This window comes from Poecile atricapillus, chromosome W (genome assembly GCF_030490865.1).
Source record: "Poecile atricapillus isolate bPoeAtr1 chromosome W, bPoeAtr1.hap1, whole genome shotgun sequence".
Lineage (NCBI taxonomy): Eukaryota > Metazoa > Chordata > Aves > Passeriformes > Paridae > Poecile > Poecile atricapillus.
The window spans coordinates 34,107,804-34,251,982 of record NC_081288.1 but is presented as its reverse complement, the minus strand read 5'-3'; the positions used below and the strand labels follow the sequence as shown (position 1 = coordinate 34,251,982).

The 144,179-nt window shown below is 38.4% G+C and overlaps 3 protein-coding genes across 8 annotated transcripts in view; all 3 read right to left on the bottom strand.

The window, feature by feature from the left end:
- LOC131592205 (POC1 centriolar protein homolog B-like) overlaps positions 1 to 37,762 on the bottom strand; it is a 49,118-nt gene extending 11,356 nt beyond the window's left edge. Inside the window, exons 1-10 of the mRNA XM_058863565.1 lie at positions 37,657 to 37,762; positions 37,325 to 37,409; positions 29,354 to 29,525; positions 28,410 to 28,589; positions 27,034 to 27,141; positions 26,044 to 26,159; positions 25,539 to 25,672; positions 24,716 to 24,784; positions 20,237 to 20,389; positions 13,113 to 13,199 (exon numbers count right to left, since the gene is read on the bottom strand). Coding sequence (XP_058719548.1) covers positions 13,113 to 13,199; positions 20,237 to 20,389; positions 24,716 to 24,784; positions 25,539 to 25,672; positions 26,044 to 26,159; positions 27,034 to 27,141; positions 28,410 to 28,589; positions 29,354 to 29,525; positions 37,325 to 37,409; positions 37,657 to 37,671 — 1,119 coding nt within the window. The 5' untranslated portion in view covers positions 37,672 to 37,762. The remainder of the gene's footprint in view (positions 1 to 13,112; positions 13,200 to 20,236; positions 20,390 to 24,715; positions 24,785 to 25,538; positions 25,673 to 26,043; positions 26,160 to 27,033; positions 27,142 to 28,409; positions 28,590 to 29,353; positions 29,526 to 37,324; positions 37,410 to 37,656) is intronic.
- LOC131592204 (polypeptide N-acetylgalactosaminyltransferase 4-like) lies at positions 33,178 to 37,081 on the bottom strand. Its single transcript, XM_058863564.1, has one exon. It carries the CDS (start codon positions 36,839 to 36,841, stop codon positions 35,090 to 35,092), a length of 1,752 nt encoding a protein of 583 aa, XP_058719547.1. The 5' UTR covers positions 36,842 to 37,081; the 3' UTR covers positions 33,178 to 35,089.
- A 14,126-nt stretch (positions 37,763 to 51,888) lies between the features above and the next one.
- LOC131591615 (plasma membrane calcium-transporting ATPase 1) lies at positions 51,889 to 112,440 on the bottom strand. Of its 6 annotated transcripts, none has more exons than XM_058862482.1 (22): positions 112,243 to 112,440; positions 86,515 to 86,926; positions 81,568 to 81,765; positions 80,496 to 80,750; positions 80,290 to 80,415; positions 79,770 to 79,913; positions 76,848 to 76,886; positions 76,344 to 76,505; positions 74,798 to 75,012; positions 73,337 to 73,579; positions 70,755 to 70,996; positions 67,833 to 68,070; positions 66,788 to 66,967; positions 66,612 to 66,699; positions 66,206 to 66,312; positions 64,189 to 64,380; positions 63,774 to 63,987; positions 63,432 to 63,643; positions 61,404 to 61,511; positions 59,370 to 59,552; positions 58,913 to 59,138; positions 51,889 to 54,804 (listed from the first exon to the last, which is right to left on the bottom strand). In XM_058862482.1, the coding sequence occupies exons 2-22, from the start codon at positions 86,717 to 86,719 to the stop codon at positions 54,779 to 54,781; spliced, it is 3,603 nt and encodes a 1,200-aa protein (XP_058718465.1). In that variant the 5' UTR covers positions 86,720 to 86,926; positions 112,243 to 112,440; the 3' UTR covers positions 51,889 to 54,778. The 6 variants fall into 6 exon arrangements, with proteins under 6 accessions (XP_058718465.1, XP_058718466.1, XP_058718461.1 ...); XM_058862483.1 differs by having other exon boundaries at positions 58,913 to 59,066; positions 112,243 to 112,439; XM_058862478.1 differs by having other exon boundaries at positions 58,980 to 59,138; positions 112,243 to 112,437.
- Positions 112,441 to 144,179: the final 31,739 nt, after the last annotated feature.

The window sequence follows — 144,179 nt, the reverse complement described above, 5'->3', positions numbered from 1 at the left end:
AAGGCCCTCCTTTCTACCATCACAAATAGAGCATTCTGCTATTTTTGATATTACAAACATTAATAAATAAAAACAGGAGCATAAAAGCTCTAGGACTTTCTTAGAATATGGGCAAATGCCCTGTACTTCAAATAATGGGTTGTGGGGGTTTCACAGAGGGCATCAAGTACATGGGAGGAAGGGGCAGGGTTACCCATAGAGTGTGAAGGAGAGTACAGCATCATCACCACGAACATATCTAATCAGAGAAATGACAGCCATTCTTCTGGCTTGCCTGCTCATGACTCCTTTCTGCACTCTTCCCACTACCTAAAAAAACTGAAAGCCTTTAAACCAATACCTAGCTAAAAAAGTCTAACTGAACTTCATAAAGAAAAAGTACCTGGTAACAATGAGTTTGCTGTAGAGTCTTAAATTATATATAAAGGACAGCACTTCCTGTTTCATTCAAAGTCACCTAGTATATACATATTCAACGTGAATTTACAATGAAAAGAGATTGATCAACAAACCTAGAGGAATTTCTTGTTCTTGAAAGCATGTTTACTCCTGAGGAAAAAAATAAAATGAAAGAATATACTTTACCATGTGCAATTGATTTCTCCTAGATAAGGCTTTCATACTTAACCTGTTGAGACAAAACTAATCTTGAACAACTTACTGTATGTAAATGACAAGAACTAAAGGAATACACTTCTGTCTTAAACCCCACCTCTCAAGAATGAACAAAAAATCACTGAAGACAAAATTCTGAAGTGATAGGCTCTGCCAGAGCAAGAACTGAAGGCTGTGCATAATGTTCTCCTCAGCCCTGCAGAGAGGTGAGAAGGGCTGCAGGCCCTGGGTCCAGCCTGCCCAGACCAGGCATCTGGTGCTCCTGACGAGCAGGAGCTGGCGGAGGGCAGAGCTGCCTGTGCTGCAAAGCTTCCCTCCATGCACTGGCACTGCAGCAGGGCCCCCGCTGCAAGAGCACACAGGAGCTGTTTGCCAGCCCCTACATGACTTATGTGCATATCTACACACAATTTACTCTCAAAGTTATATGCAAAGCTAAAAGGAACTCCTTTCTGCCAGCACAGCTGCATCTGTATCAATGGCTTTTGCCAGGAGAAGTGTCTGAGCTATGGTACAAATTTTCTTATTTTGCTACCCCATATCAATACAACTTGTGTCATAACAAAACGTTTTGCACAGACTAACCTAAATTGCCTCCTTTTAGGAAATGCTATGGGGCAGGGTGCCCATACAAAGATTTCACAGAGAAATCTCTTATTAGCTGAGATCTGGCAGCTTTGATTTTCTTTTAGAGCAGCAGTAACCACAGGTGGTTATACCACTTGACCAGGTGGCTATCAACAATACCAATGAGTTTGTTTACTCCATAGAAGCAAGTACTAAATCTCCTTTAATACAAATTACTTACAGGAAAATATCAAAGAGTTAAAAGCATTTGAAATTAAGTTAGCAATCCAGCACAGTAGAGTCCAAAGTTAAATCCAACAAGGCCAGCACACTTTGCCAAAGAGACATACTACTATCTGCAAAAGGAAAAAATGAAAAAAAAAAAAAGGAGTCCAATATTTCATAACTTGGAACTGAAATCTTCTGACTATAGCCATGAAAAATATATTTTGCTATGTAATAGAAGAAATGCAGTTCCTCAGCACTTTACCAAGGCTTTTGTTAATGAAGTGTAACGCCTATAGTGGTTCATGAAGGTTTCAGAAGGCCATCAAACACTTCAACAATAGTGTCACAAAAAACTCCCACAGTATAAAATGAAGCTTCAAAATTTTGATTGAAAAGTCAAATTTATGTCCTTTTATTAGATTTCACAAAATACCTGGAGAAAGTAGCAAAGTCTATCCTGAGCTATTTCAGTGCTCAGTATTAGTAAATATACAGAAGGTTTAGATAAGCTGTCCCATTAGTCCAGGTAAAAATAATACTCAGTCCTGCTTTGTTCAGAGGTGGGATTGTAAAAAAATTGCTTTGGTAGCACCAGAACAACTTTGTACTTAAGTCAGTTGAGTTTTACAATTTACTGTGATAGGAATTAAATTCAGAAACAGCAGAAACTGAGAAATATGAGAATTACATACAAATAGCCAAGAAATGTTAACTTTGGAGTGGTTAAAAAAGAATTTTAGTATCTCAACGATTATTTGTACTTTAAAAATATCAGAAACAAAAGAAGCCCCAGCAACAGCATACTTATTAGCTAGAGATGTTAAAGCTTTATGCATATTTTTTGTGTGTTTAATGAGATATTTTTATCTTCCATTTCAGAAGATAATAAATGTTGTAATTGTATTTCTGGCAAAATACTTTCTATTCCAACCACAGCAAAAAAGACTATTGGTTTTGAAATAACTTCAGAAGTCACATAATTATTCTGATTTTTAATATATCCTGCAAAAATTGAGAAAATACCAGGGGAGTGGGGAAGCTGAAATTACATCAGTAATCACAAAGGATAAACAAAATAATTGTGTGGTCACAGGTCAGAGTCAGCATGAGAACTGTGTCAGGAAAATGCCAAAAAATCAACTAAAAAGTTGACTTAGGACATATAGAGCAAATATTTAAGGCCTAACGTCAGTACAGTTTGAGGGGACAAAAAAGAAATGGTCTTTCAAACTGAAGACCTCTCTAATAAAATATTTAGTCAAACTGTTATTCATAAAATCATTTTTTTTTATATCCATAATATACATGCTACAATTTTATTAATGCATTTTAGGTTGTAATGCATCGTGAACTCAATTATCTGGCTAGTATTGCTTCAAAAACAGTTAAATCAGAAAGACATTGCAGAATTATGCTGGTTTTAGTGACTCCATTGAAATCCACTCTTCTTTAATCCCATACAAAATATACCAGCAATCTGGAAAATCAAGTTTACAGGTGACAGAAAAGGCATCCTGTAAACTGTTAAAACAGTCAGGGTCACTTGGCATTCTGACTGTGTTCAAATGTCAAAATGAACTTTATCTACACACATGAGACATCAGAGAAGAATACACTACAGAGCAATACACTACAGAAAGCAGAGGTGTTGAAAAAATCCACAATGACACATAACTGGACAAAATTATAAACCTTTATGATAAGGTTACTGAAGAATTACAGTATCTTACATGCAACTAACTGGAAGTGCTAAGCAAACAGTATTGTACTATTTCATTACACTAGCAAGAATTGGAAGTACGGACACTGAATTCCTTTCCCAAGAGATGTAAGGAAGAAGAAAACATCTTGGAAGAGTAACCTTTTCAGGGAGGAACACTTGATACTGGTTAATCTAAGAATAGTTTAAGATTAAAGTAATTCTTTTCAATCTCTGTTGCAAGTAGGGAGTCTTCCTTTACAATAAAAATGCTGCGGTATTTAACTCAGAGTTGCATTGCGATGCCTTCACTTCAGGATCTAACACGCACAGTGGAACTCACACCTTGGTGTACAGGAAATATCCATGCAGTTAGAAGATGCCAGAGGACAGCATCTCTCCCCTCCCCACCTCCCTCCTCCAACCAACCCAAACTGCTACAACCAGAGTACCATATCAGGGCATAGAGAGGAAAAAAGAACAAGCCCAAACCCAACCAAACAACTTTTCAGAGCAGTAATGCCACATACCTCCACTGATGGTGTCACCCACAGAGCTACTAATTTTTTTCCCCAAATACTTTTTATTGCAAAATACAACAGAATCCTGTGTTCCTCTTCCAGAATCACTAACCATAGATTTGTTTCTCACTTGGTCTCCTCAGGTGTCATTTATTCTCAGCTTTTACTTTCCAGTGTTTCAAATTCAAGCAAAAAGGATTGAGCTGCATCCATTCAGTCTCTGTTACCTGTTTATGTTACAGCCATGCAGACAGAAGAAATCTGAATCCTCTTAGGCTGAAAAAAACCCAAAACTGAATCCAACATACGTTTGCCTGAACAAAAGGAAACCATTACTAACACCTCCTTTCCTCCTATTTTTTCCACTGCAAGTTAAGAAAGATATTCAGCTGTTGCATGCATGTAACCCACCAGTGTGTATTACAGCACAATCACATTGGATACATGGCTCCACAGACATCAGTCCCATTCACTTAGGTTACAGCCAGTTCTGATCTACTCCATCTCTAAATATTTTTTTCTCATTATTTCCTTTGTGCTCATATTAGTGTTTGGACAGCTGAACAGATCAGGGAATTGACTTGGATGGAATTAACCAGATAAAAACAGTCATTAAGTTAAAATGACTGTGAAATCATCCTTTAGCATTGTTCTACCTAATTTCTAACCCCCACACTGTTTTGGTGGAAGATACAAGCCAAGATGTTTTTCTACATCAAACACCTGTCTGTTGAAGAAAATTTTTCTTCCTTAGTTGCTGAAATTTATTTGGAAAGTCTCATTTTTTCAGTGTTGTTTTAAGCAACCTATGTAATTTCTGGATGTGACTCAGTGCTTCCATTATCTCATATTAAGCAAGTAACTACATCTCTTACTGAAAACTCAATGGTAATGCAACATGGCTTCAAGGAGAGATGTGCTTTATTGGAACAACTAATATATTTGGAAAACACTCAAACAAGCTTTTAGTCAGAAAGCATCCTCTGGGTTTCGATATCACTCTAATCTAACTGATAAATAGAATTTGCTAGCACTTGTTTAAGCACTTTCATTTAGGAAAAAAGTAAGAAAATACTGAAGCAGTATTCAAGTGTTTGCTTTTATAACAAACTTGCATTAACAATTTTGAATAACATATGGGTTTTATATATAAATAAATTTAATTTTATAGTCAAGTTTCTACTATACAGCTGCAAGCATGCTGTGCTAAACTTATACTCCAGTCGTATCTACGAACAAAGGGTAATTCAAGGGCAGTATTTTAACTTTACAATCTTGTTTTCTGACATACTTGATCTGTAGCTCGCTTTATTATGCAACTTCAGATAAACAAAAATAAAATCTTGCAGCCTTCTCTATGAGACACACATTATGAGCTAAACTAAGCATTCCTTTGCTTCTTAGTCCCACAAAATGTGCAGTCTCAGAATTATTAAAGTCCTGTGAATACTAAGTTGAAAAATTTATTTTTACTACTGCATAAAAAAAAAGTCAAACCAGGTGCTTACAGGGTAACAGAGCCACTGAATGATAACTTCGTTAACTTCCATTAAGCTAAATGACTCACAAATGGCATTTAGATCAGTAGTAAATCATCATCTAGGTCAGCAGGAAGCTCATTACAGACTGACAATCCAAGTGACAGAAACACTTTTCTACAAGTGCTATAGTAGTAATTTCCTGTGTGAAAGGCTTGCTGCTGTTCCTGCATTCCTCGGGGGACACTTCTTCTCAGAGGATGTTACTCTTCCCCAGGAAGAGGAAGGAACCAGTTGTTATTGGATGTGTGGGCTGATAGCTGTCGGGCATTTTCTGCATGCCGCAGAATCAGCTGTGAGAACTGTGAATACAGCTTAGGTTTCCCGTCAAAGTGGAGGAAAACACTGCTTGAGCAGACAAGGTCAGAGCATACATGTACAGTATCTCAGGAAACAGAGAGAAATAATACCTGGAACTTCCATCCCTCTAGTTCCCAGAAATCTGCCGATGTGCTGAAGGAACAATATACAGACATGGATCAACTTGAAAAGCATTCCTGAAACACAGCTGCCCTGAGCAAGACCCTACACAAAGTAAGCTTTTACCACTTTTAAAAGGCCTGTTATCTTCCAAAATATTTGTGTATGTGTGCATTTTTTTCTTGTTAGGTCCCTCTCCTAGGCTTCCTGTTCTATAGGAACTCAAGCTCCCTCCATATATGTTGAGACACTGTTACAGGGTGCGTCACCAGTAGTCACTCCATGCCTATTCCAATATCAGTTCACATCCACTGCCTTTTTTTTTAAGTGATAGCACTAATATGTTTCCTTCTTCTAATCACTTCTTTCCAAATATCATTAAAAAAAACAATCCACCAATTATTTGATTATAAAATTATTAGGGAGACAGAACAGTGACAGACAAATAAACAGGACAATCTCATAAAGTACATTTCCTCAGGAAAGCTGGCTAAAAATAGTATAGGAAATATTATATTCTTGCACTCTCTAGTGCCCAAATTCAGAACTCAGTCTCCAATAAAAACATGACTTTCTCTCCAGCTCCAGTTCACTCAGAGAATATAATCAAGACCATTAAGGAACATCAGGACATGTATTATTACTTAATTATGTAGAGGCACAACATACTTCCTGTTCTCTCCTTGTAAACCATCGGTTCCATGCTGTGTGAAATAGCATCACCGCAAAACACAAGGACCATTTGGATCATATTCCTCTTTTATTACATGCATTAGGTTCACCTTCAAGCATTTGATCCTTAAGCTTTATTTGATGCTAGAGGTATCAAAGCATATTGCTTTTAAGATTCCATACACAAATCTTTTTAAATGTGCCTGGGCATCTACAGCACCTCAAAATTCAAGTTTAGAGATTCACTGTTCAATATGCAAAACCCTTCATTTTTTCGGCACTTGTGGTGAGTCATTTTGTTCATACACATACTATCTTCTTTAGAAGGCTCTTAGCTGGGCAGCAGAAAAAGCTGTTCTCTACTGCTTCATGGCTGTTCCAGATGGATTAGGGGTAGCCTTTGTGGGGAATGGGAGACAGTCCTTCCCTGAACACAGCTGAACACGTTTAGCTACAGAGCTTTGGGGAGAAGACAGCCTATCCTCTTGCACCAGCCCCTCACACTGTACCTGCCTAGCATGCAAAGAGTAGAAAGGTCTGTCTAAATTGTACCATAAGCCAAGATTGTTGCCTGTCTAAAAGCAAGATTGGACAGAGAGGGGGATTTGTTTGCAACGACACAAAAGCACAATTCTTATTTTTACTCTGCTGCACTGAACAATTCAGACTTCCTCCATTTACAGCATTTATTATGTGTTTGCATAAGACCTAGCATGAGCCATTCAGAGCCTGTTTGAGAGTTTTTTGGTATGCTCATCTATGAAAAAGGTGCAGACAGCTTTACCTCAAAACTGTGGATACACAGGATCACTTCACACTATTTCCTAATTTAATTCTGTTTGTCATTGGGAGTTCAGGCAGTTGACTATTCAAATAAGCATTTACTGGTAATCAGAAGAATGGCAGTAAATGAAAAAAGTTCACAGCTATTCAGGGAGTGGGCTTTTTTATCTCTCTCTCCGGGAACAAAGAAGGTAAGGTGATGGAAGAGGCTGGGAACTGTCAATTCTTATCAAAGCCTGTTGGGATTACTCTCCAGTGGAGAGCTCAGTCCAATTGGCAACCGAGTTTTGGACATGGAACACAAGTTGGGCAGTGACTTCAGCCTTGCTTTCAAAGGGAATACTGATGGAACTTTCCTTTGGTAGAGAAAAATGTATGTATATCACATAATGATCAGAGTTTTTGTCTGATGATATTTAGGAAAGTTGATATCTATGAAAAAGAACTACAGAAAGCTGTTTGTTATGCTTTCAAATGATCTATAAAAAACAGCAAAGGTAAGTACTCGGCACAATGAGTTGCTATATGAGTTTTGTTCTGCCAGCTGTTCCCTTCTGAACTGGACTTAGGCCCCAGAGGAGATGATCTATGTATAAAATTGCCATTACTTCCTTTATTCCTTTTACCCTCCCCTTAACCTCACTGAAGACAGTTGGTGTTTATTTCCACATAAGGCTGAAGCCAGGAAAGGATACAAATCAGAAAAAAAATTTGAAGTTGCATGGTAAGGAAAATATGAAGTGTTTTAAAAATTAGTTTTTAAGATATAATTTCTACTGTCATCCTCTCCGACTGAATTCTGTAGTTATGTTAAGCCATGCATGGAAGAGACATTACTCCAAGATCTTTTCAAAGCTAATTTCCATGAGGAAGAATAGTTGACAAAGCCTTCAAATATGCAGAAATGGAAGAATAGGTGCTAATTTTTCATTCATAACTGCTGTCTTTTCAAATACATGGGGTGTTTTTTGACTGGGGAGCTTGGTTGGTTTTTTGGGGCTTTTTTTTTTAAATTCAAAACAAAGGCAGAGAAAAGCGTACAAAAAGATACCTAAACCCTGAAACACAAACTGAGAGAACAAAGTGTACAGAACAAATTGAGAGTACAGCTACTTCTACTTTTTGCCTCAAGACACCTACTACAAATGCAGTACAGATATACTTTCTATTTTAAAACTTAGTATGCTCTTTTTGCTCCAAACAGAAACAATCTTTATCTTTCCTCACTCAGTAATTAACCCAGTCTTAACTTCGTAGAAGTTGTACTGTGAATGAACAGTAAGAATGTCTTGTTTTTAGTGTTAAATGGCACTGGCAGAGAAAGAACAGCAAACATTTCCCAGCCAGGGCAGACATTCTGACTTCCAGATTACAGTACATTGCTTTGCTTCCTCCAAATCCTGTTTACATGAGCAAGGTCAGGGGATGAAACATTAGAGAGCCTCTACAGTGATTTCCTGCTTCTGTCAGTAAAAACTACAGAGGCACCATCAACTTTCCCTTGTTTCCAACAGCTTATCAGGGACCAGAGGTTACCAGCATATTGCCTTAGAGAATTAAAAAGACCCAACCTCCCTCATGACTAAAACTAAAATTGGAGGATGAAACAGAAAGAAGTACTCCCAAAGAGAAACAAAACTTCCAATTTTTCCTTTTCAATAGTTCAGAAAACAAAGGCAATGTTAAGCTGCTTGACACAGAGAGAAGGGGTGGGAGAGATGCAGTAATGCTTTCAGTCTTCAATGAAATAGAAAGGAGAAAAAAACACCACTCCTAGCCCCCAGATTTGACCCCAATTTTGTAAATATTTCCAGAGTGCAAAAGGTCAGAACACACCTAATTTCTAGTAACTGCAACACATGAAGACTCTTAACCATTGAAAAACTCAGAACAAGTTTTACAACTCATTACACAAGTACCAGTTTGTCAGGCATACACAGCTAATTTTTACAGTGCTTTCACTAATACACAGGAGAACTGAAGAAATGAATCATCAAATCCAAAGCTACTTCCTAACCACAATATTACACAGGAATTCTTAATGGTTTTAAATTGTAATCCAAAAGAAAGCAACTCCATACTGAATATTACACTGAAATTTTTCCACGGACACAAGGATCACACTCCACTGAGTTTACAAAAGTTGCATCAGTGTGAACCTTAGATGAGAAAAGATTTTTCACCATGTTCAAAACAACTGGCCTTAGTACTAAGCTAGAACAGAAGCTAAAAAGATACGGTGTTTACAATTCATGCAGTTTAATAACATAAGTCTTTTTAGCAAAATCCCTGTAAGAACATTCACATCAGCATATCTTAGCTTAACCTCTGAAGCAAAAAAAATACAACTAAATTTTTTAAAAAAACCAAAAATCACAAAAGCAGGCAATTTAAATGTGGAAGCTGTGATGGATTGTTGGTTTTGATGAAGCAAGAAATTAAAATTCCTTGAAAAGAGGAGGAGGAGTAGGAGGAAGAGATAATACTGGTATTTTCTCAGACAGCTAGAGCTCAAAATAAATGAACTGCTAAGAAAATACCTAAACATGTATTTTAAATTCACAATAAAGAAACAAGAGTGTTATATTTTTAATTATTTGTTTTAAAATCTTCTCTAAAATCTACGCAGATTGTTGTCAAGAATAGATGATGGTGATACTTTGCTATACCCTAATTAACTGGAGTAGTGTGTCCTCTTTTGTGCTTCCTGGTCCCAGACAGACACTGACATCCTGGAGCAAGTCGAGTTGAGAGCAAACAAGATAACAAAGGGGCTGGAATACGTGATACCAAGAAAAGGCAGAGAACCAGGTTTGTTCTCTGGAAGAAAAGATGTTGCTGCCATCTCAGATATCTAATGGGTAGACAGAAAGAAGACAGACACACATATATTAGAAGACCACTGTGAATTGAAGGCAACAGACATGCTGGGACATAGGATATTCTAGATACATATTATGAGAAAAAATATTTTCATCAACCGAACACTACAGCAAGCTGCCCAGAAAGGTGGTGGAATCTCTATTTTTACACGTTATTAACAAATTAACTGGACAAGGCTTATAAGAACCTGACGCAAGCTGGCTTTGCTTTAAGGGGAAGGTCAGATGATACTACTCCAGACATCACTCTTAACCTATACTGTATCCCTTTCACTACCAAATCTTCACAGAAGGAAGGAAAAGAAAAAAAAACCTTTTTGCTCCGTCACAAATCATCTTAGGGGCAGTTATAATGGATTTCCCTTAAAGGAGTAGGACAACAATTCCAGCTAAAGAAAATATACTCAATAAGAAGAGCACTTTCTCCTATTATCTTTTCTCCTGAACTAGGCTGAGACCTACAGAAGTTTTTGACCACTTACTGTCAGGAATTTTGGTAGTTATTCAACAAAACATTACAAGGTTTAGCATAGACTTCCAATCTTCCTGAAGACATTTCAGGGAGCTTTAAGAATCTCATCAGAGATTCTACAAAAGTTTCAGTGTTGTTGCTCACCCCAGAGAAAGGCTGTATTTAGAGCTGCATTTTCTCCGATTGCTGTCTCAAGTATCTCTCTCCTTCAGTAGAAACATTAATGTAAATATGTTGATTAGCTATTTCCAGTGGTCTAGGGACCTGCCAATGTTTTGCTAATAACCCTTAAGATCCTGATGTGTTACATGTGTGATAAATGCATTGAACAAAAATGCATAAAGAAATCTAAATGCAGACTGCATTTTTCTCTCTGCTCATATCAGAAGGGCAGAACTCCTTAAGGCAGAGCCTTAAAAGAATAAGTAGCTATAGATAGGACACGTGTAAATTAACCTGAAAATCTGATCCAAAATTTTTGTTATTGGAACAACATTCTTTCAGTAGAAGTAGTACCAAAAAGCCATGAACAGATTTAAAATGGGTCTTGAAATGTTTGCAGGCAAACAAAAATGCACAGTGATAATGTCTTTGACAACCAGTAGAAAAAGAGCAACCCATTGGGGTTGGAATCAGGAATATGTATGAGGTAGGATGATGAATTGGACTAGGACTAGAGGATGGCAACCTCAAGTTGGAAAAGGATTAAGAAAAAAAAAATACAAACAATGCACAAAAGCAGCATCAATTCAGTTGAGGACAAACTGTATCAAGAGGAAATCTGCCATTGAAGGTGTGATAGAAATAAAGGCTGCATCTGCCCTTTTCTCATTGTTTCTTATGAAGAACACAGGAAGTCTCTATTAGACAGTCTTCATACATTAGGGAAATTGAGAAAGCTTAAGATAAAAAGGTCCAAGTCACTGAAATCCAGAACCCTCTAGAAACAAGACACAAAGAGTCTAGGTGGCTGGCCTGATTGAAAAACAGGTGATAATTCCACAAATGACAGAAAGCTGGTAATGCAGCAGACAGACATGGGACAAGAAAATGATAGTAAAAGATGAGCTGACATTAGAAAGCAGGGAGAACCAGATTGGTTGGCAAAGTTGGAGAAAGTGTTATTCACTATGAGAGAGGAAGGATTTTAGTGGCAAAGGAAATATGCAAATGATTCTTGAATTTGTGTGAACAGTGGCAGGGTTAGGGTTAACCAGTGTTGAACAGGACAGCTGCCCTTAAGGCTACAGTCCAAGTAACAAGGTTATAGAAATGTTTCTAGATGGAAAAAGACACAGATGGGGAATGCTGAAATGCAACTGTGGTGAAAATCAATGATAACTGGTAAATTGAGATGCAGGGGAAAAAAAAAAAAAAGTAGTGATTACTGACACAGTCAAAAAGCATCAATTCTGAAGCAACATTTTTATAATGAAGATTTGTAAAGCCAGACTGACAGCAGTCAAAAAAACGCTGTACCTCTTGGGTCAATGTATTCCTCTGAGTTCTGGGCATAAAGTTTTATAAGCTGCTTTCATATCAAAAGAATTAATGGAGACTAAGTGATTAGTAGGTATGTAATAAAGAACTACAGTGCAATCATACATTTGAACCCTGTGATGAGCAGAATCAGTAATGAACACAGAGTACTTAAAAGTGATAGGTAGTCAATAAATTATATCTACCACAATCCACTGTCTATGAAGCCTATAAGTCCATAAAGAACTGCATTTCCACTGTGAAAACATGACATAATTGATAAGCCTTAAAATATATAACATCATCACCCCTCAAATACAAGTCATTATATGATTATTTGTTTTAAGTAAAGGTTTCTCAACAACCTGTGCATCATGATCTTCAAAGATGATCTTAAAGAATTTTATACAGTACCTTCACAACATAGCTTTCATAAAGCATTCATGACAAAATAGAACAGCAGAAACCACACCTTTTTCTAAGTATTAACCCTTTTGTAAGTATTAACCCTTCAACCACACAAACTTTTTATAGTAACTAAAATTGCTAAATACACAATTTGTGCCTTCACAGGAACAGATTCAGAGCTAAAAGAAAAATTCTCAGTTTAACCTAATTCTAGAACAGCATGTCTTTTAGATTTCATACCAGAGCATATTTCTCCTCCCACGAAACTACCGCTAAAACATTGCCTTCCTCTCCTCCCACACGCCATACCAATGTCATATGTAAAGCCAACACTAGAAGACTCTAATCCTATTCCTCTGTCTTAAAATGTATTACTTTTTTTGGTTTTTTTTCCTTCTAGGGAACTATTAAATTACTTAAAAGGAGAAATAATAAAACATCACTTTTAGAATTGTATCAGTGAGACAATGATTCTTTAGGGTTACCATTATTTGCAGATAAAGACAGACTACAAAAAGTGCTTGAGAATAAGCCACAAATTTTAACAGCAATATTTAGATGTACTTAGCATGGGCTTATAAATAGAATTTGCACTTAGTATAGTGGTAAAATTACAGGTATAAATTGAAAGCTTTGCTATTACACCATCTTCTGGTTAGACTTGGTTACTGTGACAGAAAGTTTAAGTTGAGAATTTAGGATATTGAGCTCTGAGCACTCGACAATTGCTAAAAAATCTATTTCATTCATATGGACAATAAAAGCACATTTCTGTAACATGTTAGCTATACCCTATCCTTTTCCTTTTTTTTTTTTTAAGTTACTTACAGGAGTACTGATACGTGAAGATGGTCTAATTTCGATGATAATTGTGTCAGGTGCTTGTTTATCAGGCACATCACAGATAGAGTTGACCTGTTGAAAACGAATTATGTCATTATTTCAGCACCAACACAGAAAAGGAAATAAGACTGAAATAAAAAGTGAGGACACACTTAGCAGCCCAGATCAATTGGTTCCAAATCCCCATTCAAGTTCCTCAAGTTATCCACTAATAACAGACTGTCAATATGCTTACTTCTTCTGTACCAGCTCTGATTGCCAAAATAACTTTGAAAGCACTTCTGTGGAAAACAGGTAGGAAGAACACTGAAATCTGTGGTAAGTTAACAGATCAAACAAGCAATGTTGCTCATGAAACCACAGGAAAAACTGCTTTTTACTGATTGATCAGATACATCATCACAGTATCTGCAATTTTGCTCTTAATATCACAGTTACAACTTGCTTATTTTTGGCTATAAGAGTTAATCTATAACTTTATCAATATTTTGCTAATGTCCTTTCCTGAAAGTGAAGCATTAAGAAAGTATCAGAGAATATGAAATTTGAGAAAGCTGCTGCTTTTATCTTATGGCTCCACGTAAAGATCAGAACAACCTCCCTATAAAAATCTGTGTGCATATTATTCCTACCATTATATTATATCTAGGTTATATCTAGGTGTATCACAGCCTAAGATGTTTGCCCTCTCAGCACGATGCATGGAAGTACTATTATTATTATTTCATGAGCTGGCAAAATTTACATAAAGACTAGATGACTTCCAAATCACCAAGAAGTCTGATGTAATAAAGAGAAATGAACTTTTCTATTTCCAACTTTTTCTCAGTAATCCAGAGACAGTATTAATTCCAACCCCTCACTGAAAGGAGAAAAAAAAATCCCAGAACCCTCAAAACTCACACTTGCCTAGTGACAGGGTGAAGTTTAGTCGCAGAAAGTTTCTTAGCTACAAGGGTCATTTTATTTTGACTTCTCAAGAAGAAGATCCTACTATTTCACCTGAAGACTGTCAAAGTTCTGGCTTAGCCAGAGCTGCTCACTCAGTAACTGCTTCAGTGCTCTTTCAACAAGGAAAACTCCATGATGCTAGGGTCCATAAATTGGTATAAAGGCCTTTAGGTCAAAGACATGTTTGTTAAGTAGCTAGAATACAATCTTATATCTGGAATTAATAGTCAGGGAAGGAGGGCAACAGCATCTTGTACTGCCTGAAGACTTTTCATTCAGTTTATTTAGATTTCCATAACTTGCAGAAATTTAGGTTAAAATTAATAGAAGCAAGATCTCCCTCAGTAACTACAAGTGGAAGATGGACAAAGTTTACCAGCAAGCAAGAAGGTAAAGAAACATTTAAAAACAGAACCTGATTATTCAAAGTGATTCTTACACTTTGCAGTGCTAACAAAGCAGGGATGACAAACTTCCTTAAGGGGAGATTTTAATACTGTTTTTAAGCTTGTTCACTTCTCTGAATAGCAGTGCTTAGCTCTTTCTTTTATTCAGTTTCAACAAGCCATTCTTCACCAATGAACCCTTTTTTCTGTCTTCCAATTACAGGTGCATCAGTCAAGAATGAACAGGGACTCAGGAACAATCAACCCCGAGTCCCTGAAGAGAGGACAATGCATCTGCAGGATTCTGCAGAAGGACACTAGATACCTCCTACCTATCAGCATTCTAATGTGGAGGAACTACTGCAGTAATATCACTAATAGCTCTTGAAACATCTTCTTTGAGAACCTATATATAACCTTTTCATTTTATACATCAGAGATTTTGTTATATCAGAGATTTTGCAGAATGAGTCAAATTCTTGATACGGATTGGTAAATAAATACATGGTATTATTAAATGAAAAAAATATGATCTTTTTGTAGAAGTGTCACATCCTGGAGCTAAAATGAAAGTTCCTCTGAGTATTCTTCTGCTTATTGCTTTATCAGTGATAAGGGGAGGATGAGGAGCAGTGTAAACACTGACTAGCAGGGGAGGAACTATCATAAACCATACTAAAAGAATTAAATATAAAATTATTAAGCAACTAGTCAGAAATAGCATTTAAAAGGTGTCTAAAAATGTGCAAAAATATAGAGGCTGTATCTAAGTCCTTTGTACAAATATTAGTGTTTAATATTGCACTAAAAATGAATGAGGTAATGGAATGCAGCTAAATGTAAAAGTCTCAAATTACTTGACATTTCCTGACAAGGTGATGTAGTTAGCTGTAAAATAACTAATAGCTGTAAAATAATAAATAAGACCAAGGGAAGTCTTAAAGGTAAGTCTTTAAAAGTCTTAACTTTAAGAAACAAGATAGAAAAACCGGAGCACCAAAATACAAGGTAGGGAGTACTGTCATGTATTACAGGTTTCCAAAAACACTCTTTCAAAGCCTTGCTTTAATTACCTGGTAAACTGATACATAAATATTTTCAATATCATCTTTCAATATCAACTTCTAATATGATAATACAATTATCACATTTTGATCCATAGTACAGTAAAATATAGGGAAGGTTTCTACAGAATCTTTCACAAATGAGAAAAATAAAGTTAATAAAATTAAGAAAGGAAGTTTTAAATTACTCAAAGTATTTCTTAGGAAAGTGATTTAGCTATAGCTACTTCTGAAATAATCTGTCCAAACACAGCAAGGGAAAATTAGCTTTCAATTTGGTTAAAAACTTTGTTCTAGACTGGGGCACTCACACCAAGCAAGCCATATAATCTTTTTTCTACTGCCACCTAGTGTATATTTCAATTTCCTTCATCTAAGAAAATATTTACAATTGAAATTACACTGAAAATTTTAAGATTAAATTAAATCAACAGAAGCTATTTGTGCACAAGAGAAACTCTATGCACCTTAATATGTTCGAATCTCAAAGTTGTTTTGAAATAAACTAGTTTCTAATCTTCCACTTATTTTAAAGAAGTCTTTAGCACATGAAAGGTCAGTTACATACAAACATGACAAATTCTGAAATAAAATTCTCATCAAGTCAAATGCAGTTTTTAGCATATTTCACTAAAACTGCATAACTGATTAAACATACTGTTTTCAAGTAACTCCACAAGGTCCTTATGTCAAACAGAGAACAGCGGGGGTTTATCTCAGCTAAATTTAGATACTGCTAGACACCTGTATTTGAGCAGGTAATCACCTAAGATTATCTCTACAGTCAACAGGAAAAAGTAGGCGCCTTTAGAGAGCAAATAATTTACTTGTATTTCCAAGTTGTCTGAAAAATTGCAATGATTATAAGCATTAATTCTCTACTTACTCGAATATTCAAGAATCACATTGATCAGTGCAGTTGGAGAACAGTTATAAAGCTTTACAAGTCAATAACATGAAATTCAACACTGCATTAAAATTCAGGCTACTGCTAGGCTGAGAAGAAAACACAACTAATGATTTTCTTGTAAAAGTTAATTATGCCTCAAAAAATAGGTAGGGAGAGAGAAAAAAATAGGGAAGGTATCTGAAAAGTATCTGAAATATTACTGGTTTGCTGTATAGCTTTGAAGAGTGAATAAAAAAAAAAGTTATCAGAAAAGGCAAAATACACTTAAGATTAATCTTTCTGCCACTGTCCAGAAGGCAAAACACCAGATGATACCTGGAATTCTTAGCACTCTTGTGCCAGCTGCTTTATTCAAAAGAACATTTCCAACAGGTGATGTGTGAAAACATTGCAACTGTGCTTCTGATCTCAGCTGAACAAATTCTAAGCCAGATCCATTTTTGTGTATACTATTTCCCCAGAATCGACTTCTGGAATTGCTTTGCCACACTGAGACAAGAAGGGATAGAGAAGCAATAGCTAACCAAAAGCATTTAAAAAATAAAAAATAAAGAAAAAAGGGAAAGGTGTGAAACATTAGGAATTTTAAAAAATAGGTGGTGAATTGCTTTACTCTTGAGTTCTGCCTGTACATCTGCTGTACTTTTTGTGTTCTAACACCTTGAATTTTATCCTAAGGCAATCCCTCTTCATTCCTGTTGTAGAGGTGACTAAACTTAACCAGTTGAGCATAACTCAAGGCAATGTATTACAACACATCTCAAGTATTTAGATGACATTGTAGTGGCTTATAGCAAGCCTTAAGAATTCACTGATACTTTTAAAAATCCCATCTCTGAACTGCCTCCTCTGTCTGCATGTAACTCTTGCATATGTTACCAAGTCTCTTTGAATAGTGTTAACTTCTGTCTAGTTAAGATCAATTATCTTACACTGTTTATATAGAAATATGAAGAGAAAGGAAGAAAATAACTAGAAAGGAAGTAGTTCTGCATATTATCTGAGGTGTAGATGAGATAAAAGGAAAAAACTGTCATTACAACTGCTGTGCTGTAGTGGGATAGATCACACAGAGACAGGGGAATCTCCAACCCTCTTCAAGGCCCCCTAACCAGACACAGCTGAACTGATGTACCATTGATAGGGAGAAGAGATGATCTCCAGAAGCTCCCTCTGACATGCCCATGATTCCATTCCTCCTTTCCCTTATATATGAGAACCATGATGAGCCATTCAAAGATGAGGGTGGGATTGCAGTGCAACAGCCTAACATTAGAATTCTCTCTATTGCTTCTGGCATAGAAAGAGGTTGGCATGCGAAAAAAATAAAATATTTTAACTGAAGAAGGACAAAAATACTTTTTTTTCCTTTTTCCTTCTCCAGAGTACAGCATAGCAGGTCTAGACAATATGCTTTTTCTCAGTTACAAGAGGAAATAGTTAAGAAGATGGAACACTGAAAAATTTCATGCACAGTGCCACCTAAGAATTAGTGCACACTAAATAAAGCATGTTACTGCTGGTAGTAACCTGATACCAGTTTTGTCTGGATAAATTATGTTTTTGTCTAGTTGGTAACGTCTATTCTTCCTCATCACAACAAAAATCACACAATTTTTATTGAGACAGACAGGAGAAGCAATAAAAAAAGAAAATACATATAGAAAGAAAATTTAATAATGTCACCTGAACACCATCTCAATTATAATATTATTATACTAATTCTAAAAATTAGCTGCAAAAGCAATTCTAATCACTATTACTATATTATTTAATTTAAATATATAAAAATGTATTAAAGTAATGAGTTTTGTTGAAACTGTCAGACACTGTTTTGTCTCAAAGTATATAACATACTTGGTGTTTACTCGAGAGAAGGATATTCTAGTGACAATATGATGTTAGTGGAAAACTAGATACAGCAACTCTTGTTAAAATCCTGAAATCAGGCCAGAAAATAGAACACAAAGAGTCCAAACTTTGCTATGACAAAGCCATAGAGCTCTTTCACTACTACAGAGCAGCCCAGGAGCCTATAAGCTGCAACAAATGCTGCAGAATAAATACAGACATAAGGCTAAGTTAAATCTGTCAAAGCTAACTAACAAATAATTTCTTGACATTCAACTACTGAATTTCCTTGACTAGCCCCTTCAGTATTCATACTGAGGCTTCCTAGCCTTAGTTTAGCTTTAGCCTGAACTCATTAATGCTTATACAGAGTTTCTCAATTACACAGGACCATGAACAAGAAAAAAAAAAAAAAAAAAAAAAAAAAAAAAAATCTGAAAAATTGGTTTAGGGTACATTTACATCTTTTCCAGGCATGTAAGCAGCAGAGACATCTGGAAATATTGACCTGAAAAGAAAACAATGGACCCCTGCAGCTATAAGCTACTGCATTTGTTCAGTACATGTTATAACTAGGTGCAATTTGAATGGTCTTGAAGCAAAATGTTGCTCTTGCAAGACTGGTTTGAATCTGCCGGCAAATGATGTGACTGAGTTTGTTCTGGCACTTACCAACTATACTGAAGGCTGTACCTGTAAACTTAACTTCATTCATTTACCTTACAACAAATACGAAAGTCCAGCACGGAAGTTTGTTTATGAAACTTGTCATACATACAGTCATGCTGTTCTGACCAAAATGCTAAGTATTATAAAGCTTCACATCCGACTTGACAATAGAATCAGGCACAAAAGAAATCTTAGTCATGGATTTTATCAGAGTTCCCTTCCTCCAGTAAATATTTTCAATCTTTATACTACTCATTTTTATATATTCATATTGCAAACACAGCCACCCACCCAAAAAAAAGCTCAATATCCCCAAATGTTAATGTTTTAAAACTCTGAGCAGGAAACAAATGCCGTGGCAGCAGTATCTACGTTTTCTATGTAGACAACCAGGAAATGGTGAATTTCTATAGCACTCTGATAGCATATTACAGCAATCAGAAAGCTCCTAAATTTATCTCAGATACAGTTCTTCAACACTAAAGGAATCTGGAGACTATCAAAAAGGAAGAAAATACAGAAGCCAGCCAGCTCTGTCAAGGACTATCACAAATAAAGCATAAACAATGGCCTCATTGAAAGCATAGCACTGTTTACCTGTTGAGCACAACTTTCAGACTGCTTAAACACAGGATTTTTCCTAATACTGACACAGAATATTTGACATTGCACTTATTCCCTAATTTCCAACACTTTTGATGGAATTATTCCCTAATTTCCAACACTTTTGATGGATGCCAGTGGACTGTTTGACAGTAAAGTAGTTCAAGAATGAAATATCAAGAAATCAGACTACATAGAGATGTAAAACACACTGCTAGCCTAGAAAGTCTTTTAGATAGATATCAAGATCATCTCACAATACCTAAAGGCCTTGGAAAAAGGAACAGCTTGTGGTATCTTTTACTGACTTTCAGTAATAGCACCACTTTGTCCTGCTTACAATGATTTATTTTTATTAGTATTCTAAATCTCATTGGAGATTCTGATGCCTTCCGCAACACTTGCAGTGTTATTTCAGAAACCAGATTATGTTTTGCTTGAATCAGATGTAGAATACAGACACAGAAAAAACATGAAAGTAATTTCAGCATAAACCTGCCAGCACCAGCTTGCCTAATAACCCTAATTCAGATTCATAAGTTACAGTTGCTTCCAAAGTATTATATATAACAATTAAAAGCTCACTGGTATACATAAAACATATTTAACTATAAATGTCAGACAGTGATCACATAAGCCTCTTGTTTCCTATATCAGACAATTTATTACACTCACCTCAACTGACTTGAGTTTTTTACCATGTAAATGAGATGACCTTGGGTAAATATCAAGAAGATGAGGAGGATCATCAATATGTGTTCTTCTAAAATTGTGTTTGAGAACTTCTTCATAATCCAAAGTATCAAAGTTGGTTTTCCATAGTAATACCTGTAAGAAATCTTTATATCAGTAACTACTTGAAGGCTATTCAGTACTCAAAACATAACTACTGAGTAAAGTCTGTTATTGCTAGTAGATCACTGCATCAAAATGATACTGCAGTGATGCCTTCTCCTGATCTCTACCGCAACACAGGCACTTCCCCAGAGTATCTTTACTTCAAACCTAAAAGATGTGGCTCATTCTATTAAAAAAATAACCTCTAAAATATGTCTATAATCACAAAACAAATTCATGCCCCACTGAACTGTCCCAAGTTACCCAGATCAAGGGATCATATTAAATTTCTGCCCCATAAAAAGGCTTGCAGGTCTAACAAGAAAGTTTGAAGGAATGAAAGAAATGAGATAGCTCCACAGAACTCTAAAACACCTGGTTCCAGTGTTATATGCAAGTGACACAATGACCAAATGCAAAAGGTCGTAGGATATAGAGGCAGTCCAAAGGTCTTATGTATCCAGTCTTACGAAGATTCCAAAAAACAAAATCGCAACACACCATGTTGCTCTCTCATGTCATAAAATAACTGCATATTTAAGTAATTTAATTAACTTTACATGACCTGTGAACTACTTCTTACTTTACATAGTAAGGGGGAAAAGGAAAAAAGGAAAAGGAAAAGGAAAAAAGGAAAAGGAAAAAAGGAAAAGGAAAAAAGGAAAAGGAAAAAAGGAAAAAAGGAAAAAAGGAAGAGGAAGAGGAAGAGGAAGAGGAAGAGGAAGAGGAAGAGGAAGAGGAAGAGGAAGAGGAAGAGGAAGAGGAAGAGGAAGAGGAAGAGGAAGAGGAAGAGGAAGAGGAAGAGGAAGAGGAAGAGGAAGAGGAAGAGGAAGAGGAAGAGGAAGAGGAAGAGGAAGAGGAAGAGGAAGAGGAAGAGGAAGAGGAAGAGGAAAAAGGAAAAAGGAAAAAGGAAAAAGGTATTTTGAGACACTTAGAAGTTACCAAAAGTTCAATGCTGGTATCTACAGCTGCCAGCTACACTAAACAAAACAAAGAGGGGACTATAATCTGACTTAAAACTACTTCCCTATCCAGCAAATAATATTTTTGACAGACATTAAAAGTAGTTTTCAGGTGTTAATAATTATTAAGCAACACAAATCACAGATTTGTTCACAGAAATTTCAAGTGCAGTATATGATAGTTTTAATATATTCCTGAATAGCTGCATTGCTACAAGTTCATGTCAGGTTCCACATCTTTCATGACTCCCTTGAGTCAAAGACCCTGAATATGCACTGGGAGACAATGCACCAATAAAGGTGAACCCAGACTAACTCAGCCATTAGTAACACTGAAAGAGGAATGTACAGATCCCCTACCGCAACCCTCCTCAGAACCTGCTACTTGCAGGACTGTTAGGTAAGAGTAGGTGATTTCACAGTAGCTCCTGCTTTCTCTCCTCCTTTAGTTGTGCAGGTTCTACAATCTTCCATCATTCAGTCCAGAATCAAGTTACTTACATTTTTTAGTAGTTTCCCCTTATTTTTTTCAGGCTAATTTTCTGCTAGTTTAGCAATTTGAAGTGTTTCAACACTTCAATATTTACTGAGTGTAAATAACAGTAAAGGCAGGAGGCAGTCACCTTTTATCTATCACAGGTGAGATTTTGAGCTGCTCAGGCTCTAAATATGTTTCATTTTGTTCTAAAATTAAAGACTATGTCCCTGCAGCTTCATCATTACAGATAAAAAAATCTGGTAAGAGTAAAACCAGCATGGAAACATCCACATATGCCTTGAGTATCTCAACTGCAATGCAAAATCACAAAAGCAAATATGCACAACCTTAGAAAGGTCGATATTTCATAAAGAAGTATTTCCCTTCACACCAAGGCCTTCATCAGACACAGGTTGTCTCTCCTAGAAAGTAACTGAATTGACAGCATAGACTACTACTTTCCAAACAAACAGGTATAACCTTACTCTTTCACACAAAAGGTCTTATGTTTTCCATGGCAACAGATTAATGAAATGCCATGTGCACATATAGCCAAAAATGTGAGGAACATGAACTTTACAACACTACACTTTGAGATCTTTTTTGTTTGAGGAAATAAGCAAATACAAAGAAACAAAAGTATCCAGTGTTTGTTTCAAATATTTAATTGGCTTCTGAACAACCAGAAACTTGATACAAGAAGCAGAAGTACTGGTTTTCCTTCTTTGATGGAAAGGTATGGAAGCATCTGTCAAGTTATATTATTTCAAGACTATTATGTTTTCAAATATGTATGAAGGGAGCAGTCTCCCATAAACATAGAATGTATCAGCTGCCTCTATCACATGCTGTGAACAGATAATATTTTTCAGGTACTGCATGAGGGGTAGAAGATGATACTTTTATGGCCAGCCTCTGCTCATAAGCATGATGTTGCTGGTGTGGCAGCAGAGTTTCTCCAACAAATACACCCTACAATTATAGTAAATCAACAATCACAGTATGTTGACAAAAAGTCCGACAACCATCCTCCTGGCACACCTGGAAGAAGGCTGTGGATGGCTCAGCAAACCAGGATGTTTGGGAAGTACATGTGTGTTTACATCAAAAGAAAATGGACACTGAGGAATAAAGTTATTACATTTACTAGAGAAAAAGATACACACCTTGGTAGTTACCCAACAGTGATTAGCACATTTTAAAACTTAGAAGAGTGAAAGTTGAAGCAAAGTAAGTACTCCTCACCCACCAAAACCCATAAAACAAAGAAAAACTTCAACAAACATAGGAAGCCAAATTTTTAAGGCAATTTAAACAGTTATTACCAGATCTGCTATGACTACTTTTTAAATTCAACATTGAACTAAGGAAGTGCCTCCTGATGAAAATGGATCTTCCCTCTCATATATTCAGCATGAACCCACTACATCAACTGCTGAAAAACACGAGACACATTTTTACCTACTTTCTCCATGCTGTCATGCCCCAGGAGCTCTACGACAGAAAATCAGGGCAGGAAAAAGGCAATGACATGACTGCACTGAACACACATGTCATTCAGGTGGCCCCAAATTCAAAGGAACTTCGAAACAAGACAGGCATTCCCAGGGTGTGTTGGCATTCAGTGGGGAAGCTGTACTAGGCTTAATATTGTAGGTCCTTCATCAGAGCTTCTTAGATTAATCTTCTGTCACGTTACCTAGTGAATGCAGGCACTTCTGTTCCTCTCAAGTTCAGTATAATATACCAACAGTCATAAAACTCAAAATAAAATACTCATGGAAGGTAAGATCAACAATTCAGAATCACATAGGACCTAAGCTGCATTTTGGGATTTAAAATCTTATTTAGAACTTCAGCACGGAAAATAAAAGATCATACTAGTAGGTCAAGAAATAATTATCTTTTCCCCATTCTTGGTTGGCTTTTGTAAGTTTTTTCCCTGCTTGTAAAATTAATATTGGATGATTGATAACATTTTCACTTTTCCAATAACTTCAAGTCTTGGAAGTACTTCTTACCTAACACTGTAATAAAGCAAGTTTGTTTATATCCCAAGACCATGTCTGCCACTAGCTGAAATTTATTTCAAGTTCCACAAAACAGAACATAGCCATGAATTATGGTAAACTCAAAAGATTTTAATTTCAACAGCATAGCTTTTTATATCTACACTGAGCTTCTAACTTTTTGTAACAGGAAACATTGAAAAAGACAACTAATATTGAGGAATATTTCAGACTGAAAGTTTAAACCTTGTCCTACAAAAATTCTTTCTTTTTGGAAAATTTACAGACCTGATAGAGATGATTCCAAGATTCATAGTATTTGTTCTTAATTATGAGATTTATTACAGCAGGTGGAGATATTAATTAATTATAAGACTTACTGTTTAACTTTTTTTAAAAAATGCTCAAATGACTCTTCTTCCCTGTATAAAATCCAGTACTTTACTGCTTCACCAAAGTAAATTAGTAGAAATAACACAGGAGTTTTTCTCCCCAATTCTAGCCAAAGTTTTCCCAGTAATACAACTTCATACCAACAGTGACAGAGTAAAAACTTTAAAAGCAGTGAAAACCTTAGAAAGCAGCTAAACCTTAATATTAATTGCAATACAACTACTTCGTTGACACTGAATTGCAACACTTTAAATATTTTTAGTTAAAAATCATTCCTTTCTTTTAATATGCAAAATAGAAGTGGCTAGTCTTCTCCTCGTCATAACATCCAATGGAAAGTCTATACAACACACTAGTAGAGAGAATGCATGCGAGCATGTGAGTAATTAGTATGTTACTGTGACAAACTATATTTAACTCTCACCCACTGGAACAAACATTAAGACATTTCATTTAAGGAGACAATACCACAAACCTGAGAATCCACTCCACCCGAGGCAAATTTTTCACCACCTTTTGAAAAAGCCACACAAAGTACAGCTCCCTGGAAAAAAATCCAGCATACAGTAAAATTAGGGTATTACTGTAAGCATGGTATTTTAGTACAAAGAGAAAAACTCCAATGCCATTACCTTATATAATAGATTTTTCAATTTTAATAAAATAAGGAACAATTTTACTGTAGTGAAATTTCCGCAAAACTTGAATGAAAAGGTAATATTGCACATTTTCATAAGACACTACATTACAATTACAACAATCTATACTAGGAAAATAGTGCCATTATCCTTAGATTTTACACTTCAGTTTTTCAATGATATATTACAAAATATATATTACATTACTTAAGGCAATACATTTGAATGATTTATTATCAAAAGAAAGGTTTGTTTGGCATTAACAGGAAAAGGAGGAAATGTTCGCCATTCTTCACAGAAGTTATCTTCTGTAAGCTTCCCCCACCTTTGAAAACACTGTTTTTCAATAGTCAAAATGACTGAAGTCCCAAATAACATGATTTTGAAAATCAAGTGAATTACTAATGAATTCAGAACATGAGCTTTTACTTAACATCAGGTGTGTAATATTGACAGATAAAAAACATGGTTACAGGTAAAAACTGATGCATTTCCTTAACCACTTGTGACAAGGTGCCTTAATACAACACCTTGCTGTCCACTAAATTTTGTCTGCAAGTTGTAAGACAAAAGACACAATGGCATAAATGTTACTTTCCCTTGGTAAAGATACTGAACAACCTATTAAGATCTCCATTTAAAGAGGATTACTGTGTATACCTTGTGTCCATGAAGAGTGTAAATAAGTCTTTCTCCTAAGAGGTCCAGAATCTTAAGGGTACCGTCAGTAGAAGCAGTGATGAGGTAGTTACCAGAAGGATGGAATGATATACAATTAACCCCTGCTCTGTGAACTGATTTACAGAAGACAATATTCAAAGCCTGTAGATATCTGCTAAGAGGATATGTACACTTTATTTCTTTGCTCTTTTCTACTTCCCAAAGAGCTACTTCATTTAAGGGAAAAACAACCAAACTACTGGGGCATAGAAGACTCTCCAAAGTATTTGTTTAGTTTAGTTCTAAAAATTAAGAAAAGCAAAGAAATAAAAACAATTCAGATTGGATTCTGAAGGTCACTAGACTACTAAAGGATACTTGCAACATGTCAATATGACTTGTTTGTCCATTTTCCTCAGTAAGGAATGAAATAACAGACTCTTAATAAATCACATTTAATTGCAAAGAGTCCCATTGTAAAGAAAATAAACCACATTGTTTTTACCTTTGAAATGCTGCAGTAGCTTGTTCATTCGAATATCCCATAGTTTCACTGAGCTACTGGAACCTGCAGAAGCTATACACGTTCCACTCGGGTTGAAATCCACAAAAGTTGCAAATCTAAATATAATTAAAGAAAACTGATTTATAATGTGTTTCCACAGAAATATTTAGGGGTGTGTGTATATATATAAAGCCTACAATATTAACACTGAGCTGCCACAAACTTGTGTGGAACCTACACATATGGAAAACTCAAGGCATTTCAAGCAATTGAAATAAGCATAAGAAAACAAGATGTGTGTGATGAATCATAATCTCATTTTTGCTGAAAATATGGTATAATTGATCCAAGTCAAACCTTCAGAGTTTGTGCTACAGTACAAAGTTCCTACAAGATAGTTCTTGATAAGAGTTTGTAAGCAACAAGTAAAATAATTTTGTCTAAGAACCAAGTATCTAGCTATAACAACATTTTGGACATGAAAAAGGATGAAGGCAGCCATGAAATCAGCAAAGCACATATACATGATAAATATTCCACTGACTTCTTAACTAAAACTGGATAAAAGATGTTTAAGAAAACTGCATATAAGTAAAAGGAAGTATTTTTTTAAACTTAAATAAGGCAGATCACTGAAGGTAACAAAATATTGTTTTCATCAACAAGTGGAAAAGTCTTCACACTTTCCTCTTGTTGAAACATCCAATATCAAATAGCATTATCAAAATTGAGGGAAAACATGGAAACACTTCAAAATCCAAGAATAATCTCTGTTTGGATTATCTCTTGATTGCTGGAAAACACCTGGGTAAGTGCAGCCAGTTAACCTCTTTAGAAAAACATTGTATGAATTATTTTACTTGACATGGGTGGTAGAATTCTGATCTGTTTTGAGATTTAACATATATATATGTCAGTACCACAGAACACTAAATTAATGTCATTAAAATTACACTGTTACATTTCTCCCTTTTTTCTAGTAAAACTTACTCCTCATAATCTGAGAAGCTACTAACACAAATTTTATTTCTTGCATCCCAGATGTTAATGGATTTGTCCTCACCACAAGATGCTATTATTCTTCCATCAGGTGAAAATCTGGAACACACAAGTGTACACATTACTTAACAACTGATTTTGCCTAGATTAGAATTAGATACATAAGTAGCAAAACACCAGAACCAGGAAAGCCTGTTTGAAATAAGGATGCTGAGTATTTAAAGGACATTTGAACTTCTAGTATTTTTCATGGACTAATAAAACTGAAAAGAAAACCTTCTCCCCCTATTCCACTCTGCCCCATTTCACAATCAACTACAATTAAAAACAGAGCCATAGACAAGAGGAAGAGAGGGGGTTGGGGGAGAGGTATCAACAACCTAGGGATGTCACTTCAGATGACAAAGAAATTATTATAGAGAACCAAAGGCAAAAAGACAAAGAGGACACAGTAGAATCTTTTGTTCAATGTTAACCTATATTTATGTTCTCTGAGCTCTTTCCAAACTTATAAATAACAGACAAAGCATTCACAATTATTCCTAGACTAGCAGACTAGGTTTTTAAACAGGAAAATTGACTTGTCTATAACTTCCTCAAGCATTATTATTTCACTTATTGAGCAACTGCACAATGATATTAAAAAACTGCTCAAGAACTTTCACATGTAATTTCCCAGAGCTTTCATTTTTATTTTCAGCAATCACATACTTTGAAACTTTGAAGGGGTCTGCACTTCACCAGTGTTAAATTCCTTTCTCAAGAGGCTTATATCAGGCCTCTCTTAGCTACAGATTTTCCATTAATATGGAGGAAATTAAAAAAAAAAAACAGCAATCTTTGCTTGTCTTTGAAGTGCTGTCCTGTCTTTAAAGAGTATGAATCCTAACTTGAAGTCCAAAGGCCATTTCTTTTACCTTTTCCAATTATATAAGCTTAATTCATCTGGATTCATGACATTCTTTAATGACACTACTATTCCAAGAATAGTTGAGAAAATCCCTACAATGCGTGATAAATCTAGAAACAAACACTGGGAAATAAGTCAATATAACAAAAAACAAAACAAAACTGAAGAAAGACAGGATACTGGCTGAAAACTAATACAGAAGACCCCATTTGTCTTTTAATGTAATAGAGTGAATACACTGATTCAGTGCATACACATATAAACACAGAACAAGCTTTCATACTTCAACTACTAGATTGATACAAAACTTATGTGCATAACATTCATTTATTAAAATTCAATTATAGGTGAGAGATCATTATTTGTCATTCGCAGACTTCTCTTATTTCTACTCTGGGATATGAAATCACCTTTGTTATAAATTTGATTTTATTAACAGAATAAAAAAAACACTTACTTGGCACAGCGAACCCAACCAGTGTGTTGGAATAGGGTAAACAAAGGGCGCTGATAGCAAACACTCCATATTTTTACTAATTTATCATTGGATGCTGAAACTAGGGAGCAGCCATCACGGGAGAAGCTCACACTCCGAACAGATGCTGTATGACCTCTCAGTACTGATGATTCTCCATGACTAAGGGGAGAGCAAAAAAAATGAAAGAAAACCCCAAATGCTAAGTCACAAATCACAATTATATTAGATTTTAAATCCCCGTAAAACCCAATGTTAGCATATTTAGAATCTTACCCAAATGAAAAAGTAGTATACAGAGGCCAAATCTTAATGTCACCATTACTTTTTTACTTATTTAAATATTATTAGAATAACGTTTCTTAAGTTGCATCTAACATGACCAATTTTCCAGAACAATGCAATTAAGCAACATTGGCCTTTTGTCTCATTAGCATTAGTATCTGAAAGAGATTTTTTTTTTATACAGTACTCTATAGAACTGCTTGAAAGTTCAAGTAACATCAGTCTAAGATCATACTGAATAACTCATAATTACTACTAGTCAAGAACAGTCTGATAAGGCAAGTTCGTTAAAAATGTTTTTTTCCAAAAAATTGTTTTCTTCATCACGTCTCCCCAAAATGAAGTGCAGCCATGCAATCCTTATTAAAATATAACCTTTAAGCCAGAGAAATATTATGAAGCATAGTTCTAAACACACAAAACTGTGACCCCTGAGTTGTTATTTTTCTTTTGAAACTACAGATTATTCAGAAAATAACAAAGTAATACAGTGAAGACCTGTGTTGCTTGTTGTCCCCAATCTCCATTTCTGTCAAAGCACAGGCATTTGGGAAGGAAAAAAAAAAAGCTTGAGAAAAGCCTTCAATATTCACATTACACAATAATGAAACACATATCCAGCAGTGCTCAGTAATACTCACATGCAAGGAATCCATAGCCTGATATTGTGATCATGAGAAGCTGAAGCCAGCACCTGCCCATCTGGTGAGAACTCTACACTTGTCACTGCTTCTGCATGGCCACCAAACTTGTAGGCTCTGCACTGCGTCTCCAGCTTCCACAATATAAGAAACCTATCCACAGAGCAGGTAACTGGCAAGAAGTAAAATATATTAGGAGTATGCTCACTATTCTTATGAATGTCAGAGCTAACAACTAGGGATTTGGATTCACCAGAGAACTTAATGGGTATTACGGGGAGGGAGGAGTTACTAGGTTTTAATGGTTACTTAGCCTGAGCAGAAGCCTGGTAGCAATTAATGCCAACACCAAGCTTTCAGAAGGATGTCACAAGACTGGGAGAAGTAAAGCATAGTTTTTAACAGGTAGCTCTCCCACATACTAAGCCAACTGGCTTACAAGTATTTTGAAGACATGGAGCAAAATGTTCAAAGCTGAACATCATGCACATCAGTCAGCACAAATCCCAATCTGCCTTTACCAAATCCTAAAAGCAATAGACAAACTCTTCAGTAATCTCATTTTGATCTCTGAGATGGAATTTGTTTCAAGAATCAAGTGTTTAAGTCCAAAAAACACAGTAACTTAAACTCAAGTCATGACTTCTAACACTTCAGATATCTACACTTGAGTGGAGATATCAATATATGATAATTCTATAATCCTATTTAAGTACCAATTTTATAATACTAATATTTGTCTAGTTCAAAAGACAATACAAAGTTGTCAGTCTGAAAATATGAAGAACATGTTTGAGGGTGAATTTTTTGCAGTCACTTTACAGGTGAACTATACTATCTACGATCAAAAAGGCAAACCTAACTTTTATCAGAGCTTGATCGTTTCCAGGAACCGATTAGAAGCAAAGACAATAAGCAGTTGAATTAAATAGGTGCATGTGATTTTCCTACATCCCTACCATCTTCATCTCTGCTAAATTCTAGTATATAGACATAAACAAAAACAAGGTAGTCACACTCCCATCCCTCAGTTTTCAAATTCCTAACCCTAGTAGAGAAAAGAAGGGAGAGGAAGGAAGAACAGGGGCCTCCTGGAAGCTGGAAGAGAACATGAAGAAGATGGCTTTTCTCTTCCCAGTTTCTTTCAAGCACTAACATAGCACAAAGAAATTGAGCTTCCTTATTATCACATCAAGGCAAGCCTCAAACAAAATCAAAGCATATTAGAAAATTATATATTAACTATTAAATTCCCTTTATGACTTTGATACAAAGATATTATTTTTATTCCTGAAAGACTAGCTTCTGCTAAAAGATGTGAGACCAGACTATCTCTACACCCATATCAACAGGCCTATATATGACAAAGAAATACAGGATATTTTCCTCCCACTTCAACTTTTCAAAACCCTGCTTTACAGCAGGGTCTTTCTAATTGTACTTGAAAGAATTCCTTTCTCCCTTTGATTCTGAAAAGTGTGATCTACAGTGGAGTAAAGCTAAAAGGAAAAAGTGAAACATAAGCTGAAATAGAATTTGCAGGCATAAGGCTGGAAATGCGAAATGTGTAGACAAGACTAATGGCTTCTAAAACAAATGGTTGATGAACTACCAAATACCTGTGGTATCTTACGAAATGCATGAAGGCTGTGCAGTATCAGCTTTCAGTTCTAAAAACTGAGGGAAATATTCTAGAAAGGTGACAGCACCATTCATTCAGAGCCTGGTTTCTTGCAACTTGGTGTCTCATGGATGGGCTATCCCAAGGTAAATGAGACACAAACAGTGACCTGAAGTTCTTCTTTCTGTGGGACATCTGTGACCATCTTCCTTATTTTCCCTCTGGACTCCCTGTTGCCTATGCAATACTTAAACATTGGATAGGAAACAAAAAAAAAAGCACAGAAGGTCCAGAAGAATTTTTTTAGGATGTGCCGTAGCACAAATAGGCTTGTTGCTCCTCAGAGAATATGTACCAAATATACCCAATATATACCCAAAACCATGTTTAGAGGTGAAAGACAATTTGTCCTTGCTATGAACAACTGAAAAATACGACTAAAACGTAGAAAGCTGAAAACTCACACTGAGCTGACTCCAATACACAACTTACTCTAGTTTATAACCCGAGTGCTTTTTTTTTTAAACATCAGTGTTTCTGTACATACCCACGTATAGCAGATATACCACTGGATAATCTGCTTTTCTGCTGATGAGTCATTACAGAACAGAGCTCCAAAAAATAAGGTCCTGGCCTTATGCAAAGGCCAAGTTGCAAGATCTACAGCCAAGTGGTGTGTAAACAGATACCTGAGCTTCACATATGCCACAAAAAAATTTTATGGTATTTGCAATGAAACAAAGTTCAATTTATGAATTGTGGCTATTGATGCTATACATTGTTATATATAAACACAAATATATGAACACAAGTTGCTGTAATAAAGAATTTCCATCTCACTCTCACTTCCCACAATAACAAAGTGGTGACTAAGAAGGTTGTGCAAAGATCAAAAGAGACAAACTCAGACAGGCTTTAGCAGCTCAATGTACATCTCTCAAAATACTGAAGCATCTCCAATATAATTAATCACTCAGTCCAAGAATTACAGGGCAGATGGAATACAGTGCACATGATGGGTGTGTGAATATTCAAACTCTACCACTGCCAACAAACCCCCACATTTTACAGGAATTCTGCAGCTCTCAATGATACAGTACAACGTCACAATAGAAGCACATTTTGCAATGAATTGCAAGATTTCCTACTCAGAGAAAAGTAATTATTAATTGAACCTCTGTCAAAAAAGCCAATCTAGAATTCTAAGTGCAGAGGATAAAATATGAAGAACTTTTAGTAACTTCTGCAAGTTCAAGTTATTGACAGTTTTTGTTGCATTCTGTATGCAGGTACACAAGAGGAAAAGAACTGAAAGGAGTCAGCACACTAGCCAACATTTAATTTTCTGGATTTTATTTTTTCAAAAGAAATCCCAAAGCCCTCCACATTTATTCAGTGTAAAGTTTACATTCAATTTCTTTTAAGTCACTTAGAATCAGTAGTTTAAAATATATACAAGTGTTCACCAAATCTTCAAAGTCTAACAGAATAAAAAAACATTTGGAGTTTCAGATTTTCCAGAAATCTGTATGTACTGAAAAATAACTGGATAGGAGTATTGAAATTGTAACATGTTTTTGTTTTTTCCTTCTTTCTTTCTCTAGCCCCTCTTTCTTTTATTCACACGTTTTTTATTCCTATTGGGAAGATTTAAATTTTATTCTTTTTTGGTTTTTGTTGTTGTTTTCTCCTCAGTTTGTTTCTAAATAACACCAAAAAATAGAAAGGAACATTGTGAGGAGGAGGAAGGCTTCATATACATAGAAAGAATAACTTCTCAAACTCAGAGGCAGATTCACTTCTAATTATTGCTTAAATAGATAAGGAATACTTTGAAAGTCAGGTTTAACTTGAAGGTATTTCTTTATATGAAAAGAAGTTTTTGCCAAGTGCTAAAAAATTAACTGTATAAAATTTGCATAGTCTATATTCACAGAATTTTATTACTTTCATCTGAAGAAACATGCATTGCACATACCATTTATGATCTGCCACATAGGAGAATCTAGGCCTTTTTCCTGTCATTTCTATTGACTGTAACAGCAAACTTTTCACAAAAGCACATAATTTACATAATTTATTGCCCCAGTACATAATGACTGGTTGCTTTTTAAAATTTGATAAATGGTTCATAACTTGCAGGTCCATAAAAGAATTCCTGCTGCAAAGTGGAATGCAATTTCTCAGGCATGTTTCCCTTATGTAGTAAAAAGTTCCCTTTCTTTTTTTTAACAAACAAACAAAAAACCAACAACAACAAAAAAACCAACTTGGGGGAAAAAAAAAGGGAAAAAATGGGAAAAAAATCAAATTGCAAGTAACTGCCTAAAAATAAATTAAAGTCTTAAAAGAATCCATACCACACAGTGGCAACCATTTTTAGCATGATTCAATGCTGCATTCCAAGCTCCAAATTTTCTTCTGTTCATCTTCTATCTTAACCTGTTTCCACCCAAACTGCTCAAGGCTTTCAAGTCAATAAGATTTAAGAATATGTTCTAACTTATTCTTACTTTATTTTTGGCAAAACTTCAACTACACCAGGTTTCACTAGTCCCTTTTTAACCCTTCTACCACTAACACCTGTAGCAAATGCACATCCACTACATTCCTCAAGAATCCAGATTCCTAATGCTCACTAGCTTACATTTCTACCTACCAGCCCCATGTAAAGACTTACTAAACTACGACTACTGAAGAACATTTATCACTTCATTGAAAATAATCAAAGCAGCTGGAATGCACAACACATTAAGAAAAGTGTTCAACTTAAATCTTATGAAACTAAAATACAGATACTAATGAAAAATTTCTTTCAAGTACACAATATATCTGTGACATCTACCATCTATAATCACAATCAAAACAATTAGTGATATGATTCAAGAATCAGTATTCTTCAAAAACTCAGCATAACAGAAAAAAGAAAACATTCTAAATAAGTAATTCTGTGAACCACCTTACCAACAAATCTTAGTTTCATCCAAGCTGTCCTTTGTCGTTTCAACTCCCTTCATGTCAGAAGCTTCTGCTTCCCAGCCTTACCCAAGGTCTCCAGTAGTATTGTTTTGACTAGAGGCAGTTAATGCTGTATTATTTCAAAACTCCTTCAAGGGCCGGCCCATGCCAGCTGTTGCCAAAACACAAAAAGCAAAATAAAACAGCCCAAATGTTCCTCGATGTTACCTTCCTCTGCCCTGCTGACAGATGAAATTAAAAAAAAACAACAAAAAACAAACAACAAAAAATCCAAACACGGCTCTAGATAACATAACTTTTGTGTCCCTAGGATGTGGGGCTGAACATGGAAAACCTACACAGAGGCAATGCATACATTAAATATATAGCTAAGAAACAGCAGCAGCTAAGGCAATTTTGTGGCTCCCTTCCTTCCACTGCCTTTAAACAAAATTCTTACTTGTAGCCGTCCCTATTTCTTCCATTTGTGATATCGCCAGCATGTCCTTGGTTCCACTGCTACCACACTCACCTCTAAATGCATGAGAGCTCCTGACTAAGCCCCATGGGGTAAGATTTTTACAATAAGTACAAGATTGCAAAGCAGTGCCAAAGCCCTTCTAGGTAAATAAACTTCCTGTTCTTCTATGTAATATAGTACCCTTAATAGCATGTACCGTCAATCAATGTGCCTCCGTTCAACCTACTCCAATGCTACTGTAGCATTACTTAGGATGTTAGATACATATTTTATAATGCAAATGCAACATAGGTCAGCTAATACCACTGCAAGAACCCTAACTTTCATTCTGGAAGTAAAATTTTTTTGTTTACATGTAACATTATCTTGCAGGATTATTGCATAATTTTAAGATGGAAAAAATCCCTCCTCAGTCCACTCAGAAAGTTTTGTTTTACTACAATCAAGACTGAGCAAATTAATAATGGATCAAAATTTTACAAAAGTAAAAAGTATTAGATGTTCTAATCCATGTTTTAGAAACCAAACCCCACTATTTACTTTTGCTTTCCATACAGTTCATCACTACAGACACATCTGAAAACATTCCAAGGTACTCAATCAAACATTGCTATCTGCTCACATGTGTAAAAAGCTTGGAGATCACAGTCCATTCAATTCACACTACCAGCAGTGATTATTTTTCAAATTTCCAAATCTGATTTTTATCTCCAGCATTACAAGTTCTCATTTGCACATCAGCATGCCCCTCAGTCGTACGATAAGCAGTAAGGCACTTCCCCGAATGAGGATGATAAATAGTCCCATCTTCTCTGAAGTGCCAGATAATAATTTCTGGGATGGGAGATCCATCTTTTGGGCAGCTCCTCATACCTATGAAATCTTCACGCTCAGGGACTTCAGCACACAGCTCAGTTACTGAGTTAAATCTAATCTCCTGATTTGACGTATATTCAAAAAATTGGTTGCCTCCCTGACCATGACAGCCAAAGAGAGAAAGGTGAGACCCTGTAGGATTATGTTCCTGTAAGACATAGTCAAGGCACTCCGTAGGTATTCCCATGCTGCGGATAGCACCGTGCCAGCCTGGACGATCTTCTGGTACATGCAACTCAGCAAATACATTTTTTAAATACCAGTGAAAACTCTTGCATTTCAAACGCTCTCTAAGAATCTTTCTTTCAGAAATGTCTCCGTAATTTTCTTTCCTTGCTGAAGGATTTCTGTTGTAGAAGTGGTCTTTGAACTCATCCATCCACACCTCAGCAGCACGTGCCGTGTTCTGAAGGAAATTTGGTCTAGCATAGGGCGCACGCTTTGGAAACACATGGCCCACATGGGAGCACGGATGAATCTCCAACATGCCGCCACACTGCCAAACCCTAAATGATAATTCTAAGTTCTCCCCTCCCCAAACATCCATTCCTGTATCATAGGTTCCCAGGTACTCAAAATACTTCTTGCTGACAGCAAACAAGCCACCAGCCATAGTTGGGGATCTGATTGGGTCGGTTTCAGATCTGCGCCTGAGACGTTCGTGTTTAGGCACTGAGTGCCACTGGAACGTCAGCCGCCAGTCAAAGCCCCCAATCATGGGCTCTGCCGTTTGCATGTAGTATTCAAATGTTTTCCAGTCAATGGTGTCAATGACAGGACAAACAATAACAGTCTCATTCTCAGCAATCCTTTCGAGCAGTGGTTCCAGCCAGCCGGAAACACATTCACAGTGACAATCTAGGAATGTGAGAACATCACCGGTAGCAAAGGTAGCGCCAATCAAGCGTGCACGAACCAATCCTTCTCGTTTGTTGGTTCTTATCAAGCGAACTCTTTTCAGACTGCTTATGTATTTTTCGAGTTCAGCCTTCAAATACACTTTATCGCTCAGGTCATCCACCAGTATAATTTCTTTGAGAAGCACTGAAGGTGTTGTTTCAAGAACACTGTGTATCGTCCGCAGCAGTGTTGACCAGGCTTCATTGTAGAAAGCAATTATAACAGATGTGGTGGGTAGTCTTCTGTAGTTGTAAGATTTAGCTTTACAACCACTCAGTCGATTATCTTCAATGTGCCGGTGGAGAGAAATTTTATCACTTAAATAAATATTTATTGCATATTTCTCAATCAGCTCTTCTTCCTGTTTCTTTTCCTCAGGACTCAGCTGTGGGCGAGAGGGTTTACCCCATTCTCCTGGAGCGTAAGGGTCAGGTGGGGGTTTGTCATACACTGGACGAGCCAAATCGACAGCTTCTTCTGCTCTGTCAGAAAAGCGCCTCTCCCATTTCCCTTTAGTGATGCTCTCGCCGGCGAGGGAGGCACCAAAGGAAGAAACCGACAGCTCGACCACAAAGTAAGCGATCATTAAGAAGCCGAGGAACACGCAGCTTTTGCGGACCCACGTCCATCTTCTCGCCAGACGGATCCTCATCTTAGGGAGTTAAAAGCAGCTCCTTAGCAGAGAGGGGTCCGTGAACTCCTGCCGGGTCTCCCCGCGCCCCCGGGGAGGAGGGGGCTGCAGGCACTCCCAGCCTCGGGCTCGGGCCGCCGGCAGAGTTTGCAGCCAGCCCTCCGTGCTGGGCCCGGTAGATTCCAGGGAGACCGCGGGGGAGCGGGGCGGCGGCACGGAGCAGCCCCCTGCCCCTCCGGCCTCGGCGCTCCCCTCACTTACTTCCTCCTCCTCCTCCTCTCTCTCCGCGGGACAAACCCCTCCTCCCGCCTTGTGGTTTGCTCAAAAAGTTGTCGCTTAAGGAAGGGGCAGAGACTCCTTAGCCCGCCCGAAGGCGAGGGAGCCCGCCCCGCCTCCGCGCCCGGACCTGCGCCCGGAACCGCCCGGCGGCTCCGGGAGGGAAAGAGGGAGGAGGGAGCGGACTGCCCCGCCCGGAAAGCAAACGGCGCCCGGCCCCGCACTCACCCAGCCCCGTCGCGTTCGCGTTGAAGGCGACGCCCGTCACCGCCGCCGTGTGGCCGCGGAAAGGCCGGATCAGGACGGGGTCCTCCTGGGGAGAGGGTGCGCACCGTCAGGCTGCGGGCGGGGGCGGCCGCGCTCGCCCTCCCCCGCCCCTTAGGGGCCGCTAACGCCCCGCGCGCGGCGGGAGCCGCCGGTCCCGGCGTCCGGAGCGTTTCCACCGGCGGGGGCGGCGACCGGGCAGCCCCCGGCGCCGGGCGATGCCCGCCGGCCGCGGCTCGCCTGCCCGCCATCCTGGCTACAGCGGCCATCGCCGAGGGCCGGGGCCGAGCCCTTACCAGCGGGGAGGCCATGGGCGGAGCGGGGAGGAGCGGCCCGCGAGAGCCCCGCGCTGCAGGCGCGGCCGGCCGAGCGCCGGATTCATCCGCCGCGCCAAGAGCGCCGTTCCCCATCCGCCCATGCGCGGCCGCGCTGCGCGGGGCGGGGCCGCGCCGGGGCCCCCGCGCCGGGCGCTCTTAAAGCCGCAGCGACCCCCCGATACGGCCCGGCGGCGCTGGAGCTGGGCCGCTTCCCCAGGGAAAATGAAACACTCCCGGGCTCTCCGGGGGTCGCGACACGGCGGCTCAGCAGTTGTGAGGGGCTGCGCTCTCAGCGAGGGGAGCGGCTCGGCGGAGCCGCAGACTTAGGTGGGATGCTCGGCTAGTGGACCCACGTTACCTCGATTTTGTGACGCAAATTCATGCAGGGCAGCTGTGTTTTAAACCTCAGACTGATTTTATATTAAGCTACCTTAAGTAGTTTGGCCTCTTGTCTTCTTTTTCTTCAGTTGTCGGACTTTCTACATTTCTAAGTTGGCACTCGCCAACTTAGTGTCATACAGAGTGCTCTTTTAACAGACCTTTAATGCTCGAAAAAACTGCACCTACCTTAAACAAAAATTAAGAAAATCCCAACGCTGCAACGCTGTTGTTAGTAGTGCTGTGAATGTTTGTGCAGCTTCATGGGAAGCTAGGTGAGGGAGCCAGCCTCGCTGGAAAAGTACTGCTCCCATAGCTGTGCTAGTAAGAGCAGGGTTGACGGCAATTAGCAAAAAGATGGACTGTGATGTCAAAGCTGTCATTCGATATGCGAGTGCTCCTGAAGAAGTAACTCATACTGCAATTACCCTTTCTTTCTTTTTTAAATCCAGTCTGCCTTTTACTGGTTGTTCTGACACTGAACTTTTACATCTAGAGAATCAGGTCAGTAATTAGGCCAACATATAAGAATTGTCACTTATAGGACAGTTCCGAATAAATTGTGTTTAACCATGAAATGTGCATTTAAAATAATAATTTTGGAAGTGGTGAAAAAAGTAGGATTATCACAAATATATAGGGCAGTTTCCATGAAAATCGACTAGCACTCCTTACATTGAGGTTATGTAGGCTGATAATTTCCCATTTTGACTTCACAATATGAAACCCTTTTAAAAAAATAAGTGGTGGGACAAGACACATTGATTTTAACTTGGACCTAGCAAAAGCTACAGGTTTTCTGCCACTATTTGTTTTTGGTTTGGCTTATTAGTGGAGTTTTGGGGTTTTTTTTTCCTTCTGCATAGCTCACACTCCCATCCTTTCATTTTATTCCTGTGGTTTAGATCACAAAGTAAAATGTAGCATTAAAAAAAGTTGGTAATGATAAGACTTAAATGTTCTGCACTGTACCCCACTGCAGGAAGTAAGTTAAGAGTTAAACTTAAATTGACCTCTTCACCATTATTAAAGTCTTCCAGCCTTTCTCAACTTTTTTTTTCCAGCTATCTTTTTTTTTCTGACAGGTTTTTTCAGCTGTGAATGATGTGCCTCATCAGGGAGACTACATTTAGATTCTATCCCTCTGGGCTAGTACCAAACTTTGTGTGATCTTAATTTATTCTGTGTCCTCTCATCTCCTGAATGAGAGAAAGTACCATCTCTGCTGCTTTAATTGTGTGCTGCTCATTTTCAGTATTTCTTGTACCTTGTGTTTTCGGGTTTGGATCTGTTCAGGAAGCCCCTTAAAACCCAGTGGTCAGAAAAATGTTACTTCTTTAGAAATTGAGCTGAATCACAATTCCCAGTCCTACTGAATCCTTTTCTTTTGCTTTCTTTAGAGCTGCTATTCTTCCAGCAGCTCAGTATATTTTACTAATTTTGGTATGCTAGCAATAAACTGAAATTTCTACCTGCCCACAAAATTCCTGGACTATAAATTGCCAGGTGATAGGCATAAAGCAAAGGAAGGACTGTGATTTTGGAGAGAGGGATGTTGGCATTCCTCTTTCTATGAATTGATAGATGAGTGTTTCTCAAATTGTGGGGCTTACAATGTTAGTCTGTTCCTGGCTCTTCTCCTCAGCTGAGAGTGCTTTGAGGACTCCCAAATACTCATAGGAAGCAAAGTATGCGTTTACTGCAGACGTGTAATTAGCTTTAGTGACTGCAGTTATAGAGCTGGCAGGTAATAGTTTTTATGATGATTATGTTTCCTCATTAGTATGTATAGATTTTATTTTTAGAATTGTTTTAAGATTATTGTAACTCCTAATAATGCAACTATGAGTTGGCGTTGTCTCTTTAAGGTTATGATATGCAAGAGCAATTTACTGTAATAAGTTGTTGTGCACTGTGATGACAATGATAAATGGTGCCTCAGAAAATATGTTCCAAGCATCATGTGTCAGCAGGCTGCTGTTTCACCAGCTATGGAGATTTTATTTTTTTTTTCCTGAGGCACTGTGTTAAGGTAGTATATGTCTGAACAAAAATTGTATCTGGAGAAGAGCACTTTAAAATGGTAATTCCAGGCTTGTGCTGACTGCATGTTCACTGCAGGAAAAGAATTAGTAAAATGATGTGTAGAATTCAAGGATACATGGACAAACGTGATAACCTTGGTGCATGTATGCTGCAATGCACACATAAATTATTATTATTATGAAATCCTAATTAGTGTAATTAATATAAAACAATACAGGAGCATAAGGGGCAAATATACTAGGAATATAGTATCCCACAAAAAATTCTTTCATGTCTGAAATGAGGTATTTTAACTTAGTGTTAATCCTACTTTAAAATAAAACTAAAAACCCCAGCTGTAATTATGTGGCATCCTATTGGGAGCAGCTCTGTTAGCAGCAGAGCTGTCCAGGCTGCTGAGAGGCCTCAGGAGGTCGTACTCTGTCACTAGAGGGGAGTGTGAGATCTGCTTTGCCAGGGTGGTGTTGGGTATTCACCCACCGACATGTAGGAGGAGAATGTAGTCCAAGGGCACAAAGATTTAATTGCAGTCTGTCTGGCTGTTGTAGAACCGTTATACCTTATGATCTTTTCTCCTACATCAACATGGTTATGAAAATAAAATAAATATTAAACCTATAAAATAACTTGTGGAGTAGTGTTGGTTTTTTTGCTTCTGTTGAAATTTTCTTATCAAAATCCTGTTAAAGTCTGTTTGTCAACAGCAGCAAGAGAATGGAAAAGAGTATTGAGTAGGTACATAACAATTTGAAATACAAAGATGATTTGGAATACACGTGATGGTACTTTTAGTCTAAGAAACATCCTGGGGTTCTGAGGGAATTGGTAGGTGTGATGGCTGAGCCATGTCTCAATCATATTTGAAAAATCATGATAATCAGGCTGTGACTATCATTCAGTGACTGGAGTGACACTGACTACTGTCCTGTAACAGTATCTCAGGCACTGGAGGGAAGGGATTATCACACCCAGACCCTGGGAACTGCTGACCAGCCTCACCTTTGTGACCAAGAAGATCATGGAGCAGGTCCTGCTGGCAGTTATGTCAAAGCATATGAGAGGTGATTGTATGAAGGTGATTAGAGACAGCCAACACAGCTTTGTCAAGAGCAAATAATGCCCAACTAATCTAGTGGCTTCCTGTGATGGAGTGACTGTATCAGGGGACAAAGGAAAAGGAAGAGATATCACTTGACTTCTGTAAAGCCTTTAATACTGTCCCTTCCAATGCTTTTGCCTCTAAATTGATGTGGGTTTGATGGATGGACTATTAAATGGCAAGGAATTGTATGACTGCAACCAAAGAGCTACCAGTGCTGAGTGGTATCCTCTCACAGATGTGTTTTGGGGACTATAGTATTTAATCTTAGTGACATAGAGTGCACCTTCAGGAAGTTTGTGTGTGACACCAAGCTGAGTGGTTCAATTGATACAGGGGATGGGATGCCATCCAGAGGATCTTGACAGGCTTGAGGAATTGGCATGTACATACATCATGAAACTTAAAAATTGTCCTGCACCTGGCTTGAGGCAATGCCCAGTATCAATATAGACTGAGGGATCAATGGATTGAAAGCAGTGGAGAAGATACTGGGAATACCCATGGTTGAGAAGCTGGACATAACCCAGCAATGTGCACTCGCAGCCCAGAAAGTCAAATGTGTCCTGTGCTGCATCAAAAGTAACATGACCACTGGATGGAGCGGAGTGACTCTCCCCCTCTGCTCTGCTCTCAGGAGACCCCTCCTGGAGTGCTGAGTCCAACTCTAGGACACCCAGCGCAAGGTGGACATGGAACTGTTGGGGCAGGTCCAGAGAAGGGCCACAAAAATGATGAGTGGTCCATTGACACTGATAAATGTTTGAGATTTTTCCTTTTTCAATGTAGGGATTGTATTTGTACGGAAGCATAAATAAGAGAATTTATCTCCTATTACTGATGCCTGAAGGGAAATGTGTGAAAGAAAACTGCATCATTCAAGACCAGCACTTTAAAACAAGTAGCCATCTGGATTAGAAGCTGAGGGTGACAATTACTCTGCCAAAGAACCTAAAGTCATTAGAATTTGTATAAAAGTGTGTGTGTTATCCAAAGGTCTTTTTTTTTTGTTTGTCTTTTAATTAGATGCTTTTGTGTAAAAGATACATATCTTTATAATGACTATAGGGATTAAATCCCTTAATGTTCCTCCCTTAGTACCCAAACATCACAATAAAAACACCAAGGAATAGGCAGCAGCTGCATGTAAATCTTAGTGTTACCTGAAATGTCAGACTATAACTCTTGCCCTCTATAATGTATGTGCATTATTTGAAGCTCAGAAAGTTTGCAGTCCCTGATTTCCTTTCTTTTCTCTAAGGTTTTAATGGATTATCAAAATCAGTAAGGTTTCCTGTGTTGCCAGTAACATGAGTATGTTGGTAAATATATTTTTATTTCAAAGCACTTGTATCCAGCTTTTCTAAAAATAAGTAAAGCAGTTTTTTTTCAAAATAGGTATCTAGTATGGTGTCTCTTTGCCATGCAATACCTGAAATTCTGTCATGTTGCAAAATTCAATGTATTGGAATCTAGCTATATTATCAAATTGTTTGGTAATGTGCACTTAAAAATCAAGAGCTGTTCCTGTGTCTGAGTTTGTGAGAACTAGAACAGTTTTGGAAGAATTTAGTACACCATAGCAAAGGTTAGTAGAAATTTATTAATGCTTCAGAAGGTGCTTTATAGAATGTTTGAGAGCATCTTCATTTGGTACACTTTATAACAGGATCATTCATCTGCTACAATGTGGATGTTAACTGCAAAGGTGGATGAATGAAAACTGCTGAATTGTATGGAGATGCCTAGTTTGGTAAAGTATCTCTTCAGGTATGTACTACAAGGTGACATTTCACCCAAAGGAAGACGATCTAGGGGATAGAATAAAAGGAACAAGGAATCTAGAATAAGAAATCTAGCTAGAAAAATGATCTCTTGATGTCAGAGCTCACCTAAATTTTCAGGAAAAAACTTAATTGGCCAAGTGAAACTATGTTATGCATGTTTATAGGTAATTTTAACAAGTGGCCTTTTAAAAAAAATAAAAAACAAATCTTATAACTCTGAATTTTAATTATACATAATTTTCAGGGGTAAGTATTTCCTGGAAGCACCCTAGTAATTTCTTAGAGTGCTGAAATAAGAATTATCAGCTAGACATTAATCCTATTTCTGATTTTTTCTATAATCCTCCATACAATTAATTTCTTTAGAGTGCACATTTTCAACATCAGTCTTCCAATAGCAGTAAAGTTAAAATGAAGTCCTTGAAACCAACGTTTGCAGCTGTCAGGTAGAAAGCGAGACAAATGATAACAATTGTAATTACAAAAACAAGTGAGGAAAAACTATATGCCACAATTATTGAAAAATAAGGAACCTAATGGTTCTTGAAAAACTGCAGCTACAACATCATGTTACTTTCTTCTGCTGATTGCTTTCTGAAGGGTGAGGTCTGACCCACCAGAGACTGCAGGTGCTTAGCACAGGGCTGTGCTCTATGCATTTGTTTGGCTATGTCATAATGCAAGGCTCCCACACCACCCATGCATCCTCTAAGAGGATCCTTGACTCTGTATCTCATGACTGGTCCAGAAATTACTTGATTAATTTTAATTAATCTGATTAGATTAATTGGTACATTTAGAAGAGCTGCTCTCTCCTCTGCTGCTTCTTTGTGGCATCTGTCTAAGGACCGAGCCATCAGTGTATTTTACCAGGGCTGAACCAGACTTTTGTTAGTATGTTTAAAAGAGCTAGGAGACTTTGATTCTCTTAAGTTAGCTATCTGTCCAGAGGGACAGGAGTCAGGAAGCCTTGGCAGCTGCTTCATTTCAAGATAGTTGCAGAGAAGATATGAGAGAGAGACAATTTTACAAATTACATCTGTGTTCATCACTGCTTTAACAGAGTAGGACAGGGACTTGTGTCTGGACAAGGAAAAACCTGCATCTGTACCTATTTTATTTTATTATTTTATTTTATTATTTTATTTCTGTTGCAGCACTGTCTGCTTGGGCAGGAGGAACTTTCCAATATGACAGTTGGCAAACCCACCACATGACAGACTGCCACAGATGCTTCCTGCTGCTACCATATAGATTTTCTCTTGAATATTACTTGTGGGGCTGATGCACACAGAAGAATGAAGGGAGTGGTAGTAGTTTCAGACTGTCTTATTATTAAATACATTGTTCTGCTTTTGTATCAAGTACAAAAGCTGCCACTATAGATGAGATAGCTAGGCACTCGTCTGATTCAAAAATGAGTGATGTCATTACATCTTAACAAGTCATGCTTCTAAAATGGTAAAACTGTAATCAACAGACCCTATTCCACTGGTGAAGCATGCACATATATAGCAGGTCATCTTGGGGGTAGAAAACTGCAAATACCTTACCCATTCCAAGCATTCTTCTTTAAAGCTCCCATTCCTCTCTTGCAGGAAGGCTGTATACATACATAGCTGTATGTGTGTCAGCTTGTGTCAGCCCCTTCTTGCAGTGGCTCTAGTGTTATGAAATTTTATGCTGATCTGAGCATGTCAGGTTCTGTTCAGAAAAGGACAACTCCTGAATGGCTGAACAAGCCATGCACCATAGAGTGGAATGAAGCAGGAAGCATCTGCTTAGTATCAAAAAATGAAGTCAGGAAGAATGCCTGCGATTTTCTTTTTAGACCAAGCTTGCAAAAAAAAAACCCTCATGCTTCCAGTATCACAGAATGTTACCTGCTTTTATCATCTTGCACATTACTAATTGCAAGGCTGTAGCATGGATACACTATATGCAGAATCTCCATCACAATCCAGTTGCAATTCTCCAGACTGTTTTACAGTGGCAATTAGCAATTCAGCTACTATGAAGACTGCTCCTAACTGCAGGAAGAGTCAGCAGGGTTACATAGCAGACAAGAAATGCAGCAAAATGCTGCAATTCACTTTCAAAGTTACAAGGGATACCTGGGTGCCAGAACTTTTGCAGGGGCAGTAGTAGGAATTGCCCAAGAAGCATGGTCTGGTGGTGGTTTCTGCCCGTTCAGAACAAACCAGGCAGTTTTCCATCAATATCCTGTAAGGCTGCAACCTACCAAGTGTTTTTACACCAATCTTTCTGATGGAGACAACATACTAAATTCAGGCTAAAAAGATCAGAAGGAAGCATGTTGGAGATGAGAGCTCTAACTTACTCTGTGCACTCTTTCTATTTTTTTCCCCTAATTCTTACTTAGAAATTGTTTGCTGGCTACTTTAACTCTGGTTTAAGAGAGTTCATCTTTAACTAGGTTTATATTTTGAAGAACATACCCTGTCATTAGTATAAGCAGCTGATTCTTGCGTCCATAAAACAGACACTGAATTTCCCAGAAGATGCTATGATTACGTTATTGCTACAAGAGCTGCTTTCAAGATCACTCCTGCTGCAAGGAAGTTTTCCTGCCTTAGTATTCAATATGATCATGAAATTTTGTCTTCACCAAAAATATATTAACATTTGCAGATAAGCACATTTTACTGTGACACACCACTTAATTATGTTATCCATGTTTAAATTTGGTATTTAAATAAAAACTACTAAATTAAGTTTCTTATATCAGTTTACCAAGAACAGTTGGTGTTCTAGTTTGGTTATGCTCCCTGAAACCTATCATCACTTATGTGAAATCCTAGAGTGGTCCATAGTGGTTGTCAAATTTTGGTATTCAGATTCACAGCACAAATCATCATTGATTCTTCTCCCAGCCAAGAGGTAAAGATGACTGAAGTATTCAAGCATAAGTAGAATAGTTTGTAATGCTCCTGACATTAGTGCCTCAAGCTGGATAAATCTGCTTTAAAACACAAGCTTTTCAACTTGAATATTCATATTTTTTGCTCTTCTTACTTCTTTCCTCTTACCCTACTTTTCTTCCCCAAAAGTTTTCAAAAACCTTCTCGTTGCTCATATGTTTCCTTCCATTCTCCCCATTCAATTCCTACTTCCTTCCATCTACAATGCCTTGGTTGTTACTTTCTTGAGCTCTAGACTGGGCAGCAGGAGTCACAGGAGGAGCTCTGTGTTAGAGTTTTTGCTGTGCAGAGAACACCCCACACCACTTGCCTGCAGCAGCAGTTTACCCAAAATAGTTCCGGTGTGGTTGACCACGCTGTCACAGAAGCTGTTGAAATTACACAACAGAGAGAACACTGCAAGAAGAGAGGAATGGCAACCTGGGCCAGCAGCACATGCTACAACCTCATTCTGTGAAAAACTCAGTTGCAACCCAATCACATCCCTGCAATGAGTCAGAGCAGTTTGCTTATAAAAGGTACCGTTTTGCTGGAAAGCCAACAAGGCTGACTCTAGAGGTACTTATAAGTTGAACTTGTCTACACTCCCTGCTGGTATAGCAAAAGAGATCCCCAAAACGAGGAGATCCTCCTTGACAGCTGTCAAAGCTTGCTTAAAAGCTTGGAGATAGTAGACCAACCGGCATGAACAGAAAAATAATAAATTTCCTTCTTGAAATGGCTAAGCCCTTTCATTTCATAACACAAAAGCAAACTGTTGAACTGTATAATTTTATTAGGGTGCTTAGTACTTAAATACATTCTTCCATGAAGTTTATGCTAAGGCCTGATTTCTGAGTTACAGCACAATCATCAAGACTTACAAGACTAAAACAAGGCAAGAAAACCACAGAAGCTCTTCTGTTTTATTTGGCAATATCCCAAATGTAGTCAGTTTGGAAATAGCTATCTTTGGCTTAACTGTTGGACTTGGATTGATTCCAAGTGGAATGTTCCAAATTGTGTCTATGATAGTATGCATGAGTGTGTCCCAGTATTTCAATGTTTTTGACAATGATTGTCAAGAGATAAACCATGACTTTGGAAAATAAACGCTGAGGGGTCTATTGGTTGTTGCTGATTGCCTTTGGGGACAAGAAGAAAACCAATGGAAAATTGTTTTCTCAAGAGGAATTTTATCAGCTCATACTCCTCATCCAGTGATCAAAAGCCCTGTAGCACTTCTTCATTCAAATATATAAAATGCTGATTGTGTTGATTGGTATCAAGCTGACACTTGATCATTTATTGACATTCAGACTTGGGTCATGGGTTGATGGCTCTTTTGAAAAAGGCTGAAGTCAGTGAGATTTAAAGCTATAATAACTGTATTCAAGTACTGACTTGCCTACAGGTTTGGCTGGGCGTCCCAAGCTCTTTAAAAATGGCAGTTCAGAATACTTTTAACCATATTCTGTAGCATTATCTTTTATTGAATCATTAAGACTTTTGAAATGAGACATGCTTCAATATATTGACTCTACAGATGAAAATACTAAAGATTTCTGCACCTTTAAGGTAGAGAGCCATTACACGGCATATTGGAAATCAATATTGTAGGTGCTCCCCCACATCCTCTAAATATGCTTGTGCTAAATGTGTTTTAGTTTCAAAAGGAATGTGTTATTTCTAAGAAAAAAAAGACTGTTTCTGTTTTGTAGAAACTCAGCTATTTTTTCAATAGTTAGAATGTCAACTTTTGGGTTGAATCATCTCACTACTATAACATTTGATCAGCCAGGCAGCTAGTTTTACTATGCAGGTTATGCTTGGACTCTGAAACTTATTCCTATTACAACATTTTTAAGATCAGAATGGCAGTTTCGTAATGTCTTTCTACATTAGCATTAAAGTTTTATAGGCAATTATGTGAGAACCAATAAAAAGAGACTCCAACTCTGATATAATACTAAGTTCTTTAAGTGTAGCAAAATATTTCTGCAACTCAAGGCAGAAGAAGGGAGCATTTGTATGCAACATCAGAACTGACATTTCATTTCATTTCACCAATCCTTTACTCAATTAGATAAAAGCCTGTAACACCACCACTCCATGAAGGTAAGGAGAAAAAGTCAGCTTCTCAATTCCATGTAAATTATAGTCTTCTATGACTAAAAACATACTTTTCAGTACTCTTTGTCTTGATCCATTAGAATAATATAAATTCCATTAGCTTTATAGGCCTGCAAGAGAATCTCCTTTTTTTTAGAAACTGATCTTAAACACTTGAAACCAGAAAAAAAAATACTAACTTTGAGATAAAGGACTAGGTTCTTTCAAGAGAGTCCTAAGTAGAGAGCAGAGCAATGAAACCACAAAAATCTTCAAATAAACTAGAGTTTAATTTTTCTTAGAATGTTACAATTTTTTTCTTTCTACACCTAAAAGAGGCAAATAACAGAATGAGAAATCCTCTCCTTGAAAAGAAGTTGATTTCCATGGGTCTGTGGCTTTCTAGAGATCATGTTAAAATCTGTGGGCTTTCCTATGAACTACAGCCAGCCAGTCATCATTCAGAAAGGTTTACTGGAGCAGAATTGATACAAGCTCTGTTGTCACAGTAAACATTGCAGCAGGCAAATATCAGCAAGCCTTTTGGTCAGGTCAGTTTAAGATAAGAGAAAGAAAATAGTCAGCTGCTTTCTTGTTTGGCCTCAGGTTTGATTGTTCCAGCGACTGATGTCTTTGTTGAATTCCATCTATGTATAGAAAGAATACCAATGAGGATTATGAATAAAATAAATAGAATTACACCTCCTGCTCAAGAATTTCAGGATCAGAGAATTACTGAGGTTGGCAAGGGCCTCTGCAGGTTATCTAATCCAAAGCCCTGCTAAAAGCAGCATCAGTGCAGCAGTTTGCTCAGGGCAGTGTCTAGCTGAGTTCTGAGTATCTCCAAGGATGAAGACTCCCTAACGTCTTTGTGTGTTTTCTTGTGTTCAGGCAGTTTCATGTGCTGTCACTTTTGACTGGCTGGGAAAATCAGAAACTAATTTCTTAAAATGGCATCAATTTAGCTATGTTCTGCTAAAACATGATGGGCTTTATAGAATATTTATGGGCTAAGTAACCAGCTGAGATATTCTGGTGATATTTGGCCTGCAAATTCTTTTGGACTTAAAAACTTTGTAATGTAGTTCATACTATTGTTTTTCTAATTGAGAAAAAAGCTGTCTGTCCCTCTTTAGCTCCTTTTCCAAAGCCAATTCTTTCCATAGATCTTGTTGAAAGAGCTCTCCTATGAGTTTCTCTGGGCTCTGGCACCAAAAGATGCTACCATATAAAAAGTACTCCCAAAATTTACTGAGAGTGGGTAAGATCTTGAAGTAGAAAACAGAAGAGAAGACCAAAAGGCAAGATAGAAATATGATAAAGGAGACAAATCCACAGCTGCACATCTTGCCCCATCTGTCCTTCACTTATTCCGTACAATCATCCTTGGCAGACTGGAAGGGGGAAGACAGGAAGGAGATATCAAGTTGTAATTCATGTCTCTCTATTGCTAGATTTATTAGAACAGAGCCTAGTTGATTTGTCAAAAGGAAAGAAGCTAAGAATGACACATCTCTTGGGGAAATTAAAATATGACAAGAAGCACCTTTTCCAGTTTTCTTTTTATTTAAAAACACTTGTTTATATGAATGCTTTCTGAATGACTGTCCTCAATGAATTCAACTGTTGCACTGATCAGAACATTAATGGCCAATACATGGCAAGTGATTAAAGAGAAATCTTCCCATCTCTAAAGCAGTGTTGCCCAAAACAAAATCTTGTGTTCTACCAAAATATCAGTTGAAAGAATTCCCTACTTCATGCATCCTGTGTCTGACTCATGTGTTCTCTGACAGGTCCCATTGCATGGATCTGAATTTTGTAAATTGTTAATTTTGCAGATTCTTTGCTAAAATACATAGCACAAAACACTATGCAGTAGCTGCCAGCACAGTAGTCAAAATAGGCTATGTATTTTCCCACAAACATCTGCTAAATACAGGCTTACCTTCAGGGGATCTTGTAACTACCTTAGCTCATAACTGAAGAGGTTTTGTACCTAACAGCCATCAGAGCAACCAACTTGTGGAAAACTGAGAAAGTCAAGTTAAATCCTGTATTTGGTAAGGCTAAAATTGTAAATGATGAAAAACATATCTTCTGGGGTTTATTTGTAGAGTGGTTTTTTATTGTATCTTAAATCAAAAGTTTGGGAGGCTTTTCACACAAAACATTTCAACTGTACACCCTGATTCTCTACAAGAGACTGAAAGTTTTAAAACAGGAAAAGCCAGTACTCATTCTGTGCCTGAGCAGTTGCCATGGAGTGAATCCAAGACTGTGCCTTTGCCAAGGAGGAAGACATAGAAAGGTTTTCTGTATGATCATACTTACAGTCTTTCAGCATAATTCAGCTTCATGCCTTGCAGAGAGGCAGCCTAGGAAAGCCGATGAAGATGTTCAGAAGATGTTAGATGCTGCTATGTTTGCAAGGACAAAAGCATCAAAGGGATCCAGAATGCATATTTCCATTTTAGTGAGCAGCTGCTGCTTCAGGTTTGGATTGACACTTGTCATTACACCAGAATTTGAGATGATGCTCCAGTATTCCAGAATGTACACTTCCACCAAAAGCTGTTAATTCCCAGAAATATTCCTGCTATTTTTCCAAGTTTAAATTCCTACTGTCTTCTATTTGGGGCAAGTCAAGGAACCCTTTTCAAGCTGAAAATTGTATGGATTTTTGCAGAAAATTCTACATTAGTAGTAAAGAGTCACTATCCAATGAGCTACCTTTTACATGCTGGTTTTTGCAGTTGTCTAAGCCCATTCCATCATTTTCTTAGCAAAACCTCATCTTTGAGTACAAAGGATAAATAGTACCTGTAGGAGGTTTCTGTTTTAGACACTAAGTCATATCTCCTTGATGGATGCTGCAACCTCCTGAGGAAGGTGGTTAGGTATTTCTGTACACAGTTCAGGGGAGAAGATTGGCAGGAACAGCTATAGGCTCCTTATTCTGGCCCAGAATTTCTCATGACATGGCCCTGAATAAGCAGGCCTAATCAGTCTGGAGATAAATTGGAGCTGGACCCTTCATGCTGGCCAGGCTTATCCAACAAAGTTAAGGTACTTCAGTGAGGGCTTGAAATCTGTAAGATCAGAAAAGATGCACAGCTGGGGGAGAGGGTGCAGGTGGAAAAAGCAGCAGCCTCTTTAAAACCAAGTGTTTGCATTAGAAAAGTTGTGCAGACATTAAGATACTCTTATGTAATGGTTACTATGATCTGGATTATTCTAGAGCTCTGCAGAGGCTAGAACTACTAGCAGTAGAAATTGAGCTTATCAGGCCTTTGGAATCACTTTCCAATACTCAGTACACACAAGTTATCCTTCCATGAATATTACATTTGCTTGCTTACTTCGAAACACATTGGAAAATTTGCTGTTATTCTAAGAAAGCCTCAGTGTGTTATTTCATATATTTGACTGCTTGTACTTGCTACAGACCTCTGCATTTTCCCACTGATTTAGCATTAAGACATTTGTTTCCATTTTTCTCTCCAGACTACTCCATGACACAGCGTTTTCCTATTCCTGTTAAGGCCATTACAGAAAAAAATGAGTCCTCTTGTATTATTAGCATTTCCAGCCCTCCTTCAGCACTAAGATGAGGTGTCCTAACATATACACAACAGTAGACATCCCACCCAGGAAACCACATTTTAAGCCACTCCAAAGAGTAGTCAGGCTAGAACCGAGTTTATGTTCAAAGTCACTATTGCTTAACCATGTACACAATATACCATGACCTTTTAAAAGATAATGAGCATAAAATTGTAGCAAGAGCTGTTTTATAGAATTGGCATGCATTCAGGTTTAAATCACTACTGTACTGGCATTCAAGAATTTCAGTCCCCATACAGACTGAGATGAACAGCACTTTTATTTATTTCAGTTACAAGAAGAAAGACAAGTAAACCTTACAACCAGAAAGGCAATGAAGGCCTCATGAGCTTAGTGAAAACCATTTCATAATCTAGGCAATGTTATGATTTCTTGAGATCACAAAGAAAGCATACCCCCCTCTTAAACAACTTTTCCTTGTTTCTGTAAGGAAGTTTCCTGTAAGAACAGCACACTGATGTTAACAGAATCAAGAGGGACCAGCGATGTACAAAGCCTACATTCACCCTCCCACCCCCCACAAAAGGCTTAAGTGTAGATTTTATTTCAAAAAAGATAACATGCAGTCATGATCACACCTAGAGAAGAGGGGAAAATTAAAGTCTGTTTTGAAATGAAGTCAAATCATTATTCATTAATGAAGCTAAATGAAGATACTTTTCCACATGGCAGTGTACTTCACAGGTAAAGAAAACTCCCTTTATTTTAAGCCAATGCTTATCTGACTTTTGTAGTAAAGAGAAAATAGCTTACATAAAAACTGACCCCCCTACCAAGCGCTCTAGATAAGAACTATGATGTAAGAAAAGTGCTAGAAACATGTGGGAGAAATTACTATACAAAGTGTCAAGTGCAACCCCCCACCCTCGACCCCCTTACCTAGAATTCAGTGTATTTACTGAAGTACAATAGAAAAGATGGAATTCAGGAGTGGTTGACAGTGGGATACAGTGCCACAGGTTGAACAATATCCACTAAAGGACAACCCCAAGCATGCATGTACCCCACCACAAGGGAAAGATGTGCTTGAGCTTCCCAACCTGCTCATTTCTGCAGTTAGCTCTAGTATTATTTCCTTCCTCATTACCAACTTAATTCTTGCAGTCCTCCGAAGGGACCACTTTCAAAAAGTCCGTAATTCTGGATTATCTGACAAAAAAATTCACTTGCTATTTTAAAGAATACAGAGCTGGAAAAAGAAAATCTTACAACTCATGTCTTCTGTTGCTCTTTTAAGTAGTATTGGACCTATGAGGAATATGAGGAAGTGCCAGACCAAGTACTGTTTCATCATCCTTTGCTGTCTGAACAATACAGCAGAGGCAGACCATAACTTCTTCATTCAATCTCTAGCCGATCAGTTCTGGTGCATTTCACCTGTGCTTTATGTCAGTTCTCAGTCTCCCTCACTTAAGCAGTCAGAGATACATTTATTACACGGTACTCACAGCGAGTCTCAGAATTTCAGGCAGACCTATTAATTCCCCAGGAGTATCCTTTTGGCTCAGTGAAGACTTTTGAGTACCTTAACTTACATTCATTCTGGAGGCAGCCACCATGTTTCCATTTATCCAAAGAGCTATTTGGAGTGGGGCTGTTACCATCTTGAAATTGCAGTTTAAAGGTAACCAGTAACACAAAAGAGTACTTTCTGTATTTCCACTGAAGGAGCTGAGAAAAAAAAAATCTGTAAGAAACCATTGCTGCAATTTTATTTTAACAAAAGGGCAGATTTATTCATGTTTACAAACAAGTTTCAAAAACAAAAAGGAGAACATGTATGCTACCCACTAACAACCTTTCAAAATGCCAACAGCCCTCATGCTGCATGAAGGATTCTATAGATTAGAAAAAAATCACAGTTCCACTCACAGTTCACCAAGACAGCACTAAACTAACATGATTAGACAAAAACAAAGGACTAAGATTCTGATGTATTTTGATTTAATCCGTTTTGCCCGAGATAACAGAAATATTTCAAGCAAGTTCCATCACGTATTGATGTCCTGCATTAAACAATCCTACTAAGTTCTGAACAAAAGTTATTCATTAAGTTTCTCAAAATTTTTAAAAATTAAACAGTTGTTTCAAAACCATTAAGTAGTAAATGTATTTAAGAAACTAATTAGGACAGAGGCCATAACTTCATTAGAACACCACTGCTCATGTTTTTACAAAGCATTAGTGTTATCTATTTGGCTATTAGTAGTAGCAATTTATCTACAATATTTAACAAGGTAAATTGCAGGCAAAATTTAGTACAGTTTCAATAGAAACACCCTTTTCCTGAAAATACAGCAGTATTTGAAGGACTAGTTTTTTTGGTTTTTTTGTTTTGTTTTTTGTCTTCTCTGCATCATTTATAAGGAAGCTTCCCATCTATGAACAGGAACAAAAAAGTATCTACAAACCTTGTAAACAGATCTGTATCATTTATAAACATAAATAATCCAAATTATTAACAGCCAACAGCAGAAATTAAAGTATCAATTCAATGATCCAGGGCCTCCTTGCCCTTCCCAGCTTTCCCCTCAGAAAAGGATCATGATAAACTAAAGCTCTGCTAACACACTCTTCAGGACCATTCTTAGTACAACAGATGATCCACAGGTCACTTATGCTGAGTTACTGTTTATCTGTCAGAGTTCATTATTACTCCCACCCCCAGAAAAGCACCCTCCAGTCTGGCAGAAAGCTTTTTTTAAAAAAATAAATCTACATTCGTACAAGTGTTTCTTCTGTTGAAGTCCAAGACAAGAATATCATCTTGTCCATCATAATGTGTGAAGAGACCCAGTTTCAATTTCTTTACAATGCAGCTAGTGTGTTAACATTCAGCTTACAATCAGAGTGATGTTTCCAAACTATGTAGTGGGCTCCCTGGGGATGAAGAGGTAGCAGACTTGTTCTTGTCTGTTGTAAGGTGAATTCCACTGTCAACCGCATTGTTATTTCTATTGGGAGAGGGAGGGGGACTAGAGTTGCGTTTTGTTGGAGCGTCATCTTCAGCATCAGTATCATCAATAAGGGGAATATGAGGCTCGGAGTCTTCTATTCTAAACTCAGGATGCGTCATAAAATTGTGAATTGAACTTCGTGTCTCAGGTTTCTCTAGCCCCTCGTACAAGGAGCTACGAAATGCATTCACCACTCGGATCTGTAAACAAAGAAAAAACATTGTTAAAATGCTGCAGATTTACTGATCATGGCATGGTTCTTATGAGTTTGAATCCACAAACAGCTAGACATGAGTGAACCAAATTTGTATGATGCAGTGGAACTTGCAATAAACTGTAAAAAATGAAGAGCATTTCAGTAGAGCACTGCCAGTCTACACAGTAGGAATAAAAATTGTGAAAGTACTGCAAAAAGCTGAAGGGCCCTAAAATTCAGACATGGCACTAAAATTGTTTAATTACTTAACATGGGCTAAGCATTTTTCAGAAGTGAGGCCAACAAATATTTACTTATTCAAAAATTAAATAAATCTCAATGAGTGTTTTATTGAATATTTGGGTGAGATTGGAGGGAGGGAAGGAGGGGCGAGGCTGAAAATAAGTTAGGGGATAAAAGGGTCACTAATTCTCATGCTAGGAATTAGGATGTCAGCTGACTATGAAAAAGCCAAGCAAGTGTAAGCCAATGTCACAATGAACAAACATTTACAAAGTCATGCAAAAAAAAGGATACCGCTGTAACAGCTGTAAATATTCGAGTATATAGCCATTTACCACGCTAGAGAAAGCTCCTTAGTGAACAGTGCTTTGGAAACTTAAGACCAGAACTAGGAAATTGGATACTGTATTGTACAGTTTAGTAGCCAGGACAGGTTGTAACTTTGAAGAGACTACTTAAGTAGCGCCAAGTATGAGAAAAGCAGGATGATCAGCCTTTGCACGAGTCTTCAATTTACATTGAATTCATGGACACAGTTCCCAGGCTGAGGGCTGTTTCATGTCTTTTTCTTGTTTAATATTTTTTGAATCAGAAAGCCAACAGAATTCATAAATGAACCTGTCATAGTTAAATTAGATATAATAGAAAGTACAGTTTTGTTTTGCAAATTGCACATGTCCAGGCTGACTGGAATTTAAGCTTTCTGAACTATTATTTGAATGATGAAGCCCGCTGCCCACACTCCCCTTCTCCCATGCCCCATGTTTCCCTGATGAACTAGAGAAATTCAGGATTCATTCTTGAATGGATAAAACAAGTAAGGTGAGGCAGAAGTCATTGAGTCATTCATCCAGCACTTTTCCCAAGATAGTTTCCCCCTACTGTTGACTCCCTATTCAATTCTCAACATCCCTACCCTTAGCAAGTCTCCAACAAAGCAGTGTGAAATAGTGTTAAATAGTAAGCAGCAGAACAACTCTGTAGTAAACAAGAACTTGCTGTTACAAACAGCAAGTCAAATTTAAAGCTTTTTTTAGAGCATCCATGATGACTTGTTTCAAGCTGAGAAATACATCATGACTATATTCCAGAGTTCCTCGACAGGAAAAAATAAAGTGACTTCCAGGTGAAGGAATGATGCTGGAAGGTCAAGCAGATCAAGAGCAGAGACTTCGAAACAGCTAAGTTACACCAGGGAAGTTCACTGTAAACAGACAAGGGCTCCCCAAAAGCAATGTGTTAAATCAAACTGGTTAAATAGAACCATTGCACATGATAAAGTCTCATGTCCCAACTGTCTTCTTTGACCTCTAGAAGTGGGGCATCCTCTCCCCAGCTCTGCTCCCTCAGACCATTTGTACAAAGAATTTTACTCCAAAGTGATCATGTCCCCATTTTTATACTACAGGTACATGCTGGGAAAATTAACCATGGAGGCAAGGGAAGAGGGCACAGGGAATAAGGGGGCATAGGGATGGGGCACACCATCAAGGGGGAGGACATAACTACCAGTAAGGGGAGGACAGAAAAGAGAGTGAATGTGCTGGAGAAAAGATTACAACAGCAGCTAGTACTTGACTGTTCATTGCATGACAAACTTTGAGCACACTGTCAAGGAGTTGGCGCATTATGCGAAGTTTAAACAAGTCCAGCCAGCTGCCTAAACTGTCTTGGTGCTTACCAAGAAAATAGCAGTGACAATGCCAGACTGAAAGTTTGCAATGACTTTATTTGGCATGTTGCACCCCACTGGGCCATTTATGTGGCAAAATGAAATATGAATGTCTCATGGGACTGTTTTTTCATTGCTTACAGATGAGATTTTAGAACATCAGAAGCAATGAAAAACAATTCTGGCTTAAGAGGAGAGCTGTAATTATCATAGAATATAAAGGCTTGGTTCCCATGCAGAATGCAATACACAAGTGGGCTAGACACTACAGCAAGCCCAGGACTCTCAGAGTCCAGCCACAAAAGCAGAAATCAAAATTTCAGCACTTAAAAAGGGAAAATCTAGGGCTTTGAAGGCTCTATTTTCAACCACTCAAGATAATTAAACTAGAGGGATAACTATAAATAAATCATGTAAGTGAGGTGCAAACAAGACAATTTGTTAAGTGTAATTCATACTGTCATCAGGCCTTCCTCATATTAGTACCAGAATAGCAAGGAATGCAGTTGGCACTCCAAATCCTCCTAACCAGATGGCTGCTTAAGGGTTGCAACCTTACTTCATAGGAACTGTTTTCCAACAAACAGCTCCAGAAAAGAGACAATAACACATTTGCTTCCCATTAATCTGTATTAGTTCTCAAAAGTTGTTCTTCTGGAGAGTGTAGCAGAAGGCTGTAGTAGTGAAGATAAAAAACTAGTTCTCTGCTATGGTAGCTCTGTATCTGGTCATTTGATGCAATGAGATGCTGCAGTGCCCAGTAGATTCTGCTCAAATAGCAGCATGGAATGACATTGCTCTCTAGAGAATTCTGAATGTCTAATTAATGTTCTAGAGTGTAGTTAGGGATACAGGTTACTAATTAGCATTTTAACTAGGAGATGCAATCCTGTGCATCCTTAAGTGTTAAATCTACTTTTCATTTTGTGTTCCTGAGGCATGCAAATTTGAGAGCTGGGCTTCTCAGTACTTCTGCAAGGTAGGGAAATACCTGTCTCACCACTGGAGAACAAATACAGAGGTAAATGCTTGTGCAAGCTCACATGTGAATTCTAGCCAAGCCCAAAAATAAAAAAATAAACCTTAAAAAAAAATCTGAAGAGACCATTTCACTTAAGACGGCTCCTGAAATTAAGGTCTTCATCCATCTGGTAATCTGAAAGTTTAAGCAGGGAGAGGAAGGGGGAGAAGAAGCCCTCTCAGAGTTATTTTTAAAAAACAATTATTTAACCCATCTCTAAGAAGTTAGAGGAGAAAGTTAAACATGTATTAAGAGCGAAAACTCTGAACAAAGATATTGGCTATCAGTATTCAACTACAACTACTACACATCTTCTGGCTCCCAAGTTTAGGCCTACATCCAAGAGAAAATAAATCTCCAGCCTCAACAGAGAGGAAGGCTGAAACTGAAATGCTACTTAAGAGTACAATATAGAGAGGGTAGAATTGAGGTGAGACAAACTTCACTTTCACTGATGGTTTATGAACTGCTCCCAGAAGAACCTAGAGAGGAAAAAGAACTCTTCAGATTCGAATGAAAGTTTCACCATTTAATGCTTAAAACTTTTTTCTTTTATATATTAGCTAATTCATATTTCTTCTGACTTGTACGCATTTTAGGAGCCTTGTTTCGCCACCTGAATCCTGATGCTGAAAAAGTTGTTATTCAGTAAATATGGTCCAATGAAAGCGGAGATTCATAAAGTTCCTTACAGGCTACAAAGAAAATGCATTTAGTGCTCCATGTTCTAACTAAATTCATATCTTCAAGATATCATTTGCTTCCAAATCAGCTTGCTTACTTAAGTATTGTTTGTGCTGCAGTGCAAGAGATCTGTTTTTGTTGATCTGGGTCCATGACTATCCAGTTAATTCACTTATTCAATGCAAATCACTCTAAGAGGCATATACTCGAAAATTTACAACAGTTTTCCATTTTATCTTAAAAATCCCTCTGTACACGAATGGATGAAGGCACAGGATATGCAGGCTCACAGCTTTCGCATTAAAGTCTTTTGTTGAAACTGTTCCACCTGTTCTCAGCCCTCTAAGAAAAAAAAGTCTTGAGGACTCCACTTTGTGGAAGAGCTCTATAAAAGCCTGAACGATGATTTTAAGTACTAAGGAGAAAATGAGAAACGTTAGGTACGTGAATTAGGAAATGTTAATTTCATGCACTTTAGGAACACACACTCACACCCCACAGTAGTAGAAGCAGTAGTAGAGGAAAACACTACATGTGTAGGGGTAGAAATATTTGTTACATCATGGTGCTGGCTGGCGATGGAGGGTTGCCGCCTTAGAGCCCCCTGAATGGTACTTCCACTCTGGAAAGCATTCACTACATCCATCTGCAAGGAATCAGAGATTGTGACAGCTTGCTCAGCAAGAGAGAGAGAGAACAAGAGAAAGGACCATCCCATCTATAACACACAAAAAAGTAAAGAAAAAAAAGGCACTTTTTAAAAACAGAGCAGATATACAGGCAAGAGTTGCATTTAAAGCTGAAGAAAACAGAGGACCCTGAGGGTTTACACATCCATCCATACCCCCTTTTGACAGTCTCAGTCACACCAGTTAGAACAGCCACCTTTGTCAAAAATGGAGAGATTTCCCTCAACACCCACTGCATCCTACCTTTTTCAAGACCATACCTGAGTTTGTATCCTGTTTAGGCCCCTAAACCACAAGATCTGACCACGACGCAGTTCTCTCTCAGCATGATCAATCTCCTCTACATCTTCTGCTAATTCTTCTTCAGGAATCTCTTCCTTTTGTGTTCCATGACCGGCTTCTTTAAGGAATTTCAGTCGGCTGGTTGGAATTGTTGAAATCAACTAACAGTGGATAAAATATATAAATCAGGATTATTCTTTTTTTAACAACAAAGAAGGAGTAATACCAGTCTTAAGGCTTAACAAATATCCTGCACACAATTAGCGAAGTTGAACAAACTAAATTATACAGACACGATGAGTGCATCAACGTAAAACAATCACTCCAGGTGAATAGCTGCAAAGCTGTGAATATACTTACTACCTCAACCAAGATGAGAAATTAAACTTGGACTACAAACCAGCCTTGCCAGGGACAAAGAATTCCACATTAACATTACTTGACAATGCCAGGAGGGAGCAGTACTGAAGCTACAAAAGCCATTAATCCTGTAGATTGTACTTGTATCTAGAGCTTTTAGTTTCATCAATTTGATAAGCATGATGTGTCGCCTCAAGTGGGACCTCCATCACCTAAAGCAACCACAATTAATTCAGAAATACAGAAGAGACATTCATTCATTCATTTGTGACCTGAGAGATACCTATCCCTTTGCAAGGCGAGTGATGTTTCTGAAATTGTATGTATCTCAAACTGTTACTTTGCTACTCGGTGTAGAGCAGTTAATATACCTTAAATTAATCAAAAGCTACATGTGGTTAAGGGGAGTAATAATTTGGTACATTGTATCTAGCAGATCCAGATCAATTCCAAGACTGCTTTCCTTGACCATCACAAACCTAGAAGACAATTTCTGCAGCTGCAGAAGAAAAAAGTCTGTTCCATAAGCAAGATAAGCAGCCCTTTATGCTGAAACTGCTACTATGAATGCTCCCAGCTCACACTTCAGCTTCTATTATTCTCAGAAAATTAAAGCTCTTTGACTTTAATGAGATGCTAGGACAGCATGAACTGCAGCAGGGAAGCATTGCCCTTGCAAGCCACATTGGGTCAAAGGTATTTCAAGCCATCTCAATTCTCTTCTAGGACACTTTTAAACCTCAGAGTGACTCTATTTGATTTTTTTAAATAATTAATTTTCCAGAGAACCTTGTTAAAAAGCTTAGTCACTTTTAGAATATATGTCTATGTATATGTATTTACAACTAAAATTCATTCTACCAATTTTATGATGAAACATTAAGTGTCTTTTACTTAGTGGAAGGAAAGGAACTGTAATGGAAAACTCTTCATGTGGTATGAAAAGTTTAGACAACTATGTCATTAAATAATAGAAAACTCTGTAGCTCTAAAGTTTCACGTAAATAAGCTTGCTGTTTACAAGCACTGTTGTGCATGCAATAGTAATGACTCTGGGGGGAGGGGAAAGGAAATAGAAGTCCAAATGTAATGGCTTAATAGGTGGGAAGACTTTTCAATTATGTCACAATTATGCAAATGTAGATTAAAGAGAAAGTTGGTTTGAGTTTTACTGCATTTCTTGCTGCTCTTGGAGGTTTTTAAATCAAGAAAATACTATCAAGTTCAGCAATTCTTGATTTTTCAAGAAAACCATAAAACACCGAGTTAAACTATATTTAACATTGGCCTGTTCATTGCATCTTGTATTCTTACCACATTTTCTGGTACTCCTATCTGGCTGAAGATATAATTTCATATTTAAAAGGTAACTACAGCTTCTGCTAGTTAAAAAATTGCTAAACAAACCAGCCATGGCATCTAGTTATGGAATGTAAATAATTGACCCACTCTGAGGAAGGAATATTCAACTAAGAACTAACTTTCTAGCTATTCAACAAGTCAATTTTAATTAATATTTACTGTCAGTCTTCATATATTCATACAGTCCACTTGAAAGATCTGAATGCTAAAACCAGTGTGTTGGGGTTTTTTCCCATTTAAAGTATACTGTTGCAAGTAGATATTTGGCACTTTTAAAAATCCTAGTTTACCTGGCCCCAAAGTAATGTGCCCATGCCCAGGAAAATGGACCACAGCCACTGTTCAACTGAGAGTTCTGAGCAACTGAAAGGCTTTCCACCAAACTGCACAATAATTATCTGTGAAGAAAAACATAATTAAACATGTATCAGTGACCTGTTACTAGAAAATTCCCTAATGCTTTGAGATAACAACAGACAGCTTTGCAAGAGAACATGGGATTTCCCATCTTATTAAGCATATTCTTTCACTGACTCAGCAGTTTGAGCAAGTTTCCAGACATAAGTCATATTCTTCCTCTTTTCAGTATTTCAAGAACTACCCATTTATTCTTCAAATGTCACACTCATGAAGCCTTGTTGAGTCCTCAATTTTCCTTGTCGTTTTTTCCCTTCATTTCACGATTACAGCATGTATTTGATGCTACAAATGTACAGTGGTTACTTTTGCTATGAACATCCATCTTGGAACTAAGTCCAAGATTCATAAACTTGTATTAATAGAATTCATAGATCCACAAGACATGAAATATCTCAGAAGTAATCCTAGAGTATATTACTGTGTATCACATCAGTGTTAAATATCAGACTTTAAATCACACATGTGACTTTAAATCTTGGGGGAAGGGGGCAGAGATCTCAAAAGCTAAAGTAAGTGAGCTCTTTCTTACTGCCTTAACTATTACAACAAGCTGTACGGGCCCTGAGAGCAAGGTATCTCTGCATAGGAATTATATGCATGAAAGTCTGCCCTGGAGAATCAACAATTCAAAGTAGCAGGGCAGGCATGAAAAGGAGACAGTATTGACCATTAAGTAGGGCACCTGACAGCTGAAAAAGCAAAGAGTATCTTCTGTTATTAGCTCAGAATAAAACACTGAGATGGCAAATCAGGAGTTGGGAAGTGATTAGGACTGTCAAATTTATGAAGGGAACATAGCGGCAGTCAGGAGTAATTTCTAAATAACTAGATTTTCTAAACCTAATTTCTAAATGTTTGGCTTTGTTGCACAACAACAGGCAATCTGCTGCATACATAACCCCAAAAATAAGAGCAGCTTTCTGAAGCAGTGTCATCTATAAAAATCTAAACCCGAGAGAGTAAGTTCCCTGACTTAATGTGAAGCAGCGGAGTGTAAGTTTCCAGTGCTTGAACTGATATGACTCCCATCAACTTCATGAATTATCAAGTCTAAGGAGAAGCTTAATACGTAGGCTATATGTCCCAAATAGCTTAATCCAAAATGAAAATGGGTTCTGAAATTAAGCAGTATACTGATTTGTTTTTTATTTCTTCTGACTAAATAAAGTGAAGGCAATTTAGAGGGTGAAAATATTTCTTGTAAACTATTTTCTGCAGATTCAGTTTTAAATTGGTGTTTCTCAACACCAGCATGTGAATCCAATCAACTGCAGCGTTTCATTTCCTTTTTTAGCATGTACTGATTTAACTAACTAGCTTTTATGAATTCCCTTGTGTACCCCAACAGAAGGTCCCTAGACATCAGGTTTTCTTCACTTAAAACAGCACCTTTACAATATATAACAGTAGGTATCACTGATTCCTGTGTCAATAAGGTAAAAACTGACACTTAAATTTCTAATTCTTATTCATGTCCTAATCTCATGAAGAAAATAAGAGAGTTGTACCTTTTCTATAATTGCTTAAATGGACTCTCGTTCAGAAACACAGGTAGATATTATAAGAAAGATTTAGGGGCAAGGGTTCAATGAACAGATGACAAATATAATTCCTTTATATTTTTCCAAGAGACTAGAACACCAAGATAAAATTGGAGAACTAGAAAATGCAAAAGGTAACTACAAATACAATATTCCAGCATTACCAATTACAAAGAGGTCTTACCTGGAAACTCCATCAAGCTGCACTTACAACTTACTTATTATGTGCTTGACCCTGCAGGTTTTCCACATTGCAGAAATTAGATCTCTGGCACTAGTTGATTGGCATTTCCAAGGTAAGCAAGTACATCAGTGCACTAAATGCATTTTCCCCCCACCTTCCAAGAACCTGCTTACCTGCACAACAAATGTCCCCAGCACAATAGAACAGAAGATAGCGTTGTTAAAGATTCCTTCAAAAACATTTCTTTCACCATGAATCTTTCGGGCATTAATTTCATTAAAAAGCTGCATCATCACAAACGTATTAAATACTATAGTATAATGCTCTGAAGGAGGAGCATGCAGAGGTGCATTTCTTCCACTATCGATATCAAAAATTTTCTCACCTGTATATAAAAGGCATTTATGAACAGCTTAATTAGTGTCTTTACACATGCACTACAGCAGAAAAATAGTTTTAAAAACACACCTCTCTACAACATTCAGAATAACTTTGTAAAGCCTCAGTGTCCTTACCAGCAAACAGGAGCGTGAAGACCACTACAAGCTGGTAGAATGCATGACCCAAAATGTTCTTCATCATTGTACGAGAAATCAAAGGTTTGTTTCTACCATAAGGCTTCCGCAACAGAAGAGCTTCAGTGGGTGGTTCTGTTGCCAGGGCAAGGGAAGCTAATGTGTCCATTATGAGATTTACCCACAGCATCTGCACGGCTTTAAGTGGAGAATCCTATAAAGATAGATACATAAACCCTCCAATAGAAGTGCAGAAATTACAGCCAATATTGGCATTTATCATACAATATTGGCATGTTCTGAGGAGCATTATGTTCTTTGGACTACTGTTTAAATGGAAGCTTGAACTTAAGAATTAATCAACCATGACCTTTTCAACCTTTATTTGCTGAAACAATCCCCCACTGGTACGTACTTGTGTTATGCATGCTCCTGTAAAAGCAACAATTACTGCTACTACGTTGACAGTAAGTTGGAACTGAAGAAATTTGGAGATGCTGTCATAAACATTTCGTCCCCACATAACTGCTTTAACAATACTGGTGAAGTTGTCGTCTGTAAGGATAATATCAGAAGCTTCTTTAGCTACGTCTGTTCCAGCAATACCCTGATAGAAACAGAAAAACATTATGAAATATTACAGGATCCACTGACTTTTTATGACAAAAACTATTATGTCCTTGGTCAGCATCCACTTGGATGGACCACGTCTGAAGGACTCCTTTAATGTAAACATCTAAAGATCTATTGAAACAAGTTCTGCTCAAACTTGGGGAAATGAAAACAAAGTAATGCTCTCTTTAAACTAAAGGCCTTGATATAAATTTGAGAGTTGACAGTAAAGACATGCTAAGTTCTCCCAAAGAAATGTCACCAAACCCTATTCAAGCTGAAGGCCACCAGATGGTGCAGTGCTACAGTTCAAGCTCTGTTCTAATTACTTTGTTGTATGGATTCCAGCAGCAGGCAACACATGTGCTTGCAACACAGTAGGATGATAAACATTGCCAAAACCCTCTTGCAGAAAGGCATTAGCATTGAACAGTAGAATATGCAATGTCATTCCATATGCATTGCAAAGCAACATGTCATTCTCAAATTTTAAGCACCTCTAGTCTCCTATAATACCCCAACAGCTTATTCTGTAATGATGCCTGAAGACAACTATTTCAAAAATCTTTTCCTTTTGCCATTCCAAACCCATCAACTCAATAGCAAATTTAATGATCCTTACTCTTGATATATTATTTTATCAAGGAAATGAGTCACCTGCACAACTATGTGTATGCCTTGAAATGCACCTTTAGATTTCATATGGTATATTTTAGCTGCCATTAAGGTAAGAAATTGGAGAAGATATCTCCTTACGCAGATGAACACAGACAGCAACTGCAACAGAAAACATTCAAAAACAGATACACAAATCTGCCCCTGACAGCAGGCAGCTACAGCAGCTATACCATACCAGAAGAGAGATACTTGTTACAAGACTCTTACAGTCTAGACAACATTTCAGTAGCTGTCTAATTCTAAAGTTACATTTTTGAAAAACGCTCCTTGAGAATGATGCAAAATCTCTTTCCCATTTTTTTCTTTCAAGAGTAGAATCTGAGTCTGTTTCTTTTTCTGCATGTGGTACAGGAAGAGTTTGGTCTTTATTTTTTTTTCCTTTCAAATGCTTTAAGACTACAGTGACCTGCCATGACCAAAGTTACATTTAAGGCTGAGGAGGAATCCTGTGGCAAAGGGAACCTTGAGGAATCTGTCTTACTCTGTGTCTTGAAAGAAAGCTGAAGCCCACATACTTGAGGCATGAGTCTATGCAGCATAAGCAGTTAAAAGACGAGATATTGTTTGGCAGCCACATGAAAGGGTAGCTGAGAAAGCCATGTAATCTAACAAATCATCCAGACAAGTGCTGATCCTACACTATCATAAAATGCTGTAGCTTCAGTTGTACTTCAGATATACAAGATATGTTCTTCAAAGACATTTTGAGCATCAACTGGCAGTCTCTTATATTATGGTCTCCCTGTTCCTACGTATCCTTGAATGGGAAACAGATGATTAAGCTCATTCCATATTGCATATAAGTTTTACTCAAAATCAACAAATATGCTATTTACAACCTAAAGTCACTATTTTATGGTGAAAACATTTGAGAAATCTTCAGTATTCTGTTCCAGTACTTTGCAACAAGCTTTTGTGCAAACCATTTTTAATTTGCAAGTAATTGGCAATCTGCATTTTTAAAGTTTTATTTAATGGTGAATACCACAAGAATATTTTCCATCAAATAAAAACACAGTTAAGTTGGAATGTTGACTTCATGAACATAGTTGTATGCTAGGCCCATGAAACAAGGCCCTTTAATCTTAAGTGATTTGATAAGTTATTGATAAAATACTGGGGATTTAAAAACAATATCCTACCATAGCAAATCCAACATCTGCCTTCTTCAACGCTGGACCGTCATTGGTACCATCACCAGTTACTGCTACAACTTGCCTCTGGTCAAAGACAGTGCTGTCAATTATACCTAAAATAAAATGACATACAAGTGTGACGTTCTAAGTTCTAAATTAACAACACAGCAGGGACTTAACCTGAAAGAGAAACCCAGTTTTTGTCTTTATCAGTCATAAAACAAAAAACAAACAAAAACAACAGTCACCAAAAAAAGTTCTCATTGGCTCCATTTCTCAAGCAGAAAGGAAAAAAATCAGTTGGAAACAACTTCATAGACATTTCCCATTCCTCAGTCCAATTTTTTTTTTTCTTAGAAGCACAGGAAAAGAAATCTAGCTTTACTTACAAGCTCAGAGAATTTTTGCCTACCTTTTACTAGAGTGTGTTTGTCAGTGGGTGAAGATCTTGCAAGAACACGAAGCTTTGGCCAAATTTTATCTATTCGCTCTTGCTCTATCTGCAGAAAGAACATTGGTTATATTTTACACATGTAGGAGGCTTAGAATATCTGTTGATCTACTTGATGAGAGAGTCAATGTGCTTACCTCTCCTTTTTCATTGCGTATTCTCCTGTTAAAGTCTTTGCCCTCTAAACACAGGAAGTCTTCACCAGGATTCAGAATACCACATTTCAATGCAATAGCACGAGCAGTGTTAATGTTATCACCGGTGACCATGCGTACAGTTATGCCTGCACGTTGACATTTTTTTATTGCATCAGGTACCTGTAAGCAACAAAAAACCACACAGGCTCAGAGACTATAGATTAGTTAAATAAATCTAGACATGTGAGTAAAATGTACAGGATAAACGTTATTTTAAAATTAAGACTGTATTTATGGAACATTAAAAAAAAAAGATTAAGTAGCATACCACAATTCTCTTCCTAAAATCCACACAAATTGCAATTCTGGCAAGAGGCTTTGTGCCACTGCTATGTCTGTTCCCCACCCTCCTGCAATTTTTCAAACACTGCAGTATTCAAAAATACCACCAAAATCCTCATGACATATCAGGCTATACTGAGTACTGGCATTTTATTTATGATTATGTGAAATAAACTACAGCTGATACTCCACTACTTCACCCATAACTTTTACTGTAAAGTGACAATGGTGTGGATCAGCTCCAATTTCCATGTGCATGTGGCATAAAAGCTTTCACTGTTGAAAAACCTTACACCTCAACCACAAGCCAAACTCCTTGCCCACAGATCTCAGGTGACAAGCTCACCTCTCCCTCATTCCCCATGAGAAGCTGGTAACAAGTACAATGGCTAATCTTATCCTAACCAAAAGTCCTAATGCTCCAAGTGGTAAAAAAATAACAAGTTGTTTCATTTGCTGAGATCCTGCACAATAAGTACCTTAAGTTATTAGTTTGAACAGAGCTTCAGTAGCACAGTGTAAGTGACATTAAGTAGTTTTAATCTGCTTTTATAGCTCCATTAACTTTCCCTTCAAGAAATTAGATTTTCATTTATTAACTATGCTTAAGGCATACAATAGCAATTCAGTTTCTCATACTCTGCATGATGAAAAACATGAAACCCGTGTAATAGAACCACTGCAGCTTAGCTGGTGACCCTACCTCAGGTCTCACAGGATCTTCAATCCCAACAACAGCAATGCATGTCAGACCAGTAACAATATCATTTTCATTGTCCCACTCTGGCTCAGGCTCTCCTGCTGGGAAGTCTCTGAATGCCAGGCAGATGGTTCTGAGACCTTCAGAAGCCATTGGCTCAATTACAGTTTTCACAATATCATCGCGGTCCCTAGGTCTAAATACCTTTGGTTCACCATTAGCACTCAGTATTTTGAAGCACCTGGAAAGGAAGGTTTAAAGAGTTATCAAATTTTAACCACAAGTTCAACCCACTATTTGACTTATTAGTCAACTCTAATAAGGTTTTTTTTAAGCTATGTTTTTGCTAGACTCACACACACAGGCACAAAAAGCCAGTAGCTATATCTCTAAGTTTATCTTCTCCAAATGCACTTTATTTCTTGCAAAACACACTTTCTGTAGAAAGTTAACTGAGCCACTCATCCCAGGATGAAAGTAATGCCCAATGAATTTCACATGCAAACATCAGTTACCTCCCAGAAGTATCCATTTCTCCATTGTATGTAAACAGACTGGTGTCCGCACTGGTTGAGTCAGGAAATCCAGTTTCAAACTCAACAAAATAATCCCACTTTGTACTCAGGTACTGGTATCCTGAGTACAAAAATCTTTGCAGCCCCTCCCCCCCAGTCAAAGTGCAGAGAATTCAGAGAGCATCTGGTATGCGAAGCAATGTGAAAAATTAAAAACAAATATTGAAACTGATTAAAATGTTTGTATAGGAGACTAGATTCACCACTATGCACTCCAGCATTTCAATACATGCTCTCTTCATTGTTTCTTCATGCCAAAGATGCCACTGCTTTCACAGACAGCATATATACTTTACCAATATTGATACCATGAATATAACGCTACCAACGATTTTGAACAAGAAATTTAATCTTGCTCATGTGTTCTTCACAAGGTTTTGCCATAAAGTAACACCATTATGCATTAGTTTTACAAATTAGTACTAATACAGCACCAGGGGAAAATTAAATAAATATGGAATTCATTACTTTCATTTAATTAAGTTCAGACCTTGCAGAACTGCAAATATGACAAGTGTTACAGTTAAGTGTATAGTCCAAAGATTTAGGAAATTCCCTAAAATTTCCACATCATACAGAAAATCAAAATGAAGCAGTCCCTTAGAGCTTCAAAATTCATGGCATAATTGGAATTTGAAGTCTATGTGAATTTTCTGATTTTACTTGTCTGTTCAAATGTCAGCAATCACTGAGGATATCTAGTGTTAGCTGCAATCATAAGGCTGGTGACAAATTAAAACATTCCAAAATTACTTAATACACATAAATAAGTTCTATGCAAAGACCACACTGAAACTCACTTCAAACACTTGGCTTAGTGATAAGAAAAAAGAAGGTGATCTACTTGAAAAAGTTTCTGCATTTCTTCTTCATCTACTAGTGACTCATTAGTGTCTTAGAAATGGTCATCTTTAAGTTTTCAGTATTCAGGGGTAGTTACATATGTTACAATAGAGAAGGAGCAGCACAACTGGCAAACCAGATTACAAGTACTGCATAGGAAGCAGCTTATGATGGCTAAATATTTGTCTTATTCAGAGCATACTCTGAAGTAGTTTCCTATTTGGACACTCTTCCTATAGCATGCAAATGAGTCTAGGTTTTCTTGTTCTTTGCCAAATGCCCTTCTTATTTATTTTCATATTTCAGTTATTAAGTCAAGTGAACCACATGAGTCAAGGATGACTGAGTTCTAGTAACTTCTACAGTTTAGTTGTCCAATATTGTAAGTTACAAAATACTTCAGAAGGTGGAAGTGATCTAAATATAGGCATACCTATTCATTGATAAAGTTTGGCTTAAAATCTAGCTATGCAAAAAAAGTATGAATTTTAAGTTCCATATCAAGAGGAACAAGAGTCCTTTAGAGATCGACACTTTGTACTCAGCACAAAAGTTGAGGAGAAGGAAGAGTTCATATTTTTTCTTTAGTACATTAGTACTTTCCTAAATAATGATTTGAGGAGCTATTAACAAGCAAAAAAAAATATAAATTTAACCGATTAATATATCATCTATGTGCTACTCAAGACTAGAAACCGTTTGACATTAGAGCCAAAACTAATAGCCTGGCTACCAACTGCTGTTCCTGGAGAACTTGATGCATTCATGTTTGACGTCTCTCCTCACCTAGTTAGGAGTTACCACAGCTGACTTACCACCTATAAAGGTTTGTCCCAGTGGTGCCTAATCGCCCACTAAGTCTAATCTCATTCTAATAAATCCTTTATAGGTGGGCAGAAGGATAAGGAAGCAATTGCTTTGTCACACTGAAACCCCTCAAGTTGCTTGAACATTTAGTTCAGCCTCCTGTTAAAATGATCATCTTGGGCAGTCTAAGCAGTAATATGCTAAAAGTAATCACTTTTCAAAGGTACAAGCCCTTCCTGGAATTTAGGCAAATCAACTGATGGGGTGTTACTAGAAAGCATTTTGATCAACCACACCTAAAAGTAAAATAGTTTAACTAAAGCATGACCATGTCTTTATTTTTTTTGTGTTTTTTTTGTTTGTTTGGTTGGGGTTGGGTTTCTTTTTTGTTTTTTGGGGCGGTTTTTTGGTTTGTTGTTTTTTTTGGGTTTTTTTGTTATTTTGAGGGGTAGGGCTGGGGTGTTTGAAGTAAAGTAACTAAAGTTCTAATGGCCCATCTTACTGTATAAATTCAAACAACTGAAGGAGACAAGCTGTGAAACTGCAGTCACAAGAGTATAGGACTGTTGCTCTTATCTGTGATTAGAGAGACAAGTATTTCACAGACAATGTCACAATGTCGTTTAGCATGTCAGTCTCCCCACCTATCAGAACATTTAGCCAAACTTAAGTGCTGAACCACAACAGTAGTTGTTCTTACTTTTTAAGAACTATCTCAGAGGCACCTTTACTGAATATCCGGAAACTGCCATCAGAGTTTTTTAACACAGTACTCATCGATTTTCTAACAGAGTTGAAGGTGTACACTTTGTACAAATCCTCTTCTGGTATCTCATTTCTTACGTCCTGATAATCACGTTTTAAATCCAAGAGCAATCCCAGCAAGGCACATTCAGTTTTATTTCCAACATGACGTGGTAGGCCACCTTCTTTTTCAGGAGGCTGCAAGAACAAGAACCATCAGGGATTAGATTAACCTATAAACCACTGAAGCGAAGCACATAGAAAACAAGGAAGGACATACTTCTTTCTGGGATGGGGAGGTTTCCTTTTTTCAGTAATTACTTTATAAATTCCTATGAGTCATGATCTGGTGTCATATTGCTGCTTTTTAAAAGTAAGTTCTGTACCTATTTAGGAGCTTTCAATCCTTCAGAAAACACCCATTAAGTTTGTATCAACCCCAACATGACCTTTTTAAAAGACATTTTCCATTTCTTTAAATATTTATCTGCTCAATCGAGTGCAGACCCTGATCAATTATTTTGGATTTTGAAAGTACAGAAGAGTTCACATAGGCTGACTTTAGCAAGCTAAATGGCATTATTTCTGCTAAATTCAAGTATCCTCTACTGTAATAATTCTTCAATGACTTAGACTATGACCACATTACCTGTTAGCTTTCTTCTGAACAAACTAAGTCTTTAAGCCTCTTAAGTCTCACTACAAGTTCTGTTTTCCAGGCCATGGCCTATTTAACTGGAGAGAGTTCAGAAACAAGTTTCCAATCCTTTCATACCAGAAAAAGTTTCTTATTCCAACAATGTGGGATATGCACATACTAGCCCTATAAGTAAACAGTTCTTTCTCTCAAAATATTTGAGCTCATATACCTATAACACTGCGGTGTTTTTTGCAGCAAAATAGGGAGAAGCACTTACTCAATTTGACATGTTTCAGGTGGCTATAGCTGAACTACATTAATCATAAGTCAGTGGTCCATTTTCACTGTTCAGAGCCACAAGATTTTGGATTTGGCTGTAGTTGCACTTTCAATACATTCACTTTAATGTATGTTTTAAGACATCCAGTTCTGGGTGCCCCACTATGTGAGATATCAGCATCCAGGAGTAAGTGCATCCATGGCACACAAAGAAAATACAGAGACTCAAGCACCTGACATACGAGGATGAGCTGAAAGGGCTGGGACTGCTCAGTCAGGAGAAGACAACACTCTGGGAAAGACACTTTGTGGTGTGTATTAAATGCCTGAATGGTAAGGACAGTCTAGCCAGACTTCTTAGTGGTGCCCAGTGAGAGGACAACAGGCAATACATAATACTAACTGAAGCTTTTGAAACTCCATTTTAAGACAATGAAAGACCTTCTTCTCTAAGTGTGATCAAATACTTGACCAGGATGCCCAAAGGTTGCAAATGCTCCATCCTTTGAGATTCTTAAATCCTGAGTGGGTGCCCGGAGCAGTGTGCTCTGGCTGACTGTTTAGATCAGGAGGAGTGGATCAGAGGCTCTCAAGAGATCCCTTTCAGCCCTCTCTGGTTCTGTAAAGCAGACTAATTCTACTGCAGTGGACGTAATTCAGTTAAAATTGTAGTAATAAGGGACTTGGTCAGTTTACATACAGGTACCTTTTTCTTGATATAGAAAAAGAGCTTTAGAAAACAGTTTGTGAAACTCCTCATGTGCTGTAACTCATGGTATTTTCATCTTGTTTCAGATAAATCAGTGCTGTCAAACTTTATGTGCTGCCTCAAGTACTGCTATTGTGGAAATTCTTGCAGGCATACCATTTTTATTAGCCAATAAGTAGCTTTTGAATTGAGTTTTCACTGCTATTTGTGTACAAAGCATCCATAGCAGAGGCTTCTAAAGAATCTTCAAATGCTAATTCATTTACTAAATTCTACTTATCATTTTTACTGCCTAAGGAATGTAACTTATACAACGTGTTGGAATTACTACAGCAAGGAAGCTCTGTTTAGAGTTTTAAAAAATAATGCACACAAAATGTTTAAAAATCCACTATTTAAAATGTGTAGCAGTCCATTAGTCTTTCTTTTCAAAACATTTTGCCTTTTTCATTTCAAAACACTTCAAACAAGATTTTGACAAATACATAACAATTCTAAAGCTTACAAACTTATACAGAAGTATCTGCAATAAAAATCCATTAAAATCCTTATCTGTAGCTGCGTTTTCTCATTATATTTTATTTAATGTACTACTCTTAAATATTAATTGGTTAAATATTTATTTTTAAGTAACATTCAAATCCATCCAAGACAAGTGGGGTAAACAAACAACTGTGAACTTGAAATTATCTTGAGATTTTATCTTTCAATTATCAGTTCTAAGTGAACTAAGCTATTTTTTTCCCATTGACTTTCAAATGAAGGTTGAGCAATTTACAGCAGGTGCAAAATACCTTACCCTGCATTGTGCCACACATTTACACTGAAACTGCCTGTGGCCATCAGATAATTTGCATCTTTTGAGGAAGCTACTCAGTTATCTTGATTGGAAAGAAGAAAATCCACTTACCAGTATTTTGGAAGTATAAGCACAATTAACAGAAATTCCTGTCACAAGATAAGCCATGGTTTTCTCTGGAATAGCTTCTGGTTCTGGAATTTTTTTATAATGTTTTTCATTGATGTAGGCTTGGACCACTGTCATTCTGTTCATAGTCAATGTTCCTGTTTTATCTGAACAAATAGCTGTTGCATTGCCCATAGTTTCACATGCATCCAGATGTCTCACCAAGTTATTATCTTTCATCATTTTCTAAGGAAATAAAAGCAGTTAACAGCAATCCATGACCATTACTTCACTTCAGAAATTCTCATTTATGGGGTCCAGTCTTACACAGCACTTTCAGAAAGCACTCAGTCATTAAGTCATCTGGCATATTTCAGAGGAAGGACTTGCAGCTGCCACTTTCTGTAGATTCCCCTAAGCCTATTATGTCACAGTAAACTTCATTCGGAACAAGGTACGTAATAAAAACAGTCTTTATCTCCTGCACCTGCAAGTCACACTGACTACAGACACTATTCAGACTTTAAGGAGCAGAGTTTATGGTGATATTTAAAAATGGAGAAGAGGTAAGGTTTGAGCTTTACCTGATACAATGTCTAAAAAGTGTTTCTGCTTGCAAACAAAAGTCTAATACAGCTTATTTTACCTGTCTGAAGATCAGATAATACAGATTTCAAAGGTCCTAGATTCAGACATAATCAAATACTAAGTAGGAGCCTAATGTTTCAACTAAAACAGTGAGGATTACATGAGTTTCATAAATTAAATATCACTTTAAATTCTTTCATTAACAGGCTTGTATAGTATTTTCACCTCTAAGAGGAGGATGAATTTCAAGTGGTAAAATAAGGCCACTATTAGTAAATGCTTAAGTTATGAATTTAAAACACATCCTAAGCACCCATAATCTTTACAATTAGATTTTAGATAAATAATCAGTCTCAACATGCTGATGTAGTAAGAAAATTAAGAACACAAAGAGCTTAAGTTAAAAAACGTGCTGAAAAATAAGCAGAAAACAAAATGCTTTACTCTATTCAGTCTTAAAAAAAAAAAGCCAATCTGGAAGCTTTCATAGCAATTGTTTAACATATCAGCTAGGTAGAAGTTCAGATTTTCAGAAAAGTTTGTTATTTACAACCTTTAAGACATCTGTTTATTGTAAGCAAATGCTACAATGCTGCATTCTGAACCCATTCATCTTTAGCTGGTGACAAAAGGCTGGCAATGCTCACTGTTCTTACGAGCAGGTATTCACTCAAAGATGAAGAAAATATTCACTTGAAAGAAGAAAAATACTGCAGGAGAATTCATATGCAGTTCAAAAAACAAGAAAAGTTTCTTCCCAGTCTGATATATATGTATGTGTGTGTGTGATGCAGCATAACTCGGTTTGCATTTAACAGCTGATGAATATATCCACCTACCTTAAAAAAAAAATCTATTTGTCCTCTACCCACTTACCTTAACAGAGTAAGCCAGAGATATAGTGACTGCAAGTGGAAGACCTTCTGGTACTGCCACCACCAAGACTGTAACTCCAATAATGAAGAACTTCACAAAATACTGAATATAAATTGGGGTACATTCAGCAAGCCAAGGTCTCTTCTGAACCCAGAAGGTATCAATTACAAAATATAACACAAGGATAATGACTGTGATTGCAGACATCAACAAACCTTGTTAAAAAGAGAATAAACAGCTTTAAGAAATTATCTCAACTATATGGCAATACAGACTATGGATACATGCAAATACCTCTGCCTTTATATAAACTACTTTAGAACTAAGGTTTCAAACAGGCAAGTCAAAACATTGAGGTAGTTCTCAGAGGTGTTCCAGCTTCCATTGCAAGTATTTCCTCATGCATTTCACCTAGAAATTCCCTTTTTTCCTCCAATTTAATTGGAAAGGATGGGGCTAATTAGTAACAGGACAGAACAATATGTAAAATCAATTGACTAAGCAGAACAAGAAGTGAAAAAATTCAGGAGGCCTTCACCAATTTTATGCTGACTGATTCAGTAGAGTGCTTCAGTGCAGTCTCAAAGCAGGAGGACAGGAAAATCCATACATGAAGTAGATGATTATTAAGGCTGTGTGGGGAACTACAATGGGTCAAAAGGTACATAAAGGAAAACACAAGACCTCTTGGGAGATATGGAAAAAATCTTTGACAAGGACAGTAGTTTACAGTAACCATATAATGGAATTGATTAAACTCACTGAAAAATTAATGTCACCATACAGAACTGCAGTGTTACACCTAAAAGCTCATTGCTCCATTTCAGGCTGTAACTCTCTAATGATGCAAATGCTAAAGACAGCCCTTCTTGAGCTGTGGGCTGGACTACAAGTCTTTCTGAAATTCCTTACAGCCTGAACCTTTCAACTATTCTACTTGAACCAAAATAAATCCCGAAATATTTGAATGAAACCACTACCCACTAGATAATGTAGCCTAAATTTCATACTGAACTTCACTGTTGTTTCAGCCTACTTTCAACAGCAACAATCTACCAAATATTTTGACAAAGCAGCTGAATATTAGCTGATAGAAAAGTAGGAAGTCAATAAAAATGTTAGGTATCAGCAAGGCATATGTTAAGTGGAAAATTCTAAGCCTCTGAAAGTACTAGAGATAGTACCACATTTTCCAGACTCCACTCAACTCACAGTTCTCTCGGTATATTGCTAAATGCTGTATCTAGTCTAAAAAGATCTTTCGTAACAGTTGTCCAATGTTATGAAGCTGGAATTCTCCCTCCTAGAAGCTGGTACTTGAAAGCCTGAATCTATTTAAATTAAGGAAAAATAAAAGCCATCCACATGACATAGCCTGAGAGGCCACCAGCATACTCAGGCACAACAGCATACTTACATGCATTAGAATTTTGCACTTAAGTAGCCAGCTTTGAGTGGTTCAATTATTTTATCTACTCACAAACTATGCATGTTCCAACTTTTTTTAACATGACATCAACATAAGGAGAGTACTGAGACATTGTACCTGCTTTGCCAATCTGAACTGCAAGCTTTGTGAGCTTGCCTTGGAGAACTGACTTTTCCTTCTTTGGCAAGTTTGCTTTCTTCTTGTCTTTTTCATCTCCATCTCCACCATCCTCACTCTTCAGTGGTTGCATTTCCATGGCTGCACCATCCTGAGCTTTAGCTAGAAGATCAAAAAAAAGTTTAGTCATTGGTGAGTCTCCCAGATCAAGGATACCTAAAAAGCTTAATACCCAGCTCCACTAAATATAATAGCACTAAGCATTATCTTGTATTCAGAGAGGCCATACTACACATGTAAGTTTAAAGAAGTGTATTGCGTACGGGTGATGGAATAGCAGGTTCAGTGAAGCATTTTTTTGGGGGCAGATTCACTTATGTCATCTTTACTATAAGCAGTTTGGATCTAAGGACTCAATATGCATTTTTATAGGAAAGTCTGTATTCATCAGCTATGGTCTTAGTAAATAGACTTGCAAGACAGAATCAGAAAATGTGCATTTACCTTTGTTACGGTTTTCAACAGCTCCATCTTGCTTTTTACCTGCCAGAGAGGGAAACAAGTTGTGTTTTAAGCTGAGTGTGCAGAATTAATTATTTTATTTATGTTTTTTATATAATAACTACATTACTCTGCTAAAACAAGAAACTGTACTTAAAAAAAGAAAAAAGTAAAACATGTAAGTCAGCTCACAGAAACAGCTTATGGCACTTTTTGGACTTTTCCCATACAAGACTGCTGCAGTGTTATTGTACCATGGTTAAATTTGCACAAATTACTGATACTGACACTTCTGTCTTGTTAGGAAAGCTTTACAAAAGACTTCCTGACACATTTTTCTAGGAAAGATATTTGTGACAAGCGATTCTGGTGGCCTCTGTCTTGCTGTGTTATTCCAATGCTTGTCACCAGTACCTCTATAAATAAACTGCAGGGTCTCAATTTGAGAATCAGTGCTTTTGTACAATACTGCAGAAGCTACTATAGTATAAAATATTCATAAATCCACAGCAAAGCTTAGCAGAGGTACAGCACTGGATTAGTGGATCTATGCTAACCCTATTTACACAAACATGAGTATAATATGTAGGCAACATACCATACATCACTGTGAGAACAGCTCAAGTTCATAATAAAATATCACTCCTACCTGTGTTCAGAAATGGGGCTCAACAAGAGATCATAAAGAAGGACAGTGAAATAATGAAAGAATTTAACAAGTGAAATATTAAAAGTAGTTGGAAGACCTGTGTCATGTCATGTGTTGTTTTTGCGGGCTTAGCAAGTGACAAACCATATTTCTAAGTAGAGAAAGCAAGGGTTATAATTACTGTTTGTGATAACTTGAAATGAAGGCACAAAATTGAGGAACTTAAAAAAAAACCCAAACATTTTCAATATTACTGGCAATTCACCAGTTCTTTGGCCTTAGGTTATGAAAATCAAAATCTGCAAGAGTACTCCAGTAGAAGAAAACCAAATTATCAAGCAGCCTGCCTGGCATGACATTTAATACTTCCACTACACCATTACTGTAGACATAGTCTGATTTCTATACATAAGATTTCTCCCAGTGTTCTCACAACAGCTGAACAGGAAACAGAAAAAAAAAAAAAAAAAAAAAAAAGCACATGTTCACTTTCTGTGGAAGATGCCACCTCAGACTTCTTAAGAGCTCATCATTGTTTCCTAATTATGTATTTGTTTTCCCCTTGTTCCCCTCTTCCTCTTTCAAGGGCGCAGTTCTACATTTGAGTTACTTGTAACTCCTTGTACTTACATTTGCTTTCACTCTGAACCATGTCATACACAGCCAGCTAAATATAGTCCCTTTAATCTCCTTAACATTCACAGAGAAGTTAATTTAGTTTAACCTGAGTTTTATCAAGGAGAATCTCATTAGGCACATAACTTAAGGGAAAGAGGAAGCTGTCTATCTTGGGAGACAAAAAAACCCCACAAGTGTTCGGGTCCTAAGATACACTGTTTGACAAAGAGACTTCTGCTTTTAGAATAATAAACACTGGCAGAATATTAATAAAAGCTATAATCCTCTCTGCATCTCCCGTAGCAGCTGGTACTGTTGTTTGTTTCTTTCTCCTTCCTCTGTGAAGGGAAGAGCACAGGATGGCAACTGTTTCACACTAATGACTGCAAGGGTTGCATTGCAGGGCAGCTTTTACTTTTCATTATCATGCTTGAGCTTGAAACTAACTTAGAACTTTCAATTTTTCTTGTAACAATTTTTCTAATTTGTGAGGAAATTCACTATGTTTTTTTTCCAAGTTTCAAAAAGGGTCAGAATTGTAAAGTATTTGTGGGTTAGGACAAGACCAAAAAAACGTCAATTCCATCTCCTGCACAGAGCATGCATTTTAGCAATTGCCTATTGAGTTTGAAGGTATCTGAGAATCTTAAACACATTTCTGTGTGAATTTTCCATCACTGTCTTGTACCCCTCTGATAAAAAATAGTATACTTTGGTTTATAATTTAATTTTTGGTTCTAGTGCCAAGAAGCCCCAGACTTAGTCTGATCCAGAAGACTTCATAATGGTTTCATGAAAAATTTTCACCATGAAGCTCAGTCCTGAACATGCCTTGTGAGCAGTACTATCAAAACATTACTGCTTAACATTTCTAAGCTTTGATTCTCAGGATAAATGCTAAGGTTAGATAAGTGACCTTATAATAAGGAAGACAGCTCATTTCATTCTTCACAGAAGGGCTCCAAAATATGCTGTTGCAAGCCCCTCATTCTTCCAAAAACTAAGTTACAGGAAAGTGTCATGGGGAATTTGCCTTGTGTATATATCTGAGCATTCAAAATTTGAGCTCTGAAGAAAAGGGGTGGCAGAAATGCCACTCAAAATTCCACAGAAAATGTCTGCTCATTTTTTATCAAGGTCAGTCATACATGTTTAGGTCATCCACAGGCTCAGCAGTATGAAAGACCTAAGCTTCTCCATTTCAAGTGTTATAGAAGAACTCCCTATAAGGGGCATTTTCTATCTGTCAAGTGCAGAACTAGATGCTTATTAGGTTGAACCCATGACAACTTGTTTTACATAAACAAATATTTGCTATTAGACATCAATGCACCTTGAAGTTACACGAGATGAGAGTTTAACTATTTATACATGGTATGTACGGCTGGTTAGGATTTGCAAACTTTCCAGACTCTGACTGATCAATGAGATCTGAAGTTTAACTAAATTCCATGTGACAAGAGTTATTTGTAGTGGTGTACTCTCAGGTCACTGGACCTAAGTTGTTTTTCCTATGAAACCTACAGAAGGCATGAGTTTTTAAAAAGGCTGTCTGGCTTTAGATGACTGGAACATGTTTTTGTCCAGTAATATTCAAAAGTTTATCACCAGCCCCACTCCCATCCCCCTGCCAAAGTATTTAAGATTAATATGCTTACTTTTCTTTTCCTTCTTTTCTTTTTCCTTCTCCTTCTCCTCTTCATCTCCTCCAGCCCCAAGTAAGGTAAAGATGATTCCAGTCTGAGAGTTCACACCCACAGCAGTAACTACCATTCTTCCAGAACCTTCCATCACATGTGTACCTGAAAGATTGAATTGGATTTTTCACTGAGACATGAGCAGTTATGTGGCAGAGCACACAAGTACTTTGAAGAAATAATCTTTTAAATTTGACTTTAATAAAACTGTGACCTGTGTATATGTACCACTGTGCTCCCCTAAAGCTTTAACTGCCAAAGCAATCTGGAAAGTAAACCCATAAGCAACTACACAAAATATTTGTCAGTTTTATAGGTCTGATCACTCCAACAAAGTTTTGTACTTGATGGCCTGATTGGGATAGTTCTAGGAGTCAACCTAGATAAAAAAACAATTTGCTAGTTTAACCTCAAAATTTTAAGTAACCAGCTTACCATAGAAGCAAACTACTTTATCCAAAAATTGTCAAATGCTACACACCTGACAGCAGCATAGGATCTCTATCCAGAGATTTCTTAACATGATCGGATTCCCCAGTCAGCGAGCTTTCATCAATTTTGAGATCATTTCCTTGAATAAGTACACCATCAGCCGGTAAAAGGTCACCTACGAGAGATCACTGGGTTTGTTGACTGCAGTTCCTTTTTTAAAAATAAAAGAAAGTTCAACTTTAAAAACATGTTTACCATATTTCACTTGTGCAATATCTCCAACAATTATGTCAGCTACTGGTATTTGGATGACTTGGCCACCTCTGATGACTGTGAATTTCTGCTCTTGTTCAATACGGCTCTGCAATCCCCGAAATTGTTTCTCTTTACTCCAGTCATTGAAAGCTGTTACTAATACCACACAAACTACAGATAGGAGGATAGCTGCTCCTTCAATCCAACCTGCTTCAGATTCCTCCTCTTCTTCACCAACATTTACTGATCCACATACTGCAGAAAACAGGTTTTAGATTTAAGAAAGTTCACAAAGATATTTCAACAATGAATGTTTTGGCAAACAAAAAGCTTATAGTTGCTGAACATTTTCCATGCTAACCTTCTTTGCAATTTTACCTTTATTTCCATACGGGTAACACACAAAGAAGCTAAAAAACCTGAAAGCTAGAGCAACTTGAGGAAGTTAAACCACCCTGCTCACCTGAACACAAGAGAAATTGATATAGAGAATGTTGCCTGTCCTTATTTTGTTAAATGATGACATAAGAATGCCAGACTGGTAAACAACATTCTCCTTTGTCAGCATAGCCCACTTTACATTCGCCTCAACAAACTATCACTGCAAAAATTCAGTTAAATGAAGTCACAACCCCTTTATTTTCTGTTTAGAAATATAGTTTCATTTCTTAAATTATAAGGTTACCACTGTCATATCACAAAATCAAGGAAAATTTAAGACTTGCTGACTCCCCAAAGAAAGCCCATGACTACAAATTATAAATTGCTTAAATATTTGAGGCAAAGCTGAAAAAAATCCCACTTGCACAGAGACTGAATTTCAAACAAGTCCTTGTTCCTGCTGCTTGCAATTTACCTTTGGTCAGAATAATTCCAGATCATGACCAAGGAAATCTCATGTTGCCCTTTTAAGGCAAGCTAGAGTTCTAGTAATGTGCTCTCAATAAGGAACAATAAGCTGCTTTTCCACTGACTTACTGTCTCCCATCAGATTTACAGTATAGGCATGTTGAACCAGGAAAGTCAGTTGTATGATAAAAGTAGATACCTACTTTTCAAGAAGTTTACTTACATGATTCATTTCCTCCTGGAGGCTGGTAAAAAGAAAGGCCCAAGGATACTACGGCTGCAATTTCTAATATAATTAATGTAACGTCCTGTAGTGCTTCCCATACTAACTGAAGAAATGTTTTTGGCTTTTTAGGAGGTATAAAGTTCTTCCCAAAAACTGCTTCTCTCCTTTCTATATCTGCTGGATTTCCACTTAAACCTATTTAACAATAAGATAAAGTTAGTGACACTTGCACACATTTCACCCTCACATCAGAACTGTCCCACTCATGGAATCAAGTCCCACTCCATATTTCAGTAACAATACCAAAAAAGCCACGTCTCAAACATAATTACGTAAGTAATACCCTTTAAATCAGAGTCACTATAGAAAGCCAGCTATACTTTACAATTCTCACCTTGCCAAAATAAAGCTGATGGTCTACCTGCTTAATATGTCACTTAATATGACATAGGAACAGAGTAATAATAACACACATACCTTCGTTCAAAGTAAACAAGTTTGCAAGACAAGATCATTAGTAGAGTTACTACTACTGAGACTGAGTAGCACCATAAAGCTTTAGCAAGACCACAGCCCGTGAAGGCAGCTCTGGTTCCCAGTGTAGGGATTCTGTATTCAGAGACAACATCCTAGGATCCTAAAAGTAATGTAACATTTATAATGAGATGTTTATTATACTTAAAAATGTAACTATTATAATCATTGTATTTCAATATTAATTATTATATAAAATACTGTTAGAAGTAGTTGAAGCTCTGCAGGCATCATATGGAAAGATTTATGATGCTGCATCCACCTGGAGTGGTGGTAGTTATTTGCTCTTCTGAAGCTTCACTTTCTATCTCCTCTCACACAGAGAGAGCCCATGTTTAGCACTATGACAGGTCTGTCACCTCAGTTTTGTACCCATCCTCTTTCTTACATAGGATATTTGAGTCCTCCTCTGTCTCAATTCTTGTACTATCCTTAAGGGACGCTAGCAGACAAGAGTGAGGGGCCTACGCAAAAGGCTACAGCATGTTTCAAGAGCTTGCCAAGATCTTAAAAATAAAGAAATACCAAGTGTTTTCAGTGCAAGGTCATGCACTCAAGGTCTTCTGTGAGCACACCTGCTGGCTACTCCTCTAGAAGTTTCCAGCTGACTAACCCACCATTCAGAATTAAGCTACTAACTCATTTTTCCAATCAAAATTGCCACATTCAAGGCATGTTCAGAGCAAAGGTCTGGATATGTCAATCATACTGACCCCAAGGTTATGATCAGCACCAGCTTAAAGGCAACTATTTTCTTACTAGCAATTTTTTTAGTAGCTAACCCATCTGCTTAGTGATAAAGGCATTGCAAACATACAAAGTAATTAAGAAGAGTAGCCACTGCAGCTGCCTTTCATAATAAGGGGGGGGGGGGGGGGGTATTAAACACCTCTAACAGACATTTCCTAGAATCACATATTTCAAGACACTTTGAAAAGGCTACTGAATAGCAAAACTCAATTTTAAATGCTAACAACTTAACTGAAAAGCAAACTATGTGCAGATCTTTTCGAAAGTGAAATTAATTAAACATACTCTGAGTATATGATAAACTACATTTATTCTAACAGTCTTCAATTCACCTTGAATTGACTTTGAAGGTTTAATACAAAGAAGCAATTGTACTCATTAGCCATAACCTTACACTTCTTGCAGTTCAAGCTTTAAGGTGCTTACTTTCACTCTCAACACAAAGAGCACTGCAAGTCTATTTTCAAAATCAAGCTATACATTACAGAATCTACAGAAACTCAGGACAGCGTGGTCATTCCAAAAGGCTGGGCCATATTGCTATTTTGCAAAAGATACTACTTATCTATTCCTTTTACATGGCAGAATCTGGAAATTTACGTAATGTTAGCAACATCACTCTCTTCCTCCTTTTGCAGGGTACCACAGTGCAGAACATCAGAAGTGTACAGCAAAGTTCTTTGAAGATTGAAAAGTGTTTCCAAATGAGGCTATATAAAGTCAAGCTACTAGCAGAACCACTTAGTGAAGATTAGTAAATAAGCCTAGCACAGTCAAAAACCATTTGTATTTTTAGTGTACACTATAATACACCATGCACTATTACTGAACTTGCTTCATTTACCACACAGCTGGCAATTTCACAGTTCACAATCTACAGTCCTGAGATCAAAACTACTGTCATTACATTCTTCATTAGGTGTCTTAACTAGGGTAATTTATGCTATTTGGGGTTAAGTTTGAAGAATAATACCCAAGGGACTATTAATGCTTCATATCCAAATTTTATTAGAAATATCTGTATCTGTCCGGAATATGACAGACTTTTGCTACTAAATGTATGTCAAACATTAATTTTGCACATTTGTATACTTGCAAGCAGTAAAGTCTACTCAGTGTGTTTTTTTTAAGTAACACTGGTAAAGCTCTGCTCCCATTTCTCATTTAAATCAGCTAAGTTTGATTGAAATTTTCCCTGAAAACAGACATTGCCTTACACTGTCAACAACTTCACAGCAAGAAATGGAATAAGCTGAACTCATCCACTGTGTACCATGTCAGAACCACCTGTACTTTTCCTGTGAAGCCACTAGTAATTACATAGTGGTAAGAGTGTCATGTCATAAAGAAAGCATCTGATTAGGAAAAACTGTCACAGGGCCTTGCAGATGTACAGACAAGGTTTTAGAGCGCTACTATTAGCCTAACACATTACAGTTTTCTGCAAGACCTTCCCTAGACTTTTTTCCATTAGTCTCCCTTTCTATACTTACAATTTGAATTTGACAAAAGCAGAGACCTTTACAAGAGCTCTCTGGTACTACCTTCCAAAAGTTTATAGCAGGTTATCTGACAGAGAGGCTGATTCTCTTAAAATTTCATGTTGTGGTTTAGAGTCAAAATGACACCTCTGTTGGACGCTGTTCTAACTCAATTAACCTCTTCTGAGCCTATTAACATGCTCAACTGTTGAGTCTTTGGTGTGTTTATGAGCTTCTCTAGCACTTGAAAAAGGATGGTGCCCTTTTATTAAGTCAATGACTGTATGTAACCGATTGTAGTGTACATGTAAATGTCAAATCCTTTTGAAAGTGAAAGGCCTTGATCACACAGCCCTCAGTACAGCACAACCAATCTGAAGAAAGGGCATCCAGCCCTTGAGTTTTAGTACGCTGACACTCATCGCTCCCATGCGTTAACCTGCATGTTTGTTGCATTTAGAGACAAAGTGAATCCTGCAGTATATGAGCTGTTTGGTGCTTAGTGCCCCATGGCTATGTAAAATTGTATGCCCGCCTAGCTTGCAGTAATAATGGGCCTTTAGCCTTGCAGATCACTGTACAACAGAATATAACTCTTGGTTCAAGTCCCAGTTGTACAAAACTATATCCGTTTTCACTGAGAAGGGAAACTGCCTTTTAATGCTATTCAACAGGTCAACAGGGTAACAAAAGCCTATTGCTCCTGAGATGTGTTACACTGCTTATACACTACAGTGCTTCACACACATGCACTGTACTTTACAACTGCCAAGGAACAGAAGTTTGTACTCCTCATGTTTTACAAACTTCTTCATCCTGAAATTGGTCTACTCCCATTCACTGGTAGTTCAGCCATGCCAGCTGGCTGCTTTCAGTTTGGTAAGAGGAACCCAGTTCATGTACTGATAATTTCAGGAGTCTGGAAGTCAGGAGTCTGGCTTCAAAAGCAGATCAAGCTAAAACATGCTAAATGCAGATGTACCCAGAGGTACCTTACGGCATTAGTAGGCTGTTCTTGGTCCAAGAAGACAAATCTTTCCATAGCATTTCTGAAGAACAGAAAGCAACGGCTTCCCAGGATTAAGACAGCAGGTACTTTACTGCCACCAACATGACACCACATTGGTTAAAATCTATGCGAGTCCTTAAATGCAGAGACACTACAATTTGCCAAAGTCTTGATTTTGGTAATTCTCAATTGCTCTCAACAGCAGGACTTTGCAATAAATTTCAGTTAATGTTTTTACATATTTTTTATTTAAGTACAGTTTACTGCAAGGACTACAGCATGTAGATATATTCACAAATATCCTTAATAGTTTTCATTTACATTGGAAGAAAGCAGTAAGAAAAGGCCAGAACTTAAGAAGAACTTCTGGAAGGTTCTCAAGAAGGAGACCTAATAAATTTGTTTTCTTATTTCTTTACATTTGTGCAGTCTATCCTGGAGTAATAACTCTAAATAGCAAAAGCATCATGTAGCCACACTTTACAGAATGCCACTAAGTCCAGCATGGTAAAGACTCCATAATTGATGCTTATTTCTAGGGAATAAGATTGTGTAATCACTTTGCAAATCTTGCACTACAATTACAGGTTAATGCTTCAAGTTACAGTGACAGTTATTTTGCATAGCTCAAAAAAAATCTACAGAAACACTGCAGATTTAGAAACTAGATCCTGCTACAAAGAATTCAACATAGCACAAACAGAAAACATGTAATCAGTTTTAAAAATTGCTGCATTAGCAAATCCAAGAACTAGGTAGCCACACAGAAGCATTAATAAGCCCTGCATTAGATTATTAAAACCTTGAGCTCTACAACAGCATGATCTGAATTGTGAACTATAGGTCATATGAACTGTTCAGAAAACTGATGCTTTCACAGTGAGTTGACCACTGCTATGTTACACTGCTGTTTGATATGTGGATGTTTACATCAGTGAACTTTGTTCCAACTTCATTAATACAACATCTCACATGCAGTTAGACCAACTGAAAAAAAATCGTGCTTACTTATTACCATGGAATACTTCTGTCTTAAAGGAACAAGAAACAGTATTTTGTAATGGTAACTAAAATGCTTTTACAAACTTTGTTCTATTAAAAAAAAAACAGTTTACTGACTAAGGCTTTTCCTAAATGGAATTTCCTCAATAAGTTTTAAAATTTACTTACCTTCATTTGGTGAAGTTTTCAACTTTGTACAGATGCCATGTACATCACCATAGCATTCCTGTATTTTATGCAGTGCATCTGCAGCTCGAAGTTCCATAAGAGAACGGAGCTCTGCAAGAGTAACTCCAAAATCTCCATGATTAGCTTCTTTTACAGCATTTTTTACGCTGCTATATGCAACCGAGTTGTTTGCCATGTCACCCATGATGCATGCAGTCTTTAGCGTAGAGAGTTTCCAGTAAGGAACGAAATTTCAACTTAAAATATTTCCAAAAGGAAAATAAATCCTTTGGGTATGAAGACAGTCAGGAGAGCAGACACATCACCCAAGCAAGAGAGCCCGTCTGGAGAGATATCTTTGAGGTTGTCCCATGGCGTGTTCTGTTCTCCAAAGCCAAAAGGCATGTACAGTCTAGGGAGAGAATAAACACACATTCAGTTACAGAACAGCTATACTGAAATCTATTGTAAGAAAACCCTTACTCTTTTACTGAGGTTACAGAACAAATTTGTCTTTAATTTCCTGTAACATTTTTAGTTTGCGTTCCGTGGGCAAGAGTGACAAGGAAGAAAATGGATGTTTCCCATCCCAAAACAGCCTTGCATTATTGGATTTCCTTAAGTCATTAACTTTGTAACAACTGTTGCCTTTAACACTGGCATTTTCCTTCATATGTCCATATGGTTCATCATCAAGCAGCAACCTTTAAAAATACCTAAAATTAAATCTGTTTCCAGGGAAATGGAGCTTGTAGCATCCACAAGTGATGTCACACGGGGAAAGAACATGCTGAGGTTAAAAATCTCCACTTTCCAATGACACTCTCACCTCAGAGTTTGGGAAGAGCAAGCTATTTTGTGCTCCCATTAACTCATTTGTGCAAACCTCAAGAAAAACAACTTCAACACTAAGCTAGCCCATGCATGAAGTACTTTTGTATTTTAAGTAGGATTATATCTTCAGGCAGACCTGGATAAATTCAGGCAGCTCTTAATTCTTCATATCCATACAGTTCTAGCTCTGCTCCAGCCCACTTCATCACAACTCAAGCCTCACACAGTATCTCCATTTAACTCTTTGAAGACAGGGAAAAATTGCACAATACCACCTTTCCAAAGGAAGGATGAGGAGACTGAGAGCAGTTCTTCCATCTGATAATCAGTGCATTATAGCCGAGAAATTATCATCTAGCCACAGGACTCTGAACTTGCACAGGCGTTCTATACATAATCCCTGCTCAGCTGACACATCTTGCACGTAGACATGTAGCTACACAACAGTGCAGCGCACACACAAACTCCTCATGACTGTGTGAAGATTTGTTGTATGCCAAAACCAGACATCTGATCATGTAAGTCAGCTTTATTGGCATAATGGAGTGCAATGAGCATGTGTAAGAATATATTCCCCCACAGAACATGACTCCTAGGCTCAGATGAACAATAACTTGGACACTTCCAGGTCAACAAGACCCTCAGGTGTCATATGCCTAGCAAAGGCAAATATACAAAGGCAAAGCATCAGCAAACAAAACATTTCTAGCTATTTCCCTGCCCGGTTAGTGGACTGTTTGGCTGAACTGCCAAGTCTATGTTGAAGTAAAGGTATAAGCACCCAATTACCAGAAATTTAAGGTCTTGGTTCCAGGAAAGACTCAGATTTCTGCTCTGGTAATAATCAGTTGCAGCTATACTAAATCTACCATTTAAAGCACCGTGCCACAATACTTCGTTTGCTCTGAGAACAGCCACTGACACTGCAAGCCCCTGACTGATGTCACCTGACCACAAGTGACAGGCCTATCTCTGGCAGAGCTACAACTTCTACAACTGCAACTGCTGTTCTCTTCCTGTCACAGGAGATTCTGAGAAAACCACTGTCCTTGGCTGTTTTCCAGAGAGTGACAAAAAGCATAAAGCAATGAATATTCACATTCATAAAACTTCCAACATTTTATAACATCAGAAAAGTCCTTAATTTAAAAATTAATTTCAGATCTTCATTGTTTTCTGTTATTTGCAAGAAAATGTTGCAAAGTTGAAGAGTTCGTGATGATGCTGTTAGCCTGCATACTAGATTGCAGTTTTAATTAGGACTCTAATGAGTTCTGTTAAGAGTATCCTGCCAGTGAAGAATTTCAGGCAAACCACGTATGAAAGGGTTTTCTTTAAAGACATGCCACATTCTTATCTAATGCCCAAAAGCTGGATGTTGCTGTCCAGCTGGGAGCCTAGGAGGATTTGTCAGCTGGCATCTGATCATAAGCTATGACAGTGTAACAAGAAGCAGATCAGGCAAATGAGTTTGTATAGCTATGGAGAAGATGCTGCAGCTGCTAATTAGGCAAAAATAGACCAAGCAGAAGGCCCCACAACCAATTTCATCAAACTTGATTCAATTTTAATTAAGAAAAGCTCTGTTCAAGCCTCTAGCAGGAGCCCAGTACTTGATGCCCAAATACACCCAAATCCAGGAGAAAAGGATAGGAAAAGCTACAGGTCTAGTCACTGTTCACTTGTCATCAAAAAATTTTAAGACTTTCTCTCTCCATATATGCGCAGAGTGGGCAAAATGTGCTTCCATATGAAATTAAACCTAAGAGTAATAACTGCTTAGTCATAACTCAGTGTGCTCTGCACTCCAGTTCTAGCCTCTCTATGCATCTATATCAATTCTTACTAATAAATAATAATCCAGATTTGTCATTAATAAGTTTATACTGAAGGGAGTCCTCATGTGCTCTAAGTGCCATCTAACATACCAATGGGCCCTTAGGGTTCACAGGCAAATTTAATAAGTATGCATTAACTACAAAAACAGTGCAGCTCTACAGATCAGCTCTAGTAGTGATACAAATTATTTGGTACATCCATGTTAGCAAAAACTGTGGAAAATTGAAAAGAACAGTGTGAAGACTTCAAATTCTGAATACTGAGCAAGTGCAAGATGAAGATCATAAAAAGTTATGAAAAAAACTTATAAACATTATCAATTCTTTGCACAAAATCAGATCAGGATCTGCTTCAGTAGTCCATTTTTACCAGACATGTCAACAGAGAGCACAACATACCTGTCATACAGGTACAGGATGGACTTGCAATGGATGGACACCTTAAACTTCCAATCTGTTAATATCTCAAGTTTTAAATTCAAGAAACAGTTATCAAACTAAAACTCATTTGTATAGCCTATTTAAAGTTTCATTCAGTTGAAGTTTTGTCTTAGTGTCCAGCTTAAACAAGCTGCATACAAAAAATAAAGATGTCTATCTCTTATTAGACACATCAACTTTTGCATAATCCTTTATCTGACACTTTGTTTATCCGTTTATATGACTGAGACAAGGAATAACTTTAAAATCTATTCTCTATCACACTCAAGTGACTAAAAAGCTTGACTGCAGAGGCACATTTCAGTAGCAGCACTCTCATAGGTAGTAGTATTCAGATACTTATATAAATCCCTCTGAGAAGACCTTGCTGCTCTTTTGCTGTAGCAACTTTACTGACACATCATATCATTGTAGCTGCTTATGAGGAGCAACTTCCTCACCCAAATCAAATTACTATTTATTGCTAAGGGACTGTGTTTTGCTACCAAAGACACTACTTCAAACCCATAACCCATTAAACAAAGGTTAGACAACTTTACCAGTGTTGGAAGTTCATCAACATCACAAGTTTCTGTAGTTGGACTGGAGAAAGGAAAAGCTCTAAACAGGAATCTACATGTAGAGATGCTTACCAAAGTACAAAGACACTATAGATTACTTGTTTAGTGCTACCAGAACATCCTGTGCTGACCAAATTAGAAGCTGCAACATGCTTTTTGAAGTGCATCTGTGGTGGCACAATTACTATTGCCCAGATGCACTGGACCCAGCATACCTTAGACCCCTATCCAAGCTATTCCTATGATTATATTTACATTTAATACTTGTGTCACTAACCTACAAGGAAATACAGTTTTCTTAATCAATGTTAAAACACTTAAGCACATTTACACCTCAAGAGTCAAAGCTTCAGCAATTATAAATCTTGTGTTTTTCAATTTAATTTATACATCTGCTTGAACAGTATGCATTGAGATATTGAGCATTAGCTGGTAGCATTTGACCTTCAGCAACACACTAAAACTGGGTCCTGTAATATAGGAAAGGGCTTGCAAAGTGATTATCTCAGGAAAGCCTTTGTTTAATCTAATTAGTTCAATGAATGCCAGACAGATCTGCATACCAAGAAGCTGTTGTGATAAAAACTGTCCCCATATGTTTCAGCTGTCATGCCTTTTAACCTGCTCACAGCTTCAAAGATACTGAAAAAACATAATATGTTTTTGCATACTTTAGTTTGGGTGTGACCCACAGCTTCAAGACATCACACAACATTGCAGGGGTGGGGGGAAGAAAGAAGGGAAGATGTCTGCAATATTAGTTATAATGGAATATTATTACTATGAAAAGTAACTGTGACTGAGAAAGTAACCTGGAAATCACACTGAAATTGACTGAGGTCTTGTGCTCTGAAGGGTCAAACTTTTTACTGTAAGAGACAGATCCTCCCACCTACTTGACAGGCTACAGAAACTCCCCAGCTGTTTCACAAGGAATATGAATGAATGCTAATGAAGCAAAACGTTAGTACAGAATAGTATGCATTTACAAGTCACTACTCTGGTAAGTTAAAATGTGCCTAACTGAACAAATAGGAGTTAAATAATTTCAGTGCTATGCTGTTGTTTTAGATCAAACATCTCAGCCTGGTTTATGAAGAGACAAGTACAAGTAGACTGAAGAACTAAGAGGCAAAGGGCACAAACAAAGTTTTTAGCATATCATCTTCAGCCTTAAATATGCCCAACAGAGCTGTAATGACAAGTTTCGGTTGTTACAGCTTATGTGCTATAAATGGTGAATTCATCAAAGGTCACGACTTTTGCTTAGTTTTCAAAGAGAAATCTGATTTAATTCTGAAGCTTAATCTCCTGGGAGGCAGATGTACTTACCTATCTGAAATAAAAACTGTCCTAGATACTGCATTGGATCTAAACACTGGTATTGTCCCTGCTCATTGCAGGGAGGTTGGACAAGATGACATTTAAAGATCCTTTCAAACCCAAATTATTCTGTGATTTATTGCACTTAATCTAAGGCATTTCTGCTGCCTACTGTGATTGACTCTTGTAGAAACTGTTTCATCCATTGGTGGTTTCCTTCCTTCAAGACCCCAAATTTATTTCTTATTGAAATGATAGCAAACAAATTAGGACTTCAGCAGTCTGAGGTCAGTTTAGTAGTAGTATAAATTAGCAGTGTTCACACACAGGTTCTGCAGCATTTTCCTGCTATTTTGGTAGTAGCAAGGAAAAATTGTACAAGTCTTGAAGGTGAGTTATTATGGCACGAAGGACATAAGCTTCTCTTACAAAGCAGCTTGGTCCACAGCCTCTGCCAGGAGCCCAGTAAGCAGACATTTTGTTATGCCATCAGCCATCTGCACAGGCCTGTATTGCCCTGCCTTGTCCAAGGCATGGCCTCTCCCCACCCACAAAAAAACTCAGATCCAGCTGAATTGACACCTGCATTAAGAAACAAGATTAGAAAGTGCTGTAGAGAATAGCCTGAGTAGGAAACTATTTTATCAAATGTTTAAACTAATCATTAGGTAACCAAATAGAGGTAACAAATGAGATATTACTGATCCAAAAATAGACTGATACAACAATAAGGGCTATGACCACAAGAAAAACCTATGACCACTTTCAAGGAACATCAGACTTTGAGACATACTGGAAAATCCCAGAGCACAAAACCACCGTGATCATCATTACAGGAAACATCAAGTGTTCCAGGTGTTTGAAATACTAGGCTTTCATAGTCACCTTTTTCATATTGCATTGCTGGCTTGTCCACAAGATGACAAACACTTAAGACAAAACCGAGCAAAAGCGTCAAGTTTTCAACCACTGAAAACACTTCTGCAGTCCACAGCTCTGATCAACACTTGGACAGCAGCTTCTCTCTTCTCCACCCACAGGCCCTGAAGCTTCCTTCTCTGTACTTCCTTTTCCTAGGCCCATCTACTTTCTGCTTTGTGATGACACCACAAACTAAAAGCTACATTCAAGAGGACTGTTTGTGATACCAGGTTACTCCAGTTTAAGAAAGACTATAATCCCAGTGAAAAAAAAAAAAGTTTTAACCTCTAGAAGACTCTGTCCCATCCAGAATCATTTTCAGTGTGTTCTAGTACCTAAAATACATTTACTATGTGTATGTCAGCTTCCTCATCTAACTTGAGGCGAGTGAATGCAGCTGATGGCTGGAGACAAACCTGCTGGTGTTTGAAATGCAAGAAAAAAATGCTTGCCCAAAACTCATCAATATTTTCCTTTCCTTCAGATCCACCGAGTCCTAAATAATATGACTGAGGATTTCAAGTCTCTTAATCCTGCACAGTTAGGATAATTATTCTGTAAACAAAGTTCTTTTAACAGATCTGTCATATTAATAGCTAAATATATAAACCTAAAAGTGAGTTAAAAAAAAAATAAAAGTAGTAAAGTCATCCATTAACAAGTATTCACATTACTAGGTTCATGAACAACTTGCCACACTTTCCTAATCAACATTTGTCAAAATGATACAGACAAAAACGACAAGATAAAGCTGAACTTTTTTTAAAAAAATAGGGTGGCAGCATGGCAACCAACTCACTAAAATGACGAATCTTAAGACTACAACAGAGTTTACTGGCATTCCCAAACTGCAAAATGTGCTCTGGTCACAAACTCTGACAGGTGTGTGTTAAATGAGGCATATGACATCACTATATGCAACTAAGTTTCAAGTAAAGGTAAAGTGAGATGGCTCCAAATTTCATCCAACAGAGATGGAATTGGATTCCTGGATTTCAGTTACTTGTTGTGTTTAAAGCTCAGTGCAATGCATCCAGCTGGTCAGTTCTGACCAGCAGCTGACTTCATCAGTTATTCCTACAGGTATATGACTTGTCTTGAGAAATCTTTTCACTTTTTTTTTTTTTTCCACAGAACTTATGTTTACCATTTCATCCTGTTTTGAGCACTCCCCATTTTTTCTTTCAGAAAGCATTCTTTTATGCTAATATCCATTTATGCAGAGCAGTAAGCTGCTGACTGTGATCATGCTTCATGACATCAAAGAGACGCAAAAAGCTCTTTAGATTTATGATCCTTCAGGCAAAAGGCCAAAGTCCATTCTTACCTGATTTATTTTGTATTCAGAAAACCTCAAAAGGAATTTAAAATTTGTCTTAAAACTACTAGGAAATATTTATGCCTATGAGATTAAGCCTAATTACTTCCATAAAGTCATTCTGTATGTAACCAATTCCTTTCTATTAGAGCAGTAAAATTAACTTAGGTAAAGTTTTAAGGCTTTTCTTGCTACTTTGGACTAGCTTACTGCTCCATATAAACAGTACCACAAAATAGTCTATACTGTAAATAACCAATATACAAGTTTTGATATTAATGTGGTAGAGGATCAATTTATGATCCTCAAAATCACCATCCCAACCAAGAAAGGGTCTGGAATGTAGGAAAAATAAAACAAAAACCTCAGGTCTTGTCACCCAATGACACGAAATGAGCCCACACTATGGCGCTAATTAGATATATGTTTTGTCTTCTTTGAAGGTCTTCTGAAAATAACAGATCACTGTACATCCTTATCCTCAAACACCTTCAAAAAGCCTTATTTCTTCAGAAACCTACATTTGAAAGCTATGCTAGCTTCTCCTGAAAGTCATTAATTCCTGTCTGCCAGAAATACACCAAACAAACTGGCTAAAAGAGTCATTCTGAGAAAATCCCTTTCAAAAATTGCAATTATGTATGCCATCTTCTCTTCCTAAGGAGACAGTTTTGGGTTTTTTTTAATTCAAATATCATAACTAGTCCACATTTGAGCAGCACTTTGAGAAATACTTCACAACTTTGCTGTTCCTGCTAGTTATGGCAAGAGGTTCAGGGGTCCTTTTTGTTTGTGGAGTTGTTCTGTTTCAGTTTTGTTTTTTTTTTTTTTGTTTTTTTTTTGCTTGTTTTGGTGGGGGTTTTTTATGGGTTTGTGGTTTTGTTTTGTTTTTTGTTTGGTAAAGATTTGTTACCTCAATATTTGAATTTGAGAATCCAGTGTATGGCTTTGCAGAAGCACAAGAGTGAAATCTCTTGCAAAATTCTTTATTATGATTATACTTGTCATCCCTTTAGCTCTTTTCGATAAGTTTTGAGAGCTTAGATCACTAATTCATTCTACTGGGCCTCCTCTTTCTGGTACAGTGTAAGAAGCATGTTCAGTAGGCTTCACCTCATAGTATTATCTGACATATTTTATGATTTAGTCAGACTACATATTGCTTTATCCTTCAGGGACATCTCCAGTTTCAAAACTAGTCTTTCCTCATGATAATACTTTTCCATCTCTCTGAAGTCTGACCCACTTATAGGCTAAGTTGTCATGCTTTATGCACTGTCACACACTTCTAGCTACTCCAAACTTTCTAATTGATGCAGGGTTGGTTGCTGGTCTGGGATTGTTTTACCCACATTGAAGCATTACTGCAATACAGGTATTGGCACCTGTCTGTAGAATGATGGTAAATTAACTGCTCCATGATCAGTAGATACATGACAATCCTATGTCCACCATCCAATATAAGATAACAAATAAGATAACGAATCTCAGCAGTTCGTTTCTTTAACATAGACAGGCAGTATTAGTAGACAGAAAGCACAAAGCTGAGATTCCCATCACAGCATTTGTAACTCTAACAAAGCAGCAAGTCTGTCACATCCTCAGGTGACCAAAGGTATGGCTGTGCTACAGGGACATGGTGTAACACTCCCACTCACAGAGGTCCTGAAGCAGCTCTCATTATTTGACACTAACAACACTGCAACTTACACCTGCCCCCTTATCCTTTCTCAGTGGGAAAAGCCATTGCCTCTGCCAACTGCTTTAATGGAGCTGCATCCATGAGTGTGGGAGGTCTGCTGTTTGCAGCAGTCACACAGGCAGCCCCGGGCCCAGAAGGCACACTTCTTGTGTGCTTTTCTACTCTTCTCTACAGCCAATGAGAGAAGATATTTGATTTTGGGTCCTGCTCTAAGTCCATCTCTTGTGGGATATACAGCACTCCAAACAGTTTTGCCACTTCTTCCTTTACTAATGTCTTTTTTTTCACTGCTCTTGCTTTCTCCGTGTACTTCTATGATCTTTAAAAATAAACAATTTATTTCCTAGCCATTAAATCTGCCCCACTCCAGAATCCAATAAGCAAGAAATCACCATGCCGTGTTCCCAAGCTTCCACCTTCCCACTAGCTGTGATGGTAGCCATACACTTCATGGTTCCACATCTGTGAGTAGGCTACCTGTACTCATGTGGTGCAGAAAGCTGTCATCCAAAAAGGATCCCCCCCACCTCAGTGAAAAAATTAAATAGCAGCATTTCTACTGTCTGAACAAGTTTTCCCACAAGACACCTGAAGGTGCTCATTTATTTGTATAAGCCATACATGCAATGTGGATATGCCAGCTTAAGGGACAAGATACACATTCAGCCAATGCTAGAAGCATCTTTATCTTGGAACTATATGGCTGCCACCTTTAAGATAACATTAAATCTCCCTTCAAGGAAAGGTTCCTCTTCCCTCTGTTATTTGAAGTTGTAGTGGGTTGAGCAAACCCAAGACACAAATCAAGCGACGTGCCACTAAACAAATAGCATTACCCATCACTTTCCAGTGAAGGGCAGACACTGTTTGTTTAGACTGAACAGCAAATTCACCTGTCAGACAATGGCTCAAGCAGATTTAGTAAATTTAGTTGATTTCTCAGTTTTGGTAAGCTATATAAAATTGCTATGCAAACTGGCTATGTGTAATTAATAATCACAGCTTCATTTCTGAAGTCTTCAGTTGTGAAGAACTTTATTGTGCATAACTCCTTAGGTTTCTGAGATTACAAAGACATCAGTGCTTGATGAATTCATTAGAAAAAAGCAACTCAGGAAAAATGCAAATAAAACCATGTTCCATGATAATAATTATAGGTCCTATACCACACAGTAAAGGAAATCCCTTCTCCAGTTTCCTATGAACCAAAGGCCTTAAGTCTTCGCTAGCATCAGTGGATCCTAATACACTTTGCAGACAGCTCTGCTTCCAGTCTAATCAGCAATCATTCAAATTATGAGGTGAGCTAAGTGTCTAATTTAGTTCTGGCACAAGTCCCCTAGGCAGGGAAAGGCCATGCCTTGAAGAACTCCATTGCAACCAGCTGAACCGACTCAGTGCTGAGGATCAGCTATTAGATTCCCTTCACTCCCCTGCCCTATCAAAGCACAAGGCAGCAGAACTAAAGCGGTAAACCAGCAGGCACTCAGATGCCTGGAGCACAACTACCTTTGGCATACAGTGAGGTGTCAGTCTTCTGATAAGGTAGCTCTGAATCCTCAGCAGCAATTGCTAGCTTAACAAGCTTCATATTTGTCCTTATGAAAGGCAGTATCTGGATTGAGAGCCTAATGCACTAAATGCTCATAGCTCAGCTACAGCTGACCCTCAGGGCCAAGAGCCCACCCACCCATGAAGACTGCAGGTCATCATCCTGACTCAGCAAAGTCAGACGTGTTTTGTTCCTTCTACACAAAGCTACTTTCCCACAACTGTGTGCTTTACGGTGGCACATTGTAACTGTGTGACTTTGAAATTTTGTTTCTAGTGATATACATAGAGTATCTCTGATAATCATACAGTATCTCTGAAGAAAGGGAATTGGGAAAGGCAGTATGGGCTTCTTCACTCAAGTGACAAACTTGAATTTTGTGCATGTGCATCACTGCTGATGGCACAAACTCTTTAAATAACCAAGATTTGTATGTTCAGCTCATGGGTTCCAACAGACTTCCTTAAAGGACCAGTGCCACTGCACGTCTGACTGTGTCACACTTCAGCTCAGCATGAGATTCCTTCACTGTACAGCTGAGTAGGAGCTCACAGACCAACCCTTGTTAAGTCAGAAACCAACTATATTTTTAATCTAAACCGTGCAACTCACAGATTTCTCTTATGCAGCATGCAGGTAAAACAGAGTAAGAATGACAAGAGCTTCCTCTAGCCTGAGGCTAGTAATATTCAGTGAAATGCCTGTTTCCTCAGTGGAGGGAAGTGACTGGGAAGATCAAGTCTCATGAAGCAAACAAAAAATGATGCAGCACCATGAAGCAAAATTTAACAGGAATTACCCAAGCTCCCACAGTTAGGGGCTCAGTCTTTCTGAAGGTAATTTTGGGAGATTCCTTCACTGTTCCTATTGCTCCACTTTCCTAAGCAAACTCCTGTATCCCTGTTTTCCTCAAAGGATGCCATCAGCTGGTTTCTCAGCACTTTCAATAGGTCCTTAAGCTTGAAGGACACATGGCGTTTGGAGAAGAGAGAGCCGACTACTAAGAAGCAGCTGTGCTAGGAGTCTTCTCCAAAAACCTGCTTTGCAGTCCCATTAAGGATGATTTATTTTAATTAGTTTGTCAAGGGAAATATAGAAGGAAGCCATCTGAAAACCTCTATGATTAAGCATTATTTTTGTAGCCTTAAAAAAAAAAAAACAAAATACAAAAGCAAACAAACAAAAAAACCCCTACCTGATGTAGACAAGACTTAAAAAAAACCCTGGTGCTAGTAACAAGTAGCAGACTTGTTATTCACACTTTCAGACCTGAGGTAAGGAAAACACTGGTAAGGAAGATGAAGTGAAACTTAATGGAAAGTCCAACACAGTAAAAACCAATCATACACCTCATTTCCAAGTTGTTATGAATTTGCATCATTTAAGTTGCACACAAATTCAAATCTGTACACCATGACAAGCAGACTGACAGCTAAGTTCTACCATGGTCTGTAACCTATCAACTTCTTAGTTTAATTTTACTTCCATTATTTTACAACGTTTGTTTTCCATTTCCTCCTTTTCTCAAGGAAAGGAATGCTTTAAGAGACAAAAATTTACACCAATGGACTCCTAAATCTTCTTGATGTTTATTCAGACATAGCAGCACAGCTTATAAACAATGTTCCCAGTTCACCTTCAGAAAAAAAACATGCATTATATACTGAACATATATGTAGTTTTGCATGTTGCACTCAGACTTGTTACCAGTAGCTAGTAGTTTTCTCTAGGTTACCAATAGCTAAATTGTTACTTAGTGTGTCATACCTCTGCTACAGGAGTCAGATTTTTGCACATGTACCCATTGCCTATGAAATCTTCTGCTCTAACCAATCCAGCATGAAATTAGGGTAGAGGTTGGTTTGTTTGGGTTTTTGTTTTGGTTTTTTTGTGGTTGTTTTTATATAATAAAGGAAGTCAGCAATGTGATCAAAGAGTATATAGTCAGAACCCAGAATCAAACTAAGTGGAAAAGAACAAACAATTTTAGGCAGTTACACAGCTGTCTGTCAAAGTCACAATCTAGTTTGACGTGTGATGCTTCAGACACATAATTAAGCTAAACAGCTTTCAAGACAGCTTTCTTCCTTAAAATTGAAAAAGTAGGTAGTTACTAAAACATTACCTTGTTGTTGAGCAATTATTATTAAAATAAGCCATCAGCTGTCACAAAGTATTTTACACAGAGCAAATATTTTCAAGTATTTAAACAATTGCATCATGGTAAAATTGCCAACAGGAAGACTAAACCAAGCTATTTTATTATTTTAAGATATTTGAAGATCAGGATTCTCTGACTCCTTAATTTCTGAAACGTACTATTAGACATTCCTAAAATGTGGATGCATTTTCCTGTGCATGGAAAATCCTCCACTGTTCTTTTTTGAAAAGACCAGGGTTGAAGGCAGACATTGCTAAGCTAAACTTAATGGCCTATGTTATGGAGGTCCACAAGTTTTGGTTTACTTGTCAGCTTACATGATTATTAAAATGGAACTTTGGACATAAAAAAAAATAATAAATATTGAGCAAGGCAGTAAAACTCTGAATTCTGATCATAAGCCAAGTCACAGGGATAAACTTCAAGAACTTAATCCACAGTACCAGGGGGAAAGCAGAGCATATTTGGTAGGGGGAATGCACTTGCTGTGAGAAGACAACTTGTTCTAACCTCTGTGTGAAGTCCTGGGCAACTGTCTGGTTTTTTGCAGCCAAACAGTCCCTTCTCAGTACAGCAATGCCTGAAGACATCTACAGACAGACACAGGTATACCCAAAGAGAAATTCAACAGGAGGAACTACAGTGCCTGCACTGAATTCTTAATTGAGCTTGCACTGTAGTTTTACTGTTCTGGAATATTTGACAGTTATGAATTATAAAAGTAAAGTGTCTGGACAAAAGACTGTTTTCCAGGAAATGCATCTTGCAGGGTTCAAAAATCCAGAAAAATCTCCTCAGAGTTTACAACCAGGAGCCAGACTCCACGTCACAGGGCTCAAAGGTTCTTGTTCAGAGATGTTTTGCACTAGCAAATGGCAAAAATAAAAAGGCAGTTAGGTTTATTATTCCACTTATCTGGTTACTGACCAGTATATTAGGGTGAGTTACCCTTTTGTTTCTCTGAAATCATTAAACTGTCACTGAATTCCACAAACTAAAAGTATCCAGAGCAGTAGTATAATAGAATAATACCAGAAAACAAGATAACAGAGCAAACTACATTGGCATGTAAAGATGTCTATTGATTTCCAAGTGCAATTGTTTTGATTATGTTCATAGTACCTATATATACACCAAGACTTCGTTCAAGTCCAAACTTCTTTCATTCTGGCTGAGAATTTTTATATTGAATGTCTCTTCACACAGAAAGAAACAAGTAGTCTCAGAATAAGCAAATAAAGGTATATGGCACTCTATGGAAGTAGTTTTCCTTCCCCATGAGGCTTCTTATCATAGCTTTTTCATGTACATATACAATACAATACCTATAAAAGTGGATCTTAGATGTATAACTAGATGTACAAGTATTTTAATGGATAGCCCCATCCAATTGTTGATACACAAAAACAGATCAGACTACAATTACAAAGGTATATACAACACCAGTGTTTACCATTATAGCAGGAGATAGCATCTGAGACACCTGATTAGCTTTCAGCAGCTATTTGTTGACCCATTTTTCAGGAAAATCCCTCTCCTATTAATTAAACTCTTCTTAACTCAGAATTACACACGGGCATATTTGTAAAAGGTGCTACTCAGCTATTTAAGCTCATGAAAGCTACTTTTGCAGAGCCAGCAGAGGGAGTACAGACATCATTTTACTTATCAGCTGTGAAAAAGATACCTTGTAAGAAAGCACTAAAAGAGCTGTGCCTGCAAATCTAATGCACTTAGTTTAAAGCATGCCAAGAACTTCCTCGGTCTTTCATAGACATGTATGTCAATGGGCAGTAGAGTTGGTGTTTTGTTTCTGATCCTCAACCAGCTGTCACATCTTAAAAGTCTCATACCTGACAAATGGGAGGAGCAACTCTAACAAGTACCATAAGGTCTGATGTTTCATGTGCATAAAAAAAGGGGAAACAAACAAACAAACAAAAACTAAACAACTAAAACCATCATATAGCTGCAATTCAAGTTTTTGTTCCTATGGATTCTGCTGTTTCTGGGAAACCCTTTTGGTTGTCCATTTCTTAGAAAACAACTTCACCTGGAAGACAAGCTGAAAAACTCGAAGTTCAAGACAACCTATCAGCAAAGGAGCCAGGAAGGCACATAGCAGTGCTGGACTAGAAGGTAACAAACAGTAAACCTTTCTGCTGATATTCACAGAGGCGCACACCTCCTGTTAAATCTGGTTTTACACAGCCTCTGAGGCCAGAGCTCTGCTGCTTTATTTATAATTTCCATTGATCAGCCTGCTTTGGAGTTGACAATTATGACTGAACGGTGTTGACACAGTGGCGGCTGTGGAAACAGTTTTGGAAAGAGAAACAGGCTTTGAGCAGACAGATTGATAGCTTGTTGCCATCTCACAGAGGTGCACCCAAAACTCAAGCCCAACACCAGACAAGGTACCTTCCTGGCAAAAACTCCACGAACAGACACATTTTTCAGTCTACATAATTGACAGGATTTTATTTCCTTGAATAAAGTCTGCATATCTTAACTTGTTAGTATGAGGCTAAGCTCATATATAATTCTTTCCAATCTTAAGCATTTATCAAATAATTTTTTGGGTGGCTATTTTTAAGTTTCACTATTTAGAAGTCTGTATATGAGAAACTCATACAAGTGCAATAAATGCCTTTGTCTCAAAGTTTCCTCTTGAAGAACAGCAAAACACTCCTCCTCCAAAAGAAAAGATAAATTTCCATCATCTTAAACTTCACGTGAACTTTAAAAACCTTTGACAGCTTAAATCATTAGATTTTGATTACTACCTACCGAAGAAAAATGTGCCTGCAGCTACATAATTTAGCCTTCACTTGTTTCAGGTTTTAAAAATAGAAGAACAACCCTTCAGCAAATTAGATGGCTGTTTTTTCTCCCCATCTACAAGAAAGTGGTGTTCACTTCTCAGCTTCATTCTCATGTGGCAGATTCATGAAATTAGTAAGTCAGAGTGGGCTGAACTGGTTCCCATCTTGCAGAGCTTACATGATGTTTTACAGATGACTAAAAAGTTTTACCCCTATCATGCAACAAAGCCACCTCAGTTTTGGTGTTGAAATTCAGAGCTCCCGCAGCTTTCTCCATTTGTGTGCTGTGCCTGGGTGGCTCCCAGGGCTCCAGCTAGGCTGCTCAATACGTTCTATGCAGAGCAACCACAGCAAGGAAAGCCACGCTTCTTCCATCACAAGCATGGTGATGATCAGCTATCAGGATGCATACCAACCACTCTGATCCACCCCAAGTTATACTCTGATCATTCTCCAAGTTATTGCAGTCTCTTGTGACAACACTGAAGTTCCTGCAGGTACACAAAAAGCTCATGCAGACAGTAAAAATGTTTTTTATTCAGGCAGAATGGTAATCTAACCAGACTCACCACACAGATAATCCAATGCCAGTGCCAACTCAAAACACGGCACAGAACTACGCTGAACCTGCTTGAATGAAGCAAGTATGAAACCATACTCGCAGGAAATACACCACAAAATCATCCAGCAACTGGAGCCTTGCTAAGCTCCCAGCTAACTAACTACGTTTATAACACTTTACATTTGAGAGGCTGACATTAGGCTTCTAATCAGCAAGTTAAGGCACATGATCCATTTATATAAAGTAGGGTGTGGGAGAAAGGACTGAAAAGCCCCTTGAAACATGAGCATCCTCCCTCTTGGTGAAGTTTGAACAGCAAATTCCACAGAATTTTATACTTTAGAATTACTACAGCTGCCTTTAAGGATCTACAGAGGCTTCTTGTTATCTCAGTTTTTAACCTGAAACCCTTCAATTTAGTACACAGCTGAACAACTACTGACTTTAGCATTAATCACGCCACAAGATTTAGTACTTCAACAATTTGTAACAGACAGCATGCAGCAGATGCAAGAGCTTTTTTAAAAAGTCAGTGTTGAAATCGTATTCTTCCCCCATCACCTGTTTTCACCACCTGAAAGGTCTGTCTCACACCTGTGTGCATTTCATGGGTTAAAAATTTACATTCCTTCCATCATATGCAAGATTCTCCTGACCAAATGGGAGCACCTACCTCTAAGGTAGCCACTTCAGGTGTTTTTTTGTAAATGGGCAATGTATAAATTAAAAATATATATCTTAATATTAAATTTAGCCACCTAGGACATGATCTAAAATAGTCACACGAATCTCAGATGCGTTTGTGTCGCTTCAGCAACAGAGGCGGCCCAGAGTGACTAGTTTCAGTTTTTTAAGACGCTTATGTAAGTGGCCAGGATTGCTCTGCCAAAGTTAAGCACAGTCTGCTGGGCTGAACTCGCATATCAAGCAGCTGCACTACCATGTCAGAGCAAGAGGAAGGATGTGGCTTCACAGTTAGTTTAGGAATACCCAAGCCTGTGCTACTGCCAGAAGGTACAGCCCTGTGCCAGCACCGCCACTCACCTGACCTCAAGGTCAGGGGACAGCCCTAGATGAGAACGGGTGACATGGAAGACAGCAGCAGCACCAGCGGTTCCTCCTGAAGGTCACACAGTGACAGGAACTGCCCCTTCCAGCCAGCACGGGCCTCACCAGCTCAAGTCAATCATGGAAGCTCTTCTCCACACCCTCATCACGCTCATCCTGGGAAAAAGACAAGCCTAGCTGCATCTGCCCTGCAAGGCCCCACTACAGACCATCCCTAGAACCCTCTTTAGCCTTCCCCTTCCCAGGCTGAGCAAAGCCACCTCACTCTACTTCTCCCCACACACCGCAGGACAGCCTCCCATCCAGTGTTGGGAGAGGTGCAAAACAAGGCACCATTTTTGGACGTGGCCTTACAAGCACGACTAAAGGCAAAACCCACTGGTCACACTCTTGCTTATACTGCCCAGCGTGGGCCAGCCCTTGCCAGCACAGGGGAGCCCTGCAGTTGGCTCAGGCTCCCTGTACTGCAGGGTGGCCAAGACCTTTCCCGCAGGCATCCTCCTCCTCACGGCAGGGTACAGGTGCCAGCCAGCCTCAGCTCTCCTGCTCACCCCCACTCCTGGAATCTAGGACATGCAGTAGCCCTACAACCACGTCACCATTTTCAGCTACTGCCAACTGTGACAGTGAAGAGGAAAGCCTGTCAGAAGTGTTTTTACTTGGTCAGCTCAGTAATGCTCAGGAGGGGCCTTTGGCAGCTCCCCATCAAGAGTTTGAAATTGACCTGTTTTACAATCACTGCCTCAAAGTAACATGCATTAACTTTATCCAGTTCAAAGCATTTTGCCCAGGTTTATATATACCACCTTATTCTCCATATTAATTTCTGTAGCCTTAGATTTGACTATCAATGGAAGGCAAATATAAAGCTTTGAGCCTATGCAAATTCAGTGTTGCAGTTTTGGATTAAGATTCATCTATCAAGAATGTTAAAACCTATCTCCCCAGAAAATATGAAGTACTCCACTCAAGCATACATCCCTTGTATTTTTCCATCTGGTAAATCAAGTTCCTGTGTTAGAAGGCAGCACATCACAGTTTTAGGGTATCAGACTTCTCACAAGACAATTTTTCTAAATCATTTTGCTAATATGGTTTGAGGAGCTGCTGTCCAGCGCCCAGCAACACCAGGAGCAACAAGAAAAAAAGAAAGCCATACAAGCAAGACGTGTACCACTTCTTTATATGCTGGTATCTAATTTTGGATGTGTGCATTTGTACCAAAGTTCTTTCGAAAGGTTCCTATAACCTGGTATGCAATGCAGAGTGGGTGACTCTATATGAAGGATAACTCCACTTTAAGTGCCTCCACTACCAGTAAACAGCACACATACACACAAATCCAGAAAGAGACCCTGCTTTTCTTAAATCCCAGAGAATTTATTCCCTTTATTCCCAAATCTCTTTCAACTCGCTTTAGAAATACAGCCCTAGTTTAAGAAAAAATCCTGTTATCAAAATGCATCTGAAAGCAGACTCTGTGAAGATGTCAAGATGTTTCACTATGCAAAGCAAGCTCATTGCAGAATAAGAAAAATCACTGTCAATGTTAACTACATGGATTTCAGAGCAGAAGTAGGTGAACACACACTGAAATTATTTGTGTTCTTAATAAAGCAGAAGTAAATCAGTTGTTCTAGCAGTGGTAAAGCACCTTCCCTACTCTCTCCAGCTGTCAGTCTCAACTATGCATATTTGAAAGCCATCTGGCACAGACCCTGACAGCCAGTTTAAATAATTTCATGTTTCATACAACCTCAGCTAATTGAGGCAGGTAGACACTGCTCTAATTTAAGTATTGATTTGCACTATGCTCCATGGGCTTCATGAGGTTGTACATCAGCCTCATTCCCAAGTGAAGAAAAATTGGCAGATCCAAGCAATGTAAAGCAATTTGAAGTGCGATATCAACACTGATAGCAGTAGTACCTAGATGGAAGTGAAAAAACTCCTGTTCAATATGCATATTAAGATCCTGATCTACTAGATCTAACTAACCAGAAGATAATCAAAAAGACTGCCCTTTCTGAAACAGTTTAAGGGATAAGCACACCTGCCCCTTTTCTACCCATTTATTGTTACTATCTACTCAGTCCTCTCTATGTAAAAACACCAGAAAGCAAGTCTGGATGCTCAACACAACAAACACAATTTTCTTTTCCTCCACTGTAGTATTAGAGACCACCTAGGCATATAGTTCTTGTGTTTTAACACAAATACACTTTTATGGAACATCATTAGTTGAAAACTGGCACTCAAACTACTCTCCCCTCTACTGTCAAAGCAATAACTTCAAGTTCTCCCATGTGAAAAGGTTAATACTCTCCAGGGAATGGTTTCATGTGACTGCTGCACAAGGAGGAACATTCCTAACCACCAATCCAAAGATTTGTGTTGCTTTCCTCATGTGAGCCTCACTTCTCACCTTGAAGAAACCAGTTTGTGCACAAACCATCTAGTGGTGCACTAAGTAGACTCAAATTGGTAGAGATGGCACAAAGGAGGGGGAAATTATTTCAGTTAGCCTAAGATGGAAATTAAAGTAGCCATGAGGTCAGCCCATGAAACTTTGCACTCACAGTGACAAACCAAATAAGCAATTACAAATGATGCTCTCTCTGTCCTCAGTATCTTGGATTATGTTGATCAACCAGTAGCTTCAGAAGGACATCATAAAAGGCTGATAAAACTTCCGAATATTAAAAAATCTTCAAACATATTAACAGAAGTGACTAACCAATCTTTTGATGTGGACTTGAAAGACTCCTGTCTCTTGAAACACCTACCATACAAAACCAAATGTTTCCCAAGCTTTTGGAGAGTCACGGTGACCACCTTCAACTTTTTAGGACCCTCTTCAAATGTTCTTTAAAAAAAGTGTGCTGTAGCTACAAGACTTCTTTATTGCTAGTGGCCAAAGCGCAAAAAAAGTTATGCAATTTCTACATAGGGGCACATCTGTAACACTGCAGTGAAGAGTACTTGATTTTTCCTTCACTGGTGTATTAATGTAAAGATGATTAAGTTCATCTTTAATCAAAAATCTTAAAATTAATATAAAAGTTTTAATGAAGACATAAACAGAAAAAGAGCACACCACTATAACCCTTGGGGCATATCCTAGCAGTGAGATAGTTGCTTAAAGCAGAGTGGGCTGAATCATCTTTCCTGCCTTGAGTTGGGGTTTGTTGCTATCAACTATGCAGAGTATGGTACATCCTGGGCCTCCTCTGCCCAGACACTGTACACCAAGTAGTGAGAAACCAATAGTGTTGTTTTCCCTGCTGCTACCTTATCTTTCTGTGAATATAAGGGCACAAGTAAGGGTAGCAGATTACAAGTGATAGGCTCCCAGAAGTGTGTTTTAAGAACGTGGTCACTGTGGTCACTGGGAATTAAGGCAACATCCAGCTCATACACAATACTAAAAAAAATGAGACATGCCAACCACTGAAGTCCACTGTAAATAGGAGGCTGTGCAGAAACTTACCTAACTCTCTCCTACAAAGCAGCATCAGATTATAAGCAGCAAGAAGCCACGGCTGCCCCTAGTGCTAAGACTGGTCATGCTGTAAGTAGTAGAACCAAAGTTTATCAAATGTCATCCTCAAAGTGCATCTGTGCACTCTTTAACTGCACAGTACAGTTGCCAACACCAGTAAGGAGGAATATATTCTCTTTCTCAGTCCATTCCCCTTCAAAGGCAAAGATGTTATTTGTCTACTTTGCAATAGCAATTACATATTATCTCTTACTGGACAAAAAAGTAAGTTATATTTATTTTCAGAGCTATTTCTGATTTCTTCTTTAAATGCCTCCTACATTTTCGTTAGATTTCTTCTCCCACAATACCTTTGAAAAACCAATGGAGAAAGCCTCATACCTACTTTGCAATTCACCAAAATTAAACTAATAACACCTCCTGCTGTCATCTGTCAGTTAGAGTAAGATTTATAAGTGGCAGCAGAAATAATTTTCATAACGTTTACTGGAATATCAATAGCTTGAACAGACAGATCCTTCAAAGATACTGCTCATATCAAATGGAATCTGTCATGAAAACTAGAAATTCATTTTAATTAACTGTATTTGAAAGCCTGATAATTTAAGAATAAAACAAAATGGACAATACCACGTGTTTGTGCAGAAATTACATTCTGTGTGAGAAGGTGCAACTATTACAAGATGGGTTAGTCTAATATTTTGCCTGTTGATTTCACTGTACGTGTCACCTCCTGGAAATCCTCCTTCTATACTGCTCGTTATCATTGCTTACATCTTCTGTGTAAAACTGCTGAACATATTTTTATTTTTTACATCCTCTAACAGATGTTTGGAGGGCTTCATGAACAAAAAATTACTCTTTTATCACTCTGTTCAATTAATGAACATGTTCTTTTCAGCTAATTGAAACCTAAGTTAGGAGAACACCAACATTAGGTGTGGAAAAGTGAAGGAGTCCAATCTTTATAAAGGCACACTATTCTGAATTAAATTGTAAACCTTAATGCTTCCGAGAAATACCCATCCTCTACGTAAGGCATCAGAGGTTCACTTCTTTTTCAAACCAGGAACAGTATCACCTCGTCTCTCTTGCCTCCCTGTTCTTCAATCTGTTAAACTTTGCAAGACGAAATAAAAATGTCTTCAGAGAAAATTTAACAGGTTTGAATAAAAAAAAGCAAAGAAAAAACTGCCTGAGACCATTGCACACACTCTAGAAAGCCAGTAGGCAGAGCTAATCCTAGCTTTTTAGACACAGTTCTGTAACTCCTAGATTTTATCTAGTTTTTAATTAAAATACTCTATAGAGAAAGATCCTTATCTCTTGAACTGCAACTTTTAACAAGTCTTATTATTATGATTATTTCTTATTTTAAGACAAGTAGAGAATACTACAGAATACAAATTTAATACTATTACTGCAATTTTATTGATCCTTTTGTAATAAAGTAAGCATGCATTTCTGTAACAGAGATCTCTTAAAAATTCAAGCAGTCTTCCTTATTTCTTAAAAGATATTTACTTTTAAATGTCCAGGACTAATCATAGCTGCTCATTATTCTGCATTAAATTTTGCTAACTGAAACCTGACTTCACCTTTAAATCAGATGCAAATTAATTTTTGCACTAGTATTATTTTCTCTCTAAAAACGGAAGAGAACATATATAAAAATAAATAAAGAGTTCAAACACTGAAAGGCATTACTGAGGTCACATTTCAGTGGTAAAGAATGCCATTAATATTTAGTCTACCTTAATGGAAGAAATTCGAGTTAGAAGATACTTTAGGTTATCTTGTCCACCCTCATGTCAAGGGAGAGTTGCTTGCTATGGCATGTTATTGATTGTTTTGCCAGGTTCATTTTGAACTTGTCACTTAACAGTAAATTCCCAGCTCTAAAATCTTAAATGCTGGTGAAGTTAATTCTTCCAAAGCATCTGTTTTTGAGGTGGCATTAGCAGATCCAGCCTATGTTTCCTCCTTCTTTGTATCATCTCATGATAACCTCCCATTTATCACATTATTCTTTCCAAATCAACTCAAACAGTTAAAAATAAAGACAATAGTAGTAATTCCTAGACCTTTGTGCCTTTGCTACAGGACACTTTCAAGCCTCTCGATTTTCTTTGAAGCCTTCTACAACACAGTTTAGAGATTCCCAGTTTTAACAGCTGACAGAAGCTCTCTATATCGTGGTCCACAAAAGAATGACTTTCTAAACAAGACTCTCCCTTTAGAGCACAGTGGATTTTAATTTGCAGGATTACCCCCAGATTATTAAGTGCAAATGTATTAAACTAATGGGGATCCTTTCCTTGCACCGTTATCTGTATATAAGGCAACTTTGTGTCAGAAACCGATACACAGTTTATTCAATGCTATTGTGACAGAAGTCTTGATTTCTGCTTTAAATTCCCAAAAACATTTGCTTAACATGCAAAAGTAGCAGTATGTGTGCTGACAAACAGTACATCCAAAATTCCCTTTAAAATTAGTTTTGACTTGTATCATTTCAAGGATCCACATGGCTTTCCATGTGTTTTTCTTTGAGTGCATAAAAGTAATAATGTTGCAATTTAGCACTGACATAGGAACATTGATTGGGAAAACCTTCAAGTATCCCTACACAACACAGGATTCACGTTTCCTTCAGCTAACTCAGCCTAGTTACCATAATCATCAGTAGGAGAAGCAGTAAACCGAACCACACAATGATGCTCTTCCAGACCGAAAATTTCACATTGAAGTGCGTGAGTTTTTTTCCTCACTGAATTCAGTGACCACTTTTTCCACTGACACCAAGAGTTTCCATTCATTATGCCATAAGTATTAAAGTCCTAGTACATTGGAAGCTATTCCTGCCAGAAGAGCCAATAGTTTAAAGATACACAAGTTTACTTCTATTGGAATTCACAATTTGTGATGCTTGGAAGAAATGCTTGAAAATGCCAACAAACAGCTGAAAAGAAATGGCCCTGGCTATAGCTACAGCTTCCACCTTCTGAACACACAGTATCATGAACCAAGGAATTGGCAAGGTGTCTAACTAACACCTTTCCAAGCACTAAAACACATTATTTTACACCAAATTAATTAGGACCAAGGCATATTTTAAAGATGCAACAGCTTTTCTACAGGCGGTGGTTTTCCAAGGGCACACTCACTTCATTCCCCAAGAAGTCAAGATTGCCAGCCACTAATGATGGAAGATATTTCACAAGTACAGTGGGCTTGGAAATTGACTTCTAAGAAGGGACATGATTTGAATAGTCACCTCTCAGCACTGTGAGGAGATACCTGCAAACATTATCTGAATGATGGTTTCACACACAGCATAAGGTACTCTCACCAGCTCCTTCTGAGCAGACCTTGAGACCTTCACCAACTGAAGTAACAAAATTACGAATGCCATATATAACAGGTATTTAAGGATTTCCGTAATGGTAAATCATAAAATGACAAGAAAAAAAGCCCCCGAAATTTTGTTACTGTTCGTGTGTCTCGTCACCAGCCTCTACAGTTTAAAGAGTCAACCGTAAAAAAGATTTTTGTAGAATATGGATCATGCACTGCACTAAATAAACGCCTATTACAGCTGAACTAATACACTGCCCCTCAGGCTGCGAACCCTGGGACAGACTCAACCGCAGCCCTCCCTTCCTAAACGCTTCCCCCAGCTCACGCTGAGCCCCTTCCTGCCCCTGGTGAGCACCACTCGCACGGGCGCTCTGAAGGAAACGCTCCCGGGGACCACAGACCGCTTCTCATGAGATCTTCCTCTCGAAATCGTATGTCCTTCCGATTTCAGCCTTTACGGACTGACCGAGGGGCTCGGCAGGAAGCCAGGGCAGACGGCGGAGCGGACACTCACCCCACTCCTCCCCACTGCGAGCGCTGCCTCCCGCGCTCGGCAGCGGCCAGCCATCCCCGGCGGAGGCTCCAACCCGCTCCCAAACTCACGTGGTGCGACAGCCAAAGGTTACACGCACCGCCGGGACGAGGATGACACCGCTGTTAGAGGCGCTTCCCACCGCGGAGCGGCCCCGCGGGGACGGGCTCACCCGCGGTGAAACGCCCGCGAGGGCTTCCCTCTGCCGGCACCCGAAGCGGTGCCGCATCCCTTCCTCGTCCGCGCCGGTCGATGAGCAGCCCTGCCAGGCATCGATAAATCAAACCAGCCCGTCCACTCCGACGGAAAGCTGCGTACGACTCAGCCGCGGCCAAAAACACCGCCCTGGGGGCGCGGCGGGCGGGCGAGGGAGGTAGGGAGGCGGCGGGGGAGGCTGCGCGGGTGCCGGGCTCCCAGCCCCCGCGGGGCGGCGAAGTGCCCGGGATGTCGGTGTCGTGCTGCCGCAGCGGGCTAATCCCGGCTACTTAACCCGGCGGGCGGCGGGGGCTGAGCACCACCTTAATCCACGGCGTGTGCGCGCCCGCCCGCCGGGAGCTTGCAGGGCCGTGGCGTGCCGGCCGTGTCCGGCCGCGGGGTCCCCGACGGTGTGACGGTGCGCTCCCGCGGCGGCTCAGCCCCGCATCTGCTGCCCTCAAGGTCACGCCGTGCCCCGGCTGCACGGTGGCGGCCAGGTGCACGCTCCGGTTACCTGCGGGGAGAGCCGGCGAAAGCCCGGGAGCGCGGCACCCAGCCCCTCCGGCCGCGCCGCCCCCCCGAGCGAGCCCGGCCACGGCTCGCAGCCCCGCGGCGGGAGCAACGCTGCACCTGCCGCCACGCTGTCGCCCGCCCCGGCCGGCCGGCCGGGAGGAGAGCCGCCCCCAGCCGCCGCCGCCGCCGCGCTTACCTCTGCGCCGTGGGGCCGACACAGCCGCCAGCCGGGGGCCAGGACGAGGCGCCCGTGAACCTGACGCCGCCCGCTCGTTCGCTCGCCGAGCGCACAAGGTCCCCGCGCTCCCCGCCCTGCCCACGACCGGCCGGCCCCGCCGCGCCGCCCCCGCCCTGCGGCCGCGCGAGGAGGGCGGGAGAGGGGGCGGGGGGGGTGAAGCGGCGACCGAATTGGGGAGGGAAGGAGGGAGGGGGCACCGGCGCGGGGAGAGCCGGGGGAGGAGAAGGAAGGAGGGAGGGAGGGAGGGGGGCGCGGACGGCCCGCCCCGCCCCCGTCGCCTCACCGGCAGGAATCAGCGATTCGCCCTCCTCGCGGGCGCTCCCACCGTCGCCGCCGCCGCTTCCCGGGGCCCGCCCGCCTCCTTCCCCCCGCACGCACCGGGCAGCGCCGAGCGCGCCGCCGAGCCCCTGCGCCGCAGAGGAGCCGCTACAGGAGCCGGGCGCCACCGGGCAGGGCGGGGCGGGGCGGGGCGGAGCGCAGCGATCCGCCCGCCTCCCGCCTCCGCCCGCCCGCCGCGGTCACTCACTTGCCCGCGCCCGCCGCCCCCTCCTCTCCCGGCGCCGCGGCCGCCGGTCCCCGCCGCCTCTCTCGCCGCCTGCGGAGTGCGGGCCACGTGACGGGGCCCCTGGCTCGGCCGAGGAAGGGGGGTCTCGACGTGCGGAGTCCTCAATGGGGGAGGTGGAGGCGGGGCCCCGGTAGGCACGGCGCCCGCGGAGGCGGAGCCCCGCGCCCCTGCCCGCCCGCCGCCGCTGCCGCCACTGGCGGGCGGGAGGCTGACGCGCTTGTTTCCATGACGTCGGCGGGCGGGGCCGCGGCGTTTGATGGAGCCCGGCGGGCTTCGGGGGTCGGTGACTTTGCCACGAGCGGCTCCGGCGGGGCGGGGCGCGGGCGGGGCGAGGCGGGGTGTCGCGTCGCGTCCCTTCGCCCGTGGGTCGGACGCCGCCGCCAGCGGGGCCGCGGGCCGCCTCGAAGGGGCGGGGATCCCCCGGCGGCGGGAGAGGCCGCGGCCCCACGAGGGAGGGGCGGCCATCGTCCGGACCGGGGCGCGTCGATTGGCCCCGGTGGGCGGGGGCCGTGCGTGGTGCCGGTGCCGTCGGGGGAGGCGCTCTGAGGGACCGCCGGGCTCCCGGGGCGCGGTCCTCCCCCGCCCCAGGGGGCGCGGGGGCGCCGTGCAGAGCCGTGCCCGCCGGGGCCGGGGCGGTGTCGCCGCACGGCCTCCCCCTCCCGGGAGCAGCCGGTGGGAGCCGCGTTGGCGGCTGCTGAGCAGCGGGCGCGGGGAGCACGGCGGAGCCCGGGTGAGGCTCCGTTGTGTCTGCCGGGGTGTGCTGCGGCAGGAGGTCCCTGTTGCGTGGGGCCGCTGGCGGGTCCGGAGCGGCAGGAACCAGCGTGTCGCCCGCTGCCGACGGTGGGGTCCAGCCTCCCGTCAGGCGTGTCCGCCTCTCGGGGAACCCTGGCAGCTCCCTCAGGAAAACGGGGAAGGTGTGGGGGACGCAGGTGTTCAGCGCTTCCCAGTCTCCAGCCGAAGGCTCTTCGATTGGAGAAAGAAAAACAAATGGGGTTATCAACGTTTGAGCCCGAGTGAGTTGTTCAGGGAGACGTTGGAAGTGAATAACAGGACTGGGAATTAAACTGGAAATGAAAATCCTGACTTCAGTTCTCTTCCAATGCAGTAGATCTCCCACTGCCCCCTCCCCCCTATGAAAAATACCCATCCATAAACTATGACATTTTATAACCGATTTGTGTGGGGTATTGAGCTGTGTTTTGACTTCCTCCACACTCCTCTGTTGGACACCTCGCTCGAGTGACTGGCCAGCTGCATCCTAGGCTGTCAGGTTCTTTCAGCCTGCCATAAATACCCTGCTTCACCTTCGTTATCATTCAAATCCTAGTGCTGCAAAGGAAATGAATGGAGAAGCTTATGCAGCTCTATAGTCGCAGACCCGAGATGATGCAGAGCCTAGAGGGTTAAAGCAACAGGATGAAGTCAGCACAAAGCAGCCCACAAGGACTGGCAAATAAATAAATCATCCTAACTACGCTATTATTATGGCTTGCCTGAGGTTCATTGTCTCTTTCTTTTTTACCTGAATGTCTGTTACATTTTTCTCCTTGTTCAAGTGAAGCAATCAAAAGAGATGTGAACAGTAAATGGCTCCTGCCCATTTTGAATGTTGCTAAAAATACTACCTTACCTCTCCATATCTAGAGGTCAATTGAAAAATCAAAATTATGAGGTAAGCGATCCTACAGACCGTTCTGCTGAGGATGTTTCTTGCATTTCTTCCCAGAAGGAGAATATAAAACTATCCGAACATACATAAAACAAATTCTCCTGCATTCTGTTTGTAGTTCAGCATCCTCCTCTGCACTTATGGCTGTAGCTCAGTGAGGCTTCCTTCCCCAGGCACTTGGAAATTACATTTCTCAATACAGCTTTATAAGACTGGCAGATGTGTTCTGCACAGTTCTGTCATATCTCCTAGCTCTCGGGCAGATAAAATTAGCTTTGGTACAGCTAAGAAGGAGATGATGTGTTTAAAGCACTGCAGTTTGGGTGCATGTCTGTACCTGCTTCTGTTTGTCTTGAGGGAAGGTAGGTAGGTTGTGCTTCAGTTCTTTTTCTGTGAAATGGGAATAATGTCCTGTTTTCTTCACAGGAAAGAAGCAAAGGTGGGAGGGGTACATATCATCATTATATTTTATGGTAGAATTCTCTAAGTGGATACATTTCTCAAGGCACACAATAGTCACTTAATGTTCCTCTTGCACTGATATACAGGCATAGCATAAAAACATGCAACACATTGACTGAAAATATGGAGAAATTTCTTATATTGCCACAAAATCTTCTCCCCGAGGATTAAAAATTTTCCAAATTAATCCTCAGTATCTAACATGCTTCATGATTTTTAAATTTTTTTTTCTTTTGTGAGAAAGAGGTGCTCATGCTGTTTCTAAAGATTAGGACATATAACTGACTAACAGAAGACATTCCCTGTAATGTTGACCACCAATGGTATAAAGCAAGCAATACCAAGATGCAGAAAGGAATGTTTTTGGATATCTTTCATTTAACTTTTGAGGAAACAGTGCCGTTTCAGGAAAATTCAGAGTAGCTTACAGACCATTTGGAAAGGCCAGATTTGACAAGTCAGTGCCAGCACTTCAGCTCATGAAGAGCTGGACATTACGGCATGCTAATGACGCAAGTATCACACATTTTAATACACACAGAAAATGTGTCACAGCAAATTTAAGTGGATTGCCTGTATCTAATCTACTTACTACTTTTAACATAAGAGTAAGAATTAGAGTATTTGGATCATTATAGTATTTGGTCAAAAATTATTAAAGTGACCAAGATCTGAGTGCCCACCTCACCATCCTGTATCAACAAGGGGACTTTTGGCAAAATCTTGTGATGGGCTTGATCTGAGAGGAGAGAAAACAGGCTTTTCATAGTTCGTGTATAGATCTTAACTTTCTTAAAACTGTTTTATTGACTGTTCTGCTAATGCTGATCCTGTTCAAACTCAGTCAGTTTATTAAATTGGATGGAAGTGGAGAGCACAAAGATGAGAAGTTAGGGGAATATTTGTATATGAGCAATGAGATATGAGTGTCTAAATCTTCCACGGGTGTTGCAGAACCAAATTTTTCTGTACCAGGTACACATGTCCCAGTTGTCTTTTTCTGTTCAGTACTACTGTTTGACCAATCTCTTCAGTCCACCATGGAGAAGATTCCTGTTTTCCATGCTCCTGGCTAATGCCCTGAGCTGTTCCTGACAGGCCCCGCAGGCTGCAACTCGTGATTGTTCCAGGATCCTGCACTCTAAAAGATCAATCTGTTGCCTAAAACACTAAATAGCCACCTAGATAGGCAAACAATAGACCACTCACTCATCTGCTAGATGGCACAATGACCAAATTGCTCTATCATTCACCCATGCAGCCTAGCAATGACCTTGTGTAACAGAACAGTATCACCATTTCATCCTGAAATCCTCCACCCCACCCTTAGGAAGAAGCCTATCTGTAAACATTTGCATTTTTATCAGCTCAAAATTCTTTCTCTTAACTGTTGGGAACTCAGGATTTGTGCATAATGTGCTTCCCCTCGAGAATGCATATGATAATTTCAAATAGTTTATCTTATATTCTCTATTCAATTTCCCTCTCAAAAATTTTGGATAATTTGGTTTTCAGTTTTTTTCTTTTGCACTCAGTTCTATGTTTTACTGTGATACTGCAGGATCAGAGGGTGAAAGATTAAAAGAATAAACAAAGAAATGTGAGGAGTAACAGTTATTGCACAAATCAGTTTTCATGTATATGAAATATTGCAGAAAAAGATACACTGGACTTAAAATATTAACTGTTTCTTCTTTATGTGTTCTTTTCAAGCACCTCTGCAGCTCAGCAACATTACAGTCCCAAAGCAGATGCAAGAGTGGAAAGGTATTTCCCGAACACAGGGGCGACGTCTATATGCAAATTAAAACAAACTAACTAACTAACTAACAAAAAACCAAGTGTAAATCCTGGAACTGATGGAGAATGCCAGCAGTTAAAGGAAATCGAGCAGGCATGAGAGAGAAGGGAAAAACAGAGCAGGGTGGAATAGCAGTAATTTACACATCTAGAAAGAGCAGGAAAAAAAAAAAAACAAAAAAAAAAAAAAATAAACCCAAAACATTGGTGAAGTGTTTCATGATAAAACATCAATCGTTAGAACTAAGCATGGATGATGATCACATAGTATGACCACGGCTGCCTCTTAGAAAGTGAGAAACGACTGGTGAACGGATGTATGCTATCACTCAGTGAATAAGTACTAAAAATGCATCCAGTGCATTTGTACTTTCACACAGTGAATATGTACTTTCCCAGTTTGGAGTCGATACTTTCTCCCCTATGGCAAATTCATTCTTAAAGTCCTAAAGGATGGGCAAAATTTCAAGCAAGGCTATCCTGGAAGCAGTTTCGTCCAGTCGACCAGAAGGGTTTGTTAAAAATAAGCTACTGTTTTTGTTTCCCAGGAACGGCTTTTAGACATCAGTCAACAGTGCCTGTCCTTGGTATGGACACACATTGCTCCTGCAGCTCACCTATCACCAGAAGACTCAAAATGTTAGGAGTGTCCATTATACTTACCAAACTACACAAGTCCCTTTGGGGGTCAGTGGTATGTACAGTTGTGGATTGAAATAAAAATGTTTGTCCACTAGGTTGATGACGCTGTGGGTGCTTTTAGATACTATGCTTTTTAGGGCTTCTCACTCATCTGATGAAGTTGTGGCCTTATCTTTTGAGAGCCTTCTTTCAGCTGATGTTGGTTTGTGAGGCTTCATTGATTTCACTCCTTTTTGTTATCTATTCCAGTTCATGCTGACTGAATATCTTGTTTGTAAATTGTAATGTAGTGTTCCTCTCCTCTGTGACCAAGTGACAAGTGACTTATTTATTTTTCTTCCTCCACCCAAGATAAGAAGCAAAAGGAGTAACCAAGCTATCTCTCTCTGATCAACATCACTGACCAGTCTGAGTCACACTCTTGACTCACCAAAATTTGTCTTATGAAGAATAAATGTAGCCCCTGCTTGATCTCATCAGTGCTGGGTAATTTTCTTAAGGAAAAAAAATAAATTGCCTCTTAGCAATACTAGTTCAAAGTCCTTTGGATAAGAAAATAGATAATTCAGTTAAGTTTTAGGTTCCTTCAGCAAACATTAGCACTTCTGCCCCTTGGCAATTGTTCTAGATGAGTTTGAAGAATTTAAGAGTCATTAGAGTTAACAGTTCCCATTCTGCATTTCTCTCAAGAAGGAGTAACAGAAAAGATGCACTACTTTATTTCTGCTACCTTAGTCAATAATTAATCATTCAAATGATAAGTGATTACCAGAATATAGCCAAATAAATTATTTGCTTACTTTGTTGATCACATACAGCTCTAAATCATCTTGTCTGGTTTCAAGATACTGAGGAAATTAGCCCACCTACCTAAAATTGCTTTTGAAGAATATTACTAATGACCTACTTCATATGCATTTTTTAATAGTTAAAACCTCTGGGCTCAGCCTAGCAAGACTTATTCAGGAAGAATCTTTTTCAGATTACAAATACAAATCTGAAGATTATCAAGGTCAAAATTTGGCTCTCTATGAAAAGGTGTGGATATGAAATATCTAGTATCAAAGCTTCAAAACAAATCACTCTCCACAGTAGTATAAATTACAGCAAAAGTATTTTTTAAAAAGTTTGTATTTGTGTATATATAAAACCAAGTATGCTTACAGTGTTTAAATTAAGACTATGGGCAGTCAGAAGAAGAAAGTCTTGCCTTGAGTGTTGTTGCTATTGTCAGGTAATAGAATCATATATATTAAGGTAAGTGGAAACAAACTTCTAAAAATCATTCAAAATGTTTCTTGTCAATTCATAAAAATGAGAAAATTTGAATAAGTTCTTGTAACACAAACTACATTTCTATTATGTACTAGTATAAAAGATCAGTGGGATTTTCCTCTAAGTTCTCTTTTTTCAATAGGATAACAGCAGCCTTGTCTTGAGCTAGTGGAGCTTGTTATGGCTACATCTAGTAATAGCACTGCTGTAGGTTATCTTCAGGCTACAGCATGTTAGGCAGCAGTAAAAGCAGTTTGTTTTACAAGAGAAGTGGATTAAAAGATAGAAAAATGTTTTGTATGTGACAGCAGTCCAAACATTGTCAATTTTGTTATCTTCAGTTCTGACTGGATTCAGTGAGAGCTGCACATGCTAGTAATTGCTAAAGCTGATGTCTATTTTAGTAAAAATACCTTGGATTACTATAAGGTATTTCAAAATAAATACACGTAAAAGGCTTTTAGATCTATTCAATATTAGATCTACAGTAAAACTTAATTTTGCTTATTTATTGTGTTTCACTCAGCTTGATGTTAAAAACAACCAGGCCATTTCACTGTTCAGCCACTTTCTCAGTGCCTTTCATGTTGAAGTGCCCAAGCCCTGGCAGTGCCTTTTTATGAAGCCGTACACTAGAATGGTCCACCAGGACAGTAGAAAGGGCCCACAGCTGCTCTGTGAAATTAGTTGGGAGTAATTGTGTGAGATGTCCTTGACAGAATATGTAATGGCCTTTAAAAGTGCTGCACGGCCAGCTGGCTCTGGGAAGAAAATGACTGTGGTTCCGCTAACAGACGTGGTTCATGGAGTTTCTTAAGAATAAGGTTTGAGTTGCAGGGTTGAAGTGCCAGAACTATCACAACCTGTTTTGAAAATGCCAAAAGTTTTGATCTTTGTAATCACTATATGTTTATCTGCCTCCCACCTTTATGTGGTTCGGTTGAAGTTCGTGATGCTCTGTCAAAGTACAGGGAAATGTAAGCACTTGGAAAAGGGTCAAGAATCCCCCTCAAAGGTAGTGTTGGTATGTACAAATAAGTATAAAAATATGCATATACATATAGAGATCTTGCTTTAGAAGGAAACCCTAATCTAAAAAGATGTCCAGCTAAAACTCTAGGACAGTATTATAATTAGCAAAACAAATAAAAATTTAAAAATTGTAAGGCAACAGTAAAATGACCATAAATTCTGTCAGTATTATAAAATCCCCCTTGCTACCCAAGCCAAAATTGTTCCTTTCATTGTTACTGTTTCTTTCCCCAAGCATATCCCTATACATTTTAATTTGGCTGTGAAGACAAGCAAAAATATCCATTTTAGAAAAAAAGTTAGGAGATCTGATGGTTCTAGATGGCAACCATACAAAAAGTTGTTGTGTTTGTTTGCTTATTTATTTGATTTAAAAAAGGAACCAGAACTCTTATGGTAAACCATGGGAGTTAACCACAAGAAATGAAATCAGCAGGAATTAATTAAGACCTCTGTAGCAAGAAAAAAGATAGTGTTGTACAGATAAGGTTTGTTTGGCTTTTTTCCCTTTTCCTCTGATCTATTCCTCTTTCCTAAATTAGATAAAAAAACTCCATGAAACATTAAATTGGCAGGAAAGTAAAGCTAAGATAAAGAACCTCCCTTAAACCCATAATGCCAGGAAATTCAGAGATGTAGCTATAACAATACTCTTACCCCATACTGCAGTGTTTTTAGACTGTGGAGTTTCTCATTGTTAACTGAGATAGGTAAAAATTACATAATTTTTTGCCTCCCCTCAAAAATTTTTGTTTTGAGGTTGAGGAGTAGAGTGGTTTTTAATAGTTTACTACAACATGTCTGTTTTCCCCTGCAATGTGTTCTGCACATTAGGATATATTCATATAATATTTTTGGGTTTATGGTTGACAAACGTACATACAATTATGTGAGAAAAAACAATGAATATAATATATATCTCATACTTGTATTAGATGGGGCTTTTTTTCAGTCATTCTGTTGCAAGCTCCAAGCAGAACAGGTATATAGATTAACTTGAACTTGTACACGCCTTTGCAGGTTTAGGACATAAACTGCCTAAAGGAACTCACGAAATTATATTACTTGCGCTGTGAAATCATATTACTTGCAGGGAGTTTCTGTATCTCTCTCACTACAGACATTGTCTTCCATGTGCAACATTTAAAAGAAATTTTCAGAACTGCAGCCTGTCCTTTGAAACTTTAAAGAAGTGCACTTATATGCCATCCTTACGAGAAAAAGGAATGTTTGTTGAGGTTTTTCTCTTAATATATTTCAACTTTGTTGCAGGCCTGAAATACATCAAAGAGGCATGTGATCTGAAGCCATATAGTGTGTGTCATTTTCATCAGGATTACAAGGACCAGCAAGTATTTTTAAAAATAGAAACCACCAGGCAGGTCCAACTTATTTTGTTGTTCAGCTTCCCCACTTTTTACCTATGGCCCCTTGGATGGAAAGGATAAAAAACTTTGCTGCTCTTTCACAAAGTGGTAGGAAGGAGGGAGAAGGAAGAAAATTAAATAACAAAGTCCTGGTTCCACACTCCCTTACTCAGCTAGCACTCTGTATATGTTGACTTATGGGAGTATAGAGATTTAAAAAGACATTTATTAATTTTAAAGAGTAGGGAAACATTAGAAGGATAATGGATCTCAAGCAGCTCCTGAGTCATTGTATCTTAGATATTCATTAATGGACTGGTGCAATCCAGCCATCTCTTATTTTTCAGGGCTGTCTTTAGAGGAACTTTATCAGTCTACAGGAATTGAAAGCTAGCTGAGCAAAAACTACAAATAATTAATCATATAAAATGCATTCATGTGTGTTCCAATTACTTTAGTTTGTATTTTGAACCATCAGTGGAATAAGAGGTGTGATACATCCAAATATATCTAATTTATATATTAAAAATAATTTATTAGTGTTTAAGACAAATATTTAATTTGTATACCATAATCTGTATGGTATGGTATGTTTCCACTTGGCTTTAGTGACACAGGTTGTGGGGTATTAATATGATTATGATGATGCAGATGATGATGACAACGATGATAATTATTTGTTTTTAAACATGAATCATGAGGTTTCTGTATGCTGGTTATCTAACGCTTCCTCTTTCCTGATAGTGACTATCTGTTCTCTACTTTTGACTTGCTTTTCTATTGTTGTATCTAAATTGTGTACATGTAACTGATGACTGGAGGATCTGTTTAATTAATACAATAATTAAAGAATAGTTGCAGTATTTGCTGTATATGAAATTTCTTTGGAGAAATAATTTTTAGTATTTGATACTTTTATTTTATTATTCTACAGTGTTCTTATACTATGATATCCATTATACATAAATCTGACTACAAGGAAAAAAAAATAAAAATATTCTCAGGTGTCCCGGATGAAGGAGGAGCTTATGTTGTCAAAATCAAATGCATGAGGGAGTAAAAGGTGATATTTATGAAAATTGTGGAAGACATATCAAAGTTTCATGAGAATGCAGATGAGTTAAAATAATGTTTGTATACATTGATAAGAAAATATGTTAATATGTTTACTTTTTAGTGTGGTTAAAAAGGCAAGAGCCTTCTAATGGATTGTAACTGCAAGAGCTTTTAAAAAAGTTAATTCTCCAAATGCCAGATAGTACCAGTTTAGGTGGTAAATAAATAAAGCAATATTCACCAGAATGAACATGGCAGAGTCAAGCTTACAGTCCAAATAAATGCTGGGGGAAGAATATTCACATTTTATTATTGTCTCCTCTGATATTTGCTGTTCTTCATAGTTAATATTTATCCTAAAAATGAGTTTAACATTGCCTTGACAAAGACAAGATGCAATGAAAGAAAATATGCATCAACTATTAATATTAGTTCTTTCTCTAATTTATAAAATTCAAATGTCCTTAATAAAGTTTACAATCCTTACTTTTAAAGATAAAATCTAATCTGCAAAGAGATATTTGTTATTTTTGTTACACTTTAAGTTTCATATTCAATTTAATTTTACAAGTTAATAACAGTGTTGTATTTTTATTAATATAGTTTGATATAATTGCTACTCCCCATTTAATGATAGTATAACTTTGCAATTAAACAATTTGCTTTACTCACAAAAGGTTTCTGTGATATGGGTTTTTTTTCATTAGTCCACTGAATTGCTGCCAGTTTCTTGGTGAAGCTATTCTCTTTTTCATCACACTCTCTCATCCTTTTATTTAACACCCACTTAAGTATTCTCCTGAACTTTGGATGTTTGATGACAAGTTTGCAAGGTTCAGAACATTTGATTTGTTGGGCACTGCCCTTTGGAAATGGAAAACACGTAAGAAAAAATAATGTCTCTGAAGACTTGAATCAAATGTAGGTTGTCTCTCATAGCCGAAACAAACATATGAGGGCTTTGCCTCTGTAGGATAATGATGAGATGCTTTATAGGACAATAATTCAAGTTTCTGTTTTTGATGGTGGATAGTTGTCTTCCTCTAATTTTACCTTTCTTATAAAATAAGTTATGTGTTCTTTTACAGCTCACTTTTGTAACCTCTCTCTACTAACTTACATAATCATTCAAGTGTCCTCTAGTGTAATGTCTACTCATCAAATCTGTAAAAAACTTGTGTAACGGTTTGGGGTGCTGTGTCACATCAGCATTACAGCCTATCTGACAGATACCACTGCATAATTCTGAGGTTTCTCAGAGACACTGTCTCTGTATATTGTCAGAGTTGCTGTATCCATGAAAAGCCTTTTTCTACCCTAGCAGCTTGAAAATCTTTAGAGAATTCCCCTTAGGAGAGGGGACTTGGGCAGTGTGATGACAACATCCATCAGCTCATCTTCAGGAAAAAACAAACCCCACAGTGTAGGTAACATCACACTGAAGAACTTCCAGGGAAATCTTTACTAAAAATTATCTGCCAGATTGCTTGTGCTATGAGGAAACAAATACCAGGGAAAGAATAAGGCAAGAACAGACAAAGCATAAGGACCTAAATCTTGAAAATGTAAATCCTGTGTCTACCACAGCTATATGAGGGTAGCAAACCACATTCTGTTTCACCCTTACCTCTCCTGAAAACATCCTCTGCTAAAGCTGAGAAGGAAAACTCGCCTATATATTTATCTGACCATAACCTTGGGTTATTTATAAATGCATTGCTATTTTACTTGTACCTGTTCATATTTGTAGTTCTTCAGCAGTCAACAAGCAGCAGCTAGAACATATGCATCAACACAGTTTACTTACTCCAACGTGAAATGTTTGTTAATGGCTAGGATGAGTTCTTAACTTAGTTCTGCCTTTTGCACAGTTTTTACATCAAATACTGCATATTACATCCAAATTTTGATAATGTAAGGCACTACTTTAGGCAAATTGCCTCTAAGGGTAAGGCAGAAACATTTTTTATTTTCTAGGGCGATTAATTAGGCATCTACAATGTCACTCCCACACTTAAATTAATCTCCATATGTTCACTTATCATGGGGGAAAGAAAAGAAAGAAGAAACTGAAATGAAAACTCATAGTCAAAACTCTGAAATTTATTTCTCAGACACTTAAATTTCTGCTAGCTTGCTAGGAGTTCAAAACCTTTATATTACATGCTTAGCTAATCAGCACATACCACAATTTCTATACAAACAATGGCTCTGTCATTTTTCATCATATATTTAAAATAAAGGGGGAAAAAAAAAGAAGTGCCACTGATGAGATTTTGGTTCTTTTATTCCATGCAGTTTAGGATAATTACTATTTACCTGTGAAATACTACTTTTGATTTAAACAGTACTTCACAAGTTACTTGTCTTGTGATATATTGTCTTTGGTTCATTTAACTTCTTGTTGCAATTCCTTGTTAATACGGAAAACAAAATCCATACTTGCTTGGTAATTTTTCTGAATAGACGAAGTTCTAATAGGTGTTGTTGGAGACCCTTTTAGACTTTTTAAATTAAGTATGTTGCGTGGTGGATGGACTCAGGAGAAAAAAGAAACTCGGAAAGCACATCCGAAGTATTGAAACACTTTAACACAGGAAATGTAAAGAACTTGCAACTACTGAAATGTAACAACATTAATCTGTACTTATGTATCTTTGGCCTGATACATTTGTTTTCTTCCATGCAACATTCCAATGTTTTGGGACATTGAAAGCGTTCCCAGCCACATTTCTCACCCTTGTCTGCAGTGTGTCAGTTGTAGAGTCTGGTGATCAGTAGGTACAAGGGGACAGGATTCAGGATTCACAGCTGCATGGGGTCAGGTAGGATGAGTTACATTTCTCCAGGGCAAGTCCCCTGGTGCTGTGGTTGTGTGTTGGTGCTGGAAAGGTGTTGATAACACACGGGTGTTTGGCTACTGCTGAGCGGTGCTGGCACAGCACCAAGGCTGTCTCTGCAGCACTGTCCCCTCACCAACACACTGGGGGTGGCCCAGGTCTTGGGAGGGGACACAGCCAGGACAGCTGACCCAAGCTGACCAAAGGGATATTCCACACTTTATGGCATCTGCTCAGAAACGAAAGCTAAGGAAAAGGGATGGAGGCATTTGTTATGGGGTTTGGTCCTTTGGAGGAGCCACTTACCCATATGAGGCCCCACTACCCAGGAAGTGGCTGGACATCTGCTGGCGGGAAAGCAGAGAAGACATTTTCTTCTCTCTCCCTTCTCTTCATGGCCTTTACTTTTTCTTTATCAACCCTGAGATTAGTTATTTAGGGCATGGTGCTAATAATATTAAGGTTGTTGATTTGATCCCTATGTAGACCACTTACTTAAGTTTGACTCAATTATCCTTTTTGGACCCTTTAAACTCAGAATATTCTGTGATTCACTGTACTTTTCTGACCTGTGAGGTGTTTGTTTGTTTGTTTGGGTTTTTTGTTTGTTTGTTTGTTGTTGTTTTTTTTTTAATCCTCACCCTGCCTTGCTGAGGAAAGGGAGTGATAGAGTAACTTGGTGGGCACCTGTCATCCAGCTGGGGTCAACTCACCACAGCCATACAGGCACAAATCTTACCCAGCCAGCAAGTCACAGACTCTGCCCTCCTTCTAGACTGGTGCACACGAATGTTTAGGATGCTTACTGTACAGGTGTTGTTGTGATAAGGAGTTTTCTTCTCCCAGCCTTTGGAAAGGAGCATGACAAACAAATCCTAACCATCTACAGAGGCAGTTGAACCATGCTGCTGCTATCACTCTTTGCTCTACAGCACTTCAGTGCACAGCAGGTACTTGAAACCCCTAGTTTCAAGTACCCCATATGAACCCAATATGAACTTGTTGATCTGGATTTTATAGTTTCAGTAAACAGAACCACATTAAGTTGGAAAGAGTCCATGGCTTTATGTAAAGTTCTGCTTGATATGCCTTATCTGTGACAGGAAAGTTCTGTGTCTTTCTCATCTTTCAGGTCTCATTTTTAATTTCTGCATTTCCTGAAGTCTTGTGACCTTATTTCTCATTTGGTTTAATGTTTTCTTCAAGCTACTATGCTTTCTTGCATTTTTATTTCCAACCGGGTCATTCATCAGGCATGGCAATAGGACCATTAGGACAGAGAAGACTGTTTAGTTGTAGCCATATCTGTGCTTTTTTTTTTCTTTTCATTTGTAGAGATTGTGTCAAGAAAGATGTTGGAATTTAGTCAGTCTAAAAGCAGCCCTTCCTCCTTCCCTTCCTCCTTCTCATTCTCTCCTTCTCCTTCCCCTTTCTCCTTCTTCTCCTTCTCCTTCTCCTTCTCCTTCTCCTTCTCCTTCTCCTTCTCCTTCTCCTTCTTCTCCTTCTCCTTCCTCTTTTTTTTTTTTTTTCTTCTCCCCTGTCTGTAGAACCACTAAGGAATTCAGTAAGATTTCTGAATTGATTGTAACTATATAACTGCACATTAATAGAATTGTTCTTCTGTGTAAGGGCAAATAAAAGAGATATTGAGTGAGAAGATTTCCATGGAAACAATATTTCACTAGCAATGAAAAATATTTCTCACCCCAATGTGCTAAAAATAACTTCACAAATAACTTAATAAAATTGGACTTTTTTATTGGTAGCATGGCAGGAAAAACCATAACACTTTTCATCTGGAGGATAATATGCCTCATTCTGAGTTCTGGATAGATAGGATAACTTTAGTTATATAGGATAACTTTGCATTTCCCAACCTGCTTTTTAAAGCCTATTCTGATGTTAGTTATTCCTATTCATCTAGACAGAAGGATTACAAAGCAAAGTGGGCTACAACGTGCTCTTGGTTGCTTGGCACTTCCCAAATTCCGCTTTGTCGTTCTTTCACAGCAATCTTAAGATCAATTTCCCTGGAAAAGAGCGAGCAGCTTGTACCTGCACATTCTTTGCTATTGCAAGGAAGCTCTGTCTTCTTTTACCCTACTTACAATTTTTAGGGAAAGGTTGATTGACAGTTCCTCTACAAGGTACAATAGAGAAGTTAAATTGGATAAGCAGTCCTTTGTGAGAACTCTCATTGTACCATATATTCTGCTTCTTCTATCATTAGGCTTATGAAATTCCCTTTGGGATCTCAGTTTTATGTTCCTATCTCCAATAGTCCAATGTACATCCTTGGGTTTTGGTTTCTTTTTCTTCTGCATTTGATTTTCAAGTACAAATATAAAAGCATATATCTGTGATGATTTGTGTCACTAATACTGCAAGGTGTACACAACTGGTTTGCAGACTACAGCTCTGTTTTGTCTGTAAGGGTTCTATGGTTGTACTTGTTCTCCCGTGGTGCTTCATTATTTCAGTTAAGAAATCAAGTGGAATTATGTGTATAGTTGGTTTGTGTAGCTAACTGAAACATTGTAGTCATAGAGGAAGGAGTTAGTTTCTATGGAATAAAGTAGAACTGTAAAGAGTATTTGGTCAACAGTAATTGTGCAGCAGGGCTTTGTGATCAATTGATGCGTCTTGTCTGACAAACAGACTGGAAGGCTTAGAACAGCAGGAGCTAAAGTAAATACAAACACCTTTTCATCTTTTGTCATCCTATTTAAGCAGAAATTTTCTGCAAGAGCAGTTTGAAGGAAGAGGAAATGTTCCTGTCTTGTTGCTGACTACTGGGCCTTCAGGGCTTTCGAGACGTATGGGCTTAGAAGTCCTACATGTAGACCTGTTACTTATATAGCAATCTCTAAGTTTGTTTTCTCCTTTGAGCAGGTGAAATTGTGAGATTCTAAAGGTCACGCAGAAGGGCAATTGCTCATAATTATTTTTTGAGATATGTGTTATTAAGCTTATGGTGGTAGTTGGAACTGGATCTTATGCAGATATACCTGGGTTTTGGCTCTTAGAGGAAATGTTAGATAGTTGGTCTATGTTCTTATCTGGAAAAGTAGCACTTAGATTCCACCCAGATGGTGAAGGTCTCAAAATGGGAGTCACTAACTGCATCTCCTCAGTTGCATGAGAATGTCCACACCTGGGCACTTTATTGGATGCTATAGTGGAGAACAATCCAGATTAAACTCTTGCGGTGTTTTCTCTGCCAATGACCTGCTCCTCTGTGGCTATTTGTGAGCCACTCCCAAGAAGAAGTATGTTACCAGCTTAAGAAATGACCTGCAGAAAATTAGGAAAACCATCACAATTCAAATATACAAATACTTAGGCAGGAAAAAAGCCTTTAGGAAGTCAGGGTTAATAGACCAAGACTACACAGTCTTCTCCAGTCATATCCAAAGAAATGGATATACAAATTTAATGTTCATTTTAACATGAAATTATGGAAAAAAATAGTTTGAGATGTAAGATGTGCATACAATAATGAAAAAATGATAACATTGTCATATTGATAAAAAAATGATTATACAGATCAATGTATTTTTCTTCAATGTTTTGTCCACCTGTGTAGTAACACTTACTTACTTTTGGATCAGTGCAACTGAAAGTTGAATATCCATGACATATTTGTGTACTAGTGGGAAAGAAAAGACCTGAAATTTGTATCCTGAAGAAGAAATTGAGACAGAACTCTGAAATGAAAGTTTGACTGAAATAAGAGATTGGAGGGGGAGTACATACTCTTATTTACAACTTTCAGACAGAATGATCACAAGAGCTGAGTCCATTAAAAAGGTCAATAAAGAGGTGAAAAGAAAATTAAGCCAGTTTTAAATGGAATTTTTAGGTTTGGTAAGGACAGCCTGAAACCTTGTTAGCCATACTGCACAGGGTTTTGCAGCTGACAAAATAGATAGGGTCAGGACCCATCCATCTTGACAGTATGAAATGCCTGTAGTCTACTAGTGGCCTTTTCTGGAAAAGCCAATTCTATTTTAAAAATAATCTTAATCTGCAGGTTGGTTTGATGTAAATATGTTCTAATTAGGTACATCTGCATCGATTAAATGACTTTAATTTCTTTGTGCTTTGAAGTTTTGTGGCAATCTCATTGGTGATCATGCTTAAAAACACTTGCTTTGAGTAGACCATCCCTGCACAATGGATAAAAAAAATACCGCTAGCTGCAGCATTTGCAGTCAGAACTCCTTTTAAATGGATTTTAGAATGTCAGATTGAACATACCCTCCTGCCTGTGATCCAAAGCAGTCACCCATGTGAAAGGTTTTCAGCCTTCATTTGTTTGTGCTCTTGGCTCAACTGGAAGTGTAGGTTTTGCACACTTGATTTAAGCTGACTGTCAATAAGCAGTTTGCTGCTGTTAAAGATGCTGGTAACAGCTTAAGCAGAATATGTAGACCATAACTTGGAAACCTTCAATTTGAGAAACTGATACATGGCAGTTACCTTATATGACCTATTAAATAGTATGTGGCATGACAGACTTGAAATGGGCTTGTAGTAATGAGCATCTTATGCAATAATTATCTTAACTAGATCCCTTTCTTTGTGTTACCTGAGCCTAGATCCAGAAAAACATATATTTATGTGTGCCTTCACTGATAGCTCATTTGACTCCCCTGGTGACCTTCAGCCAAGATCTCATAGGCATTTACATTGCATAAACCTAAAGTTTACTCTAGCAGAGTTGAGCTTCATTCTGTAAGATGTGCATGTGCTTCCCAGGGGCTAACCTTGTTCCTGTGGAGTTTGGAAAGCGGATCGATGCTGAAGTGCTATTTATGGGCAGCAAATGTAGGTAGTTAATTCTAAAATATTCTCAAAATTGAAATTCTCAAATCCAAGCCTTCTATTGCCCATCACCTGTGTTGTCTGTTCTTAACAGAAGAGTTCTGCAAGCGAGCATAGGTCTGACCTGAGTATGCTCAGAGATACTGACAAACTCACAGGACTGAAAGGGTCACTGGGATGTATAAATTAGAAACTGGCTCCCCAATCATCTAATCCACTGCACGTATTCAGAGAATGCTACTGAGAAAAACCTACTCTAAACCCCAACTGTGATGATGAAAGAGTTTCCTTTAACTGCTAACCTCATGGTTAAACCTCTCACCTGTTAGACAGGGCACATGACTGATTTCCTTTTTTAGGAGATTTCAGCCTTCTACTTCCTGTAGAAATGGTGAAATATCAACCACTAAGATAATTTGGTATTAGACTCCTGTAGCCTCTTCTGATGAAAAATAAGAAAGGTCATTCTGTGGAAACACAGTGTTCACCTAGCTGAGGCCACATCCAGGGTGCCAGCAGCACTGGTGGGTGCCTGAACATATGTTGTGACTCTCCTCCTAGGCTGATAAGGAGGGCCCCTTCTATTTGGGCTGCTTCAGTTTTTCAGCTCAACCATTCTTCTCACAAAGGACATGAGACTTTCCTTGTTCTGTTTCCCAGAAGTGGTTTTCTTCTGTCCTTGTAATAATAAGATGATTTGAATTTTTTTTTAAAGTATTATGGAATATGATTATTATTTGGGACAGGTTGTTTTTTTCCCTTGTGTTTATGTAAATAAGTGATCAGTGTTTCATTTGAAGCCAAAATAAAGCTGAGAAGACAGTCCAATCTAAATGAAAGGATTGTAAGCACTATGAACTCTCCTTCAATGTGGTAGCAGATGTTGCTTGAGAGAGGTGGGTCAAACATTGCTAGAGATCTAGCTCTCCTCAGCACAGGGAAATGCTGCAAACAGGTCCCAGTGCTGCTAACAATTGTTTTGGTCCTCAGGTGATGGCAGCATTTAGAGTCTTGGGGTAAACAAACTGCCAGCATTTTCAGCGCTGTTATCTACTTAGAGCAGACCTAATCAACACTGCTTAAAATGCTGAAGGTCATCTATGCTCTGTGCTATAGCTCCTGGCTTTTCTGAGCAGACAAATCAGTCAAGACTTTAGGTTTTGATATGGTATACAGCCTTTGCAGCTTACAGAGTGTAGTAACACATTTAACTACTCCTTAAGAGCTGGGGTGATGGTGAGAACCATAGGAAGTTTGGAAGGAATGCAAGAGGTGAACAAAACCTGATCATAATCTTTATCCAGGAAGGAGGCTACTATTTGAGAATTGCCATCAGTTGTCATCAATGATGTAACACAAATCTTCTGTTACAGCGGAATAAAAATGATTATATATATATTTTTTCAATCAAAAGTTAGTAAATGAACTGTTCTTCCTTACTTTAAGGTAGACAATGAACCAGACTGCATACATATAGTCCTGTGGATTTCAGTTGTATCAGAACACATTTGCACAGTTTTAAAGTATAGATGACTCTATTAAAATTTTCATTTTTTGCTCCCTGTGTCAAAGTCTTAGCTTCTGTGACATAAATCGTATTTTGATCTGTAAATCCTCACATATGGTGCTTTGCACTGTAAACCACAGGGTTTCAGTTTCAATATGCATTGTACTGTAAAGTAGAAAAAAATCTTTTTAAGAATCAGAGATAAATAAAAATGTGTTATAAAGCACAACTGGAAAACTGCATGGTGCCTTCTATTGTGCCTTACATGGCAAAAAGATATATTTTAACATAGGATGATAAAGACACAAAGCTTTGTGAAGGCCCTTGGCTATTTTGATAATACCTTGACTGTCTGATTTGCAATGTTTGCTTTGGTTTAATCTTAATTTTATTGAATATTTATTGACTTTTAATATTAATATATTGATCAATTTTATTTTAAGCTTTTGTTTACTTTATATTATTTGAATATCCTTCATACTATATTTTGTCATAGTATTATCATAGTGCAAACTTTAAAGTCTTGATTGGAATTTTTTCTAGCTGGTTAAGTGAGATTCTTGGGGAAATTCTCAACTTCAACTGGCATTTCTCTTTCAAGTTTAGGATAACATTCCTAAAAATGGAGATTTAGTCTACACAGAAATTATTTGCCACTGACCTTTTGTATTGCTTCTCTGCCAAGTTCAAAGTACTGCAGAGCTGCCTCTTTTTTTCTTAAGTTTAATTTGTTGCTAAGTTCCCACCACCGTATATGGTATCATTGTTTCTCTTATTCTTTGTATTTTTGTTTTCTGACTAGATTTAGTGCAATGATTGAAAACAGGAAAGTTCTAAGCATGCTTCGTGGGGTACTTAGCAGTGTTTAATTTCTGGCAACATATTGTAGGTATTATCTCAGCTGTGTTGCAAAAATGCTTAATATGGGTAGGAGGGAAGAAGATGAGAAGGAAGCAATTTTGCTTTCCCTTACATGGTTGTAGAAGACAGACAAGGTTGTGGAAGGAGCAAAAAAACATCTCTTTTATAGTCTGTGCAAAGATTTTTGTTAGACCACAGGGTAGCTGCTGTCAATTTGCTCATCCTGAAATAGCTGTTGGAAAACAATGGAGACATGGGAAAAAAGTCACTAGCTGGTCTGATGAATGAATATTGTACCTGCAAAAATGTGCACCAGTGGGCTTCCTCTCGTCCTTTATTGACATAGCAACTTATCTCAGGGAAATGCTGTGGGTAGCAGAATGCTTCCAAAAAAGCCTCGAGCACCCAGAAGGTTAAGTAATTGGTTTGTTCTTCTATGCTTTGCAAAAAATAAATTAAAAAAACCCCAACCAAACAAAAAAAACCCAAAAACAAACCAAAACAAAAAAAAAAAACCCACCCAAAAACTAAACATGGTTCCAAATATGGAGATCTTCCAGAGGTAAGCTTTGGACAGTACAGATGATGGAAAAAGTTCAGGAAGAGGTAGGTGTGAACAAAAACTTGGTAGGGTAGCAAAACTGCAGTGAGATATTGAGTTTTAGATACCGCCTGAAAGCAAAGAAAGATGCTTGGCTGACAATGAGTGAGGTAGGAAACAACATTAAAGAAAGTAAAAGTTGAAAGAGCCAGAAAGATAAAAGAAAGGGAGAAGGAAACCAAAGCTGTAGGGACACAAAGGGTCACTTGAAATTTTACAATCCTATTACACTTATTGTTTATTCCACTTATTGTTTTTCACTCTGTCAGAATGTCCATCTGTTATCTAAGTTATCTAACTTTTCAGTGTCTTTCTCCACTTTTATTTCCTTTCGGAATGAGTAAGGTACAAAACATTAATTTCAATATATTTGTATTTAAAGCTGCTAGGCAGTGCCAATTCTAGTCCCTCTTTTCCCTATTCCTATAGTGGAAGAGAAGTTAAAAGCAATTTTTTTTCTGTTTGTTCATGAAGCCAAAATGAGCAAGGTTGAGATCTGAGACTTGTGACTCATAACCTGAATAGCAACTACTTTTTAGCTGGGAAAAAAAAAAATACATTGATCTGAGACTTGGCTTGGCAGGTTTTACATTTTCATTAAATATTAATACTCAAACATCATCTTTGTTTACACTGCATGCTGCTACCTCTAGGTTTTAAACAAGGTGGATTTTTGCAGATAGTGTTGAAGTCAGAAGTTCAGAACAACTTATTTGTATGTGATAGGAGTTTGTCAGTGTCTTTTGAAAAATGTGGATACATTCTGGTGTTGTTAATGATGCTTAAAAGCTGTGGGGTTTTTGATAGCAGATTTCTGACCCCAGTCACCTTAAAGATGCTTCTAATTAAATCATAGTCCAATAAATAATCTGCATAAACATCATGCTATCTGTAGTCAATGCATAGGGTGCGAATACTAAGGACATCAACATTTGAAATGGATCTAATTTGCAGTCTTCCTTCTAGTTGTTTGTATTGTGTTTGCTTTATGTGAAACGTATTCTGGTGATTTAAATGAAAATAAAGTTGCTTGTGTGTATAGTTTTTAAGTTTGATTTTCCTATTTTTAATAAATTAATTAATTTACTTTTGTATTTGTATCAGGGTCTAGGGAAGGGCAGAAAGAAAGCTGAGAGGAAACAATTCTAAGGTGTTTAGAGGTACCATTTTTAGCTATTGTGAAGATAAGCAAGGACATGCTTGTATATTTAGGTTCTCAAATCAGGGTCAGATCCTGCCTTGAGGTTGTTACACCAAGTAAGCTATTGCTGCCCCGTGGATGGATGTGCAGGAACTGCACAACTGAAGTCACTTGTAACATGACTGCAAGCAGACTTCACTTGGGATGCAGTGGAAAGGGGAAGAGCTACCTCCATTTTACTTCTGCATGTTTCTTCTATCAAAATCATGAGAGAGAGAATCAAATTGGCACTTTTTCACTTCTCAGTGGTACCCTGTGAGTTCATGGGAATGTAAAGTTCAGGATATCTACATAGTCAGCGATTTGAGAGGCACTTCATGTCTTATGGTGATAAAGTTTGCATGTAGCTAAATTAGTGTAGACTTATGTGGTTCTGACTGCCACAGAGGTGAGAGCATGGAGCTGTATCATGAATACCTGCTTCAAGGGTATATGACACCAAAAGCATGTTAGAAGGTATAGGCATATATAACTCCATTTTATATCTTCCCATAGCCACTCATTCAGAGCTCTTCTTGCTCCCACTGTGTGCATACAATAATTTTGTTTTACCCTATTGTTATCTGCAGCACTGGGGACACTCATGCCATATCACATATAACCACTTCTTATATACAGAAGATCCTGGAAGATGTTATCCGCTTACTAAAAGGAAGCTGGTTGAATTTGCTGCAGTTTCAAGTTCCTGAGTAACACCCAGATTATACAACTGAGAAACACCCAGATTATACAACCACAGCCTCCTACCACCCTCCTTTCAGAAGGCACTCGAATTGCTCCAGCCATCATCCACTTTCTGTGCTCTACTGGACTGGATCCACTACTTTTCCCTAAGAGGGCAAAACTAATCCAAGATACAGAGATACCTGTTAAGCAAGCTTGAAGGGCTATTAGAATAATTTAGCAAAGGAGACAGTGGATTTTCTGTTCAACTCTTACAGACTGTTTTTCTATTTCAGAGACATACCGTAGTTCAATCAGAAGCTCTATCCAGAAATTAGTTGGATTCAAATTGATGACCTAGATTATCACTGTGAATATATTTGTTTTGTAAACAGAGTCCACGTAATAATCTGCTTATATCTAGCTGCAAAGAATAGGTAGGCATCAATGTAATTTAAATAAAATAAGTCTAAGCATAAATTCAAATGGCAAAAATTGTCTCTGAAGTCAGTACACTTACTCTGGTGTAAACTGGCACAGTATGCAGTGAACCACAGGCAAGTCATAAATACTGTTCCAAAATGAAAGAAGTCACATGAAATATTGACATCAAAAGCAAGGAGTAAAGGTGAGTTACTATTACCAGATCATTTTGTTTACCACAGCAATGACTGGCTATAGAGGGAAAAAATATCTTGATAGCTTCTCATGAGTAAGTTTTTCCATTGTATTTTTATGCCCACACACAGCAATCAAAGATGAAATGAGTTGTAAAATGGGTTCTGAGATTGCATGCCACTGGCAGGCTCAGGGCAGGGACAGGTGTGTACCTGCTGCTGCCTGGGGCTGAGCTCTGCAGGGCTGCCATGCGAGGAGGGATGCCAGGACACCCTGCTCTGCCAGGGCTGCTGCTGCTCTGCGCTCCAGATTGCACCTTAGGACCCATCACCAGCACCAGATCTGTTTATCAGTGCTAACAGAAGCCTAGCATTTGAATGCCAATTGTGTCAGTCAGTAGATCTGAGAAAATCAGGAGAAAGAAGGCTGACTGAAGCCTGGATATTCTGTACTAGATAAAATGGGCAATAAATTAATTATCTTGCACAGGAGTCACAAAAATCTGGGCATCCAAACCAAGAGGAAATGGGTTGTTGAGTCAGTCTTTCCACTGGACAAAATAACTGGTACAGCTAATGCCCTGAAGACCACCACCATCCCTTCTACTTGTTGATATATGTGTCTGATAGGGGGAGAGGGAAAGGAAGGCTGAGAGCTGGGGTATCATTCACAGAGCAGACAAATCTAGCTTGTCTGCCATCAATTCCATGTGCTTGGTTTATCTGTGTGTTAGCCTTCAGCTCCAGATTCATTAATTAGTTGTTTGTTTGGGGTTTTTTCTGTCATTTTGTTTGACACTGCTGGGAGATATCTTGCATCTGTTTCTTAAGTTGAATGTTTTGTGGTGAGAGAATCCTCTCTGCATGTAACATGTGAACTCAGCAGCTCAGCTTTTCTTCTTCTCATGCTTTCCTGAAATGTCAGACAGCAGCATTCAGTTCTGTACAATGACAGGGCAGGAATCAGTCTGAAAAGAAATGCAGTTCTAGTTTCTTTTCAGCTGAGTGGCTATGTTTTTGGTCATATTTAACAGTGAGTTAAACCATATTTCTATAAGTGTATGAGAATTATGCCACCCTGACAGAAGTAAGGTATGGAAATTAATGTACAAAGCCACCTTGACCACTATTCTTCAACAGTGCAAAACTGGTTGATTAATCTGGGTTTACACTGCTTCATATTGCCAGAAAATATAAAGCTAGATTTGATAAAAACTAACGTATCAGGTAATAATTTAAAAATTATAACAGGACACATTTTCCTGTATTATCTGATTGTCTGCCTGTTTCTCTACTCTTAGAAATACATCCTAAGACATGTGGTAGCAATGCGAATTTTAGTTACTGTATGTATTACTGAAGAGGTCACACAATTTGGTTTAGACTTGAGAGAAAAGAGTGGTCAGAAAGCTGTGCCAGATTGGAGAGATTATGAAGAATATATAACAGTTATGTTTGTCTGGCATAAACTGTATAATCGATCAATGCCCATGGGGAACACTCCTCTTTTCTGGCATGATTTATGTGTCATTTATGTGCAATAAAAGCCATGAAGAAAGAAGTGAGACACAGAACTGTGAGTTTGAATGACCTCTGAATGCTCAATTTGGCTTTGTCTACAACAGTGTACAGTAAGTCATATATAAATTAGTATAACTTCTGGATTTCAATAAGTTCTGTGATGTCTACCCTCAGATATAAAGTGCACAGTTTGTGGCCTCTGCAGGGTAGCATGGAGGAGAGGAGAGGGAGCTGGGTATAAAATAGGACCACAGTACATGCTCATAAGCAAAAAAATTCAAGTTACTAAGATTTCAATAGCTTTAATGGTTTCATTAGTCCTGAGTAGTGGTGCTAGAAAGAATAAAGAAAACATTCTGTATATAAACAGCATTGACTGAGAATTAATTTTGCAGATGTGTGAACTCTTTTCTGCAAAATGCTGTTTGATCAGTTTTGACCGCACCTTTCCTGTCTTCTAAAAAAAGCTGAAACTATAAATGAGGAATTGTGGTTAGAAACTGACAACACTTATTTGGTTGCATGGTTACAGGCTGTGAGCATATAATGTCTATTAGGGTAAATAGATTTACATTATTATCAGCTCTCTATGTTTTGTGAGGTTGTTTCTATGTACAGTTTCTAGAAATTGTTGTGTAGGTGAACAGAGACTTAAACTACAATTAGTGTTTTGCTGAACAACTGCTGAGTTTGATCAAAATAGAAAAAGAATGACTGAAATAGTAAAATTCTATATGTTGGAAATGAGAATAATGTTTATATATTACTGTAATTTCATTGGGCCATTAATGGGATTTGGCTCTGCATTTCTGAGGGGAAAAGGGGATGAAAGATGCCTTAAAATTGCAATTGCAGAACAAAAACAGTGCACAACTGCCCCTGAATATTCTTAGTATCTTGAACCTTGATAACAGGGCAGAGTTACCATCTCTTTAGAGCATACCTGGCCTTTAGGTTAACCTGGTTTGGACATGCTTAGCATTCAGTATACATGATACAGCTGCTTCTCCTTACAAGTATTTCACAATCTGAAAATAAAGTAAGTACCTTCAAAAAAATGGACACAAAGAGCAATATCAGAAGTCTGGCATTTGAAATGCAGTGTAGGCTCAGGTATCTATACTAAATAGAATAAATTAAAATAAATTATATAGATATAGACCTATATGACCTGAACAATGTCCTCAAATTATTGATGAACCTAAGTTTCCTGGAAAAAGTCCCTTGCAGGGACATGCAGCTTGGTAGTAAACATGATATCCTGTGAGAGGGACGGAGCTACTCAGCTTCAGCTCCCCATTGGGTACATTGCAGGAATAAAAAGTAATGTGAAATTCAGAAAGTTTCCTGGAAACAGATGATATAGTAATCCTTCAAACAATATGCTGTTGATTTAGAAACAAAATGGAGCAGCAGCTGAAATGAAAGTGAGACAACAGGACATAATGTCTCAGACACTGTTGTGTAAACCCTAATGGTATTTCCAGATTGTTCTTACCCTCATGGCAGTCACTGATAAGTTTGTTGGTTGCTCTCAGAAGGATGAATAGAAGCAGGCTGGGTGTGTGTAAGTATCGAACCTGTCTAGCAGAACTTCATGTCTACAGTGGCTTTGATTTATGAGAGTTCAAACTATACAAAGCTTCACTAGATCCCTAAAATTTTCTTGCTAGCAGGGAAAATGTTGATTTGTTATCCAGTTGTCATGAGGTGTACAGCCATACAGCTACTAGACTTGGGCTGAAGGCATGTATCTATTCAATCTGGCTGTAGAGAGACAGTAATAACATGGCACTGCTCTAGAGCTGTCCTCTCATTCTTACTAGCACAGTAGAAGGAGCATATGACTTTTCTCAGACAGCCCTAAAAGGGCATTTTTGCAGCAGGCCATTATGCTGTGCAAACTGATATAACACTCATTGACTCAAAGAGAAATAGGCTGATTTATGCAGAAGGTGTCATTTGAAAAAGAAAATCTTCTTGTCAAAGTCTGAACTGCTGTAAAACTCATGGGAAAAAATGCAAGCAGGCCAGTAGGAAAAAAAAAAGCCAAAACATTTTAAGATGAATACATTAATTTTGCAAAATATCAATGTATATACAGCTAAAATGAGTTGTAAAAGATAGGCTAATGACAAAATGATGTATTAGATGATGGAATTAAAACCAGGTGCTTGCTACATTAAGAACACTTGATAGTTCAACATCATCATCTATATATTTATCAGCATAGTGACTGAGATGGCATGCAATTTGCTTCTGAAAGTACTCTCCTGCAATCCTTGGGTCTTCAAAAGCCATTAAAGCAAATTAGCCACAAAAAATCTAGACATCAAAAATAGGCTGCCAAATAGCTGGGCATGGATTTTCAAACCCATAGGTACAGTAAAACCAGATAAAAATCTTAATGTGTCCCTGCAGTTGCAATTCATGGCAAACATCAGGTCTGGCAATGGTTATATTATGATTGAAATCTATGCAAGAAATCTATACATTTAATAGGCATTACACATTAAGTTCAGTAAAAGTTAATGTTTGTTGTTGTTTTGTTTTTTTAATTGGCAAAATAATTTTGTTTGGTTGTTGTTTTTTTTAAGGCAATCCAGCTGTTACTGGTACTCAGCAGAAATTGGATGTAGTTTAGAAAAGTTGGTCTGCTTAATCTAGCTCTGGTATATATAAGTATGCATGTCTGTAGAGTCTGCAGTATTAAAGACAGGAAAAACATTTGGTAGAGAGGAGTTATCTGAAAGAGAGGTTACAGACTGCATAATGTTGGTAAAGAAAGCTCACACTGTTTATGTCTGCACCATATGGCCCATGTGTTTACGAAGTAGTTCAATACTTATCTCATTCCTACCCAACATTCTCTTCCTCTTATTCTCATCTTCACTTCCTTGTTTATTTTTTCTGCTAACATAAACAGCATTGTCCATGGAAGAGACATGCATGAGAACTGGAGTTTCATATGAAGTTGTAATTCCCCTTACTGTTTTTTCCCCTTTTTTTTTTAAATTATTTTTGCAATAGTCAGCATCTTAACTACTCAGAATTGTATACAATCTTTAAACATGTGAACAGAAATTCCTCAAGCCCAGTTGGTAACTGAGTTCATTGGAGCTATGCTAAAAGGGAATAGGACCACTTGTGCCTAAAGAATGAATTCAGAGGAACAAAACATGTTGTGGTAGATTATCACTGGACTGGGTTAACATTGAGCAGTTGGATATTAAATGGTCAACAGCGAAGTTCAACAAAACCATCATCCAACCGAGGATAGACACCGGTTCAACCAAATCATGTTTGGTTTATTTGCTGCTAGCTTGGCTGATGATACCAGTAGCCAGCCAAAGGAATAATGAAATCCTGTTGCTGCCACATTACTATCCTTGCCTAAGAACAGCTGATTATATTTATTATCTCTACCCTGTCTTACGTCAGATATACAAGCAGAAACTGTTTCATATTTTCCTTGTGTAATCCCATGGGCTTCCACTGGCACTACTAATGCTGCTGAGAGAGGCAGTATTGGAAGTACCAGAAGGATGGAAATCTGTGCTTTTAAACCTATACATGCATACCTGTTTTCACCTTTGCATATACATTCTGGCATATATGAGAAGAGGTATCAGGTTGATAGATGAAAACACATTTAGCAGCATCAAACTGTTAAGGATTGAGGATGAGCCAGCAGAATGACCTGCTTGCAGAAAAGGCCATCAGCATCCTGGATTGTGCTAACTGGAGCACAGGCAGTAGATGGAAATGATTAGTCCCTTTTACTTGTGAGACCACATCTAGATATTTCATCCAGTTTTGGGCCTCCCAGTATAGGAAAGTCATAAATAAGCAAGTTCAGTAAAGGACCACCAGGTTGGTGGAGGCTGAAGTGCCTCATCTGTGAGGAGAGACTAGGGAACCAAGGCTAGTTTAGCCTATTCAAAAGGCTTCAGGGACGCCTAATAGCTGCCTTCCACTCCCACAATTCTCGGTACCTACAAAGTACCAGGAAGACAGAGCCAGGCTCTCCATGGTGCTGCATGGTGGGTTGACAAAAAACAGAGGCAATCTATAAAGGGTTTCTACCTAATAAAATTATTTTTTTTTACCATGAGGACAGTCAAGCAGTCTCCATCCTTTGAGGTTTCCAAGGCCTGACTGGATATAATAAGGCTCTGAGTAACGCAGTCTTATCTCAAAGGTGAATCCATTTTGATTGAGAGTTTGGACTACAGACTTCCTCAGATCCCTTTAACCCAGAATTATTCAGTGATTTTATGATTCTTTGATTCTACATGGATGAACACATTTCCTACACGGAACTCTAAATTAAGCCGTACTTAATCAAAGGAAAAATGGGAGACTATTTTGCCATTACTTGTGCCCTGGCTGTGATTACAAAGGTAAGACGTTTCTCAGAGAAAATTTCTCTCTAAAACATCTAAAAACTGTATTTGTGTACTTCTTTCATCACTAAACAAGGTAAGAGTGATGTTAAGTGCTTAGGGTTGCTCAATGAATCTGTAGGAGAGGGAGTTAGCTCAGATCTCTTGGGCCCCACTTTATTTTGAATTTAGTTGTGAAGACATGGTCCTCACAGGTTTTCAATTCTCTTATTCTATAATATACACGCTTGTGCTCAAAATACCCCATTGAAAATAATAATCTGTAACTAAATCTGTTGTTTTAATAGAAAAGGCTTTCATTCCTTTAAAAAAAATTACATAAACTGATTCAGCAATAACTTCAAATAATGTTCTATTTTATAGCAGAACTTACTTGTGCCAGTCATTTATATACCCTCATCTGTGATAGCCATATCATCAAAATCTTGCTCTCAATTTATTTTAGCTCTAAGTGAGAATCACATTTATTTATGGTTAGTTATTAGAATAGCATATGCACTCCAAACAGGACTGTGTCTCATTCATTGTAGGTGGAAACATGTATAGAAGACTTCTGCCTGTGGAGAACTTTCATGATTAGCTACCTGGCTGGTTCTTAGAGACATATGACATCCATATTTCAACTAAGGTGAGCCTTTAAATTCATCAGCCGACATTCCTTAGAGGTGTCTCTACATGGAGGTCTTTGGGTTCATATATGCTAACCTCTGTCTAGTTTTAAAACCCACTGAAAGCCGTATGTTAAAAATGCAACAAAGCAGAAGTGAGATTGTTCCTTGTTTGTTAACTTCTGCGATGTGAACCACCTGTCTCTCCACCACATCTCCAGTAATACTCTAAGTCTCACAATTTACCCATTCTGGTATGGAATTAGTTTCCTCCTTCAGATATCCTCATGTCAGTGCCTGATTACCTGACAACTGCTCCTGTCCATTTTACTTCCACCAGGGAAAGAGCAGATAGCACAGATAGCATTTTGACCATTTCTATTCTGCCTGGAATCTGCAAAACCTCCTCCCAGTTGGCCTGCTGAGATAAGAAACCATAGTTTGTCATTGTTTCCTCTTCTTCTTCTCATTACGTTCCCATAACATCTTTTATTCTATTGTCTTGTCCATTGCCACAGAATGAGTTTTCTTCTCTTTGCCTCATTTGCCTTCTATTTGCAAACTTCTCTTCTTTTAAAACCTATCATAGAAGCACAGAGCTCAGAATAATCTAATTACCTTATCAAGTGTCCCATGTTGAGCTCCATGCTACTCTACTGAGGTGACTACTGTCAACTAAAATAGGTAGTAGGTTAATGCTGGCTTAAACACAAGTTTTTACAGTGCAATAGAGGTGCTCTGCTAATATATGTTATGTCTTTTAACTTCCAAAATGCTTGATGTGATCTTTCTTTTCTTTTCAACTTTGAAGAATGGCTGCTACCCAAACTGAGGAGAACTGTGATAATAATTATTTTTGTTACAACACTTTATGGCTTCTTAGAAATTTACAAAGTCATTATGGAGAGCTATGCTAAAGAATTTCACCACGTACTTTGCTTTAAGTGTAAAATAAGTTCAAATTTACAATTTCATATGCAAACTGGATTATTAGATTGACCACTCATGCAACAAGGGTTTAGGCAAAATAAAGCTTGCTATTTAGAAGTACTTTTTTTGTGCATATGGACTTTTTCATGACAGAAGTGATATTGTTGTCTTGATTTTCTAATTGAAGACCTCCACTTGAAATTCACTTTAATTAAACATAATATGTAACAGAATCATACTATATTTAAAGACCAAAAAAAGTAAGAAATTATTAGAATGGTCCTGGAGATTACTTGGATGACCTGGGTGGAGGGCGAGGGGAGGGATGGAGAAGAGGGGGAGGGGGCTTTGTTTACATGGAATTATAGGCATTGGAGATGACCCCCCCCATTGTGACAGTATAGCTAAAAGCTCTGGTGTGGCTCTTAACAGTAGAAATAGACCCTATTGCCATGGAGGCTCTATCACCTTGGTGCTCCTGCAAGCAACTTCTACTGGAATAATGTATCCATTTCATGCGTCCAGAAGTCAAGAGAAGTATTGGAAGCTCAGAACAAGCGAAAGGAACAGTTGTCGGGAGGATGATAAATGTGTTAGCAAGTAAGTTTTCAGCAGACACCTTGTCTGCATTTGAAGTAAAACATGTTCAGTTCTGAGTTAATGAACATGTCAGCTTTGGGGTTTGGTTTTTCTTGTGTGTGTGTGTTTTTTGTTTTGTTTTGTTTTGTTTTTCAGAAAATATAATTAGATATCAGAATTATTTACCAAGGTGTATTCTTCATCACTAAAGCTTTAATAGAAAATAGTTTTTGAGATTGTTTGTTTGTTTTTGGTTTTGTTTTTAAACATGCTGTAATTAAAAGAGGAACAATTTGAGGAAAGTCCTGTAGCCTAGCAGGGATCAGAAATACCAGTCATTACACTTGGCAGGCTGCTAGACAATTCCTAGCCTGCATAACTTCTTATTATATTAAGGAGAAATGTGAGAGTAGAGAGGGATGTTAATCTTGTTCCTACTCAGCTCACAGGGTGATAGAACTGAAGAATAAGAAGAGACATAGCCACTAATTTCTACTGTTTCAAAAGCAATGGCAAGTATTAATATTTCATCATGGGTCTGAGTGACATTGCATGTATTTTTCTCAGAAGGAAAATTCTTGAAAACCAATGACTGGAATTTTCAACTTTTCTTAAAACAGAAAAACCAATATCTTCCTAACCTTCTCCTTTCAAAGAGATACTTGAAAACAATGCACTGTTTCACCCTGAAGGCCCAGAAAGTGATAGATAAAAGTATGCATATACATAATTAAAAAAAAAAAAAAGTTGGGTTTTTTTTTCAAGAGAAGCAATTCATAAATTTTACATGCTTGAGGTTGGTAGTGCTGTCACTAACACACTTTATTAATACACTGATCTGGATACTCTAGATATGTGCTTCTTCATCTATAGAGAATGCAGAAAAGAGCAGATGCCCTCCAGGTCATTTCACATGAGCAGGACGTCGCTGTGGCTCAACAAAGTAATCTTTAATGCTGAAATCACTTCACACTCCTGGTAGGGGGAGGTTTTGGGAGGGTTTTTTGGTTTTTTTTTTTGTTTTTTTTTTTTTTTTTAATGCCTGTGAAAGTCATTCAATTGTGAATTACAGTAAAAGGCTCCAAAAAAAGTTTCTAAATCATTTTGGGGCTACAAACAGCCAACAGTAGGAGACAAAGGAGAGATTCTGACAGAAGAGATAGGCTCCTTCCAGCACTGCCTGCTGCCTGA

Coding starts and splice junctions, on each gene's coding strand:
- LOC131592204 (XM_058863564.1), bottom strand. CDS start 36,841: ATGAGGATCCGTCTGGCGAGAAGATGGACGTGGGTCCGCAAAAGCTGC.
- LOC131591615 (XM_058862478.1), bottom strand. CDS start 86,719: ATGGGTGACATGGCAAACAACTCGGTTGCATATAGCAGCGTAAAAAAT. Junction 76,887..79,769: donor AGAAAAGAAGGAAAAGAAAA/GTAAGCATATTA, acceptor CCTCTCTGGCAG/GTAAAAAGCAAGATGGAGCT. Junction 61,512..63,431: donor TGGGGACATTTGTTGTGCAG/GTAAGCAGGTTC, acceptor TTTTCTTCACAG/ATAATTATTGTGCAGTTTGG.